This window comes from Grus americana, chromosome 1 (assembly GCF_028858705.1).
Source record: "Grus americana isolate bGruAme1 chromosome 1, bGruAme1.mat, whole genome shotgun sequence".
Taxonomy (NCBI): domain Eukaryota; kingdom Metazoa; phylum Chordata; class Aves; order Gruiformes; family Gruidae; genus Grus; species Grus americana.
The window spans coordinates 122,435,036-122,555,072 of record NC_072852.1 but is presented as its reverse complement, the minus strand read 5'-3'; the positions used below and the strand labels follow the sequence as shown (position 1 = coordinate 122,555,072).

Below are 120,037 nucleotides of genomic sequence, written 5' to 3'. Positions count from 1 at the left end.
TTCCGCCCGGCGGGAACCCCAGGGCGCTGGGAGGGAGTCTGCCGCTGCCGGGTGCTTTGAGGCGGCTGTGAGAAAGAGCCCCTCAGTCTGCCCGGTTCACTGACACCCGGCGTGAACGACATGAATTTTTATTTAAATTTGTTCCAGGGCTTATGTAAGGCTCTGGTGGGCTGTGTGGGCAGCGGCCTACGGCCTGTAAGGCTGCTGGACAGGGGGCCGGGAGAGGGGCCCGGCGGGCTGTGCCATGGCTGTGCCCTGCGACCGAGGGCAAAGAAGGGATGGTGGTCTCTCTGGGCCTAGGAGAAACGGGTTTGTGTGACAGATGCGTTGCCAGTTTTCATAAGTGGATTTAAGCCTCTGCTCACCACCTTTGACTAATCCCCTGTGGCAGCATGGAGAGCTACTGCTTCCTCTTTTCTGCTCGGATAGGGAAAGGAAAAGGAAGATACTTGCAGGACTCCGTAGCACATACTTTGTGCTTCAGAGCCTAGGTCATTCCTGTGGCTGTTAGCCTGCAGCTCAGCTAGTTCAATGGGAGTAAGTGCATTAGGGATCATATTTTCCACTGACCTCAAGTACTTCAAGCAGTTTTGTTGCAGGCCAGCTTGAAGAAGTGCCTTACAGATCATAGTGAATCAGGCAACAGATGGCTGGCCTTGTAATTCACTAGCTGCTGCCTTTGAGCGTGGAAACCATGCAGAAGAAAGGGCTAGGGCTTGTGTGTACGGAGTATGAGCTCAGAGGGAGGATTGTAGGGAACAGAAAAGAGCACATAGCGTGGGCAGGTGATTAAGTGGAGGTGAAAGAGATGCAAGTGTGAAACTGGCTCATGCAAAGGAGGCATGCTTATAAGTATTTTTCAGTTCCAGAGCACTGCATAGCAGTTGGAGTATATCGATGAATGTGGCCCTTAACGTTTAAGGATTTATACTGTAGCTTTTAAAATGCATAGAAATAATGTGCTATTACACCTTTGTTGGGTCTAATTAGTTTGTATTAGACTTCAGGACTCATAAAATTGGATCTTGTTTTACTGTAGACTGAGATCCTATTCTTTTGTTTTAAATAAACCTGCCATTCACCTTGGTCATGTGCAATTTCTGCAAAATCAAGAGTCCTAAGAGGATTTACACTTCACTATCTCAAATAGAAGTAATTCAAATATGGAAGAGCATACTCAAAGTAGCCTACCATAAAGGGTAAAAAATGAAAACCACTGCATACGTGTATAAAACCAAATGTAATCTAAGGTAGGACTATAAATATCTGTGTATTAATCATAACTATTTATTGCACAGTGATGTTCTGCTGTGGTGGTTTGGGTGTTTTGTCCAAGTATTTCCAGAAGTCAGTTTGTTTAGGATTCTCTTTCAGCAGAACCTTAACCCTATTTCCTGGGCTTACAATGTTGTTCCAAAGAAAATTACAGCATCCTTGTAACATGTTTCATCCCATACTGCAGATGAATAATCCCAGTTTTATGTGTACCTGGGGATTAATGGTTGTTTCCAATTCTTTGAGTATTTTCATCAGCATTTCCCCAGAACGTCTTTTTTACCTTAGTTATAACAACTTGTTTCCTTGGCACAGTCAAATAGAACACTTTTTACAAGGCCAAAACTTTAAGAATCCTACATAGCACAATAAAATGTTATATCTGATTTTCAGGTTTAGGTGAGCAGCTGGACACTAACATTTTTTCATTACTTTTTTTTTTGGTGTGCTGTGGGAGTCAATATGTATCATGGCACAACTGTATTTAAAAAATGACAGTACGTATATCATGTTACTGTATCAGTAATAAGTATGTGATTTACTGAAACAGAAGAAAACACTGTTGTATATATGTGGAAAAAAGGCTCCAAAGCAACTAATTTCATGCATCCATCAAATAGTCCATCCTACACAGTCCTAAACAATGCAGGTGGGAAAACAGACAAATCCACGTCAAATAAGCAGGAATCTCTTCCAACAATTTCCCCTTAGTGTAGAGTGCTTGCCCCTTTTTCTCAGAGATTAGAGCTAAAGTCAATAGTTTGTTGGGATTAAAGTTTTAATCACCACAGAATTTCGTATACATTCAATCTCTTCTCTCTATTTTTTGTAGTTGCACTATAGTTGTTTTCATTAAACAAGAAAACCCATCCTACCCTTGCTAGCTGGTTTTGTTATTGAGTGCAGAAAATTCACCTGTACTTGTGGTTTATTCCCATACCACCTTCCCCCCTCACCAAAAAAAAAAAAAAGCCACAAACATATTAATATAGACAAGAAGATTTAGAAGACTAAAGAAAACAACTTTTCACTTTGTTCTCAGATGTTTAATTGCAAAAAAAAATACTTGAAAGTGAATTGGTTGGCTGGTCTCTGATGGAAAAAGTAGATCTTTTACAGAAAAATATACAGAGAAAAATTAAAGCATTTGGAAATGGGGAGTTTGACAACATTGTGCTTTTACCTTGTATTTTGAAATGAATGGATGAAATTTTCCTTTTGGGGAAAAAGGGATCACTTGAATTGCAATTAGAATTTTCCTTTTGCTCTTTCATTCGAATACAAAAATGTCGAAAATAGTCTCTCTCTCTACTGGAAATCATACATGTCATAAGTGAACATTAAGTTTGTATCCACAGAACCCAGTCATATTATGGAGAGCATGCCATTATGATGTGACAGTTCCCTCCAGTTCTTCAACCTCATGTGCTTGGCAAGATAGAATTACATTGACGCATATAAAACATTCTCTTTAGCAAAGCAATTAGCAAATCCTTTTCACCATTTCAGTTTGTTGGGTATCAGGTGCCTGAAACTTCTCCCTAGAGCAGAATTACACCTGCACTTTAAATGATGAATCGGTGCGAGAGGAGATGCTGAACTTCATGTAGTTTATCGCCGGCCAGAGCTTGTGCAGATGTTTCTCCTGAGTATCAGCAGTGTCACTGCTATTACAGCAACGGACTCGATGCCCACGTAGGTCACCACTGGGATGGATCTGGACTTTGAAGTGCAGTAGAAAGGAGCAGATTCATCTAGGGGGCATCTGTATGACTGGATGAAAAGACCATGCATGTATTACTCTGAGAACACGCTAGCAGGAAAAACAACCCTGGGCAAAAATGGACCCTCTATCTCCCAAAACAAGATACACCAAGTCAGGCGTTACTTTTGAAAATGCAGACTCTGTTCCTCATGCTAACTTTGTTATACTGCACTTTGTTTCCTCTTTCAATAGCAATAGCTGGTATTTATTCTTCCTACTTTTACTTTGTATATCGACTCCGATCGTGCAGCCAGGTCACCTTCCCCTCATTTCACAACTTCTCTCCGCAATAGGATTTATAAGGTATCATAGAGAATTTAAAATTTTCTCCATCACGATTTTGCACGGTTGCAGTTATTAATGTTAATTTACACACCCGATAGTCAGTGCCATCAGGCAATCCCAGCAGTGTACCATGAATCATGTTATGTGGCTCGTTTCGGGTTAGGCTAGTTTCATGGACAGTTTCTGTGGCTTTTGGGAACTCTCCCTCCTGGAGGAGGAATGAAGTCTGACTTGAAAGGTGGGGATTGTTTCAGAGAAAGAAACTGGTTTCAGATGTGCCGTATGTGTATGTAGTACGGTGGTTAATGTAAACAATTAAAGGGGTAAATGTCTCATCGTCCCCTTCTGTCATGTTCCATACATTTTGAAGCACAAAGCCACGTGGCACAGGTGTCAAGCAAACAAGGGAAGTCAACATATCCCACACCTTCTTCTACTCCTGAATTTCCATGTCCTCCTTTTTCCCCTCAGCTCTTCTGTTACTGGTTTGTTTAAATGATATTCTCTGCAAGGCGGGACAAGGAATTTCATCATCTCTGTAAAACATTTAGCACTTTAACTTGACCAAAATAAAATATAGCTGTAGTCCAAAGTACAATATCAGAGAGATTAATGAGCTCAATAACTGCAAGAGAAGGAGCAGTGGTTTTGTGAGGAACTGGATCCTCTGTCTCAGGTCTCCCAAAGGGCTAGAAGGTTAATTAAACCCTGGCTCATTGTTATAACAGTAAATCCTAAAATATGATGTCAGTCTTTGGGTCCCTACTGGGACAACCCTTGTTGAAATTCTTTCAAATATTTAAGAAGCAGGGAAAAGGAAGGAAAGCCGTTAAATTGTAGCCCTAATTGCCTTATGTTTTGACGGAAAGGCCATTATAGGGAGAAATCTACATTTGATAATCTTCCTTGCTGAGTGTGAAGATGGTATCAACTGCCCTGTTTTGGGGGAGGGGGGGACCAGAGAGAGAAAAGAAGACAAACAGAGAGAGAATGGTGTTGAGGAAGGGAAATAAATGATCCCCAGCAGGCAGGGGTGCGATAGGAGGAAAATAAAATTTCTATGGCAGGTTTTCATCAGGACGAAGGCAAAACCAACAGTGTCCACAGTGTAATTTGATTCCCTGATACCCTTTAAGATAATGAAGGCCCAGGAGTATCATGGTAGATGCTAGGATCCTGGGATTTCCTAGCAGTAACAGTGGTGAATGAATGTGAAATTCCTTGTTCTGTCTCATCCACATATCCCACTGCTCCCATTTGGTGACCTCCAAATAAAGATTTTTTCAAGAGAAAGCAGATCTTTGTTCTCGACATCTAACCCCACTAGCACATTTCTTTCCATTTCATGTGGTGGGATGACCCTGGCCAGCAGCCACGCAACCGCTTGCTCACTCCTCCATCCCCAGCAGGACAGGGGCAGAAAAGATAAAGAATAAAAGTGAGACAACATGTAGGTTGAGATGAAGACAGTTTTATAGGTGGAGGAATGAGACAAAGAATGAAGCAAAGGAAATTACTTGCCATCTCCCACACAGAGACTGATGCCTGGCCAGTCCGAACAGCAGCTGTCTTGGAAGCAAAAAATCTCCCTTTTTCTTCCTCTACTCCAGTTTTTACTGCCGAGCATTATGTTATGGTATTATATGGTCTGGAAAAGCCCTTTGGCCAGTTGGGGTCAGCTGTCCCAGCTGTGTCCTCTCCCAATCTCTTTACCACCCCAGGCTCCTGATGCTGTGCAAGTGCTGTTCAGCTACAGCCAAAACTTTAGTGTGTTTGCAACACAATTTTAGCCACAAATTCAAAACACAGTGCTATATGAGCTGCTACGAAGAAAGTTAACTCCATCCCAGCCAGACCCAGTGCAATATCTAAATCGTTCAGGTTATCATTACGCCAACTTTCAATTGCATGGAGGGCCTCGAAGATGTCTTCCCAGAGCTCTTCAATGTACGCACAAAAACTAGTACCAGTTACCCTGTGCCCAACCCTTCCCGTCTTTACAACAACCAGTCATTTAACCGATTGGGTTGGTTTTCCTGAGACAGCTTAGTGTAGGATTATGCCAGAGATGTTCATGAAACAGTACCCTGACTTTGACATATTATCACCCTGACTTTGACATATTAAAACAGAACCTGTCGTCGGTAAGCAGATGAACAGTTCTGGGGTTTCCATGAAATGGTAGGAGATGGCTTATGCATCTGGTATTTTACCAAAAGTTCAAATCCAGTCTGACCTGAAAGTGGCTACAGAAGAGAAACTTCACAGGCAGACTGAATACTTGAATGTCCAAATTTATCATTATCTGGACAGCAGCAAGGTTTGGAAAGAAATATTCAGAAGGAATTTCTATAGAAAGCCTCCTTCTTCAAGTGTCAACTTCCACTTGTGGAAAAGATTTAAAGATGTTTTTGTAATGGTCAGGTTAGAAGAAAACTCTTTGCTTGCAGGGATTCCTTGCCTTTTCCTCCGATAGATTTGGTAATTAATATTTTGGGAGAAATGGCTATTGAGGTTCATGGACTTCCAAGTGAGATGGCCTGCAGTTCCTCTTCCAATTCACTCTGTACAGTGTTTGGGATTGAAAAATCTACTTATTAAACTGAAGGAAGCCTTATCCCAAAGAAGAATAACTTGAGGAGTCAGATAAAGAAGCAGATGTATAGTTCATGTTTTCATTTCAGTTTGTGGACAGCAGTCACAAAACTGGCACCGAACCGCGTAGTCTAGTGCCACCAGCTTGTGGCCTGTCAGTGAACAGCCCTCTGACACGTAGATACCAGCCTGTCCACAGACATTATTTTAGATGTATTTTTAAATAATTCCTGTTAAAGTACTGTAAAAATGAGACACAGTGTGTTTGCCCCATTAAATAATTAATTGAAGTCATTCCTCTATTCTGTAAGTACTTTCATGTCTTTGCCTAGACTTTGAGATTTTAAGGTGATCCTAACATTGAAACCAGAAGTTATCGATATCATTTGATATCAACTTAGCAATGGCTTTTCACCTTATTGTACTACAAGAGAAAAATCTGGTGGATTCACTCTACGATTAATGAATTTGTGTATGAAAGCAAGTAAAAATTAATGCTGGGGGCACAGTTAACTTTTTGTCATCTCTGGGTCATAACCAATAAAACGCTTCTGTGTGCAGTCAGTTGACTACTTTTAATAGAATGAGTTTTCCATAAGAAATTCTGTTTTGAATTAACTAATTTCAGAAATTCACAGCCACCTGCAGAAACACAGAAGAAAATTGTTAAGATTTTGACATTTGGGAAAACCCGTTTACAATATTGTAAGGTGAATTCTTTTTCAAAACAGTTTAAAAACCTTGTCTTTTTAAATTAGTATGTCAGCAACAAATCATTAACTATACACGATAATCAGAATGTTGACTTTTTATTTCACATCATTGGGAAAGAATCATTGACTGAAATTTATTTAGTAGCCGCAAAACCAGCATGGGGAACCCATTTCCATACTGGCTCTATTCAAGAGCATTTTCATTCCATCCACAGCTGGCTGGCTGTGTTTCTGCGGCGGAAACTGTCGTCTTGTGTGAACTGCTCCCCATCACCAGAGTTAGGAAAATACAGGGAATGCAGAGGAAGTGATAGTAACTTTGCTGAAGAGCTGCATGTGTCCTTCCTCTGAAAGCCCTAAATGACCACCAAGACAAATGAGAGGGACAAGGTTGAAATGGGGGATCAAAGACCTTCAAGAAAGGCCAGGAAAAGCTAACAAGCCTGAAGAAATAGAGAGAAAAGAGACATCATTTAAGGAAGGAGTCTACAGAAAAACTGGCCAGCAATCCAGGGCAGAGCAGCTGGAGCAAGGAGGGGGAGATGCTACCTAGCCTGGAAGGGAGGATCAGTATCATGATATTTCTTCGACATAATCTTCATAATCTTTTCAACATCAGTCTTCCTTTTCCGGGACTTAAAAAACCCCTCCCTTCCTGGCAATGCCTCTCTTTCTAGCACTCTTTGAGACAGACTTTCCTCCTCTCCCAAACAGCTTGCTCTGAATAGCTCTCAAAAATCCTACTCATCCAGGGAAGATGCTACAAAAAAGGCAGCATGTTTGAGTTATCAGAGGCAGCTTCACCTTACAGGCATGAGGAGAAAGGCATTTGAACTCACAGATCAAATGCTGAGTATGTTACAAGTACACTTACCCACCTTGGTAAAGAAGAACAAGTTCCAAGTACGAAATTTTGAGTATGAACTTTAAGCATCAAAGTATGAGCATCATTATCAGGATGATAATGTTAGGTGTCTAGTGGGGCAAACAACTGTGCTTCCTCCCCCTATACCACACAAATAAAATAAAGAAGAGGAAAAAGTAGACATGACATCTCTTACTCCAAGCTAATTCTGAAGATTGGAGGGATTCAACCTGGTCATGTTTGCAGCTGAGCCACCACTATACTTGCCTCCTTTTCTCCCCCCCCCCAGCAGGTCATTTATATCTGTTTCCTGAGTCACTCAAATTTATTTAGAAACTAACTAGTAATACTGCAATGATCATAGAGCCTTTTACAGCTCTGCTGAAATCCAAACTTTTCAATCGGCACGCTTCCAGCAGGGGCAGAAAGGAGGTCAGGTGCCAGCAGACAGAGAAGGCCCTCAAACCCCAGGAGTTCCTCCAGCTCTGCAGTATTTTCAGGATGCCAATCCTGGACCTGAGCTGCGAAACAGGAACACTTCCAGTGCCAGCAGGGGGGCATTATGGCTAATTAGCTGGTCTTGAATATCGAGATGCAAACCAATAGCATCCAGCAGTCTCTCCAGCATCTCACGGATGCTACTTCTCTATATCACCCACCTCTGAACCTGCCCCCTTAGCAGCCCCCTTTTCCATGTTATCCAGCCCTGCTTGAGTGCGCGGCCACAGTAGCTCTTACAGATAGTCAGCTATTCCTGCACGAAAATGGAAAGCAATTATCCTAGCTCAAGAGGGAGAAGGCTTGTATGAGGAGTTCATTCTCATTTATGCCAAGAGTGGGAGAGAGTCCAAGGCAGAGTCCCAGGGCAGTCACACACCAAGGCAGTTTTGGGCTTCCTCTCGAGACTGAAAAGTCTTAGAAGAAAAGGGCTTATTTCTTGTTTATCTGCAAGGTTATACTATTCTGAGGGAAGGAGTTAGAAGCATAGAAAGATAAAAGTTTGAACCCTGGCCATACTTTGGAAAAGGGGGAGGTAAGGCACCATCACGGGATGTTTCCATGCACGACTCGAGTGCGGGAGCTTCATTATCGCCGCCAGCAAAGCAACTGCATTGCCAGATGTGAGCAACCTGTCATGACCTGCCATGAGGGCTTGAGAGAGACCATGATTTATTTAACCTGCGTCACAGCCAGAGAGCTCCCCGTTCGCAGCTCAGGAGGCAAATCACTGTTATTGAAGTTGTTTTAACAGCTATACACCGCAGTCTGTGCACCGGTACACCCTCAGCTGGGGACCGTACAGACTGGACAAAAGACAACCCTTTACTCCAGCGTATCATCATGACTATTCATTTTCACTTAATACACTATTAGAAACATACATGTATGGTCATTTCTAGAAGTCACTTTAGAAAACAAGTTAAAGGAAACATTAATAAAATAAACCTTTACCAACTAATTATGTTTTTACACAAACATATTGTAACAGAGTAGTTGTGGGTTGTTAACTTCTCTTCATTTATCCTCCTGCTTAGGACTATCTTCTAGAGAGTATGGGTGAAGTTGGTAAGAGCTAGACCATAAAATTTCTAATTTGATTTCCTAGGCAATAAGGATCTCTGTTTGCCCATCACACCAGCTTGGGGAACAGCTCTCATGTCCAAGGTATAATTAAAAAATTGATGGGAAGAGGGAAGGAGGAAATCTTAAAGTGAGTTACACCATTATTTAAATACTCTTCCATGAATTCATCAAGGGAAAGCTCACTTCAAAATTAGCATGTCAAAAGCTATTAGTTATTAAATTAAAATGCAGTATTAATTAGAAATGAGATTCCCTTGCAAGTTGAGCTTAGGCAGGTCCTCCCTGCGTGGCAAAACAGAAGTACTACAAGAATAATGAAGTCTGAAAAAGAGACCCAGAAAGCCATCATAAGAAACCTAGAAGTAAATATTCAAGTAAGAATCCTCCACTTCGGAGTAATTTTTTTTTCCTGCTCTGGATCAGTAGAACTGCGTCCTGCAGTGACATGACAGGTAAAATCAAACTCATCATCTTGAGTTTGGATGGAGAGAGGACAGCTTTTACGCATGCACTGGAACGTAGTTATGGAGATGTCAGATGTTTTCACGCACAGGAGCAGGGATGGAGCATGGTTTTTGGTAGCTGAGGCATTCACAGTAGTAAGTCCCATTAAGAGGACACTTTTTTTCTTACAGTGTTTGTCAAATGGTAAGATGCTCTGTTAGCACTAGCCTCCACTTGTGAAGAAAAGGCCTCATACCCTAATTACTGTGATAACAGTACCCCTCACAGAGGGTTAAACTGACAATTGCCAGCTCTTAATTTCCGTGTCTATGTGATTTCATAGGAGGAGGACCAAGCAACCAGAGACACAACAGTACCGCAGGTTTTGAGATCACAAAGACATTCAGGCAGCACTGGCTTTTTGTGCCACAGGTTTCTATTTCAGGGTTTGATCCTATTAGACATTGGGGCTCTTAGTAGAGCTACTAAGCCAGCTGTGAAACAAAAGGTAGCGTTAATGGGCGAGAAAGGACAATGAGTCTCTCATCGATTCTTGCTTTGACCACTGCGGCCCTCCAAATAATAAGGCAATAAATATTTCTAATGGATGATGGCTACTTACATCCAGAAGCCCTCTTTCTCCTTGGAAAGGCCATTTACCCTTCTGATGGGTGGAATAACAACTCTCTCCTTGGCTGGGGGACAGCCAAAGGGGCAAATCTGGGCGTACCAATGGTTTGGGTGCTGCTTCTGAATCCAATCTGAAATCTCAGAGAATCCCAAGGGAATTAAACACTTGACTCCCATCAGACTGAAAAGGAAGTCATGTGCCTAATCCTATTAGTGCCTGTGAAATTCCCAGACCTAATATTAGCTCCAGACGTTGCTCTGCTGAGAGATCCCTCAGAGTAAGAAAAAAAAAAAAAAGAAAAATTGCTTCAGTGCAATTTGTTCTCCCTAACCATGTTATCGCATTGGAGTTAACAGGAATAATTTATGTTCCATTATGTGCGGTACTTAATTTAGACAGGCCAACTGCCGCCTTGTACGGTTGCCAGCAAAAGAGTGCATGGTCTCAGGAAATAACAAGTTTGCAGGTTTCCCATCTTGCTGCGGTTCTGGGGCTCAGGGTGGCGGGGGGATGTTGGTTGGTTGGTTGTTCCCATCTGAGAGGGAACTAACCCTGGTCTGGGCAAGTTTCCCTCCCCAAAAACACAGGGTTCCACTTCACAGCACATGGTTGTGTCTTGTCTGCCCCTCACAGCTGTAGAATATTCAAAAGCCCTTTCACAGAAGCATTTCTCAGCAGTTGGAGAAAGTCTTTACCATTGTTTAGTGAGCCATTAACATTAAATTAATCAGATAAGAATTATGGGATTTGCCAGGCAAACTCTTTTATCATGTTCAGTTAGTGAGTCTTGCTCTGAACCTGTCTGCTGGCAGAGACAGCAAGCGATGCTTCCCCATCCTTCCGTACTGCAGAAGAGACAGATTCTGCTGTTATAACCCCAATAAATACTCTGTACTGAAAACCTTCAACTTCTTAAAAAAAGAAGGAAAAAAAAAAGTTAATATAGACCTTTGAAATACCAGAGATTTGGAATAAAGCTTTGTTAATGATGGGAATTACATGATTATGCGCTGGGTGTAACACGGGACGAAGAAAGCAGCAAAACAGGGAAAAAAAAAAACCTAACAAAGAGGGAGAGCTTAGTCCGCCCATTTGGCATCGATCACATTTTCCTTATGCCTCATTTTTGCGCAATTGCTTTAAGTAACACCTCACAGCTGGAAGAAAGCCTGCTTGCGTGTAAAACAAGTTGGCCTCGTTCACCTAACCGCGACAGTTGAAGAGGTTGCGCGAAGAGAAGGGTAACAGCAGTGGGAAGGATTTTCCCCGGGGAAGCCTCGGGAGAGCGGCAGAGCGGACCCTGCTTCTGCAACCTGCAAACCTGCTTTTCCGTACCAGAGGCAAAGCACAGAAGAGGGCGGTCGTTAGGTCTGCAGTCCTACATCTACTGTCCTCGCTTGCCTACAAAGAGGTAAGAGTAGCTGTTTCGGCTGTGTGGGGCTATTTTCTAGCTGCTAATCCCTAAGGAGACAATTACACACGCCCCCGCCACTGCAACGGTCTGAAAGGATTTTGCTCAAATAAACTCATCATCTTAAATGTCACCATGGAAATGCAAACGTCTGATGGCCAACCGAGCTGCAGAGACCATATTCTGCTCCACAAGTCCTGCCTGGCTGGATTATAAAATGGAGAGCTTCAGCCAGATGCAATACGTTGCAGTGTTGCCCTCCTTTCTGAAAACCACCGTGAAAGGACCCACACCTCCCTCGTGTAAGGAGGGGTGGGAGGGGGACACATGAATGCCAGGGGAGAGTCCGAACCACTGCCATGAGAGCTTTCTCTCCACGGACTGGAAGAAGCAGCCTGCAACAGTGCACTTCAGTGTATCTTAGAAGTCTGCAATTAAAAGATGCAGCTTCCAGCCCTAATCTTGACTATATAACTTTGCCACAGCTGAATTCAAAGATGGGGGAAAAAGGAAAGCATAGCACTTTCCTGCCTTTGACAAGGAGCTTTGGGCTAATGGGAAGCATACACAAATAGCATTTTCCTGAAAATACTTTGTACTTCATTGCAGGTAAGGTGGGAGGAGATAGATACATGTTCTTAAGCCCAGCCTAGTTTCTCTCTTCTACTGATTTTCCTTGTAAATGGAGCAACCACTAGCGTACCACTAGCACGTAGCTGCTTGTATTATCATTGGATAAGGGAATAAGAGACGTCACAAGACAACTAGGCCACCGCTGAATTCGGCTTTTGCAAATGTTGCCCTACATCAGCAAGATGAAAACCAAAGGCAGTTCACATCACTAGCCGCCGCGAAGAAAAGCAAAACAACCTGTCAGCAGAGTCAACTGTGCCGTTTGCCTCGTTCTTTGCAATCGGTCCCTGCCCGTTCTATCCCGCCAGTTACGTGCCTGTGTCTGTGCAGAGGCATTTCACACAGATGGCAAGGTGGCGTCTGCTGTCAGGAGTCTGCTTTCTAGGAAACGGCTTGGGAAGCAGCGTGATTTGCCTTTCCAGCAGTGAGCAGGAATGCCTGCGCCAGCCGTGCCAGCTCCGGTGGCACAGCTCAAGCCCCAGCAGGCTCACCGTGTAGCCCACCACAATCCTGCCCCTTTGGCACATACCGTTATCCCAGCAGGAACATAATGATGTTGGCATTATAGGGGATCCATACCATATATCATGATATTCCGCTATCATGTATGATATTACTGTGGCTGACCAATAAACCCCTAGGAGGGAAGAAGGCTCAGTGGCGATGGACAAGGGCGATGTGCCCATGAAGCTCAGGGAATAACACAGGGTGTCACTGACCGCAGCCATTTCAGAGCAAACCGACTTTAGCTCGACGCAAAGGGGACGGGAGGGTGGCCTTTGGTTCAGACAGCAGCTATCAACAGTTGAGTGGATCAGCTGGTGGTGTAAACATCTCCCCGGGTTAGGCAGACCAGCATGGGGGAATGAATAGGTAAGCTCAGCCCCACATAGAGCATAAAAACTAAATAACGAACAAAAGACTTTTGAAGAGAGCAACAGGCTTGAGCTGGCTTCAACCCATCTATTCCTTACTGGCGCTGCCCAGCATCGTGCCAGTGAGAATATTAGAAACTGGTGATGGAGATCATGTTGGCATTGTGCTTGAACTGTGTATGGCAATTGCTGTACTTTGCCAAGTGTAACTTACATTTGTATCGTGTTGTCTTTTCCATATAATTTGTATCATGCTGCTAAATCAGAAATCCCATGTAACAACAACTACCTTCAAATAAGTACATTTGATATTAAACATTATGCCCTCCACATGTGTGATATCTAAAAGAACCCAGTCAGAGAGTATTTCACTCTGACACATATACATATATATATATGTATGCATTATAGGTTCATCGATGTGAATCCATAGAATGGCAAAATCCAGAACAGCATTTCATTAACCTGCACCACAGTTGTTATGCTTAGATCTACCCATAAAAATCTGTTATACTTCCATAAAGTTTTGTTTCATAGATGCAGTCAGTCTGTCACACCTCTCAGGACCAGATTCCAGTGTTAGAAGTATGCAGGAAACGCATTCACCTGTTCCTCCCCCCAAAGAGCCCTCTGCCCACCGTAAAGGCAGGCAGGAGCGTAGCACGTCTGAAACATGAACTCGCTCCCAGTGCGGCAGCTGATTGTGTCTGGTGTTGAGGACAAGGCATTACTCTTATGAATTCCAGGCCGTTTTCCCAAATATGTTAATACAGTATTGGAAGAAAAAGGGTGGAATAAGTGAGATTGAGATTAGAAGAGCTACACCCAGAAAGCGCCGCCACCACTGCAGTCAACTTCCTACTGTTTGCAATTTAAAGACAGGATGCGTAAGAAGCTCCTGCAACCTAAAGGCCACTGCAATGTGGACTGCTTACTACAGAAGCAAACCACCTAACAACATCCCCTGTGCCTTCATTCAAGCAGCAAACGTTTTCTTCCCTTTCCACAGCTACCTTACGCAGTGCTGCCCATCAAACCGCGGTGACATGCAGCCCCGCTGACCTACCCTCACCTATGTACCCCACTGCCCAACTGCTTCTGCTTCACCAGTACGCGTAGTTGCGATCTCCAACGCTGGCTGCTTTAACAAGGCAAAGCAGCGCAGGAAAGGACTGGCAGAAGGGCAGAGGATAGGCAACGAGGGAAGACAGGTACCTCTGAGGACAAGAATTAACAACAGTGATGTCTCTTCCGTAGCGCATGGCAAGACAACAGACGTTAAGGAACAGGGCTCTGTCATCGGCTGGGGCTTTGCTTTTCATGGCTTGGCTTTTGCATGCACGTACCAAGGATCATACCATCTTAATCAAATGAATTCTTTATTATGCTGTACTGATAAAAACTTCAACCCATATTTTTTCACCTTACAGCTGAAAAAGAACAAAGATCAGCTTTGAAAAATCAATTATGGATCTGAAGAGATTTGATGGAGGCACTGAGATAAAAGCTGTATTTGTGCAAACTAGAAAAGTAACAGAAGTTTCTGCTTGCGCACTCTTAGAATCAGAGTCCATCCTCGCCACAAAGAAGGTCTGCCCATACAGTGACACACGGCGCGACTGATGTGTCATTTTAAGGCAGCTCAGCGCAACCTGGAAAATTCAGAGGAGCAAAGGATCAGGGAAGGGAAAAACCTACAGGAGAAACAAAGAACTCAGTGCTTGCAGTCCAGCAAAAAGATGACAGAGCAACATGGTATTATCACATGCCTGTCGTGTTCGAGGCACAAATACCCTAAAGAAGAGCCGATGTCTTAGGGGACTGAGCAGGGACAGAGGGAGGCCAGGGATATTCTAGCGATAGAAACTGTAGAGATCTACTTCTGTTGGGCAGCCTTCCAATAAAAATATGGGGAAGGGAGGAAAAATGCCAAGTCATCTTCCTTCCAGTGGTCTTGGTTTGCTTGCAGGTAGGAGCGTACGATGTTGGTGTACAGCTGAGGAAGGGGGAAGGTCTTTATTTCCAGTGAATGCAAGCAATTTTAAACCAATCTTTCAAATCTACAGCATCTCTCCACACAGCCAGCTTACCCTGCTGGAGTCTCAACTTCTTACATCATACAGCTTTAGGTTTACTTCGGAGGATTCTTGAGGAAAGGAGCATCCCACCCCCCACATCCTGGTCATTTGGAAGATCCATGCAAGACTTTATATGCTGCTTCTATAAATGCTCCAGTAATGCACCGTCCCTCCGCAGGTCTCGACGACTGGCTTAGTGCAGGGAATGGCCGTAGGGTTAAGCTTGTTCTTTACTCCCAGCCCCCACAAAACAATCCACCCAGGTTATGGCAGCAGACACGTGGTCCTCGCATGACTCAGTTTGCAGGACTGAGACCAAAAAGCGTAACTGGAAATAACACCAACCAAAGCAAAAAGAAAACAGCCCTTAGTGCATGTTGAGTTACAAAAAACCAGAGTGGCAAGTAGGAGAAGGACACAGATCTCCCAGTTACATTATCGGCTACTCACTCAGGAACATTGCAAACACACAGATGCTGGGCAGTCACCCTTTTTCATTCAAGCACAATTAAAAACCCCTCTATGCCAGCGTATTATCTACAAAATCACGTACAGTTAAAACAAGCAACTGAAAGCGTGAATGAGATTCTAATATACAGCACTTTCACACAGCCAAAGCTATTTTATTTTACAAGATGAGTCTTTTGCGTTAATCTTTTTCTGAAAGCCCAGTAAAAACAGCGTGAACTACTTAAGCAAAATTTAAGAGACAACTTACAAAGTAATATTTGCATAGCACTGTAAATGTGTGTATTTGTTTGGGCACAGTTCTTAGTAGAAACTACAGTAGGTGACAGGGTTGGGTTTTCTTAATAGCTTCTTGTTTTTAACCAGATTCAGACACATCTCTTCTGAACATCATAAAATCAAGCGTAGGAAATAACTGTAAAAATGTACAAAAATATATACACATGCACAGTAAATGTGTACCCTGTATACAGTTTTATTACTCGTTAGATTTGGCTAATAATGATCATCTGGTATTTATGCTTCCCTCCAAATGACAAGTTGGTAACAAATCTATCAGGTTAAAGATGGCAAGTTATCTCAAGAGAGAAGGTTTTCATTAAAGCTACGGTACTTGCTGGTGATCTTTAGGAGTGAGCAACGCACCAGCTGACGGCGGCTGCCTGGCGTTCAGGCAAGTGGCACTGGGTTGTCACGAAGTACAGCTCTGACAAAGCTGAAGCAAAGGGACACGACGGGGCACGGCTTGGCTCTCCGCACAGATGCACATGCACGTAATAAAGGAGGTCTACAGAACCAGTTCATGCCTTGGGAAAGAAAAAAATTCATTCCTGATTAGCCTCTGCTGTCTACTCCTCCTCCCTTCGCAAATTAGATTTTAGCGCGACTTGTAAATCGGGGTGGTTTTCCTTGAAAATACACCCTGGCCAAAATTAAAAAAAAAAAAAAAAAGAAAAAGAAAAAAGAAATAAAACTTGTCTAAGACTGAAAATTGGTAGTGGTAACCCCCACACTAAAGTATACTTCCAATTTAGATTTTGAAAGTACTAATATATTCCAGTTTCTGCTAAAATGTCTATTTTTAAAATACATTTCATCTTAAAAAGATAAAATGCTGCTTCTGCTAATGTGAAGCTTTTTAGAAACAGACAATCAGCAACACTCAAATACTCTCAAAAGTGGAAGTGCACAAATTAACTTTCTTCTGAGTTTCAAAAACTGAAGAGTGACTTTTAACTACGGGAATAACATTTCAAGAAACACAGGCAGCTTTCCATAAACCTAGAGAAGCCAAGGACAAGAGAAACACAATATGTTTGGCTTACAGGTGCCAATCCACTTGTCTTTCCAATTTCAAAGTGTGAAGTGTTTTCATGACATTTTCGGGTGGCTACCAAACGTGGCGCAGACCCTGTTAACACTTGACTTCCAGAAAGTTTTCTCTTAAAACCGTAGCAGGTAAAAACCCCCACAACCGACAACCTGCAAGGATCTTGATGCAGCAATTGCTGAGACAATCTAGTCTTCAAGACAAATAGGGGGTAGTGTGGCAGAGTAAGAGTTGCCGTCTGTAACAAGGAGATAAGCCCTTCAAGACAAGTTCTGACCCCAGTCATGTGAACATGGCAAGGGTTACCTTGCAAGTTGTCACAAGCAGGTTTCACATTCGTATGAAGAGCCAGTTTGCCTGCCCACACACACGCTTATCTCTGGGTTGCAAAGCTCCTGGCAATCGTTCAATTTTCTCGGGGCAAGTATTCGGCCGGACCTGTCAGCGTTCCTCCTCCTTCCAGCGATGCACCTTGCGGCGTTCCTCCTCCCTTCAGCGATGCACCCTGTGGCTCGCAGCATGACTGTTGCCAGCTTCAAACCCCGGCTTCCCTCAGTGCTGGCAGCCCCGGAGCAGCCCATTACGGATCAAAAAGTTCAGAAATATGGAAATGAGTAGCTGTGACAAACTGGGTCAAAGTAAAAATTCAGCATTACTGTTATTGATGGGCTTCTTTCCGCAGGCATAAACCAGCGTGTGTAGTAACTGTCTGCTGTGAACCAGAAACTTCACACCAAGTGACGTAAGCGCACAGGCATCGAGGAGATGCCGTGAGCTCCACTGCTGCAGCCAATTTTCCAAGGAAATCTAGGAATGGATTTTTCACTTTTATCTGCATTGGCCTCCAGCCTCTGAATGAAACATACTTGGGCTAGGTCTGTCCAATCTTGGCCTTAGACTTACTTCATACATTCTTCTCCAAGATGCCAAAATATGTGAGTGCTATCTGTCTTCAGTCTGAAACACTCCGCATTGTGCAAACTCAGCATTATTAAAAGCCTCCAACCCCACATTTCTTTAATCAAAACCAGATGTTGGGCTAGGCCCTGACAAAAACTGTATCTTTAGCAATTACAAGACATACAGCGACCCCTGCTTGCTAGTTACTCCAACTGTTTGCAAAGACCGTGTCCCAACTCTCTTTCATTGGCTTCATCAATGCCAGAGGGACCCGTTACCAGGCAGTGACAGCCCGTGTGAGCAGGCCTGGGAAGGACTCCTCTTCATTAATAAAGTTTTGCTCAGAAGCAGCAAAGTTGCATTATCACTTAACACAGCTATGCCGCTGCAGACCTGCTGAGTGTGCCAACCAGCGCCAAAATGCAAGATGACAAAACCCCAGCTACGTGAAATGATTTCTATAGGATTGGTTGAACCGGAAAGCTCCAAGTTCCGGCTGAGAGGTCATAACTGAACCATCAGCAGAAAATACAGGCAAGCAAATATACAGACATCAGTAGATGGAGACAAGTGGTATCACGTGGAAGTGAGCAGACACATTCACTTTTTCTGTGAATAGGCAATTACGACAAAGGTAGTAGTCATGTTCATTGGTCAGCATTTAAGTGTAGAGCCCTTCAAGATAATTTAAAGCAGAACAAAGGAACGTTGCCCATGCTCTCTGTGCCAGAAACGGGTACTGTGCTCAGTAACGCAAAGTCAATTGCAAGAGCACATTCAGCCCACAAGGAGCAACAGAGAACTGTAATCCCTACCGAGCCAAGACCTCTGGATACCAGATATCTAGTCCTTCTCCAGCATCAGCTTTTTGTGCCTTCCTAACTGAGAGACGCCACAACACCAGCAGTCTCTGAGGTCTCCCACCAGGTTCTTCGATGTAGGTCAACACAATGCTACCTTGGAACTGCAAATCCCACTTTGAGAGCGACATCATTGTTCTTCACAACGATGACAAGCGCTGCCAAGGCCAAGAGCATAGCATCTGTCCATATTAGTCTGAGAACCATTCATCTTTGGAGTCAATGCTGAACTCCATGGCAGTCAGCTTGCAAGTCCATACTGGAGAACGCGGTATTTAGTCTAAACAGTCAAGCAAGAAATGAAAATTTTGAACCGTGGAGAGAGAAAACGGTCCTATAGCTTTAAGTTTATTAAACCTAGCATGGTTGAAAAGCAAAAGACGAAAAACATGATATATTTTTGTTTATTATTGCTCTTAAAGGGCTTGGTAGTCAAATATACAAGCTATGTTCTATTAAACCAGAAGAAAATAAGATATAAAATCTATGCTCATTTTTCCAATCCAAGCCACCTGCTAATCTTCATTAGTGACATTAACTTCAGCTATTTCCAGTCATTTTAATTTATACATACTCTGTGTACGTGTGCACGCACGTGTGTATAAAAACCCCTATTTGAGGAGATAAAATTTAAAATGAAGAGATCTGTAGTGGTTTCGTACTGTTTTGTGCACTGCTGTGTATTTCAGTTTTCCCAATGGTTACTGATATGCCTGTTTAGAAGAGCAAAATTTAAGTAACTGATGATGTATTTATTGTATTTTCAAAAAGAAAGCATGACCGGTAAGTTATGATAAGAAAATATGAAATGTTGATTATTCTCCCCTTGATGTACATGCACTAATCCCATGATTCCTAATAGGGAGTTACATGCACTAAGAGGAGAAAGGATCCCGTAAAGAGAAAGGCTATTAATTCCCTTCTCCTTTTAGCATCTCCCCTCTTCTCAGCATTAAGAAGGGATTTATTTTGTGAAATTCTTGTCATGCCCATTAATATACTGCTCAAAATATAAGTATAAAACATAGTCAATGGTCAGCCTGCTTTGCAAGCCTCGCTCAACTAAGCCAGTACAATTTATATATACTCAATATCATCTTTAGGAAGCAAGTATACAGCATTTGTAACATCTTTCTAAGAAGCAAGAATTATATCCATTACTGAATTACTTAAGAAAAAAAAAAAAGAGAGAAAGAAAAGCCCACTGCTTTTAGTCCTCCGGTTAAAAAAACAGGGAAAAGTCAGAGAGTTGTCTTTATCAGCATTTGGAAGCCTAACCATATTTAAAGACAGAGTACAAAAACATCCAGCAAGGAAAATCAGAGTCATGGCTAGGTTCTCTTCTCCTCAATTCCCAAAGCATATTCCAAATTTCACTAACATTAACAACAGTTTTGCATCCCCTATCTTAGGGAAGATTTATTGAGGGAACAAAGATGACATACTAATGCTGGGGCTACGGGTACAAATGATTCAGTGAGGATGAATCTAACAGGAGACAGACAACGTAGGTCATCCTTCAAATCCTCTTCTTGAAAAGACCACAGATAAAAATCAAGTGCATGACAGAACAGTGATTAATGACCCCAAGTAAAACATTTTTCAAAGTTACAAAATTGCTCTTCCAGTGTCTGAAAACAGAAAAACTTGTGGGAGGTTACATTCCAACAATTAGAGTAAATACTAAAAGAAGGTAAATTATTACTTTCTTATCTTGGTTCCTAGAACAAAGATGGAAATAACAACCAGTGCTTTGATAAGATCTGCCCTTTACAAAAGTGAGATAAATATTCTAGTGGCAGCTGGGTTAAAAATACAGACCCTGAGGGTCAGCTTCTGCCCTCAGCTGTAGATCTGCAACCCATTTTACCAACTTCTGAGTGTAACCAAATGCAGACTGTGGCCTTCAGGCTTGAGCATACAGGTAGTTCCCATGTGTTTGCAAATAATTCTCCAGCTATGCATACAGCAGCAATCTACAAAAACCTCAGAATGTGCATTTGTAAAAAAAGAAAAAAAGAAGGTAAGGGGAAAAAAAATTGAGACAGGTACAGCCATGATTCTGATCTCTAATTTTCAGTGGAAAAAAAACAAAAAACAAAAAACCAAAACCCAAAGGTCAACAAGCAAAACTAAAGATATTAAAAATCCCTGAAGAGACCTCATACTCTTTCTAATGCTTAACAGCACAGCTCACCTTGCAATACACTTCACATTAACACCTAAAGCATGACCAAGTAGAAAGTGCAGCACACCCTATTCATTACAGCACACAGGGTAAGATCCTGGCCCCATCTGAATCAATGTCAAAACTCTCATTAGAAGTTCAAGAGATGCCAGTATCAGAGCTCTCCTTTTCAAATTCTTGTAAAAGATGACATTTTGAAAGCTATTGTGCTGGCTTCTGCTGCTGCCTCGCAGTTTACTGAGAGAGGTTGGCTTAACTGGACTCTGGTGATGAAAGACGTGAACAGAAATAAAAGGAGAAAACATCAGGACAATTGAATAGATTTCCTTCTTTGCACAACTCCAAATCCCACAGTTGGCATTAATTCAGAAAACAAACCAAGCCCAACCAGATTCAAGATTATCATACCTGTATGATGTGAAACAGGGCAAACAACACTCAAGACTGAAGTAATAGTTTTAAATTAAACAGCCTTGAGCAGTTAGGAGGAGATATGATGAGAATTTTATACTGTTTTAATACTAGTGGATCTGTTTATGGTGTGTGCTGATCAATAACGCACTGCTTCCATCCATCCTCTCGCATTACAGAAGTTTTAAGACATTGCCTGAAAACAAGAAGTATCAGTGTAACATACAAATAGGATTTCATCTGTAGCCATGATAGCACAGCCTTTCCAAAATGACTTTAACCCAATGAACATCTGTCAATTAATTTAAGAAGGGTTGTTTTTTTTCCTGGCTCATTAATAAAAAAAGTTGGAAATCAACAAACATTACGTTGGCTTTAGCAAGAGGAAACATTCAATGGCTCCTGTTATAAAAGTGAGTGTAGTGCTCTTGACAGAAACCAGTGTATTCAGTCATCTGAAGATGCGTGTGGCCATGGCCAATGCCCTCTTTTCTCCCCCCAACCCCAAGTCCCCTGACAAAGCAAGAAAAATGAGTTTCTTCTTCCACCCCACCCCACCCTAGATTTTCTCCCATAGTTTGACTACAGTCATCCTTAAACAGGCAGAAAGTTGATGCGTTCTCTTCAGCTGATGCCTCCAACTTCTTCATTCTTGGCTCAAGTATTATTCATTAATTAGTCATCAGTTATTAAGAAAAAGATAGTTTCTAAGTGTTTGTTGTTGTTTTTTAACTGAAGTTAATCGGATACCATAGTCTGGTTATATGTGCTGAACTGCAGCTGTGAGTTATTCCTTTTTCTTGAATTCTTGGTTGCCGTAGCTGGAGCCTTTTTCTATTTCAGTTACTCCTATCAGTCTACGAACTCCAAAGGAAGCTTTAAAATATAACAGAGAAATGGGAGACATATTAAAACCAGCTCAAGGATTAAGAAGTTACATGTAAAACACACAAGCAGAACCAACATAAGTTAATCAAATCCCGAAGACAGTAGTGACTACAGACCAACAGTGCACTGTATGAGGCTACGCATGGATTGCGGGTCAGATGTCACTAAAAGAGGAGGACAATCTAGATTTAAAAATATAATTAATGCCTCTATGTTGATTAACAGGATAGGTGGTATGCACACTGAATCATATATCCCCCACACCCATTTATTTTGGGGGGGGTGGTTGTTTATTTTTTTTTTGTTTGGGGGGTGGATTAGGTTTTGCATTTGTTTCGTTTATGGTGGGGTTTGGGGGTTTTTTGTTTGGGGTTTTTGTTGTGGTTGGTTTTTTTGTTTTTCCTTTTTTTTTTTTTTAATTCACAGACAAGTTATACAATAAAAGTATTTTCTCCTTCAGGCGCCATAACAATGGACTACAAGAGTCACTCACTATTGATTGCTATAAATATTGCCTAAGATATAAAGGCAAGCCTGCCTGGATTAAAGCTTTTGAAATAATAAAAATGCTATACAATACAAAGACTACAGAGTGAGCTCCAACTACTCTTCTGCAAGCCCCATTCACATTAATTAATACACAGAACTTATTGGAGGTAACAGATCCTGTTACACGTCACTTTCTGCTTTTATTACCTGCTCCAACAAGTCCCAGGAATGCAAGGATAAGGAGAGGTGATCCACTTGCAAAAACTCCAAAGCCAAATGTGAAAAGAGGAGAGAGAAGAACTGTGGCCCAAAAAAGAAAGTTTAGGAGAGTCCATGGTCTCCTAGGTGGTTTAAACTGCTGGCCAGGAAATATGCCTTCCTGATTATACATCTCTTGCAAAGCATCCTGGGAGAAAGAGAAGATAGAAGAAAACATGTTCATAATGTTGGCACCGAGCAATCCAAGGCTAATCAACTCCAGGACAATGTCAATGATGGTATCTGTGGTAAATACCCATCAAGAGTACACAGCTTCCATTTCCATCTGCTGTCATTTATTCGGGCATTTCTGTTGACCACCGAGGGTACCTTTGAAGGCAATCTTGGCCACCATCAGAAACTGAAACCATACCAGCCTCTCCACTACCAAAAACCTTCATCTCTTCTCTTAATTGCTTCAGAATTTAGGGCAGCATCAGGCCAGGGACCAATTCGGACACTACCTGCCTCTTTGCTTGATGCTTTTTCTTCCTGTTTTTACTTCCGGAAAGGTCAACATGATTTAGCAAAGCACAGCAGAAAAATGCTGTGCATACAGCCAGAAGAGGAAAGCAAAGCACAAGCTAACCAGCAGAGGCAGCACTGTGCCAGCCATAACCCCAAGACTTCAACAGAGCCGTTGCGTCCTGAGCTGAGCCTGCAGAAAGATGCAATCATGAAACACATCACTCAAAGGAGCAACATGTCCACAGTTTTCCCTCAGTTTGGAAGAATGTTCTGTAAGCTTTCCAAGCCATTACCAAGGATGGTTCAAGTTTGGCTATTTCTTATTTTTCTCCACTTAGGCTGTTTTTCTTTTAGCTTCCCTTATACAGGGTTGAGAAGCACAAGGCATTCCTTGCCAATAACACAGCCTTTTGAGGACGTACCCTCTGTGCGGGAAGAGCACTTTAAGGATTCCAGTTACAACATATTGCTACTACCGTAAGATCAATACATACAATACCCACGTATCTAAGTAATACCTCCCCAGCAACACCTCACACCAAAGTTGAAAAGAGGTACAGCCAACACCAGCAAGGAACACCAAGCCCTCCATCTGCAAGCAAAGCAGAGCATTCTGCCCAAGGAATGGCACCAAGTGGAGTGAATTCTCTGTGTTCCATCTCCTTAGCTCTTGCATTTAATGTTTAACAGAGCAGGAGCAAAGCAGACAAAGACCACCCCTGTAACATACACCTTAACATCTGCTCCTCCAGCCAGGCAATCTCAAGGAATTCTTGCATCTAAGAGCCTCTTCACAAGGGAATTACATGATGGCATGTCCCGGATAGCAAGGATTCAAGTATCCCAAATTTTTTATTATTTTTTTTTTAGGCTCTCTAATCCCATATTACACTGACTGACTCACAAGCTAGTTTCATACACCTGCTAATGGGAGGTGGGGGGAGAAGATGATGATAGCTACTTGCTCTTTGTAAGATAACTTCTCTCCCCTTAATTGAATTAGAGCTTAGGTATTCAAACAAATTGGGTTAAAATGAACAAAATGAAACTTAGAACAATTTGCTGCCTACCTACCAACAAAGGGTAAGCTTGGAAATGCTGCAGCACAGATCATCATAGCAGAAGAAAGCCCAAGATAGTTAAAAGTTTCTGCACTCTTCTGTTTTCCCACAAAGCAACACAAAAATCAAGATACACATTTCAAGTTCAACAATCCACCAATTAGGGCTGGGCAACATTAATTACAGTTCTCTCCTCCTCCCCACAGAACTGTTAAATCTGTGGTGAAGAAATTAACCATCTAAGGTAAAAAAAGCAAATGCATGAGGAAGAGCTTTGAGCCATTTGAAGGCATGCTGGTCATGTGCTACATCAGTCCCTGACAGCAAATCCCAGCGACTGGCTGTACCGTGTCACACACCACTGCAGAGGTATTACCAGGGGGCAGAAGGAAAGTGACAGTGGAAGAGACATGAAAGCAGAAGACAATTGCAGCTAAGAGCCGGTACCAGCTGTCCCTGACATACACTTATCACTCTTCTTGAGTGCCTAAAAACACCCACAGGAAAAATGGAGCTTTTAGAAATGTATGACAGAGACCCAAGAGCTGAAGAATATAAAAAGACGACGGATTGCTATTAGTCTTCTGCGACTCAGGCATATCTCTGAATCCCATTGTGCTTCCCAGCAATTTGAGACCTACTCACTATCTGCGGCCAAGGGGTTCTTCTGTACCGCTCCTTCCAGCAGTTTGAGAGACGGCTGCCAAATCATACATAATATTTCCATCTCTTCTCTCCATCCAATGGAAGAGTGTGCATTACTCAGTGCCTTAATACACTACTACCCCTGTGAAAGTCCCAAAAGAGAGAAAGCAAAGCTGTTTACCTTTTCCTGGTAAAGCTTGTGAAGCCAGTTTGCAGCTTCCTTTTCATCTTGAGGGATATCTTCCAGAGGAAATCTCCTAGTTTAGTAGAGATTTAACAAAAAAAAAAAAAAAAAAAAAAAAAGATTAAGGAACAATCCAGGAATTTGACTTTAGACTTCTACTAGAGAAGGTCTTCCATTCAATGAAGAGTGTAAGCTACAAGTAATATTGTCACTGACGGCAGAGGTCTTAAATGCAGATAAGAACTGGGACTTAAATAACACCTGATTCTCCACTTAAAACTCAGATTCCTAAGACAAAAGAAACCGTACAAGCTCCTAGCAATTTCAGAGCACATTAGTAAAACAAGCATTTCCCATTCCAACACTGTTCTTCCTTCACTGGAACCACCACTGGCTGATTCCCAGTGAGCTCAGACTGAGGCAGCCGGAGCTGGGAAAAGACAAGCAAGTGGCAAACCCTAGGATAATTGCCCGTTACATTTTGTTAGTGAAAACCCCATTTTGGAAGGAATGGAAGGGGTGCTTAGAAATTCACTTCATGCCAACTCTAAGGAAAACATCTTCTTTTCAATGGTGCCCAGCGACAGGACAAAGGGCAATGGGCACAAACTGGAACACAGGAAGTTCCATCTCAATATGAGGAAAAACTTCTTCACTGTGAGGGTGACCGAGCACTGGAACAGGCTGCCCAGAGAGGTTGTGGAGTCTCCTTCTCTGGAGATATTCAAAATCTGCCTGGACGTGATCCTGTGCAACCTGCTCTAGGAGATCCTGCTTTAGCAAGGGGGTTGGACTAGATGATCTCCAGAGATCCCTTCCAAACCCTACCATTCTGTAATTCTACAGCAACTGCACTTCTCTCTCCTTGCCCCTCCAGCCCTACAGATTGAGGCGTGCCGTTCTGGGTGCATACAAAAATTATGCCCCCCTCCAGGTACTGACCTGACCTGTCCGAGAACAGGCACTTTTTAAGAGCCTCTTTCTAGTGATGAAAAGCCAACCATTTTCCTGCATTTCTTTTATTTTCCAAGATAGGCCACTAGCACGCTCACAAATGTGTCGTCTCCTTTCTCACTGGCACACATCTCAGTCCTGGATTAATTCCGAAAGAAGTTGCTCGGTTTGTAGAGGGCAGGCACACACCTTACTCTGAGCTTGAACATATTTTGGCAACACTTGGACTGTATCAGGGCCCTCTTACAGCAGGGCAGTAAGAACAGAAGGGTGACCTCTAGGAGGGCTCTGGACACAGTGATCCCAGATACAACTTACTTGCTGCTGTTCAACCAAGGAATGTATTTCTGCAGTACGAACTAAAGCCTTCGAGTCCACAGCAGCAGAGGGAAGATTAATACACTTCTAATAATTTCTGCATGTCATAAACGAATTCAACACCAGATTTTACAGATTTACTTTCATTAGCTCTAACAGGAGGAGCTGCTCAATTAATGTAAATAATGCTCAATAAAAGCTCAGTGAAAGTCATTTCCTGAAAGCTCTCTGGTAAAGTTGTTGCCACATTGCTATCACCACTAGAGGGTACTCACAGCAATAACATTTGGTCATTTAGCTGATTATTTTCTCTGGAGCCAGTCAGGAGAAAGACTGTATCCTCTGTAGAAAGCTAAGCTTCTTACCTCTGCACAGGTAACTGCATACACATATACCAAGAACAAGAGCTTACATGCTTCCTTTCTCTGAGCTAAGCTAAGTCCACTGGCACATTAAGGACAAGTTCAATTTTCAGCAAAAAAGCTGTAGTTTCTTTATTCTCACAGCTTCCTCTCAAAAAAGAAAAAGCTTCAAGTGTAGAAAAGCATCTTGAGAATGTTGATTCAGTCCACAAACATATTTGAAATCAAAATTGTCTGAACACAGTCATTGTACCTTTAATAGGGTACAATTAGTAATTTTACCCGGCAATATCAACCTCAGCAGAATTTTATGAACCCAACCCTCTTCTAACAACTATTGAAAACTACATATCTCTTCTTTCCTCCCACTACCTCACCAATAAATATAACCAACTTGCATCTCCATTAGCAAGCCATAGGATAGTTAACTGAATGCAGCCATTATTCAATGTATAAATTGCAGAGATGTACATCCATGCATGTGTACCCCAGATCTAGGTAGACACGTTGCATGCATCTGCCATCGGTATGGAATTACAGGTGGCAATCGCCTGACCAGCTGTTGTGCTAGCTGGTAAGTTGTCCACTCACTTTCCTCAGCAGGAATATATCTGGCAAGCGTAAACAGTCGAAATGAAACCCCTCGCGAATGAGTGACCCCATCTCTCTCCCCATCACCTCCGCAGCCTTCTTGCCAACTGAAAGACTGAAATGTTGGGGTAGTTGCAGTATATGAGAACAGAACTGGGACATGTGTCCTTCCCGTTCCCATTAGGGCTGCAGCACTCTGCGTCCGCTGGGATAGCCTTTTCTCCACAGAACTGTTGCTGCTATACCTCGACACAACGGATAATCAGTGTCACTCCCTACAAAGTCTTTCACCCTTGGAGGCTCTAGCAAGACACACCTGTCCTGTAGAAGGACAACATATAGAGCCAGTGCCACACATCTGCAATGCACAGACCCATGGCCAGAGGGGAAAGGTGTGGGGGAGAAGTAGCAAGGCAGGTTTTTTTTTTTCCTTTTTTCTTTTAATAACCAAGCATTAACCTCATCACCAGAATATAGCAATATTTTCCAAAGTGTGGGTGAAGTCCCCAGAGAAGCAGATGTGAACTGTCAAAAGAACAACCAGGTTGTTTGTCAGGTACAAACATAAAAGGGAAAAGAAGAAATTCAACAGCAAAGAGTTGGTAGTTTTTATGATCACAAGGAAGCTTTAGAGCAGAAGGCAACAGGGAGAAAGCACAAAGAGAAAGCATGCATGTATGCACGAGTTAGGTGTAAGCAGTTACTCTTTCAGGCAAAAAAGTAATGAGTAATATACCACCTCATTCATATGATGTCTGAATTTCAGCATTATTTAACTTCTAATCTGCTAATCAAACCATGTGAGAGAAGGAGAGAAACCAGCACAGTAAGGAGCTTTACTTCATTTACTGCAAGAGACTGCTCATGTTGGACAGGCTATTTATACTACGCATTTGCTCACAGGGGGCTAGGAAGGGGCAGAACAGTCAGTTTTCTGTTCCCACAGAGAAAGGAAAAATGTGGACTAGTGCCCTCACCACACAAAAGTTGGGGAATCCCTGTAACGACCATGTCGTCATACCCAGGCTTAAAAAGTCTGCCCAGTGCTCTCTGACTTGCTGGGTGATATCATGGGATCTCACACATTAAAGTAAACTAAAGCAAAGGGAAAATGGGGAGGTCTTTGTAGCCTGCAGAGAAGTTCTAAGGACAAGGAAAAAAGGACTACAGCAAAGGACGTTACCCTGTAAAATCTGAATACACTGCAACATGCCAAAGCATGCATCTTAGGGCTCACCTCCATCATTATATGCTCACCTTACACACATATCTGCTTCATATTTCTTTCCATAAAGAATTCCTAATAAAGACGGGTTCTTGTTTCCTCTGAAATTTAGTGTTACATCATACACTGCTGAAACTGTTACAGAAAAGAAAATATGGCTGTTATATCAGCAATTCTAGCAACCACGTTGCTGACATCTTTGCGTTAGACAGCAACAGGGCCTTGTGCAAGCCTTGCATTAATGATGTCAGACAGCAGAGTCCTTCGGTACTTTGTGTTTACATGTTGTACTTATCTGTATCAGCCGCCTGACAATCCCATCTACATAGCATGTGTGTTATCAAAACACAAGACAAGTTGATGAACTAAGCAACAATGACATACATGAAAGGTTTATTATTTTTTAAGACTGGTGCCTGAGAGTTTTGTGGCACAAATTAACAGCTGACACGCTGAATGCTTATTACTGCCAACTCACTAATCGTAATGGATGTAATGAACAACAAAGTCTACTACACTGTGCTACACAGAGTATATACCAAACAGCACATTACAATCAATGCAAAGAACAAGTAGCAGCTTGCCAGTACCTGTTCCCCTGAGACACTGGACAGCAGTGGTGAAACCTTTGGTTCTGGGCAACAGGTGGTATTTCAGTTTGGGCAACCCCTTGGATTCAGCTACCTCCATACTGATCCGATGCTTGGTCTCTGTAAAACGAGTTCCTTCACAGTACAGGAGAAACTAGTACAATGAGACAAGAGGCAAAAACAAGGGCGTCTTGAGATCAAAAGAAACCACGCAGAATACTGAAAATTTGTGTAAGATAAACATATACCATGCATGCGCACACACTTCAATTGTCTCATTTGATCATCAAGTAATAGGCATAAGCACCACCTCACAACTCGTTTATGATTATATTTAATTTTAACAACACTGGTACCAAATTTAAGGCGACAAAAAGCCTAAATGGTTATACCTGAAACATTTACTTAAAAAAAGAAAAATCCCTGAAGATTTTGGCTGGCTGGTGATGGACTAATCCACAAGTCAGAAAAAGCAAACCAAATATCAGTACACGACCACTGTAGGAAAAAACAGATTAATCACTAGCTACCTCATTCAAAATTTGCACTGTACAACCAGAATTACTCATCCGAAGAAGGACTTGTTTGTCTGAAAGCTTTTCTGATTTTTTTTTTTTTCATTTGTATCAGTTGGGTTCATAAAAAATGGTGCCTTTCCCTAAAACCTTTACCTTGCTTATCTTGTAAGGCACCAATCTAATAGTTACTTAGGATACCACAGTCAAAGACTTAAATCCTCCCATACTGACTTCAAGCAGCACAAAACATCAAACTGTCCTTCTCCAGCCTCTGTCTTGCCTCTGCTCTAGTTGAGATGGAGACCAGAAGCAATGCAAAGCCAAGAACAGACAAACAAAGCCCTTCTGAAGGCCCTAGGGTGAATTTCGATTTATCCCTGGCCTTTTTGAAAGGTGGACATCATTCCCATTGTGCCAATGGAAAACATTGCTGCATTCAAACACACAAACCTCTGCACCCCTAGCAAGCAGTGGAGGGGGAGAAGGGCAGATTGCTACTACGCTCTCACAGCAGTATCATGCAACGCCGTAACATTGCAATTCAAAAGAAAGACTTGGTGAACGCATCGCTATGCATCTGCTATTTGTCAGTACTGTGGTTGCATTACATTTTCTCCGTAATGTATCCACCTACTGTGTACCACAACAGGCCAGTTAAATGAATGTTAAAACCGCAAAGCCATAGACACGAGAGTTAGACCTGCCAGTGTGCAGTGAGAGAACAGGAGCTGGTCCTGCCATCTTCATTTGGCCCATCAGGACACGTTCGTTATGAAAATTTGACCAACCATCACCACCAAATGGTGAGGACAAGGTAGAGAGTAACACCACAATCTCAACCCCAGTCTGCAATGCAAGCTCCTTATACCAAATTCTCACCCTTTTCCACTCAACGGCACAGTGATCCTTCTGGACCAAGTAGGCAAGCGAGGTACAGACTGTGCTGCAGCACACGTGTGAGAAAGACTTGACGAAGGAAGGTCGCGCAGACAGCCCTCATTGTGGCATTTAGAATGCACAAAAATTAGGAAACTGATTTGCTCAAGTCAATTTAATCATGATTTAAATTAGCAAGCAGGAAGTCTTGATTTAAATTATCAATGCTAACTACATTTTGCATGTATATTTTCAAGTTGTTTTCCCTAGAGACTAGTCCTTGGTTCTCAATTGTAGAATCATTAAAATGTATAGATTTGCAACTAAAGTGCAGTCTTGACATTTTTTAATTGGGTTTTTTCTTTTTTTTTCCCCCAACACTAATCAGGAGGATGTATTAAATGTAGTTCATATCCATATATTCAAGCAATTAAGTAGTCTAAAATACATTCTCCAGATTCTTATTTTTTATCTTTGTAATGATAAAAAATCACGAATGACGCAGTCACAATGTACTAGTTAAAGCTTACAATTTCACTATTCATTTTAACAAGCTGTACTAGATAATATTGAAAAGTCACTTAAAATGCACAAAAAGCCTCTTAAAATGTTTAATGAGCCAAATAACTGTACATTACATGCGCTGCTATAAAAGCAAACCAGTAAATTTATCAAAACGTTTGCATTCAAAGCTAAAAGAAGGTCAATAGGTTGATTATACCACTGTGTTGCTGCAGTAAAATCTAACGACATTGCACATAATGAAACATTGACTTCAAATAATGTCAAAATAAAAAGGAAAAGCATAACTGCAAAAGCAGATGTAAGCTTGCCATATGTTCTCATAGAGACTTTTTGGGAAACCCGTCATTTCACAGATCAATGAACATACTAACAGGAACTTCCTATCACAGTCCATGGTTTGTGCACAGCCCCCCACCCAAATTTAGTCACTTCTCTGGAAAAAGATTTTTTTGTTTATGTGTCTTTTTAGCCTACCTCAGAAAATGTAAATTAAAGTTATATGGATTTAGTAGTTAAATATGGGCTGGTTTATTTTTTTTAAAAGGTAAAAATAAGTTCAGACAAAATTAACAAGTATTACACAAGCCTGATTTATAAATTATTGTCAGGCTTCTAATTATCTATGCAAGCTTCTGAACTGTTTCCCAAATGATTTCCCGTACCAACAGGCAAACAGAACAATGTTTTACCAGTGTATCTCAAAAGTCCTCCTGAAACACAGCACAGGTTTTCCATGACAACACTTGAAGAAAGCAGTGAGCAGACCTTCTCCTGATATAAGGCTACCGTACCACACGAGTATCTCTGCCACCATTTCACTTCTAGCAGTTGATACTACAGGAGGAACTCGACACTTACCCACATATATTCAGGATAATCAGCCAAACGTTTTAATCCTTCAATAACCGTATCTCTGTCTTCTTCCCATTTCCTTTTGCAGAAAACAATCTCAAGGAAGTACCATGTCCAGCCAATTAGGGGCACATATAGTAGCTCTCTCTTAGCAAGAACTTTGGAACTCTTGGAGAAAAACAAAAACAGTAATCCAAAAATGTCATTTGCTGATTTGTACAATGAGATCAAACAAAGAAATTAAATTTAAGATGATGAAGAGTTGATGGAGTTTTATCTGGAAACTTATATGCAAAGAAACTGTACGCACATGGGTTTTAAATAGACCTATAGTCCTCCAGATGAAGGGAAAGGTCATGGCCCCACATACCCCTAGCACTCCGAAGCGCTCTGTCATAGTCCAGCCGCACAAGAAGTCGATTTCAAAGTTGTGATTCAAGATGATGATGACGTGTTCTTTCCCAAAGGTGTTCACTGTGGCTTCATCTGAGAACAAGGTGCACTCTGTGCCTGACCACCATTCCAGCAGCATTACCAACTCTGACAAACATGATGGAGATGGAGAGGCGCGTTAGGGGTGCCGCTTAGAGAAAGCATTTAGCCTTTCACCTCCAGCCCCACTCAGTGCCTAGTCTATTCTGACTCCCAACAACTCTGCCACCTTTTCAATCCAACCCAGTAGAGATGAAGTGAGAGCTTAGATGGGTATAGACCAAATAACATCACATCCTGAAGCAGTATTTAGGGCACTAGATATATGCATTATGGATAATTTAACAAGTTTTTAACAGTGACAAGTTTGGGCATTGTATTATGAATGTGAAATTGCACGATCACTGGAAAAACCCCCAAAACTTTGTGCCTGAAAACAGACAGTTGAGCCGTTGATTGCTCCACTAAGTGAGCACAGTTTCTCCCAGGCGGAATACAAATTATGCATAGACGCAGCCTAATGCTTTTACTCAACATGAAACAAGCTTTATGGAGGTAAACAGACCAATAAACAGCTTTTAAAGGGATACAGTGCCATAGATCTTCTGCAATAGGTTTTAATATTAGAACACAGGACTCTAATCATTCTGTATTATGGTCATCAACACAGAGTCAGAAGCACCAGAGAAATGAGCTCATTTATCAAAATACCTGGGCAAAGCCAGGAATGGTAAATCGTGTCTTTTACCGCAAAAGAATGAGCCCTTTCTCCTCTGTCTTCCGTAGCTTTTCAATATCCCAGCATCTCTCTTATTCCACCCTGAACATTTCCTTCATTACCCACTCTTCTTATTTTCCACCTCCCCTTTTTCCGTCTTCAAAAACCCCTTCCATTTAAGTTCAGCACGCACTGAATGTAGGTGCTATGGTTAGCCTATTGCAGTACAACCAGGCAGATGGAAGGCATTGTTGTATCATGGGATAACTACAAAAAGTACGAGAGTAGTTCATTCTCCCAGTAGGAGAATTTGCTTCCATGCAAACTGTAGTCATGGGTATTTTCTCATTGCAATGAGATATGGATGCAATCAAAATTTGGGTGCACAAATATAGCAGTTAAAAAGTCCAACTCTTCCCACATTACTAAGACAAACTTGCAGAGTCAAAACTGGAAGGTGCCTCCTCGGTTCTCTACATCAGGTTCTGCCACACAGTATTTCAGCTTTCCATCAAGAGGCCCTGCTTTTGCAAAATGCAGCAGCGCCTTCCCGCACAAGGGCTTCTGATCAGCGGGATGACAACAGGGAAATCTAGCCATACTGCTAAATAAGAGTGGGTCCAACTGCGGAACGCATCAGAGAGAAGGCAAACAGAGTATTTAGGTGAATGATAGGGAAAACCAGTCCTGGTCTGCTGAAGCTCCTCTAGCACTAGTTTCTTCACTTCTATTCCCCCTGTGATCACTTATCCACCAGGTTATTCTCCTGCTTCATTTTCAAGACTCACTCATTTGGAGGCATGACAAAGTTACCCAACTTGCTGATCAAGAGAGCATACCCCTGGTAAACTGGAAATACAACAGAGGAAAGACAGAATAACAGTTTATACTAAGTAGACATTTCTATCATTGCTTTCCAGCTTTGTCTCCTTTGCAAATGATGTGCTCACTTACCTTTCTTGCTTTGGTTATCCTGGCTCAGTAGAAGATGATAGAGGACAGCAAGAGTGTCCTCAGTTGAGAGCTATGCTCTTCTAAGCAGGTGGCCAGGAGAACAGAGTAGTGGTACCAAACACAATGTGGTACTCTGAGTGATTTTTCCCTTTACAGTGCTGTCTCTGTACTAAAGAGGAACATCCCCAGTACCTGCTACACTTGCTGCATTTTCTTATAAAAAATAAAATAAAATGGGCGAGTTCCTTCAAAATCAGAAAAAAATTCTGTAGAGGCAGGTGTGGATGATTTTCTACAGAGCATTTCTTGTACCATTCACTCCAAATTAGTGGAGAAAGCTTTGCTGAGAGATTTGCCAGAGTTCATACTGAGATAGGAGGGTTGATGAGCCGGAGAATTAATATGAGGAAACAGATTGTCCTTTACAAGTGTACTGATAAATGATGTAATTATAACTGGGAGCAGGCTCATTTCCTTTTTTTTGGTGTGTGGTTTACAGCTATTTTGCGTGGCACCAATCCTGCTTGCCACAGCAAGCCCATCCTTCTGAACGAATGAACAATAACACTTGCGCTGCTTGGGATACTTCCTGGAGAGGACAAGCAACACCTCGCTACAACAAACCCTTTCCTACGGCCGGGGTTCCCACACGCCAAAGCAGGCAGGTTTACAGCCTCGCAAGCCAGCTGGAAACAAAGCAAGCACAGCGCACCTCCCAGTTTGAAGCACTAACATTTGAGAGATTATTTCTGCAAGCGGACTAAACCGAATGCACTGCGCTCTCCAAAGGCATGAGCCATCTGAGAGGAGCTGGCGTAGGAGAGCTTGAAGTACAGGCTTCATGAATTACGTGTGCTGTAAAGGGTTTACGCTGAGGCCAGAGCATGACAGACATTTTTTCCCCCAAAACATCTGCCATGAACACCAGATCTCCTTCCCCTTCTGAATCTGTGCTTTATGTATTTGAGAAGAGATACAGCAAGAACAGAGTCCGGTTTTCAGTGGGCTGGAGTACATGGCCAGATACACGATCACCTACCCCCGCACATCGATCCACTGCCGGACAGGCAGAGCAGCTTCTGTTACAGACAACTCTGATGTGAACACCCTCAGCCTAAAACTAAACAGCTTAGAGTAAGCAAGCAAAACGTGGCATCTGGAACAGAATACCAACCTGCAGTTTCACTGCCAAAAGGCTTCCACGTAATGAAATATATTTCGTTATGATTGGCAACATTTGAACTGCTGCATTTACACAGCTTAATTAGTTATAAATCACAATTCAAGTGCACACTCTGTCGGCTCTTCCATTACAGGCCATCAGCACTCTGCAATCCCATATAACGCTTACATTAATTTTCATTGTTTAATTTCTCGATCATTTAATTTATAATAGGCTATACACGAGGGGTTATCCTAGGTACAACCCAATTATCCACTCAGCTTCTCCAAACCTTTTTGAACAGTAGCGTACGTTATTTCCAGCGTATACAAGATAGAAGATAACAGCATTTAAAATGTGGTTTTTCCATGCACAACGCTAACTTGTAGAAATCGAGGGTCTGAACCTAGAAGCCTTACAGGCACAAGCAGCTCATACCCTCAGAAAAGCCAGACTATTAGTGCAACAGTAGTTTTCAGGATGAGATCAGAATCTAGATTATTAAAAGCACATTGAGAAATTCTTACAAGCAAATTAAAAAAATAAAACCCATATACCCCTGCTCCCCTCCTACTAAGCTAATTTTGAAGTTTCTACCTGTAAGTTCTTCCATTCCATACCTTTTCTCTGGGCAGTTTGCCTGCCACACTCTATTTCATTTCCTTTCTCCTGTGCTTCTCAGACAACATTCTCAATAGGTAGGACAAAAAGCACAGGAAGGACAACAAGCTGAAAGAGAAACCAAACTAGATACTTTGGAGAGTTTTTGTTGGTAGTACTTCACATGGATGATTTGAGAAGTGTGGGTGCCTGTCAGTGGACCGCTCGACTGTAATTTAAGTATTCATTTAGGTGACTCATTTACCCAAAGTGGGAGTTGGATGCTGAGCTGAGCACTAAGGTAAGTGGCCATGCATACTGGGAGGGGATGGAGAATGGAAACAAATTAGATGATTCACTGCTGAAACAGGAGGTGACATTTGGACTAAGGACCCTTCTAAACTTTCATTTCAGAAATCTAATCCCCTGTTAAGCTCTGTGAGGAGAAAAGAAAGTCACCCACAGGCAGAAAGTTTTGCAAAGGTCTGGAAGAGGAGAACAAAGCAGCTGCGCTCACTGTAGAGCCGTCCCACAGGCTAAAGAAGAATGACAAATTGCTCACAAGAAGAGACACTGGCATCACAGATAGACACTGTAGGGTGTAAGAGGACTCCAAAGTTGTCACACAATTCAGCTATGGAGTCATCTACTAGATACTTCAAGACAGACATGTGTCTCCACAGACCACACAGCTCACTTGGGCAACACTGCACGTATGCTCAATATGTGAAGCAGTCTCTGTGAATTCCCCCTTCCCCATCACCTCACACAGGCTCTGATGCTGGATGAAGATGGTATTGAGAAAGAATCAGCAATTCCTACCAGTCAAGAATGGGCTGGGGGTGGGGAGGGACTTCCCACTGTTTTGAATAACAGAGTGACGATATGTATCAGTCCCTTGACTTTTGTATGTTTTCCCAATATTCAGAAAAGTTGGCTGCTTTGAACTGCTCCAAAAGAGTCTACATCTAACTTACCACTTCTCTCTCATGTCTGTTTGTTTATATATATATATATTTTTTTTTGATTAACAAAAAGAGAAACAAAAAACACTCCCCTCCCCAGCCCTCCTATCCCCTTCAAGCATACTCACGGCTCCAAAGCGAATAGGCAAGGCGACAGTTTACTCGGCGATAAAACTGCTTGTTTATGGGCCAGAGGACTAGCGTGCATAGTTGAATGAAGTTAATGATCAGTCCGCTCACAACAAAGACGAACCCAATGAGGAGGTGAACTATGAACTGGGTCTTCAGAAAAGCAATGAAGCCCATGATAACCACTCAGAAGCGCGTGCAAGGGCCGTCACTCAGAATAACTGTCCTGAAAGAGAAAGAAAAGAATCAAAAGGAGACTGGATTGACAAGCCCTGAGGAAGGGCAAAGCGAGAGCCCTGAAACAGTCCATGCAGCTTCAGCAACAGGAACCCAACCCAATAAACACTCCGCTCTCCAAGCCTGCCTCATTCAAATCTTCACAGAATAAACTGTTGATGGTGCAAATCACTTCCAAAAATAGGAAAGGAATCATTATTTGCAATTTACAGCCCACTAAAAAGATTACTGTTTGCTGAAGATGAATCTCACACCTCTCTTCAAACAAAGATCATATAATAGGACTGGGAGGAAAGCAGAGCCCTGCACTCACGGTGCAGCAGTCGAGTCCCATGGGGCCACAAGCTGCGCTGTGACTGCTGTACCTTCAGGGGTTGCTGTCCCTGAACTGCAACAGGACCTTCATCTCCCCCGCACCCAATAAATGGCATGCCCAGCCTCTGGAGCTCCGTAAACGAACCGATGCCTTCCTGGCCTGCCTTCAAAGCCACCGCTCTGTACACGCTTCTCCTGAACAAGCACCGAGCGAGGGCTGCCGGGGGCTACAGAGACTTTGTTATGCGTTTGCTTTGACTAGAAGAGTACAGCAGTCCACCTGGGGAGCAGGCTCTGCATCCTGCAGTGAATTTCAGGATGAAAAGAGCAGGGCTGGTCACACAGAGCATCAGCCTGGCAAACACCAAGGCATGGAAATGGAAAGTAGGTATTTCCACATCCAAAAACTATACTGGAGCAAGTTTAGTAACTTCTCACTTTGTCAAGACACAGTTCCACAATCAAATATACCAGTTAGTGTGTGTGGGAAGTAAAATAATAGAAAATTAGGCTATCTAGCAGTACTTCATCTGGAAAGGACTTCGGCACAAAATCTTGATTCCACTGAATTAGTCAGAGCACTTAACCTGGAGCACGTGCCATATTTATGCCAGGTGCAGAAAGATGGGTGGTGTACGAACCAGCAGAAAGTCATAGTAGCTTAGACAGACAAGTCTGATCCAGGACAAATCCTACCAGTACAAAGTTAATCCAACAAAATGTATTTAACAAACCACCAGACTGAGTTTATTCCCAACCCTGCGTTATCTGGCACTGGCCTTTTTGGCCTGTTGAGTATTAGAAGCCCTACAACCAGGCCAACCAGGATGTCAAACCACAGCCTCAACGTCTCACCCAAAAAATAAAAGCACGACCCCAATTTTCTGCCACAGCCAAATAGGCTCTGTCTTTGCCAGTGTTGCAAACGACCAGAACAACCAGTAGACAGTAAGAAATACTTTTGACAAGTCAAGCATCCAAAGGTGTTGCAGAAGTTTCCGATGCCTGAAAATAAAGTATCTGCCAGCTGCGAGGAACCAAACCATTTTCGTTTGCCACCTGCTTACAGTGTGGTGCTATTTATAAAACTCAACAGCAATTTTGCTTGTGAAAGCTTGTTTTCTACTGTCTCTTCTACAAATCAGGTACTGTCTGTCAAGGCACAGAGCGTCTAGCTTTTGCACAATTAAAATCTATTTGCATCATTAGTAATCTACCCACTTCAGAAGCACATTACAACGGAAAAAAGAAGTCTGTTTCAATAGAGCCACTATTGTGTCTACCACAGAAAGCAAAGCAAAGCAAGTTGAATAAACTGATATTGAAGCTTATGATGAATAATCTAAATTCTCCCAATGTTTTCCTGTAAGAATGGAAAAAAACATTTCTTCCACTAATAAATTATTTTAAGAACAGTTGTTGGGTAGCAGAGACTTGTGTTTAAAAAGAAACAAAAATGGACCCCTCCTTCCTCTCCCCTCCCCAAAGGGTTAGAGGGTACAGTTGTCTTACACAGCCAAAACACCACACCAGCGTTCACACGTACTGGAGGTAGCCACCGCATTCAGCGTTTGACTCCCTAACACAGCAATGGGCTCATTTATCTTTTCCACTGGCATGTTCTTCAAGTCATTGTATTAAGTACCGCCAAAAATTAAACACCAAGTTCTTCGCTTCCAAGATCGGTGTCATTCTCTTAATCTAGTCTCTCTCAAAAAACAGTCCAAACAAGCTAGAAAAGAAGAATTTCCCTTTCTCTCCCCACACAACTATTTCTTAAAACCGTACTTGCCTTCCACACAGCCACGCGCAGGCAGCTTTGCTGAAGACGATGTCTATCATACCCATCAGCTGAGTACTTACTGCTTTTCACACAGCTTGGCCTCTTCTGGAAAAGGGCCCAAAGCGCATACAAACAGCATGAGGAAGAATTGAAATGTGACGTATTAACCTCAAATAAAATGGTTTGGCTCCACTTCCACAGCCTCTTTGCTTCGAGCAAAGCCTGGAGCACTCTGGTATTTGTCCCTTACATTAAGGACATTGCCATATTATGGACCCTGAAGGGCACAACCCTTTTGATCAGACAGAAAGCTGGAGACATTGCAGCATGTTGCTTCTCTAGCCTTGTTATGCGTGGAAAACAGGATTTATCATTTGTGCGCTGGTGCCATGCCCCATCTCGCTGTGGCGGGACTGCAGAGCTGCATGGCTCTGGCAGGCGACGTGGCACAGCCACCTCGTGTGCCTGCACCTGGGCTCACCGCACCCATGGGCATCTGGGGACTGCAAGTCTTCCCTGCATTGCTACAGGGTAAAAAGAACAGCAGCCAAAGCATAGCTGGTTCCTCTCTGGCACCTTTCAAGGACAACATTTGCCCAATTGCTCCATAAAACACATCTGGTTTACTTGTACTTCCTCTTAAAATGGACAGGCATCAACTAAAAAATGGGTTAGTCTTGTTGTGTGATCCTTCCAGTTTCAATGCTGGATACAGAACCTGCCAGTGTCCCTTTTGCCAATCCCTCACTTAATTGTATTTGACTTTTAAGATAATTAGAAGTTAATCTTAACCCAGGAATTCTTTACTTTTCTGCATTCCTGCCCACGTAGGACAGCCAGGCAAATCAGGGACAGGCCAACAGGTAAAGCGTGGTCAGCAGCTGCTTTGTTGAATCCCATGGTCAGGCTGGGGAAATCAGTATTTGCTGGAATGAAGAGAAGCAACACTTCTGTACCTGACACATACATTAAGATCAGCTAAGTGAAGAGTCTAGGAAGTGAACATCTGCCCCAGCTTAAGACAGCAAGTCTCAGCACTATTCATTTTTTTAAAAGTATACTCATATCATGTGCATATTCAAAGACCCGCTGGTAATTTTTTTTTTTTTTTTTTTCTTTCTCCCTTCTTTTCTTAAGCACCTTGTAACTTCACAACACGGACCTTTCACCGCAAACCCTCCATTTCCTCCTGTGCAGCCGCACTGAGAACTGCGGGCAGCTTTAGTACTCTCCCTACTTTTGCACGCTCACCAAGTGCCGGCTCTTCACAGCCATGCTGCAGGAGAGCACTAGTGCAAAACCCAGCTCCAACCAAACCGCACGCTTTCATTGCCTTTTAGTGCCTTACCTCACAGCATTGTTTGACCTTCATAAAGTCAGAGACTGCTCCCCATAGCACTGATCTTTATCTTTATCTGATGAAAAAGTTCTTAAACGCTTTGCAACCTTTTGGGCTCCCTCCCTTTATATATATACACCTCTCAAATAAAGGGCAAGGAGGCAGATGTCCTTCAGCTTTCTTGGGTACACAGTTGGGTCTTGAGGCTCCACGTTCACATGGATTCTCTGGTATCCAAAAGACACTATGTGCCTCCCAGCAGGAGGAATACAACCTTTTTCCATTACCCAGCTTTCTACATTCAAAGTCCTAATGATTAAACTGCTTCGAGACTTCTACCTCTCTGTTAAATGTTGCTGAAATGTGCCACCAAGTTCAAAAGCCATTAGAAGGGAGAACGACAGAGAGTGTGATTGCATCAGCCTCATTTCATTAAGAAATCGGGTTGAAAAAACAGATGCACAATGTGCACCACTAAGCACATTACAGTCATTTCACAAAACATGTAGTTATTTATGAACTCAAAATTAAAAATTAAGCCATTAATCATCCTATAATATAATTTCCAGTTCGAACTCCAGGTTTTAATTAATTTATTGCTGTCATGTGTGTACAATTCCTCCGAAGTTCATGAGGTTTCTATGAATATGAGCATGAAATTAGAAACTGGTCCACTGATTCTAATATTCCAACTGAGTGATAATTAATGTGTTTGACAACAACAAAAACCACAGCAGCCAGTACTTACATCTCTAGCCTTTTGCCTTCCTTCAGTTTTTCTGAGCATGCTGTTGCCATTTTCCAGCTGTTTCGGCTCTACTGGATCATATTTATTTCCACTTATGAAACTCCACTTTTGCTCTGAATGTGTCACCCCCACCCTGCATTCTGGTATTTTACCTACCTCATAACATTTTTGCTCAATATTGTTGAGGAATTGAGTGAAACCCTTACAATAACAATACTGAATGCTACCTTTTACCATCATATTTTAAAATACTGTGTTTTTCAGATTGAGCTTTGTAAGACTCCTTGATGTCTGTATAAACTTGGCAAACCCTGTCTATGAAGAAAGGCTAATAACATTGCAAGTCAGAAGCAGTACAAAAAGGCATTTGTTGGCCATGTCTCATCAACAGTTTCCTCACCATTTTTCAGAATTCTACAAACTCTGCTCACCAAAAATAAACAAGGAAAATTAAAAACTATTTTTTTATTTAAAGTGAGAACTATCTGTTCTATGAGCTGCTTCATGTATATGAGGGGGACAAGTACAAACAGCAGCAGCCAGCAGCTGAAGAAAACACCTCTTCTCAGTGTATTTTCTACCCTCCAGATTCCTCTGATGACCTGACTCAGGCTACTTCTGTTTTAAAAGCAGCTATGAAAATCACTAGCATAAGCATCTTTTCCCTCACCTCCCCTTATGAGATCAGAAAACCCAAGAATACTGACCAGTCAAGGCAGAGATGTGAAGGAAAGCTTTCAATGCCACTGCCTATACCTGTTCTGGTGGATAAATAAAAGTACGGGTTCCGGTCTGGTTATTCTAGCATCCCTTGGAAGTACTACATTGCCACAGGGGCAGCAGGTTATTTTCCTGGACGTTTCTGAGACATACCACACAAAAATATGTTGATCATCTTATGAGTTGCAGTCAATGCTTAGAAGTAATTCCCTCAGTTACCTCTAAGAAATAAGTTTTTCCTTGCAGAACATGCAATACTTTTCTAGCTAAGACAAAAGTGTGGTGGCTATCCAGCTTTTAAAAGTGTAATGATATATTCATAGCAAATACCCCAATACAGGAAAATATTCAGGAAGAAAGTAGGTAATTGATGGTCTTCCATTTCTTGCACTGTACCACATCTCCTTCTGGGATGAGGAATTTGGGAGCCTGACCCACGTGATGCAGAAGCCATACAAAACCAATGTACAGAGTATTTACCCAGAGCTTTGCCTCAGACTCAGAAAAGCAACCCGAGGCTCCTGCCCACTCTGCCATGGCACCACTAGAAGCAGTCTCCACTCAGGCCTGATTCATTTTAGAAGTATAGTTTTAGAAGCAGCACTGGCAACCACAGCTGTGTAAGTAGGCTAGAAAACATAGCTTCGATCAACAGCAGTAAGTCAGTATAGCTAATAAGCAAAAGAAAGGAAATAAGGTGTTACAACAATTTTGGTATCCATTTGAACAGCCTGTACTAAGGATTATCCAGATATGCTGTAAAAATAGACAACTGTTCAATCACCTCCCACGCAGCATTACAAACTATCTACTACAGACCTAGCCTTTTAAACCTAAGCATGACAATGACAGGAAGATTATCTTAGTTTCTCACACAATATAGGTTTAATTTCTCTGCACATCCCTCAGTGAAATGCAAGGCTGATTTGGAGTTCATTAAAAATCCTGCTTGTCATGCATTTCTAAAATTGAAGTGTATGGAAGAGGACCTTAAGCCAAACATAGGTCACAAAGATGCAAATTTGTTTCAGAGTTGTGAGAATTAGGAATACGATCTAAAAAAGAAAAAAATGCTACTGAGTTACCATGATGAAATTAGACGAGAACTTGTTCCTTGAAATTTTGTCAATTTTGGCTTTGAAACACCACCGCAGCCAGTTTCTAGAAAAGGTCAAGAGTAAAAGATTATCACCACTGTCTGAAATACAGTCATGATTTTGGTCTTGATCTAAAGTCCATTAAATCATAGAAACCTCCACTAGCGTCAATAGGTTTGGCTCAGTATCTGTAGAGATTTTTTATGAGATTAGTCTATTTCCATCAAATAGAAAGCCTTTTGCTTGAGTCGTCATCCTAATGAGATGCCAATGCTTCACGGCTTATTAGGGGGAAAAAAAAAAAGTGCTGTGCACATTGCTCTGACATTCATTGTCATTTAACAGGCATACACAATGAGAGGTCCTGAAGAAGTTATTTGCTTTTCTTCTGCCATAGGTAAAGTGTAGGCATTAACTCCAGGCATAATGCGATGGTCACTCAGAACAATGACAACCACATGAGCAGCACGCATCCTCAACAGAAACACTAGTCCCTGTTCATGCCTTGTCCACTCTATAAATCTTTAATTTTATTCTTAAAAGACTAAGTGTGCCAATTAAACTTTACGAGAGAGTAGGTTACAAAAGTAAAATGCAAGTGAATAGTTTCCAGGTACCAGCGAGCCCCACTGAGGAGTGACCACAGAAAGTCATCCCTTTACCCCAAAAATGCTGCGCTAGGGCAGCCTTTATGTGCTCAGAGAATCTCCTGCCACAGTAACATTCCCCCCCATTGCCCTATGAAGAGCATCCATATGAGGTCCACACCCTACCAGGACTTCAGCCCCAGCGTTCCTTCCCGCTTTTAAAATGTGAGGCAGCTTCCTATCAAGATATGGGTTGCTCTAAAAAAAAATAAATCAAGATAACCAGTTGTTTAACTCATATTTTGTAGATCGAAGACCACAGAATATGTAAGCAAATCAAAGAAAATCAGAAGAACTCAATGGAACCAGAAGGGGATACTCTTGATATTTGCCCTGGTTTTTGGCTAGGGTAGAGTTAATTTTCACAAGAAGCTGGGAGGGGACACAGCCAGGACAGCTGACCCAAACTAGCCATATACATATACCATATGATATCATATTCAGTATATAAGGGGGAGGAGGAGCAAAGCTGGCCAGGAAAGAGGAATCACTGCTCAGGGCTGGGCTGGGCATCAGGTTCTGTCAGGTGAGCAAATTGCACTGTGTATCACCCACTTTGTATATTCTAAGTACTGTTGTTATTTTCCTCTTCCTTCGCTGTCCCAGTAAACTGTCCTTATCCCAACCCACCAGTTTCATCTTTTGCTTCCGATTCTCCTCCCCATCCCACCAGTGGCAGTGAGCAAGCGGCTGCGTGGTGCTCAGCTGCCGGCTGGGGCTGAACCACGACACTATTACATATCATTGCGCTTGAGGGGCAGTTTTCCCTCTTCCCCGCCCTAAATGAAATGTTCCTGACACAATCAAGCCTCCTCACCAGCTGCGGAAAGCACTGTGCTTTATGCCTCTGCTAGAGATGAAATTACATTTTTCTAACTTGTTGCTACAATATTACAGCTGAAAACACAAGCAATATTAAAATAGCTATTTTCCAAATTTAATTTCAACCATTTCCTTTTATTGTACTTGGCACATACAAAAAAGAAAAGAGAGCAAGTGTGCACAAATTCAATTTCTCCTCAGCATACACACTCAGTTAACTTGGCCTCTATTTAAACAAATGGATCAGATAACCAAAATGAATCCAGACTTGCTTAGAAATCTGCCGGCTGCAAAGCAACCAACACAAGGACGCAGAACTGCTTGAGAAACTTCCCTCACTGCAAACACGTCTTTATCGACAAAGAAAACAATGGTATTTTCATAAGGATTTTCTGTTCACAACAGGGAAACCAGAGAGATTTTGTCAGGAGTTCACTGAGTAAAACCAGCCCAGACAATTTTGATGTCGTGGCTGAATATCACTGAACTAGGCTGACATCAGTTTTTCCGTAGAACAGCCTCACTGTACTTGCAAAACACGGCAGCACTCTGTTTAGCTTTCCAGTGAAGGAGTCCCGCTACTTCAAAACCTGGTTGTGCATGCATGTAACTTGTTGTTATTTCAGGAAGACAAACATTGCCTTATGGTTTAGTAAACTTGGGATAGTTTCTATTATAGTATGTCATTTACAACCGCTTGTAGGTGTTTGTGTGCTGTTTCTCCCCTGTATATGCGCACGCCATTTGTCATCGTTCGGTCTGCAGTCTGGCACTTTTGCTTCAGTATAAACAACATGTTAAGTTAATTTTTCCTAAAGCTATAATTACAAAACCTTAATTGAATATTAAATTTAGATTAGATAATAATTTGCATGTTCTGCAAGTTTGCCTCATTTCTTATAGATACAGATGGGTTTTGTGGCTATATACATATTTACAGATATTTGGGAGAGCCCTTGTAGAACTCAACTGTAATAAACCTTGCCCTAAACTCGAATATTACTGATTACAAAGATTCACCAGACTCCAAGCATTTGAAACCAAAGTCTTTCTTTGACCTGCTTGCTATCAAGAGAAAAAAAAAACCCACACAAGTAACTTATCTTGATCTGGCATGGCATACAATTAGCCTCCTTTTGAAAACCAAAAGTAGGTAGACACACATTACTCCTGGTTTCATCTTTAATGGAAAGCGGAAAATTCAACAGTTAGGGGCAAAAAATAAGAGCTTTTCAATTCTGGGTCGCCTGAACCAAAAAGAAATTGCACTTGAGTAAGCCTTACTGCAACAGAACTAAGCTAAACTGCAAGTTAACATGAACGTTTTCATGCACCAGCTTTCCCATTAAAGGGTGCTAGTAACCCAAGAGTGCAACGGGGGGGTCCCACACCCCTCCCCAGTGCTGACTGCTCTTCCCGGGGGCTACAACAGTGCCGTGTGTTTGCCTGCCTTTGCAGCACTACAGAAGTCAGCTTCCCAAACACTACCTGCCTGATGCAGCCACGCACAGAGATGTGAACCATCAACCTGGGGCAAGGGGGAGCCACGTTCGTACCAGCCTGTCGGCAGAGCAAGACACAGCAGGAACGGACCTGGCTCTTACACAGAGGGGGAGAAGATAAGCAAGACTGCAATTTAAAAGAAAAAGGGATAAAACCAGGGGAAAATACCAGCCCACCAGCAAGACATGTTACGTTGAAACACATGAGCTAGAACACTGTCATATTCTGTATATTTTAAGAAATAAATAGGAACAATTATCCAGTTTGGCAAATTCCTCGTGGCTCCAGACAGACAGTTAAGTGTGACTCACTCAGAAATCGTTGTCAAACACCTTCTGCCAGTCTTGCTCCTTCTCTTGGGAGCTTGTAAACACCCCCCCTGCCCTTTCTGTTTGTTTGGGGGCAGCTATTCTCCCTCCTTTGCCATTTTAGATAAAACTCCCTCAAGGGAGAAGCAGGATGCTAATCCTTGCTAGCTCCCCAGTTCCCTATTCCTTCCCTCATGCAATACTCTCCTCTTTTCATTACACGTGCTGGCAACTTCCCGGGCCTGTGCAAGAGTCCCGCTGCGTGCCACAGTGGATTTACGCCATTCAACCATTGTGCACAGCGTTACAGGCACTGCCTGCCCATCTGGTATTCAGTTTGTACATCAAAACCAAATTCTGAAAAATGCTGTCAAGTTTCCAGCTTGCACAGGCTTTGAGAGCAAAAGCAGGCTGGGAGAAGCTCTTGGAGAACTCGGCACGCTCCAGGAGGTCTAACAGGTCTACTCCAGTTCTCTAAAGGGCAGCCAAATATCTTCTGTCCTGCTAGCTGCTCTCTGCAATTTCACTCTCAGTGCAACAGCAGGGTGTCCTGCCCAATTTCAAGTGTGGCAGATGATGGGCAGTACTGGGATGCAATACCAGCCAAGCAGCACTGGGATGCTCTTGGTGCTAAATGCTCCCTTTCTTTCCCCAGCCAGGTGCACTCATCAGTGATATCTAAGAAAGGACTTCACTGGCACCTTCGCTAAAGACTGTGCATTTCTCTACCCCTACACACAAGGGAATGGATACTTATGAGACCAAGAGCTAGGTGGAGGTTACTGCATAGCCCGGCAGCAGCTCACACATCATTTAACCATTGCACTTGCAATGAACGAAAGCGCCACCAGCACCACAAGACATTTAAGCAGTTTTGAATGCTCATCACAAAAAATAAGCCAATGAACCTCTAACAACCACAGAATCTGCGTGCTTCTGACTTACTCCCAAAGGTACACTGCAGGCACGGGAAATCTTTTCCTTAATGACAAAATGCAGCCTTAGGACGTTGCAGATGTAAAGCACATGCCCACAGGCACCTGTCGATTGCCCACTTGCTTGTGTTGCTCATGCTCTCTGCTACCGCCTAAGCTGTGACTTACTAGTTGGTGTGTAAGGCCTCAGCTGGGCAAAGCGGGGCATGGACAGAGTGGGGCAACAGACTACAACCATCCGCAGAGATCTGCTCTAATACTGCCCCCCCCCACACCTCTTCCTTAAGCCTCAAGGGGCACTGAGAGACCTCCCTCCCTCACAGAAAGGAAAGGATATAAAACACTTCTCCACTATGCAGCACCAGGATTAAGTGACTGAAAACACGCGCGACAACTCCTGCAGAGGATTAAGTGACTGAAAACACGCACGACAACTCCTGCAGCCAGGCCTGAAAAATCTCTATTCTTCCCCATGACAGAGGACCCCAGACTCTGGGCAGGGGAGCAGGAAGCAACATGCTTTTCCCTGGAAGCAGGAGGATGGAGGGGATGACCTGTTTTAGTCAGGTTTATGGCTCACGCTGTGGATACTCTGGAAGTCTTGTAGATTTGGTGGGTTAGCACTGCACTGACACCCCCAATCAACATTCCTCAGCTACCAGCAGGTCTCAGTACAGTAGGGCAAAATTCCACACAGGCATGGTTTTGAAAAATCACTTTGCTTTTATAGATACATATATATATAAAAAAATATATATAAATTGTGTATATATATATATAAAACCACATGTAAATATATAAAAGTAACATATATATACACACACATAGATATAAAATTTTATATATATATAAAGCACAGGACATACCAGCAATTTCCAGGATAGCAGTTGCAGAATTCCTTTTAACATAGTTGTTATGCTAGTATTTGGAAACAAATGGCCCGTAGAAAAGTAGCATTATGATCAGAGAAAGGGTGGGAAGTGGAAGCCAGGAGACTCCACGGTTTACAAGTAATGTAAAAAGGCTGCAGGGGCCACATCAATGTTCTTCACAAGTCAGCTCATTATTTATTTTGTCCCACTGCAGTTTACACACCTGTGCAAGTGCTACAGAGTATCTGTGATCCCACAGATCCATGATAAAATTTGCATGTGGACAGAAGCATGAATCTGCCTTTTTTCAGGCAATATGGCAAGAATATCAAGTTTCTTCCCTCTCCGCAAAAGTAATTGATGCCAGTTCAATTCTTCCTGTTGAGCCAAGGCATAGATTATCAAATGCAGAGTAGTATGGAAGTTAAAATGAACAGTTTATATATATATAGTCTTTCCAAAATGGACAGACAAAAAGTAATTCTTTCCAGGTCTTAACTAGCTTGGAATGGATTCTTGCCTTGCATTTTAACTTCACAAAAGCTATAGAAAACATAGCTTTGGTTTCTTCTACTTTTGTTCTCTCTGCAGGTTACCGTTATTGTTTCACAAGCACCTTGAATATTGGGGGGCACTGTTGCGCCACCCATCCCAAGTGCTGACACAGTTCTCGCGGCTGCGATGGGCTAGGAGGGGCTGGCAGAGCAGGGGCCAAAGTGCAGAAGCCCACCTTGCACCCCAGCTGGCCCCAGCCTCAGCCCTACAAACTCCCCCTCCAGTTTACGTGAAGGTGGGCAAAAGCAACAACATACATACATACTGCGAGACAGAAATACAAGCAGGTTTTTATTATAATTTTAAAATCAAACTAATATTTAAAAAAATTAACCACGCTCCAGTTGCTTAAAATTATGAAAGAAGACTGAGCCCAAAACTTACTATATAATCTATTACAAACATGTAATTAACCACAGAAATAGCTGAAGCTATAAGCTGTCCCAGTGAATTCTCAATATAGCTGAGAAAAAGTGGCACTTTTATAATTTTGAAGAGCTCAGGACTTTTGCCCCACCTGACTGGAGGTCAAGATTTAACCACCAGGAAATCACATTTTGCATCTAGCAGTTCTATTGTTTTCAGCCTTTCCCATGGAGCAAGTGCTGATACTGACATTTTCCCCTCAAATGTAAGCATTTTCAACTCCTCTTGCAAAGAAAGATTTTTTGCCTTAATTACTTTTGGTTTTGATAGAGCTAGCAGATGTAGTGAGTCTGTTTTCTTTATTTCAACTAGTTAATTCAAAGTTGAAAAAGGAAAAAGCCTCTTGCAAGCTCTGAATAAAAAACAGGTGGGAGAAAATGAGGTCTCCGAATTTTAAATGGCGACAGACTTTCCCTGGTACTTACATCTTGTTTTTTCCCCGTATAGTAGACTTCTGTTCTTAAAGTGAACATGTTCTGGCTGTGATTACTCTACTCTCTTCAGCGAGAGGAATACTGTCCAGAGTGGATTTTCAGAGTAATTCAATATCTCTCCAAAGCCTCTCATTCTTTCTGAGGTTATTAAGCCAGACAGTGTGCCTGCACAGGTGAAAATTCATTTTTATAAATACAAAAATCTGAAGCTACTACAATTATGATAGGTGCCATAAAACTTGATTTGGTCAGATTTATGTCTGGATGCTGATAGCTGCATTTTTTAAGCATTAAAGGAACCCTACGGGGAAAGCACTAACGAATATTTAAAGAGTAACACACTTAGATGGTTTGTCATCACCTTGACTCCTACTTTCTAACTTGAGATTAACATCCGCTCTGTATCTGGTAATTAAGTCTCTCATTAGGTCACAAATTCTGAAGTCTAATCAGGTGAAAAAAGTTTTGTTTGTTTAAAAAAAACCCAACAGGTTAAAATATAATTATTTCACTGAGAAACTTCAGTATTTCGATGCAGGGATTTACAATTTGACAGAAGATTTGCTGGAGCACCCTTTCCTGAATCACTTGCTCTGATTTGTACAACTCCTAAGTTGCTAAAAATTTCAGAGTGCCTCCACCCTCATTGAAGAGGAAGGTTCACTGACAGCAAGCGGCCAGAGCATTAGCCAGCTAGTAGCTAGCTGAAGTGGCAAATAACAAAGTAATTTGCCACAGTGAGTGACTTCTTCAAAATATTAGGATATTTTTCTAGATCACCCAAATAAATTTCATAACACCACAAATCCAGCACTTTCAGAGAACAGCAAAGGGTCTGAAGAAGTACAAGTTAAATATTGTATAAAAAGGTATCATTTGGAAAATCGCCTGCTTCCAGATCAGCGTATGGTTTCTTCAGTGACGAAAGCGCATGGCACCCAGTTGTCCCTTGGAGTCGCTCCCCTGAATGGAGGGACATTTTCCAAAGTGAGCCACGCAACTGAAAAACAGAAAACCTGACACATGGGACTGCCACTACTGAGGTCAACAGTAAATCCAGTCCAAGAACTATACAGGGAGAGCACAAACCTCCCTCAGAACAGCAGCTTCCCCGCATCCCTATGGAGCCAAGGGCAGGGAGGATGCCCTAACCTGATTCGCAAGTGCTCAGGTAGGCAAGAGGAAGGGGAAGACAGCAGCCTTGAAACGCACATAGCTGAAGAGCTGAGAAACTAAGGAGGAATATGAGAACAAAGCAGCACAGGGGAGCAGAGACCACCACCAGACCATGCTCCCCCCTGCAACTTGTAACATTTGAATTCACGACGGGAACGAGTCTTCCATCCATCACTCTCCATCTCTCTGGCAGTATATGTAGCATGTTATTTCCCTCTGCTCAGTATGTGCAACTACAAGAGCTATTTATATGTCCAAAGAAATCCTCATCACTTTAATTTTTCCCCCTACTTGCTGAATCCACAAAATAAATGACAATCTGGTGTTCTGATATCCTTTTAATAGCCACTACCACATCACAGAGACATAGTTAATGTCACCACTACAACACTTCGATTAGTCAGGCAGGAAGAGATTACTAATTGCCAGAAAAAAACCCTCTAAATTCAAGTATTTGTTTCCTCACTCGCTGGGTGCAGGAAGGAAGCGGCATCCACGCGTCACATCGGTGCAGCTCTCTTCAGCTCTGCCCCGTGCATCAGTTTCCTTCCCCCAGACCCGCTCCCAGTGGACGAGCAAAGCCATCACTGGTCAGTCCAAAAATTTCTCACACATATCAAGAAGATAGTAAACCTAAAATATCCCTGACTTATCTTGTCTCCTTCTCCCCATAAACATCTATTTTCAGTAGTGTAGCTTCTATTATTGATCTCCTGAGAACAACAAAGGTTTTGTTTCTAATTCTCCCCTCACCGTGGCAATACATGTACCAAGTAGAAAGATGGTCTATTTAGTAAAGTGCATTTGATGCTATTCCGAATACAGGATACACAATAGTATCCTAATGGTTTGCAAGTTTTATTTTTACAGTAATTTCCCAAGAACTCAAGTTCCCATCAATTTTCTGTCATTACAGGCCACTTCCTCAGTTGTGTTTTCTGCTAAAAAAAAAAAAAAAATTGAACAAGGGCTATTATATTTTAAGAAAAACATTTTTTTCCTGACATTTCATACTATCATTTCTAGTTAGTTTTCTCTCCAAAGCTTCTCCCTGTCCTCTGCAATAATGCATTCTTGATATCTACACTGATGGCATTTTTGTCATCTTACCTACTCCCGTATACAGAGCCAATTAGTCTTCTCGATCTGTCCCTCGATGACAGTTCTTGTGAGCACTTTTATGATCTTTGCTGCAGATCTCAAAATTTTGCTTTCACTTTCTAGTTTTAGAAATAAATTGGACTGTGCGAAAGCAAACAGAATACATGCATGACAGTGACGTGGGGGAACAACTAGTGATGAAAATGTATTTCAATTTATAGGACAAGTGGGAGAAGGAGAGTGACCCTAGCTGCTGATAGGGTCTTTTTCCCTGGCAGGCTCCTAACAGAGGATGAGAGATCAGCTCTTCAAGGCCAAACCATGGACACCTGCATACGGTTTGATTCTCTCCTTTCCAGGCAAAAAGGTTGACTGCTTCCAGGTTGACTTTGGTTTCAAGGCCACCAAACCTCAGATGTTTGCTTTGCATTGTGAACTGGCCTCTCCCAAGAAGCAGCTACTGGAAAATGTGACCTATCGCTCACTTTCGGACACGGACCAATAAGAAGGCATCTCAGTCCCCAAAATTTTGGAAACGATTATTGTCCTTGGCATGAAGTCATCTTGGGACATCACGTCACAAAGCCCAACCACTGACACAGCTTCTCTCAGCCTCACAAACATACTCTCTGTATTAGGGGCCCAGGTCCCACCAGAGCACACACTCCCCCACTGACAGCTCACAAGGGTCTAACTCAAGGAGTTCAAACATAAACACTGGGAAGATAAAAAACTTCTCACCGACAACAGCCTTTCACTTTCCCAGAACTTCTTCTGAAAGGAATTAACAGCAAAGCTCACTCACCAAGGCTTCCTTTCTCTTTTTCCAGACATTAAAAGACAACACCAATTTGTACTACTACTAGCTGTATTAACAACATACATACAGTGGTTCTGCACTGGAACAAGTTGCCCAGAGAGGCTGAGGAAACTCCATACTTGGACATTTTCAAAACCCAGCTGGACAAAGCCCTGAGTAACCCAATCTATCTGTGAAATAAGCCCTGCTGAAAGTTGCCTCACCTTAAACGGCACGCTCCAGAAGTCCCACCCAACTATATTCTTCTATATTATCTTTTATTTTTATAATGAATGCTTCTAAAATTACAAGTCCTCATTTACAATCTCCATAGAAAAAAGGATGCTGACCTCATATGTGACCATGGGAAACCATTCTGAGACCTCTTTCCATTGGAAACGTCATCAAGTGAGCTCTACAGGAAGGCAGGCAATGCGCTTTGAGCAATAATAATAAAGTCCAAACTGCCAGAGTTTTCACTCCACTTCCCAGGTGGTTTTTGCAGCCTGCAGTGAGCTTATGTTGCCATGGCTACTCTTACAAGCATTTCACCCCTCCTTTAAAACGAACCACATTGCAGCTGCGGTATACACATGCCTATCAGGTAACTCAGCCACAGATGCGTTTTTTCCTCTACCAGCACTGCAAATCTAAGATTTGATTTAAAGCAAGCTCATCCTTCTTAAGACAGATGCAAGTTTAAGTATTGCTTAGAGCATTTGTTTTGCTACTCTTAATCTCTTCGCTAGCATTAAAATGATGGGTCTCTCTCATTGTATTTCCGAATTTCAGGGTGTTAAGTCACATCTCTTTCGTTATCACAGTCTGACATCATTTGTTTGCAAAGGGCATCCAAAATCAGCCACTGAGGACCAAGTGCCTGCGGAACCATGCTGTTGCACATCCCCAGTGAAACGGGAACACAGCCTGCCTCTCCAGACTAGAGGTCTGTGGCAGAGGAACCACTGCAATGGGCATCAGCAGCAAAGTCCCTTAGGTCAACTTGGTTTGGATTCAAGAGTGAAAAACAGCCTGTGGAGTGCTGACAGCTGCTCTTCCAGTCTTTCCCCCAGCCTTTAACATGTTTCTCCCAAGCTCCAACTACATCCAATATATAGGAATCTCCATTAGTTAATACATAACAATTACTTTGGTTGCAGAGAAGAGCTTGAGCAACCAGCTACTCATCATTAGGAGGCAGCCTACTGAAGAAAGAATTTAGCAAGTACTTCCAAAAGCCTGGTTCCCTACAAACTTTTATGTTAGCGTTGACTGACAAATTTACAAGCTCACATCTGTGTAGAGACCCAGCTATCAACACCCAGCTTTATGTCACAACATCTTCCTAAGGCGAGGCTCTTAGCAACCCCTTTCTCCTCTCCCCAGCTACCTCCATGAAACTTGTAGGATTCCAGTTATTTTGGAGACACCCTTGCTGCCACCTGCCAGCAAAGTGTGGCTGGAAACCCCTCAATGGGTTCAAAACATATGGCTGAGGAAAGGGACACAGATAAATGTATTTGAGCAGCACAACACCAAGTTTTATTTCCATATCAAAGCAGGCTGAAGATCTGCCAAGCTCAACCTCTTCAAGTCAAATTTAAACACACAGCAATGCTATGTGAGCCTGGATAAACTCATGGTTTATGCACATGGGCATGGTCACAAAATTCTTTGGGTAATGAATTTTTAGATATTCAAGATTTCCATGTTTGCAGATCCACGAACAGCAGCCACAGCACAGAAACAAACCCCCAAAATCCACATTGAGAACACTGTTCAAAGCTTCAGACTCTCTACAAACTCCTGATTTATTTGAATACTCTACGCTCTTAGAACTGCACGGTTTGATGCTACAGGTGTGTTAGGAAGACATTGGCTGTTTTAATCTCTAGGCACTTATCTCACAGACAACTACCAGTCAATATAGGACACCTATCTTCTCAGTGCGTTAGTTTAAGCTGACTAAATAAAGCTGCAGGGCATACAGTGGCTTTGACACAAATGTGGTGGTATTTCCACCAGAGCAGCCCATAGATTATGGGCACATTATCCGCCGCTAATAGATACTATATAGAAATATACCATGCCACCCTTTGTGCGTCAAGTGATAATCTGTACAGATGTGCTCTGAAAACTGAACTTCTCTACCAGGCTCGGGCCCATTCTTCCTCAGCCTCCTGTAACGGCGGCGCAGACTGTTGCACCCCACGGGCCTGACAGGCCAGTCAGGTGTGGGAACACTAACGGACGACCTGGCTCCTCATTTGTGCCTATTTATCTCCCTCAGAAGTTAATCTTTCTTTAAAACAGTATTTTAATGGACAGTCACTATGCAGTCTTTTGCTGTGCTAGTCTCTGAAGAAAAACACAAAACCCAGCACTAACTTGACAGGAGCGGGGCTTAGAGCTCATCTTTGACCAGTTTAGCGCTCACACTGCAGTAGTTCCCAGAGCGTTTAACCATCCCAGGGCCAGCGGCGCTGGGCTCCCCACCAACAGGGAAACAACCTGGCCCAGCGGTGTGCAAATCACCCCGCCTGCATGTAAAAACCTCCGGGTTATTCTGCCTAAAATAACAGACAATACCTTCATTCTAAAAATACAATGATGGGAAACACTAATAAAATCCAAGTGAAGATGAAGATAGACATCATTAGAGATGATGTGCTAAGCTATTGCTTCAAACACCTGAAACAGAGAGCAAAGCACAATTGCAGTCAATAAGCAAATAAAATAAATAGGCAGTGAAATTATGCAGCTCATTAAAACTGCATAAATATGCATGTAAGTCTAGCACAGGCCTCCCCTCTCTCAATCCGTCTCAAAAAATGCTGAACTATTACAGTACAAAATACAACAGTAGCCAAAACTTTGTGATCTGAATTATTTTGCTCTTAACTCTGAGAAGTGCATTAATGAAATCAAAACATTCATGGCAAGTTCAGGTGTTTCAACACATCACTCAAGCTACAAAGCAGGGCTAGGAATGTGGTAAGACTACTGAGTAAAATTACCTTAAGTTCTAATAAAAAGTACACCAATTAATCAAACTAAATCCGTGTTAGTATTCTGGTCTCCTTTGGTGGCCAGAAGCTGAAACTTAAGAGGGCAGATCCGGCAACAGGGGAAAAAAGAAAGGAAAAGGCATTTGTTTCAAATATTTTGTAGCTTGGAATGGGTCAATTAAATACCACAAAAAATTAGAGCAGAGGATTCTTATGAGTTTATCCTATACATTAAGTGATGAAAAGCATACACAGAATGCTAAATCCATTATTAACATGCTAAGCGATTTGTTGACTGGTGAAAAAGGACTATTCTTTCAGGGTCTCATGTTGCGGGGAAACTTTAACCAAACAAACTCCCTGCAGCAGTAATGACTGACCAAAGAAGAAAATGTGATGTCTCACGCTCTTATAATTTCTGTGGACTTTAGCTTTGCACTATGGGTTACAGAACCTGTATATACACTGAATTGCTGCAGTATATCTTGCAAGGCATTCGTACCCCATAGCAGAATGAGCCTATGTGTGGAGAGGTAGATGGGCTGATGCTTGTGAGCCCTCTGGACTATTTCCTACACAGCTGCCTGTAACTTCAGGAGACTGTTACCATGGTGGGCCCTTGCACATCTGTCTTTGTTGCCTGAGCACCAGCCTTCCCATATCTAAGCAATGTTGTGAGGTTTTTTTCCCTTTTTTTTTTTCTTCTTTTGTGGAGGGGGCATGCTGGATTTCCCAGGTCGTTTCTGAGGTTGGTGGTGCTCTTGCATCAGACACGCAACAAGGGAGCCAGCCCCAGGCATGAGGGTGCCACATAAATCCCAGAGGAACAAAGACCCTTTGCTTCCTTAGACGAATTCCTTAGTGAGTACAAACTAAATTTAGCCCAGAAGGTGACCAAAATACATCCTGTCCAGCAAGCTAATAAGTAATAAGGGTGCTCCAATCCAGGAGAAGCAAAAGATCAGAGATGGAATTACAGAAAAACTGGGTTAATCTCTCAATATGCAAAGTTGATTTGCTGCTGAACTGGTGATCTCTGATCTTAATCACGGCAGCTCTATGTCTGAGGATATTCTAAGGGAATTGCAGCAACCACACTAACACATTTAAGAAAAAAAAACCAGACAAATAAATGTCTTTCTAGTTACTTACTACAGAGCAGACTTATGTTAAAAAAAAAATAAACTAAAATATTTATCAAAGTCAGTTTTCTTCAAGCATCAACAAATTAAAAAGTTAAAAAAACCTAAACCAACTAAGCCAAAAAAGCACTCTGAGATACTTGTGTTAGGCCTCATCCGTATCTAATCAGAGAGGTTTGAATGAGCTCTCTCTTCACAAACAGATGATGTCATTGATTTTCTCCTGAACCTTGAGGTTGTTGAAGAAGAGGATCTGACCTAATACCAGTTAATTCCTGCTGTGTGCAGAACTGTAATCTCTCCTGCAAACCAGATCTGACCTGGATTCAAGTCAAGAATTTTAAGAGTGGACAAAATAGGGGGAAAAAAAGAATCACAAGAGAGATGTACATGCTACACTTAGGTATAATACACACACAAATTTTTGTATCAACTCAAAAGTATAACTGATATCAGATGCATATACTACACCCCAATACTGAGTCAAGACATGCAGAATTAATTAAAAGCTACACGGTGTTCATGTAGATACCTATCACATGTACTTTCTTCGGCAAAAAAACCCCACTTAGCAGGACAGCTGTTAACATCCTTAAGCTCTACATTTCCTGTTTTTTAACATTAAAACTGTAAAGCCACTTACATATGTCCTGTTTTCTTGAACATTTTGAAGACTAGAGAGGCTAGTAATCACACACAGTTTGTCCTGCCACACCATATAGCTGAAAGCTTACATATCTGCAGAGATTCACTGTAAAGCTTAAATGTAAATAAACTCATTAATACTAGAAGTGTTTGCGTACACACAGAGGATTGTAGGCTTGTATATAGCACAAGCATAACTGCCTGGAGGAAGCACTTGGCAAAAACAAAGCCAGTAAGATCACCCCACAGATTTTCATTTATTTGTCTCTTCATTGCCTCATAAAACAAACAAACAAAAGAACCCACGTATTACGCTGGAGACTTGTTCTCAGCAACATCCCACCCCGTGGAAAGTCTTCCAATCGTACCCATATTAATTACAACTCCAGCAGGCTTTTCCTTTTACAGCTGAAGTAGCATGTAATTTTTCCACTAAAACTAGTCAACAGATTGCACTTGGGTTTCTAAAAGTTGCTATTTGCTCCAGACATAGCACTAAGTTCCAAGATTTCTTTTGGCTGAAAGTCTTGGACATACGTAGAGATACATAGAAACAAAGCCAACCCAGAAATCTAGGGCAGCCCTGCACTGCTCTTCCCTTTCCCAAACCCGTGCAAGCCCATCGCCACGTGCTGCTCCAGCACAGCAAAAATCCCATCCCCGCTGCTCCATGCCACCACCCTCCCGGGCCCCAGCTCACCCCCACGGGGAAGCAACCTGCTGAGCTCCTGGTGGGAGTAAAAACTATGGCAGTACTTAATTTGCACCTGCCTGAAACATTTCTTTTGAAGTGCTGAAAACACAGGTGTCCTGCAAACACCCTAATGCATTGTGAGCCTGTCACACCCTAATTTCCAAGTTGTGTGCCAAGAGACAGCCATGCAAACGCTAAGCAAGAGCATGAAATAAGAAAGAAGTTTAAAAAGGCTTTCACAACAAACTAGAAAGACACAATCACCATCTTACCCAACACATGCTGTGGCATCCTTAGCCACTATGCTCTCTGCTGAATAAGGCAACAAAACCTCAAACAATGGCAAAACCAAGTCCCGCAATAACTAAAAGGGCACTAGCATGTATGAGGGGAGGTATCTACCCCTGGCCACACCTTACTAAGTACACCAGCATCCAAGAGCATTTCCAAAGGACCACCACCCTCCAGCCCACACCAAGAAAGCATTTTAAAGGACAAGCCACCACCGCAGACACAGCACAAAATCCAACTTACCAATACAAGTAATAGGCTAAAGCCAGGGCGATGAGCGTAGCACAGATTCCAGCTAGCAAACATATACCTGACTGGCTTACCAACATCTTCCCAATTTGTTATTGATTAATAAAACCAAAATAAGGAGGAGAAATGGAACGGCAAAAATGGACGATGTGAGTCTTTGCTAGGAAAGCAAATCAGTCTTGACATGGAGGAGAGATTATGATGACAAAAGCACATCGAGGTAAATCTGGAAGTGCTGCAGCTACTAAAACTGCCTGCTCAGCAGCAGGAAAAAGAGCTGGGTGTCCTCTCCATTACATGGCTTCATAAAACACCAAACTAAAAAAGCCCCTCTTACCTCAAGAACAAAGGTGTGATTGGGGCATAAGTTGACTAATATTTAAAATAGGTAATACTTCTCAATAAATACTACTGTCAGGTGGTGTTGCTGACAAACCAAGCTTTTGCTCTAATCCAATAATCTTCTTACAGCAAATTACCAGGCTACAATCAACTGGATTCGCTCACATGGTGAGGTACGTATGTTCAGCACTGCTGCTTGACGCTTTTTTTTTTTTTTTTTTTAAGAGCCGACTAAGGTTGTTTACAAAATCTAGATTTTAACACAAAGGAACCTCCTGCCCCACCAAAGCCTGTCTCTCTTCTCCATGAAGAGCGAACACAAGGTTTGAGAGAACATCACGACAGGGAAAGGGTTTGGTCTGCATCCAGAGTGCAGTCCTTGCAGGGCAGAAGGACCACTCACCTTAGCGGCATGACGAAGGGACATCTTTAAACTGCACGGGGTAAAGGAAGGGACTCAGCAGCCAGCTGGGGCACAGGCTCCTGGGTGCTTTGCTTGGAGGGGAACTCCGCTGCCCTTACCCTTTCTCTGCAGGTGTCAGAGGAGAGCTCTACCCAACTAAAGATGACAATATTTTCTCTCTCTTCTCCCCGCTCCAAATTTAGGACTTTAGGGAGGCCTGAGCCACAGTTCAACGGCTTGGTTAACAAAAAGGAGATACAAGAGCCTGTAGAGGAAAGAAATAAGGCAGCACCAGTTACAGCCTAGCCAGCCAGCAGGAACAGGGTGCCGCTGGTGTGATTAAGGCTCAGGGGCCCGTCTGGCTGTTCTGCACCGTAAGCTGGACAGTCCAGATAGAAAGACTTAAGGCTACGTCCACACAGGGACACAACAGTCGGACCGACAACTGTGATTCCCCTTCACCTACCATTATGCCAACACAGCCCTTTGTGCAGATACAGTTTTCGCTGGCATAACCTGGTAAGAGTCCTCTAAGAGAAACAAGAAGAAACAAAATCCAAACAAAAGCTAGCTTAAGTGCCAAAGAAAAATTAAAGCAGTAGTCACAGCCCCTCGAAGCTCCCATTTTTTGACCAAACTTTAGCAGCAGCACTACAGAAAGCTACAGTGCACTGTTAGCTCCTCTTAAACCCTTGGCTGCCCTGGGAGGGGACTCACAGAGATCTTGGGAGATTTTAGTAAAGTAGAAAGAGACAGTGCAAAACCACTTAAGATACAATAAACAGAAAGCTTTTACAACCAAAGAAACAGACAATACTTGGAACTATTTGACCAAAAAAGGAAAAAAAGAGGCTGTGAGTTTAAAAATCACAGCCAAATAGGAGATTTTATCTAGTATGAAGTTCGGTGGATCTGGGTAGAAAAAGAATATAGGAAGCTGCCTCTGAGTTTGAAAGCACACACAAAGCAAATACGACATACTCCAGAAAGTGTGATGAATAGGGTCCAGTGGACACCAACTTCTCAACCAGGACAGAAGCATCACAGCATTCATGAATTAAAGGAAAACGTCAGGTGGTCTCTATGCACCAAGTCAATAGGTCCTCCTGCCCTCTTATGTCTCGCTCAAAGTCCAGGTCTATTGTAAAACCTTTTCCAACCTCACCTATAGCTCAACCGCATTTCTCAAGTGGCTACACAGATAAAAGTCTTACTGCTATTTACATCTTGGTCAGTGAAGGAGATAGCTTGCAGCTAAATTCCTTGCTTAGAAATAACCAGGAATTTTTACTGATTGTGTTCCCCAATCTCATTTTGAGACTGCTCACACTGTTTCTGTTCTCAATTACAGGAATAAAATTATATTAAATTATATTAAAATAAACCCCCAGACCCAAGAGACAAACACACGTGTAGTTCAAAGATGACAGGAGGGTTCTAGACATGCAGACTCTGTAAACTGGCACTTGCAACATTTTCATAGGTGAAGCTCAGTCGCCAGTTTCCAGGACTGCTGATCAGTATTTTTCCCGTGCACAACATTCATTACAGAAAATGCATATATAATGGAATATGATGGGGCATAGCACAGCCTCAGGATTTTGTAAATAAAAACCAAAACCAAAGAGGCAATTACCAAGAGGCCTCATTTGAAAAAAAAAAGAAAAGAAAAAATTAATTAGGATATTGCAATAATTGCCTATATTTGGAGCAAGGCTTACTTGGTATTTCTATTATAAAAGCAATTCTAAAATTATAGTGCTGGTATTCAAACAGTGATTCTATAATACCAGCCCTTACATAACAAACAGAAAAGGAGTTATCTAACAGAAGCCCTATTAGTACAAAATGATTTGAGTAATAGGCCTCTTGTATTGTATAAAATAGATCAATGTTATGTAATTATATAATGTTGCCAATCTTAGTCTCTGATGATTAACAAAAATCTCAGTAGTGTCTACTGATCTCTAAGACTACACAAAACGCTCCTCTTCACTCTGAGTGGTTGAATTTTCAAGGCAGGTGGGAATTCAGATAAAAATAAACTACAAAAGAAATTTCAGGAGTGTAAGTGGTAGTTTCCTTACCTGTTAAAACAGGGATGCACAATAAAGGATAAACAAAAAAGTCCTCATCTACGATCGTCTGAGATAAGTTATAAGAAGAACGATATACTTTGCTTTCTGGATGGAAAATTATGCAAAAAACCTATCAACCCTCAAACATAAGAAACAAAGAGAGCCAACCAGGAGATATCTGTCAACATGCAAATCTGCTGTGGCTGAACAACGAGAAGCTTCTGACTGCTGTTAAATGAAGTCTCGGCAAACACCGTATGCATGCCTACAAGCCCCTACCCGAGTTCAAAGCTTCTCTCTGAAGTACTGCACACTAATTGGGAAGAAATTGAAAGTCTGTCTTTTGAGAATTGCTGAGCTGCTTTCAGTTTTAGGTATAAAACACTACCTTCTGCAAAAGAGGAGCAATATGATTTATTCTATGATTGCAACCACCGTAACACACGATCACCGGTGTAAGTGAACCGGCAGGAGCAGGCAGGCTCTCAGGGCTGCCTGGTACCTAACCCACCACCTCCCTCCTCCTGAGAGCAGGCTAGGAGACAGCACATCGGCTTCACTCGCTTACGCTTCATGCTTCTGCCCCAGCGTTTGCTAACACTATCTGAACTGCCACAACAGAAAGTTTACAAAAACACAATTATTATTACTATTATGATTGTTAAATAAATAACACAGTAAAGTGAAGGCCACAGATGCTCTCCACACACTGTGAGAATCACCACTGCAAAACCAAGAAGTGACAAAAGGAAAGTTTTCTCCTGCCAGTGCTCTTCTACACTAAATCCAGAAATTCCCCAGAAGAGTGTTCACATTATTTCACCGTACAAATGTACCTCCAAACTGCTAACTGCTCACATCTTACCAGCAATGGAGAAAGGCTGCTCTAAAAGATAGTCTAGAAGCAGAACATATGCCACTCATTTGTAACTTTACGGTCCCCAGCCTTCTTGACGGATCTGTGACAAGTGAGAAAGACCAACCAGCCTACTGTCACTAGGCTGACATTCGTCACATGGACAAGGATATCTCCTCTAGACATTTCTTTATAGAAAGTCTACATTTCAACCAGCAAATTTTCTGGGATTTGACCCAGGAGGGAGGTGGGGGCTGCGTGGAGGGGGAGGGAAGATGAAAGCCACCGTTCTGAAGTATTTGGGTTTGGAAGATCTCCATTACAGGAGAGAGAGAGAAGTAAAAATACTAAAACCAGAAGTAGTAGGTGTTCTGCTGGGTGGGTGACTGTCACCGAGGCAGCTTAAGATGAAACCCCATTGTTCTGCAGTCAAGAGGTGAAAAACTTGGCTTGGAAAACCAACAAGTACAGAACCCAAACAGTTCCTCAGACAGTTCACGTGAGCTGAACTGGCAGCCTAAATTGCACCGGGGAGCTTGATCCTGCAGAGGAGGAGGATGTTCAGTGCAACGGTGCTTCATACAGTACTGTGTGCAGTCCGTTATTCACAACCCAACGGGTAAGAAAGCAAGAAAGGAAGAGCTGAACAGCAGGGCAGGGGCCCCCATCACCCCTCTTCCTCCTTGTACAGCATCCAACTTTTATTCTCTTTCCTGTCACCTTGGCTGCCATCAGCAGCACATTCCTACCCAAACACAACAGCTATACTTCTTTCGGATGATTTCACTGGCAAATATTGTGCAAGGCTGTTATCAGTCTGAATTCATAATTATCTTTGTGGTCAGATCTCTTTTTGCATATACACAAAAGCAGGTATCTTTCTAAAAAGACAGGGCAGACTATCAAGCAGACTGATAGCAAAAACAAATACATGCCAGACAAAGTTTTTTGTTCTCTGTTTTCAGACAAGATCACACCAGTCCCTTCTGGCCTGAATGCCAATACTGGCAGAAGCCACACACCACAAAATCTTTTCAGTTTAAATGGAAAAAACCTGTACTCCAAAAAACAAGAAAAAACCTAAGCTTGTTCAGCTTCTTCTGAACAGTAGCCTTTTAATGCAACATTTGAGAGGGAGGTGACCTAAATATCCTTTTACTGAAGGCTGCAGAGATCCTTGAAATGACTAGCCCACTAGAAATGCAAGCCTGCCTTGCACCAGTGAAATTCAGACAGATACTTTGCACGAGGGCTGCTCCACAACTGATAGCAAAAGCATAGTTTTCACAGATGCTCTCTGCTCTTGTTATTGTCTCATGTAAACTAGCTCTGACTGGACATAGACAAAGAGATATTAAAATAACTCTGCCACTCTGAGTACTTTCTCAGTCCTACAGGTGCCATGATACTGATATTCATCTGCCCATGGGAGATTTCTGTGACCTAACCCAAGCCAGGTGGGGAGCTGCGTGGGGGGAAACTTCTGCATCTCCCTACATTCCACTTCATCGTTTCTACTTCTGTCAGAGATGCACAAGATCACTGGAGCAGAGGTTGTTTTCTGCTACCTGGCAAAGTTATAAAGCACTGAAAGAAATGCAAAACATGAAATTACTAGTAGAAAAGTGAGCACCTGTTTCTCTTGGAGCTTGCAGCATTTCAGAACAGTTCAATTGCCAAGTCAAAAATTGCTCCCAATCATTTGAAAAATTAGAAGCTAATTAGTAAACAGAGGTGTTTATTGTACCAAAGCCTCATATTCAAAAGAGCCTGTGTGCCATACTCAAATTCTAGATGTCACCACTGCTAGCTTGGCTCTGCTCTTCAAAAGCTCCTCAGTCAAGCAGAGTAATGGTTTGAGAAGCAGCATTTATGCTCTTATGATTCATTTTTATCTGCCAGAATAACCCTTAGCTCATCTGCAATTATATGCCAAAACCCCAGATATTCAATGATATTAAAAACTGCCTGCAGTTCAATGCAATGTGTTAATATAGGACACGTTTATAGACAATGAGTCTAGCAAACCAGGCTAGCTTCATCTAAAATAAACAAACAAGCAGACTGGTCTAATTACCAGAACTAATCTAAAAGAATCAATATTTCTTCAATCAAGACATATAACAAGAACCTTCGTGGTATTTACTCTGCAATATATAATTGCTTCTTGGGTCTGCAGTCTGTGCTGTTCACTTTCAAACCCATTAAACATGAATTACTTCTTTTGATTCATTCTATTTAAATTCCTTTTACCTTTACTATAAGCAGCTAGATTTTGGAAATACCTGTAACAGTTGAAACTTCACTGCATTAATAAGAAGTATTTTTCTGTAACCAAGTTCATTACTTCCAGGCAACTGCAAGCTTATCCCATGCCTGGTTTGACCGGCTGTTCCCAAGTCCCTACTCCCAAGCACTGCTAGAGGCTTACTCATGCTTAAAGTCAGCATATCCTGAGGTTTGCTTGTATAACTGCTTTTATAGTTATTACTCATCCCAGGTCTGTACCAACAAGATGTATCTTAAGCTAAACTGTATTTTTTTTTCAATGTTTGTTTAGAATTTTTTAGGAAATAGATAGTTTTGGTAGACTCGCTTAAGGAACAGTTAACCTAGTAAAGCTGAGAAATTGATAGCAGTAGGCACGGAGGGACAAACAGCCTTTAGCACAGCAGCACCTGCAACTGGGCCGTAAGTTTGTGTTACTAAATATCCCAGCACTACCCTGGCCCACAGTCATAAACAGTGAAGATGTTTTCCTTCTGGGGCACACACGACAATAACAAGTGGCATTGCTACACCTTCAACACAGGAAAAAAGAACCACACAAGGAGATGCTTAGGGCTTTTGCTCCCATCTTGCAACACAGATCCAAAGTAGCCAGGAGATTTCTTACTGAACAAGGCAAAAGCTCACAAAGCTGGGGCAAGGAGTACCTGCAAAACAAGCCACCGCAGCCAGGCCCTGCAGTGCAGGTGAACAGCCTGAGCTTGTGGCCGGCTCCGACACATACACCCCTTCTCTGCCACGGTACAGCACCGGCTGGTGCCACAACAGCCCAGCAGCTGCACCACCCACTCACACCGCACTGAGCTTCCTTCTCTCTGTTCTTCTCCTTGCATCGTGGCAGGAGAGAAGCTTATTCTGTTCTTAGAGGGGTGTCCTTTGTTTGACAGCTGTTTTCAGTTACAAATGTGTTTGGTTGTGCAATCTCCAACTCCTCGGTGTCAGGCCAAGCCTCTCATGTGCACCAGGCTACTTGTCCCATTAAATTGAACACCACAACCAAGGCAGAAAAGGAGGCTCTCTTAAGAGGGAGACACTGGCAAAGAGATTGGGCAAATGAACCCTTGAAACAAAAGTGGCCTTGCTGGTAAGACATAATAGTATCAACCTGAAACACGCGCCGTGACAGCATTCATAATCCCATTAGTACTTTCTGCTGCTTTGGAAAATACTGTCAAAGGTCCTGAGCGCATGGCCTTCAACAACTTAAAAAATACATGAAAACAATTGTTCCCATGGCAACATTGATGTTTTCAAAACAATTATGAAAGAGTATATGCCATTATAGCTTCTTATAGAGCACTTTTAGTTTGTATCATTTTCACTTCTCAAAATAAACATCACATCCCTAGGAGACCCAGTTAACAGGTCCTTGGTCCTTGATTTCCACCAGCTGACCCCCCCCAGCTAGAAGTGGTCCCTGTGCCAGTCCAGAGCAGTGACCACCCTGGCAGCGCTGGGTCCCAGGCACAAGTGCAGCCAGCATCATCTAACAAGGCTGCTCTTTCCCTAAGCTTTCTGGGAAGCTAAGCTTAGTGGAGTGCGGTCAGAGTGTTTTCAAAGATTGAGAGGACCAAGTGCTTCACAAAACACAGTTCTTCCAAATAAAAGTCACAACAAGGAAAGTTGATCTTCTGGTGCCTGCCTCTTATACACGGGCTCAGTAGTTAGAGGAGATGTACTGAAGTGAATGAAGGACATGGAAACAATACTTGTCCTGTCCTGAAAGAGTTCAGAGCAACACTTTCCACCTTGCAGAAGAGTGCTCCATGATGTAACGCACCTAACACCCAGGCCTTCTTGAGTGCTTCTAGACTACCAAGGAAAACTAGTCCTTTCTCATTTTCATAGTGTCCCGACTCAGTGCGCTATTAAAAACAGATACGAGAGAACATTACTTCTGCATGTAGTGCAACATTGACTCTTAGCTTAAAAACCACACGGCGCCAGACTAACAGCAGGAATTGTATCTCTGGTAAGTGCTTTTCAGAACATCAGTGTCCCGGTAAAGAGGCCTCTGTCTTATGGGCTTTGAAATAGCCCGCTACCACAGCCTCCACAGTGGTAAATTAAATATGAAAGCTGAGAATGTAACTGGTTTTCCAGTGTACTTTACATTTCTCCTTGCTTGAACCACAGAAAACTCTTCAAATTCTAACTGCAATGACTGCTTTTGTGAGCTGCTTTTTGGCCTAGCCTACTGGATCTTTATGTCCACACATGCTTTGCAAAGGTTTGGTTTTTTTCTCTCTGTGGCCCCCCACTAAATTTATATGAAAATTGAGTCTTCCAACAATTGTTACAAACTGTAACACAGGCAAGTCTGAGAACGAGAAACCCCCTCATGAAGACACACAATAAGGACAATAGCAGCAGATGATACCTATAAGGCCTCTGCATAAACCCCAACAGGAGGGGACAGCTGGTATGGCAAATGCTATCATAATTCAGCCTCCCTGTAATTCAGTCCCTCACTTCCTTGACTGTGTGGCTGTTGGTACCAGTTGTGCTTTGGTTCATGAAATGGAGATTTGTTCTGCAGAAGAAGCATCCACTGGGACACTGAAAAGCTCTCAGTACAATTTCTCTAATCCATATTAATATTTATTGACCTGCTCAGGATTTATCTGAACAATCAAGAAGGTGAAGGCTGAAGGAATTATTCATGGGATTATTCAACCCATGCAGCTTCCAGCATGGCCATCCACTTCATTCAAAACATTTCATTTCCAGATTATTCCTCCTTGCAGGTCCTAGCGACCTGAGATAAGACACCCAGACATGCACTACACGAGGGGCACAGGCACCAGGCTTGGCAGCCTGTGGTGCTGGGTACGAGAAGCCCAAGTTCTCTCTTCTCCAAGCAGAAGCAGAACTTGAAAATTCAAGAGCTGTGCACAATTCATAAAATCCTGGCCCCCAAGCATATTTTAGCTTCTCAGTGATGCTTACACTGACGGCCTTTTCAGGCCTTACACACAAAGGAGAAAAGCAAAAATTGCAGCCATGTAAGCTGACAAATATGCTACAAAACAGCAAACGCACAAAAACAGGCTTTCGTGTATTTCTGGGGCATTGCTCTTACACTGATGGCAATAAGCCCAGGCAAAAGCATTTTGCAGAATTGGTTTTCAAAGTAGCTGGTCACCATGACACTGTAACAAGGCTACTTTAATGAATCAACCTATTGGGTCTCCCTGCAGTCACCAAAGCTGCAAATGGTCAGCATTAACCAGATTCAGCTGCAATAACTAATTTTTGCAGATAAAATTTTGATCCAAGAATATTTGGGGCTTGCAGAAAGTGGTTATTTGCCCACCTAATATAATTTGGGATAAATGCTTTAACTTCCTCTACAGCAGGAAAGTTTACATCTTCAAAAGGGATGTAACTTTGCATAGGGTCAGAATACATGCCCTAAACACAGACCATGGCTGATCCAGTTCATACTGCACTGCGCATCAGAGCTCTGAGAAAAATCCCACAGAAATTAAAGTTTCTTGGGAGACTATCTGTCCTATAATAAACCTTGAAAGTTTACAGAATACTAAAGCAACACTCTGGGTCTTTGCAAAACCACCAAAATTACTTTCCTATAAAAAAGCTACTAATAGCCCATGAAGGGGCAGGGTATCAGAGATCATCATTAAAATGTCAACATCTGACACTAACCACTCTGGGGTTTTAAGATGCTGTCCTGGAAAAACTCTCCCCTATTGCTGTGTCAGTGAGGTCTCCTCAGCTTTCCACTTTTGCTGTCACTGTTTGTAGGACAGACTACAAAAAAGGGCAAAAAGAAGGAAGTTTGCTGCTATAACTTAAAATTTCTATATCCAGTTACCGGACAAAATTTAAGGATTGTTGGATTAAAGGCAGCCTAAAATAATCCCAGAGTCAGAATTCAAGAGATAGAAATCTATAAAGAATGCTGTAAAGGACTGTAAAGACACAGTTCCCCTTCTACATTTAATGGGGGAGGCGATAGTTTATTTCTAGAGTTCTCTGGAGGTTTATTTGTGGTTAAGCCTTTGCTACAATGATTACCCACAGTTAGAGCATACATGAGAGAGCAGGAGCAAACACTAGGCAAGCAACAAGCTGAAGCGCTGGATTTGTCCCTAAATTAAAAATTCTCAGAGTGGGAGACTTTTGACGCCTCTCCCAGCAATTCATACAAGCTCTATGAAAAGAACAGGATCTGCACCCCCATTTTTTTCTAAAAGCATCTTATTGCTACAGACAAAACGCAAATACAGAAAAGTGGGGGAAGATTTTTCTTACCACCACCACTGGGGACCACTTCTGGCACCTGGCAACACTCAGAGCAACAGCAGAATTCCCATCTCCTTCCTCCAGGGAAGTACCACTGTTTATGTTTCAAGAGATTTGCTTTCTCATTTGCCTATAAGCAAAAAAAGACATTCTTCAATGAATGAAGGTAAAAATATTTTGTTTAAAAGCAAAATACAATGCAAACAACATGCAGCTGCTAACCCAGGTCACAAAGTCTTTAAGTCAAACTCTTATAAAAACTACCCATCTTTCTCTCTTCTTTGGGGGAAAAAAATACCCTACTTAATCCTTCTTCCCATGTACTAATATTACACTCTGCTCCACAGGTACCAACTACTGTTGCTTTCAGAGGGTCTAACTGGCACATATCTACGAAATTAAAAGCAAGTGTTCTCAACTTATATTTAGTAGTGAAATTGCAGCTTCTATTCAGAACAGAGAAAGGGCTTGCATACTCAAGAACTAGCCTACTTTTCCTGGCTTTACTAATCAGCATAACAAAAGGTATTTCTTTTACGTACAAACCTTGTCTTGATAGAAGTTATTGAAAATGAAGCAGAAGCAATTATCCACTCTCAAAACACACACTTAATCATTATATTTTATTAAGAGCATTTTTTATGATCCCGAAGCAATTAAGTTAATCATTATTTAATTTTAGATTACTGAACTGAAGATTTACTTCAGACACAAGCTCACTTTCCACATAATTTAGTTTCAGTAATTAGAGATGTACTTTACCCAGAGGTGGCTTGTTTAAACCGTGTTATCTAATTTCACAAGCCTTACACCATGAAAGTTTCTTGCAGAAATCTACAAACCAAATTTGAAAAAAAGCAAACCCCCAAAGAAACTAAGATTTACCAGACTGCAAACCTGGTTTTCCTTTAAAATAAAAAACTCAAGAAAAAAACCTACTCTTCAAACATGTGCCCAACAAGTCAGATGTATCACAAAAGCTAATATAAAGCATTTCTTTAACCCACCACTACCTTTAGCAAAGTTTAAAGTCATAAGAACAAAAGATGCTCTTCTCACACAAAGCACTTCATTTACAACTTATTTTAACCAGGATGTAAGGTCTACAGGAAAATGCATGTGTCTATTCGGATGCCCAGCAGGTATCTGCCACAGGATGTAACCAGTACTGAATCACTGGGACACTTAACAAAGACTTCTGTGATGGTGTTATGAGAAAAATAGAAATAAAGACCAGGCATGTCAGTTCATACTGTCTGTATTTGCCCTGGATGTCATAACATTTGACAACTGCTCAATTCCAGCCTACCTCAGAGCAATTTGTGCAAACACGTTGTTGAAACCAAACCATACCAGGAAATGCCAGTTAGCCATTCAGCTAGCTGCTACCCATCTAGGTCAGATTTAAGTCTGTATACAGTTAATGGCATCAGGAGCTGCCAGTCCATCTGGGCTGGCACATTGCCCAAGGCCAGTTTTATGTCAAAACACATTTGCTGTTTTTTGAAACAAAGGGTATCACCTTCCACCACTGCCATTAGAGAAGGAAAATAGATGACCAGGCAAGCATTTTAAAAACATACATCACTTTTTGCAACTCTTAGTCAGCAAAATTGTCCAACAAACACAACACATGCAATTGCTCAACACTTAATTAAAAAAAGTCAACTATATTCAAACCAATAGAGAACTACCTCTATAAACAGAGAAGATGTAGATTCATTTCAAGACTTTAGTGTCAGTACTTTTATGATCTGGTTTGACTTGCTGCATAGAAGAAAGGCTACAGGACATATCAATAGCACGTAAGATTTTGGTGAAGACTGACAAGAATAAGAACGTGAAGCTACAAAGAGATCAGGACACAACAGGTTTACTGTAGGGAGTTTACTCCAAATATATACAAGTAAGTCTCAGCTATCTGGATTTTCAACAAACCTTATTTAACACTTTTCCACGTGGTATCACATTAAACATGCAGAGTTGGAGACCAGTAGAGGAACTGTGACAGCTGTAAAGATCCTGCCCAAGAAGAGGTGGTGACAGACAACATGGGAAGAAAAAGCTGCAGACACCTTGGAAGTTACTAATGAAAACACTCAACAAAACCCAACAATCAGTCTTCTGCTTCATTTTTAACTGATTAATGGCTTGCATACAAAAAAAGTAATTATGGCAGCTGATGACAAAGTTGGGAAGCAATTTGAACATGAAGGTGTATTGAGCTGTTATACAACAGGCACCATGGCCTTAAAGGCTGGAGCTGTAAGAGTGGGATGAAAGTCACTAATGTACAATGCACAATCACATATATAAAATAAACAAGCCCCAGCTAGGCACTGGAAGCTGATCAGTACTGGAGCAGAAGGGCCTGGATGCGCTAGCCCATCCTAGCACAAAATGGCTGAGTCACCTCTGAGATGCAGCTGTCAAAAACGCACATGCAGTCCTGGGATGTATCCAGAGAAACACTTCCAACAGAGATAGGAAGGACAGGGAAGTACATAAGAGGCACAGCTAAAAATCCCATCTGGAATACCACACAGAAGAGGCTACCCATGTTCAAAAAGGGGGCACTAGAAACGTGGAAGGCTGAAGGAGGATTTCCAGCACCAACAGCATGCACGGAGACCGGCACGCACAGCACAGGGATGCAATTGCTCCCTGTAAGACAGTGAAGATAATCACTAGGAAGGGAAATAAACTATTTGAGCCAAAAAAAAGCTGCTGATATCGGAACAAACAGGGATCAGCTGGCCAGGAGTAAGTTTTGGCTGGAGCCTATCAGAACAGCAAAGCTCTGGGAGAAGTTTTTGGTGACAATAAGCCTACGTGCTTAAGGAGGCCCTTGTTATGAGAAGGACGTTATGACACACTATATGACTGCTTTCCATAGCTCCAACCATTGTTGTAGATGTCTCATCTAAACATTCATTGAAGGGTCTATAAAACAATCACCAAAAGCAGCTGGTTCAGTTCTCAGTGCTGATGGAAGAAGGTGGTATGTGGAGTATGAGTTATTGGGGGGAGTGGTGCTGATTTACAGGGGAAATAGCTACCATAATCTTCCTGCATACCTAAAAGACAAACAGATACCTCCTAATTTAAAATAACAATGTTAACCATTTTTTTCTTACATTAAAATCCTCACATGAAACTATGGCAATAAAAAGCATGCATTAAAAAAGCTCAGCAAGTCACGAACAGCATCTCATCCTACTTCCCAGTATCCCGCAAGAAAGAGATCTGTAGAACCAATGCAACAGAGCATGCCACAGTTCAATAAACTGCATCACTCAAGCAAAGCTGCTCCTTGAAGCACAGTAGTGTTATGCAAGAGAACAGGATTTGAAAGCAAGTTTTGATCTGACACTGTTTATTGTACTGGTACCTGCGTAAGAGGTACTTCAGCCCTAAACAAACAGACAGAAGCTCTTCCCATTTAGGATTCTCATCTTCCCCACTTGGAAAAAAATAATAAAAAAAATATATATAACTGAAGTGGAAACTGCAAGTTGTATCAAATTGCTTTTCTGATGTCTTCTAAGACTGAACAAACAGATTTAGGCAGTACATTGAGGATAAAAGAGTCACATATAAGTACACGCATACTTTTCCATTTAAAAAAAAATCTCCCAATGCAATATAAATGCATGTGCACGCTCTTAAACACTTACACAATTTCTTTCTTGCATAGTACCTTGCATTGAATTCAATATGATAACCTCCAAAAACCATGTTTCCAATAGCTACTTTGATACCAACAGCTTTGAAAATATTCTCAGCACTCCAACATTTAGGACATGCAAGACTCAGAAGTGGACATATATGGACATGTACAACTCTGTTTTCAGCATCATCTCGCAAGGGGAACATTTAATTCCTTTTTCTCTTTATTTGCTTCTCTTTTTTTTTTTTTTAATACTTTATTAAAACTACTGAAACCATTTTCTGGTCAGTTTTCTTCCTCACCATAGGAAGTACCAATATCTTTGATTCTTATTATTTGCTTGACCCATAGCTCAATCCATTCCCTAAAGATCATCTTCCATATGATAATATCCCGATGTTGACAGAGGAATGGCAGTCAGGGGAATAGAAAAAAAAGCGCAGCTTGATAACGTGTTTTTAATCACAAGTTAACTTTCTCCCTAGATGGTAAAACTGATTTCATGGCAAACTTCTCTCAATGTCTTACGGAATCGTATAGATATTAACAGAATGGCTTCAGGAAATTACTTCCTGCCACCATCCTACTACTGTGACCATCATCTCTTAGAAAGAGAGCCCCTAAAAACTAAATGTTTCCCTAATGCTAATCGGAAATGATTGACTCTGAAAGTGCTTTCAGAAAAAGAAGTCTTCACTCATAGTAGGAAAAACTAGGAGAGTGTCAATAAATTATGAAGTGTTTACAACAATCAGCAGTGGTTTTGCCCACCCCATAATGCATAAATGAATTGTGAACCTTCTTGCCATGGCTGTTAGAGGTGGCGTAAGTAGACTGAAGAGAGAAGAACTGGAATTATTAATGACATGGAAATGAGGAGGATATGACAGAGCAATATATAGCAGTCATTGTGTTGACTGTAAACCCTTTTGTAAGGCATCAATTATAAGCCAGACTACTGACCTACATGGACCAACAACAGACAGACTCTCTCCCTTTTCAAGATGGAAATTAGACTTCTGCAGCAAAGAAAGCATTTAATTTTCCATTGCAACCTGCAACCAAACCCTTTGGTTCTGAGCTTCACTTTGTAAGATGGGGAACAGATAAATAAGAATTAAGTGGATGAATATATCTGTGGCCTCATAACTCTGCAAAGTTCTCTGTTCATTCATCAAGAGAGAGCTTGAACACCAGCAGATGACCAGTTATATCTAACTCTGTCCATGGCCGCCTGCGAAGCCAGGGCTGTGAAGGATAAACATCCTTCCAGCAGGTTCAGCTGTGGCAGCCTAAAACATTACTGCCCTCTCTTGTCCATCCCAGCCTTCTGCTAGGTATTGCTGCTTCATAGCTGAACACCTTCATAGCCTGCACCTGGTTGCTCCAATTCACAACTCAATGTGCTGGTTTAAACCCCTGATGAAAGCGGGTTCTGGCCATGGCGCTCTCATCACTATTTTTCTCAAAGGCAGCAAACTCCACCAGGATTTTCCAGCTGTGAACTGCTGGGCCTGAAGCATCTGCACATGGTCCTTTCTGCAATTGCTGTGCCAATTGCTGGTAACATCTGGAGGAGCAAGCAATGTCAGAGATTATTGCAGCAAGACTTGGTAGACAATCCTGGTCCAGTTAGAAGGGGTTGAATTATTCTTGGTTAAAAGGTTATAAGGCTTCTGATGCTTGAGACCAGAAACAGAGTACGTCCTTGACAAGTTAGCTCAGATGTCTCTATAGCGCTGTAGTGCTGAGCTGAAAAGCTTTCATCTCACTCCTAGTTTCAAATGTGACATACAGGAAAGGACACCATGACCACATGAAATGATGTAAGCTGGGAAAGCCACAGCTGCCTCAATCAGGGCAGAACATCTTTAAACCAAGTTAAGTGTGCCCTGTCCTGGGAAATGTTACCCCAGTTACAGTCCAGACAGGTTTACTCCAAAGAAATCTAATAATTTATCTACAATTTCTTAGTGACTAGTTACCTCTGAGGTTTTGCAGTGATTTAACCCTGACTAAGGCCTAGATAAAAAAACAGCTTAAAAGAGTAAGAGGAGAATTTGAGTGAGCTGGCAAGGTTTCTGTATTTATTTGTGTTTGGGAGTGCTTGGGTTTTAGTTGGGTTTATTAATGAAATCTAAATTGTAAATAAATCTTGAATGTGGATGCAAGCTCATCCGTGCTTTATAAAAGAATTACCTAAACTGGCTTCTAGGAAGAAGCAGGCTCTGAAAAAGGACTTAAATTATTTTTCTAAATGGCAACTAATTGTAAACACACATTTTTCCTACTGCAATATATAACATAAGGCTGTCATGTTCAGAGTAATTCTAGCGATTTTTCTTTTAAACAGTGGAAAGTTCTTTTGCTTAGAATATGTCCATTATAGAAAATGTTTATGGCAATAGCAGAACACAGTTCTGCCTAACACAGACCTACATAAAGAACTGCCTTCACAGAAACAGTGATAGTTAGGTGCTGTATTCAGCACCTAAATTCTACAGAGACACACCTGGTGTGGAGTGAGTGTGGAAAACATACACAGAAGTGGTCTGCAGGGTAAGGGATAAGCTTAATTTCCTAATTTGTCTCCTTTCACTTTTCAAGTCTTAAAAAAACCAAAACAACTGCAAACACCCTCTGCTGATTTCCTCTGACTGATCTTCCTAACAGCACATTCCTTTAACTACGGTGCTCCTCTGCCACCTTTGTTTTGTGCCCTGCCCCAAATTCTGGGGCCAAGGGTCCCTGCACAGCACTCCAGGGGAAGCCTCCACCGTGGAGCTGGGGCAGTGCAAGCTTTTCTCCCACTGCTCTAATGTTTTCTTTGGTGTGCAATAGATTTATAGATAGCTTTCAGAGCTGTAGGTCTTTAAATGGCCTTCACTCAGGAAAAAAAAAAAAATATCCCAAAACACAATTCTTCATAATTACCCACTAATGAGAAGCAATTGATCATTAATTTTCATGCTCTGATCTTCCACAGGCAGTCTTTCCTGGTACTCCAAATTAATAATTTTCTTAGGAATTCACAGAAAAAGTTAATAGGAAGGAGTTACCTTGTGGGATTTGAGAATCACAGCAAGTCTTTGGCAGAAATACCTTTTTCTCTACCAGCCTTGAATCTGCAAGGTTCCAAAACAAAAACTTGTAGGTGAAGTGTTAGTCACACCGGGATTGAAAGTCCCAGCAACCTGTATGTGCCCAGCATGCCAGACTTGCATCATCTCCTTGAGCTCACCCACACACACCCCTTCCCTGTCCACAATAAGTCCCTTTTAGCAAGAAACTGCCACCAAGGTCCTGAGTCAAGCAGGCTTGGCTAAAAAATATTCTCCAACACTGTCCCTCATCTGCCTCCCTGTTGTGCACCTCATCCTCTGCCTTGATGCTGGATATCCTTCAAGCTTCGGAGCTGTTGGCAAAGCACCTACCTGGTACCAGTGCTGGCACCAGCAAACCCCGGGGATGGCCACATCCTAGTGCTGGGGACAAACCTGCGTGGCAGCTATTTGTAACTGAGGGATCCTCCTCCTCAGAAGTTATTTTACTCCCCCTGGTTAGACTAAACTAACTACACACATTTCTGTTTATTCACTATTCATAATTCAAGTACAAGTGAAATTAAAAGCATCTAGAATGGCAATCTACTTAAGAACTTTAATAAGCATGAACAGCATTTTAGAAATAAAGTCTATTATAAAGCACTTGAACTAATTAAAAGTTTACTCGCTCCCCAAAACCCTTAGCATTCTGCATTAAAAAAGTAAAAGCCTTTTAAAGAAAGCTTTAAAATTCTGAACTACTGAAGTAAGATCTGAACAGGCAACAGTGAAACTAGACGCATTTGCTATCATATCTCATTCAGTAGCACAAACAAGGAAAGAACAGTTAAATACACCTATATCCGGAGAAAAAACAAAATATTATTTGTAATGGGTGAAGCCATTTTGCATTGAACGAGGTGATAATTTTGGATGCATCAGCTCTTCAGGATCTAAAAAAAAATTATAGATATGCATACTCCTTTCCAAGGAACAGTGGCTAACAATAATTAAAAAAAAAAAAAAAGGAAAAAATCTTCAACAGAGCTAACAGGTGAGGCAGAGAAGGCCTAGCTTATCTTCTCCAGGAGAACCTGTGCACTGGACCTTTGAACCAGTATCTTTTTTCCATTGTTTACATAAAGAAAGTTTTTTTAATACCATCTCAATAGCATTTTTAATTAATCAGAAATATACATAAATAATAGATGTCCAGAAGCCTGATGAAGCTTGAGCTAACTGTAATCTAAAATAATAGTGTAATTCCTAAGAGGATGCATTGTCTTTACATTGTTCTAGCTTGGTCTTGATCAATAGCAGCAAGAGAGTAAATTGCTATGTTAGAGGTTAAAAGCAGAGGAAGAAAACCGAAGTCAAACAGAAGACCGCGCGGCTGAGGAGACAGAAAATACTTTCAATCAAAGGGTGACACAGCACGGGTGTTTTATTAATCTTGCAGGAGTCCAGCCAACAACCCTGCCAAGGGGTTGTTCACGCTCCTCCCCATGGCCGGTGCTGCTCCACCTGTAACAGGCGGAGAAAACCTCACCAGACTGCTCTGGCTCACGCCAGCCCCGGGGCTGGCACGGGCAGCAGCAGGACCCCAGCTCACCCCTGGCCAGCATGACCGAAGCAGGTGCCAGCTATTTTTATGTCTAAATTGCAATTTACATCTGACCTGTTATTAAGTTCAAAGGGAGAAGCAGCCACAGCAATGCCACCGGGAAGGCAAAGCGATGTGTTCCCGGTTCATCGGCAGAGAAGGGGAGGATGCAGTCGTGGCCCTGAAACGCCTGGCAGGCGGCAGGAATGGGCTGCAGAAATGGTCTGCTCTGACTGCCATAAACCAGCAGCTGCCTGATGCTGCACAACCTGTGAGATGCCAAAAAGCCCTGACCCTTTTCTCCCCATGCATCACACGCTGACAGCACCGGGCTACGGGCAGCATGTGCTCGCTTGGGCTGATCTCAATGTTTCTGCATACTGAAATGTGTGCGCAATTTGTAAATAAAGGAGTGTGGCACTGCACTAATACATTTTGAAGTTCTAAATGACAGGGCACTGAAGTAATAGTCTAGTCAAACTGAATTAAATGCGCTAACTGATTCTCATGCCACGGACCTCAAAGGACTGTTGAGAACGTAATCGAGCGGCCAACTATGCACAAGGAATCATGTCCACAGCAGATCATCTGCAAATTGAGAATTACTTCAAAATCCATTTCAAGTAAATCATTCTCCTGCTCTGAAAATCTCAGCTTCTAAGATCAGAGATCTTTTGGAAGATTATTCAGTCCCTCATCTCACACTTAAAAGGATGCCAGAATTACCATATCTTGGATTGTAACTGAAGTCATTCAGTGCAAGCAGCTTTCCTACCAAGGGACCTTTTCAGTGAAGGTTTATCTTCGGGTTTGATTGAGGTATTTAGTATCTTCTTTTTTTTCCATAAATGCAAAAGCTGAGCAGTGTTCTAATCTCTGAGATTGCAAATGCCCAGCTTCTACAGCTGCAGTAATTAAACCAACATCTCATGCCATTACCCACATCAAGTCTCTTCCGCGGCATCTGCTCTATTCCCACACTGCACTCTTAAATCAAACGAAGATAAGCTATTTTCTAAGATCAGCTGACTTGTCCCTCCCTCAAAATCACTGCAGCCAAAATGATTCTGAGCAGATATGAAGCATCTGGCTAAATATCCAAAAGGTCTCTTTTAAACAAAAAAATAGACGTCAATGCAAGTGGCTATTTTTAGCACCTGAGCTGTTCTATATTTATTCCTTTATATCTATCTTAAAAAAATCATGATCGCTGATGAAGTGTTACCAGAAAATATATTCTACTGGAAAGTCTGCTTTATGAATCTTAGCTACATGAGCTCTGCAACAAGTACGTCAAGCCACCCATTCAACCAACCATACAAGTCTAAGGGTTAGGAGGGTACACACAATAATGTTTCTTTGGTTTCAAAGAGGTGCTTAAAAAACCCAAACAAACAAACCAACCCAGAAAGCAAAATCCTTAACATAATTGTTTTGTCATTCTGCTTGGATGCAACAGTTCAGCCTCATGCTTAAAGACTGCCACCTGGAAGTATTTCTAATTGTCTAACCTCAAAAAAACTCAAGACACCTTGTAGGCTAGCTGTTAAAAAAAGCAAAACAAACCCACCACCCCCAACTCCAGGACACACCATACACCAAGAAAACCTTGAGTCAGCAGCAACAGCAGCTCAGGTCATACAAATATACAGGCAATAAAGGACTGTTTATCTCTTTCTTATTCTCTTTCCTTATAGCTGTCACCTCCTTGCCCTGAAGACTCCTGCCCCATTACCTCCAATTTGTTTACTCTACCCTTATAACCCCTTGCCTCACATCTTATGGAAATTATCTAAAGATTTATTTTCAAGGACAGGATACAGCTTATCAAAGGTGTGGGCTATTTGTGTGGGAAGAGATACATCAGATAGACAGGAAAAGCATAACTGTGTCAAGGAAGCTTCTCCCAGTTGTAGTAAACTTTCATTAAAAAAGAAAGAGAAAATAGTTTAAGACAGGGTCTTACATCCACCAAAACTGGAAGATAACTTGTATTTTGAAGCTAACAATGTTTGAATTTCCCGCTCTAGAAAGATACCTGTTAACTACCCACAGTTATTTTAGATTTTTGAGTTATGCTAGATTTCTTAAAACACTCATCAAAATAGTGAAAGGGGGAGTGTGTGGGAAAATACTAGTGAAATACTTACCTCTGTGTATAAACTTGAAAATTCTCTCTCCTCTGACCTTGAAGGACTCAATCTTCCTTCCAGATATTCCCTACAAGACAGACATGTCTCATCACTCAGCCATACCCTCTAAGTATTTTTCCAACTGGCATTACCTACGCATTAACAGGTCTCCGATCCCAGGATAAACAACTGGCAGCTGAGGGACTCCGGAGTACAAAACTATACCAGAAACATCTCAGCGCACACACTGATATCAAATGAAGAAGTTTGGTCAGTGGCAGGTTATCGCTACTTTCATACAGTGCAAATCACTTGACTCTGCAACTTGCCACAAGGTAAAATAATGGATTTTCAAAAAATTATAGGCTTTCCAAGTTAAAAATGTATGTGCCTCAATTACCTCAGACTGACCCTTGTATATTTGTCTTTGAAGACCTTGCACTGCATCACTATTGCACTATGGAAGGCGGCAAGACTTCAGGTTAATTTTACACAACTTTGACACAAGCTGCTCTGAAGGCTTTCAGCTGAGCAAACCCACCTAACTGTCCTACCCAGTTTTGAACTATTTTTCGACTGATTAAAGTGTTTCCCATCCAGCTGTTGTTTCAGTTTAGTCTTCTATAGAAGACTAAAGACAAGGAAATATCTAGCTGGAATTCAAGAATCCTCTCCTTGTAGCCACGCGAAATAAAAAAAAAAAAAAAAAAAGGAAATTCTCTCACTGTTGCCAACTCCTCCCCTACTACCAAAAAATACTTATTAGAGTAAAGTGCCCCAAAGCAAGGCAACAGAAACATCCAAAACCTTAGAAAGACAGAAATCAAACACTGCATATCCTCTCTGTTTATTAAAAACAAACCAAAAAATACATACTCTAAACAAACCAAAGTTAAGGTTTGCTTAAGAGAAGTACATCTGTGGGAAAAGGAACAGCATATCCAATTTATTCTTATTTCCTGGACTAAAGCCATTCAGCTCACATGACAATTTTTTTTAATTTTTTATTTTTTTAGACAATTTGTCTACCTTTTGTGAATTGGATAATCCTTTTTTCAAAATGGATTAAATGCCAGAATAAGCACATCAAGAAAAGTTTGTCCAGAAACATGCATTATGAACAACCTGGGTGCTGCCTCTGGCGATCCTCCCTTCTGCTCTATTATTTAATGCTCAAATTAAGCTGGTTTGTGGCTTTTGTTAGTACTTGGGTGTCAACCTGACCACACGTAACATGTGCACGTAAAGGTCAATACGCAGCTAGGTAGAAGCCATTTGTAATTACAGACACAGAGTTGCTCACAGACCTTCCTCAGCACTAGAGCTGCCCAATGTGCCGCAGATATGAGCTGGTTCCTTACCATGGGCCACAAACACAAGACTCACAAGGACACATCCAAACAAGCAACTTGGGAGGTCGCTCCCAGGACAGCCATGCTGCAACCAAGAGCACGTGAGTTACAAAAATAGCTTCTTTCAGAGGAATTAAAACTGCAAGAAGACCTCCAGCACCTGCCTCTACTAAAAGAAGCTGGAAAAAGCAACAAGGGAAGTCCAGCAAGACCACCACTGAGCCCTACTCGCAGCCAGCATCAAAGGCACCAGGGAAGCTGCAGACTCAATTGATCTACAATAGCACATTAACCCACAGCACCAGTATGCTTTTGAAAGGAATGCCCTATTGCTTCTGTGACTTGGACCCAGCATGATTTTGGTGTGCACAAGCCACACTCCCTTTGGATGAAACCAAATCAGAAGATCCACCTACAGTGTCACTCTAAACCCCGCTGGTGACACAAGCTGGGGCCAGGGTCATCACACAGGAGGTACCGTACAACAGCACAGTCTCTATGCTTCCCATTCCTAGGCGCTGCACTGTAACTCCTGTGAGGGAACATCGATGTTCATGGAATGGCCACGTCCCTTTGTCCATTCTCCCCCATGGCCAACACCAGCAACCTCCTGCATTAACACCTTTGATTCCAACCCAAGTAAGTGCATTTTCTATACCCATTGCTAGGGAAGAAGGATGTGTGCATATGAGCCTTCAAGCTGAATTACAGCGCACTGATCCTGGGTCTGCAGAAAGCCAAACAACATCAGCAGTCTGACTGGGAAGGCTGTCATGCCTTTAAAAGCAATTCCACAAGCACAGAAGATTGCTGTTGCTCATAGCGTGGCAAGCAGCTAAACGAGAAAGTGTCTCTCCACTCCTTGCCCGGTACAAATGCCTTGCTCAGTCCTGCTGACCAAGCACACCTGCATACAGCATATTCTGCTAACACAGCCCACAAAGGCCGTGACTATGGCCCCCTCCTTCTCCAGCACAGTAGCACAACCCCAAAGCACACGAGCCTAGGTCACCCCCTTGATCCAGGTGGGCTCTTGCGTGGCATAGAGCAGATTCACAACAGTTACTGACGGGATGCCCTCAAAGGCCACCAGATATTCCCAACCAGATCTCCCTTCAGCACAGTTCAGCAAAAAAAACCCCTAAGGGATCAACAATTTGGGGAGGGGGGAGACCTTTTCCTTCCTTTTCACTCTCTGCCTCTTCCCTTCCCCCTGTGCTTCTCTGCCTTCCCCTGCTGCAAATTTGAGCAGGTGGCAGGACAGATTCCTGCACTACAGCACTGGCCGTGACGAAGAGGTAACTACCACGCATGGCAGGGTATCCTATTCAGACCTTAACTTCACTTATCCCTTACAGGAGGAGGAGAACTGGGTCTATCGGTTTATACTGCCTTCCATCTCCTGCTGCTGCTCCCACTACGCTGCAGAAATCTGTCTTTACAAACCTGGGGAAAATGGTCAGAGCCCTGCATTATATCAATACAGCGAGGACCAAACTGTTTTTCTCTCCTCCATAAGGGCCTCTGATGTAGGGCAGGTCTCGGAGGCAAAACCACCCCCTACTCACCAAACCCAGGCATCTTATCCCAAAGTTTCTGCAGACGGAGGGCAATGTAGCAGGCCAACCCACTGTAGCACCTCTAGTCTGAGGGGGTACTTAAGAGGGGAGGAGGAGAGAAGAGGGGGAGGAGGGAGACCCTGGGCTGGCAGAGGGAATCACAGCAGGCCCAACAAAGGGTTTTGGTTCAGCTCAATGCCAGCTGGGCAGAGAGCCTGGCGAGGTGGCAGCTCCTGCAAAATCCTTCCTCTCCATACCAAGTCTCCACCTCATAATCACAGACACCAGTGGGTACAGCAATACAGGAGAGAGAGGAAGGCTGCCAGCCCCAGTGGCAGCTCACCCCCGCCCCCCCCCCGCCCCAATCCACAGAGCTTCTACCTCAATATTTAAATTGGGCCAAGAAGACACAGCATAAGAACAGGCTCCATATAGCAATGACTGACAGGACTTCTGTTATCACAACTCTAGAAGAGGTCTCTGCCCTTCTGGTTAATGTTAATAAAAATAATCCTGGCCTAATTCCCCAAAGGCACACTTGGGATATCAGACACTTGTATGGTTTATCATCTTCCTTGACTATCCTCATCCTAAAAACTCTAGGCAACACTGTCTTCCCTCACCAACCTCTTCCCTTGAGATGGCAGCAGCCAGACAGATCTGACCAAACTTGCCTTCCCTTCCTCACCCCAGGCAAGGAGACGCTGCCCCTCAAGCCCACTCCCCTTCCTCTGAATGCCAAATCACTGCGTCACATGAGGTCTCCTCAAAGGAACATGACGGCAGTCACAGGCACAAACCTGGACATGAGGAAGCTCCAAAGGGTTGGAAGCCCAGCAAAAACACTGTCAGGACTAATCAAAAGGGACAAAAAGGGACAATGCATTTGAGTGCCACCAGGAACAGAGTGCACACACATGTGCATGCACAGGCATGCAAACATGGGAAGGGCAGGTTAAGCAGATCCAGAGTAGCATCATGAATCTCTTGCTTTTTATTCAGCACAGACGCGTTCACATACTAGTAAGTCATGGCACATAGTTTTGTTCCTTCGTTCCACTCTGTCTGCTCCCGGCCACTGATCACAGTGGTTTTCCTTTCTGGTAAGTGTCCTAGATGAGTGCCATGCTGGGTGCTCCAACTTTTTGAAGCAGATGTGGGAGGCTGAAATTCAGAGGGCACTGGAAAATATTCATGTCTCACGTTTTGTGCAGGCAGAACCAGGCAGCACGTTTCACCTCAGTAAGGCAAGATAAGAGGACATGGCCCAGAAATACCCTTCCATGGTCCAAAGCTGGCAGGACTGCCAAAGGGCTGCTTCCACTGTTTACCCAACAGTGGCCCTGAGCCAGGCACCAGGCTGGAATCAATATTGCTTACACTGCCTGGGGATCCACAGAGGGCAAAGGCCCAGGTTATCTTGTTGATAACTCCCACTACATGGAGGTAAAAGGTTTGGAAGATAGCCTTGGAAACCTTGATCATAGCTACAGCCAGATCAGAATTGCTCACCCCACATCAGCTCACCACTAGTGGTAAGGACTGAGGGTCACGAGACTTTGTAGATGACAGTCACTCTTTTGCGCAAGGTCTGGGCTGCTAAAATTTCATTCAGTGACAGCAGAGATGCTGTACCATCTGATGGCAGAAGGCCTTGACTGTGCCTCTTCGCACACAAAAGCTCTGTGCCCGCTGCTGGTCATTTCACATCTCGAGAGCAACGGCATCCTACCGGAACAAGCTTCTCCACCAGGGCCAGAGAAAAAGCAGCTGCAAAACTTCAGAGAAAGCTCTACCTTCTGCCTTCTTTTCCAAAAAACAGGATGTCCAGGAAGGTGAGAGTCTGGTCTTTTGGGTGTGCCCCTGGAGCAGGTGATGGTGAAAAAACCCACCCATCTGCCCTGACATCACTAATCTCAAGAGTCAAGAGGGGATCCGGGCAGCAGGTTGCACAGGTCACTCAAGCAAGTAGAAAGAGAAATGAAGTTTATTCCCACAAGAGGCTTACACAGACACTACTGACAGGGCAATGACATGCCAGCATTATCTCTGTGAAACAAGGAAGAGGACAATTTGACACTTCCTGAAGCAACAGTCCAAAGAGCAGAGATTAGTGAGACAGCTTTCCCTCAGAGCTCTGCAGCACACACACAGGGAGGACAGTCAGTCTAGGGAGTAGGCTAACTCAAATTCAAAGAACATTAAGTAGACAAAGCACGTAAAACTGAAATCCCATCTCCTGGCCTGCTCCTACTGCAATGCACACGTGGTTAATGCAGATGCAGCCAGTCACGACTCCCATGGCAGAGATTCTCTCCCCTGTAGAGAAGAAACCACAGAGAGTAGCTCCAAAATCTCAGCCAAAGCCCAGCACTGGCACTGCGGGGAAGAGATGACTTCTGCTAAAAATCATTATGAGTATTGCGTGCCATACTGCAGTACGGTTCTGTTGCCTGGGGTTTTTGTTTGTTTTAATAAACTTTTACTTCAGGTATTTGATGGACAGGTGCCTTTTCAATCTTACATTCCCTCCAATATGTACCTTTGTTATTGTGGTTACAATCAGCACAACCAGTAGAAAAAAGAGGGACTAGCACTTTTATTTGAACAACTGATAAGGACAAAAAAACATACCATATAGTCCTTTGATTTCCAGTTTCAGCAATATCCTGAGTCTGAACATTTCACATGGGTGTATTTTCCCCCTTCCTCCTCCAAACATGACATTCAAAAACCCAGAGATTATCAAACACAGAGCTAGTATTAATCAGCCTCTCTGGATCAGAATCTGATGGGCTCAGGGCAAATTGCTGTAGAAGTCACAAGCCACAGGAAGAATTTAAGGCAAGGGTAGGACTCCATTTTGGCACATACCCTGCCAGGCAATGCAGCCACTGCTACTTGAGGCACTACTCTACAGCTAGACCCATGCTGCTAAAGGCCAGAAGGCCAATCTTGGTCTAAAACAAGTCAGGTGTCAAGCCAACAGCTAAACAGGGTGGATGACAAGGGCTCCAGTCCTTATGATCATTTCTGGACTTCCTACAGAAGTGTCCTCTTGGGTCCTGCAGCCGTCAGAGCACTCCAGCAAGTAACACCACCAAGTGCTTTGCTGATCAACCCACTGCTTCCCGAATGTGGCCCCTTTCCACCTTGCCATGAACCATCACCAGCCTCCCACACAAGGACTCCTCTACAGACAGGCATGCGAGATGTCTACTGCCCTGGCCCTTCCTGTCCTCCATGATTCTGGATGGGTACCTAGATCCTACATAAAGGAGATATCAAGGGATGGAGGGAATGTTTCCTCACATCCAGACTCACCCTGACATGAGGAGATTATAAGAGCTCTCCAAAACTAAAGGATGTGAGGGACAATATTTTAAACAAGGTGGGGAAAAAACCAAGATCTTTATCGTTATTTCTAGAGACTGGAATATTTTTTTAGTAATTTCTTGTTCTATTTCTGTATTTTCCCAGCTCCTGCACTAAACGTGCATGCTGACCTATCCTAACCAAGAGCATTTATTAGCCACCGAAGTCTGAGAGATACCAGACTTCACACACACTCACATTATCACCACCTAGATGTAAATCCTCTGGCAGACCTCAGTGTTTGTTCCCCAAAGAGGGAAGAAACAGCTGCAGAACAAAAGGAAAAAAAATCTCTTTATCAGGCAGCTCACTTCACTTCTAGGGGTTTAAGTAGCAGACAACAGGGAACAGCCAAATTGGAGGGCAGGGACAAAAGGAATCAAAATGCTCAATGTAGGGAATGGACTAAGCAGATTTGGCAGCTGCCTGCAAAAGGGGACAGAAGTAGCTCCACCTCCAAATGGGAGAACAGGACCCTCAGAAATGCCAAGGATAAATTCTGATCATAGCTGTTCACTAATACCTTAGTACCATCCACTCCTGTTCATGTTTGGACAATACTCTGAAGCCTGGGGAAAGGACAAATCTGAGCACAGCTAATCACTGGGCTGATGAATCAGCTCACTAGTGTGCGTTCTCCTTAGGGAGAGAAGAGAGAATTGGCAGAGGACAGCACTGCAGAAGATAGCAATATGAGGAACCAGCTGCTGAATTTGATGCAGGAGCAGCCCGTTGTGTGGAAAACATTTTGGTGCAGTGTTCTTGGCCAAAATCATCATCCCCAGCCAAGCACATCCTACAGCGCATGAGGAACAAGCACGTTCCCTTAGGAAACCCACAGGATTTCCAACTGCAAAATGCTGGAACAGCAAAACCCAAGGCTTTTGCTACTGTACATGCAAGTAACAGCAAGACAGAAAACATTCTCTAGCACCTGATAAAGATCAAGGGAAACCCATACCAATGCAGTCCTCTCAAGGATAGTATCAATCATGTGCATCCAAAAGCTATGAGCTTGTGACATATCTACATCTGTATTTCATGAAACCTGTACGAGTTCAAGGATAATTTTTGCAGCAACTTGCGGTCCACTGGCTTAAAATCTGCACTGTTAACGTCACTCAGTAACCTTTCGTAAGATTAAATGCAAAATGAACTTCAAGTGTTTTCTATAAAATTATTTTATAAAAAGCTTGAAAAGCCCTCAGACTAAAACAGGAGTGCGAAGCCCCAGGCAGGACTACTATTCAGTCCAATGGACTCACTGCAATTTGCAGAAGCAGTTGTCCTGCCTCTTCAGTGTGTTGCAGTGGTTACTGCACCTCTTCTGCCAAATGAGGCTTCCACCTTTCCCCTTTTCCACTCCCCTGACAGACAAGCTCAAGCACCCAAAAAGCAGCCCTCAAGCCTGCAGCATCAACCCTTGCCACGAACACTCTCCCTACAATCCTCCAGGCTGCCATCCGCCTGCCTTACACAAACACTGCTTGGGAAACACTGAAGTCAGGGGAATGGCGAGCAAGCCATTGCCCAGAGCAGCCATAGGAAAAAGTCTTTCTACAGAAGTACATCTCTTCTTGCTGATGAAGATGCTGGAATGAGGTTAAGGATCCTGACATCATGGGTCTCTGCTAGTTAGTGAATTTCCGAGATTAAAATCAATTCTCTACTGACACACCAGGAAGCCTGGTTGGGAAAGGGAAGGCTCAAGGCTAATGACTTCATCAGTGATCCCAAGACACTCTTGGAGCCACTGCTGCACTAAAGTCTTTCAGCATACTGCCAAGCAGCTCTTTACATCAAAAGTAGAAACTGTGCTGGGAAGCAAAGCATCAGGAGCGGTGATACACAGCAACTTCCCAGGCGGCGATGGCTGTACAGAGAGCCAGGCAGAGATGAACTATCACATCCGTGTGCTCCCAAAGCAGAGCTCCCCTGGACCAGCACTGCCAAACTGACCTTCAGCAGGCAGAGGCTGTGCTCCCACAAGGCAGCTACCCTTGTCCTGTGCAGTTATCTCTCCCAGTCAGGCCACGTTCATTTCCATATGCAAAAACATGTCCAGGAGAGGCTGCTGCAGGTAAGGGCATCCAAAAGCAGTAGTTCAATTTCTTCCTCCACCTGGCTCAGCCGAGCACCACTGCAGCTGAACAGCCTGAGCAACCAGGCTGCACAATCACACACACATGTGCTGCAGCTTAAATATCTTCATAATTCTCAGGATTGTGCCACCAAGCAATGGTTCCACCTTGCTGTCTGTCAGCAACCCAAAAATGGAAATGGCAAAGGACAGAATAATAGCAGGAACTGGCATTTGAGCTTGTACTTGCAAAAATCTGGTGTCCTTTGAAAAGCTTCCTACAACGCACTGGAAAGTGAACACCAGAGACCAAACAGCAGGTAAGTGAAGAGCCCACAGCTTGCTAATCTTGCAAAATGAAGCTGCCATGCAAGCTTGCTGATTTAAAGAGAGGTAGGTCAAAGCCATCAGGTGGACATGTTCTGGTTTATTTTACTTTTATGGAAAATTTTATGCAAATACATGTCTGCACAGGAGTATTTATATGGAACAATCCTTATCTAAAATATATTATCAGTACTTCATATGAAAATCTACTATTGCTACTAAAAAAAACCCCTGCACAACTTGAATTCTTTACTCATCACACAAGCTAACGCTCCCAGGTACTCTTGCCTGTAAGAGGAAGTCTGATAAATAAGCACTATTCTCTAACTGGCTTTTTTTTCAGTTATAAAGATTTGATAAGCATCATCCTGCCCCTCTCCAGCTAGGTCACAGATTAGTTAAATTAGACCCATAATAAAAGGTACAAGCTAGCTTCAGCTTTGATAACATTTATTTCTAAGCAGCCTTTATGGGACAGAGAAATATTATGGAACAAAACTGCACTTCCTATTTTTGCTCAACCAAACACCAGTTTACCACTGGACTACGACAGTCTCCTCATCTGCAACGTTTTCAGTGATGGGTAACAACCCACCTCCAGGACTGTTGTACTCTCCATGCAAAGGCAAAGAACCATGTAACAAAAAATCACAACCACAAATGTACATATGCTCCAAGGGCTTTTCCCACAATACATTCTATTCCACCAAGCAATTTTTAGACTTTGAGGAACAAAAGTGGGTTTGTATTCCTATGCCAGACTGACTGATCCTGTCCTTTCTCTGAAAAGTAAATAAAACCTGCTCTCGATTCTGTCAGCACAGAGATAAGGATCTAACTTCAGCAAGAACTGCAAGTAACTTGACCTTTTAATTTTTCCACATGTGTCCCATCAGTGGCATACTAAAGTTTTACTTATTTGTTCTTCTCCCGCACAGCAGAAGAGAGTTTCTGTCTGTGTGAAAGATGATGCCTCAGGTGCTCCCCACAGGCTCTTATTTATTGTTCATTTTAACTTCTTTCTCCTGCTGGCAACTGGAGATTCGTTCACCAGATTTCTGTGGTGACAGGTATAATAAGAGACGAGCATATATTTTCTGTTGCATCTCTGGACACCTGCTTTGAAAGAGTTTTCTGTTCCTGCCCGCTGTTTTTTGCGTATGTGAATGACCTTTCCAAGGCAAGTGACAGTTTTCCCCAGAAGAGGCTTGGTCCGACTGTCAAATTGAAGGGGGGGGGGGAACCCCACACTCGCTCTCCTTAAATATCTTCCAGTGCTACCTTTGTGAATTGAGAAATCAACAGCCTCCAAAACTTATTTCAACCCCTGCAAATTATAAGACTTAAAGCAAATGGGGTCTTACTGCTGTAGTACAAATAAAACTCTTACATTCTGCCGACCTACCAAGATTTTAATAATACAGTGTCCTGTGTACCAGCCCTGTTGTTTTTTTCACTGTTTTTTTCCAGGTGACCACAAGGAGTACTTACCACACAAAAGTCTTGATGGGCATCTGGAAAAGCAAAGAGGTAGCTTTTTTTTTAATTCTAAATACTGAGCCACTGAAAACAAATGGAGAGCACTACGTACATAGCTCATTCCCAAGCTTGGTGACCCTCGTGATTTGGGATCATTGCTTCCTCCAAAGTCAGTCTGAAGAGTAGAACCATACTAACAGATTCCCAACATTTGCTCAATGACTTTCAAACCAGTCAGTCCCTCTACCCAAAAGGTATAAAAATTAGGTCCTGGGGAAATGGTGAATAGGAAAATATGCACATCATCAGAAGGTGGGCCAGTCCTTGAGTGAGAGGAAGCAGAGTGGATAAAGGAAAAGCCATAGCAGAGGCAGAAGAAACGAGAGTGAACAAAGATGCTGAAGATGCAGGGTGATGGCCAGGAGGCATGGGGAGGAATGGGAGAAAGAAACAGGACCTTGCTGTGGTGAGGGGATAATGCAAAACAGGAGACAGGGTTGTCACGCATCCACATTGCCATGTCCAGTTCTGCCTTTGGTAGTTCAAGGATTATGTTCACAGACTGAAACGTGTGTGCGGAAAAGCTTCACAATTTCAACCACCAGAAAACAAGTCTTCAGCAGGAGACTCAACAAGGACAGTTGTTTCAAGTTTAAAGAAAAAAAAAAAACAAAAACAACACAAAACCACAGACTTGATCACAGTCTAAGTCCCCGCATAGAAATAAGGTTTACAGCAAATTAAACCCCAGCTGCTGGAACTAAAGTTTGCTAAACAAGACCCATCAGCTTCTGGATGAAACTAAACAAAAAAAAAATCAGGTCAGAAGTCATGTACTTCAGCAAAGATCACCAGCCACCAGAACAACTTACAGAGGGCCAGGATAGTCTTCATGACTAACCATTTTGTAAATCAAGTCTGGAAATTTTTCTTGGAGGCAAGTTATTGTTTGTGTACAGATTTATGAGACAGAGGCTTTAACCCTGGGATAACTCCTACACCCTCTACCTTTGGCTTGTGACCTGAGAACCCAAGGGGTGAGTGTGTGAAGGAGTTGGGGAATGAAAGAGGGGCAGGGAAAGAAAGTAAGAGAAAGTCCAGAGACATAAAGGGAAACAAAGAGAGCGTACAGATAATGAAGTAGAATGAGTAAAGCAGCCCAAAGAGAGAAAGCAAAAGGATGTACATAATCATTGAGGACAGGCTGAGAGAGTTGGGATTGTTCAGCCTGGAGAAAAGGCGGCTCGGGGGAGATCTAATTGCGGCTTACCAGTACCTGAAGGGGGCCTACAGGAAATCTGGAGAGGGACTGTTTATCAGGGAGTGTAGTGACAGGACAAGGGGTAACGGGTTTAAGCTGAAGGAGGGTCGATTTAGATTAGCTGTTAGAGGCACTGGAACAGGTTGCCCAGAGAGGTTGTGGATGCCCCATCCCTGGAAGTGTTTACGGCCAGGTTGGATGAGGCTTTGGGCAACGTGGTCTAGTGGAGGGTGTCCCTGCCCGCAGCAGCGGGGTAGATGATCTTTAAGGTCCCTTCCAACCCAAACCATTCTATGATTTTATTTGTTGTAGTTGAAGATGCACGGGTGGAAGGAAAGAAATGGAACAAGAGAAACGAATTCTGTGCAGGAGACCGGGGCTGGAGAGAGGGTAAGGAGGGGCCATGAGGAAAAAGACGACTTTTTTTGTTTGCTTGTTTCCTCAGATCACTGAGCATTTCAAGGGTGAGTTTTCCAAGCACAGAATTCCCCGTACCAGAGCACCCAGGTCCAACTTGCCATGCGGTACTCCAACTGGCCTCGCATGGCGTAGGCAGCACACAATGCCACCTGACAATAAGCCAGAAAAATGCTAAACCTAGAACATGCCCCCAGTCACACTCACACGCAGCCCGATTCTTCCCAGTGACAATTCCTTACACTTAGTGATCTCCTGTCCAACTGAAACGTGAAAGCAGATGCTTTTTTAAAGTCACTGTATTCCTTTGCCCGCTGCCTTGATCAATACAGTCGTTGTTTATTTACTTCATTGTTTCGAGCTCCATGACAAGGTACAGCAGCGAAACTTTACCTGGACACCAGCTCTGTGGGGGATCAGATGTGTGCAGGCGTTGTGATCTATGCGAAAGGAAAGGAGACACCAGGACACCAGGTACAGATACGCAAAAGCACAGGAAGCAAGGGACTACCTAGCTGGGCTCTTTCTGTTGGCTTCTTTAAGTCCCAACTACAGGATCAAATAATAACAACCAAATTAAAAGGGTTTGCCACATAATGGTGTAAGTTCAGATCTTTATAGTCAAGAGTAGCTGAGGTGGTAAACTATATACAATAGATCAAAACATACTGACTGATTCATTAGCCACAGAGGCTTTACAGCAGGCTGGTTTGTCTCACAGCTCTATCAATGAAAGCAATCAGCCTCTCTCAACACAGCAAGAAAGTCTATTTAGGGCAGCACAGCAGGCTTCTCTCATCACCTCTGCTAGGCGTGGAGTGGTAACTTGCTGGGGGAGGCGGACAGAGGATCAATTCCGTCATCAGATCTGAGTTTACTCCTATCTTTGCTCCAAAAAATCACATCCAGCAAAACACACAAAACCAGAAACTTGTAAGTGGATAAACACTGCATAAAAGCTTACACTTTCTGCAACTGAGCACTATCATAGGCAGAAAAAGGCAGAAAATACTTTTTGTGTACATGTATGATGCTGTGTGTAATGGGCAAAACTCAAACTCTGGGAAAATAAGCCTCCTGAAAGTCTTAGGGAAGTAAAAATGGGATTTTGGTACATTCCCTTTTGCTTCGATCTACATTCACGTTTCATCCATACAGCTTCTTCCACTTGACATTTAAAAAACGAAAGGCGAAAAACAAAGACAAAACCTCCACAGTAACAACAGCTAGAGACATGCGTGTGTGTCCCCATCAATCCCAAATAGTCTTTTTACAACTCGTGTAATACTACTCTGGATCAGCTCAGTGATCCCCAGGCTGCGTGAAGTGGTCCCAAGCAGCATTCACTCCGAAGGTGTAAGGAGGAGAGACAGAAAAACCTTGCTAACATATAGATATACTCGAATGACTCCAGAATGACTCAAGGAAAGGGGAGTAATTCTTCCCAAATGCTAAAGACAGCTGGCAGTTTACTCACATCCCATGCAGAAAGGCTTTTATGACTCTGCTGTTTAACACTGAAAAAGATTTATTCCTTCTTGCGTGCACACTTTCCCCTGCTTCCAGTCACTCTGCTCCTGGGAGCTCCATTACTTGTCTTAAAAAGACTATTCCTTTTTAATCTGCCTACTGCTTTTCAAATTAATTTCACAGCATGATTTTTAAAATTTTATAATCAAAGAAAAAAAGAAAAACACTACATTTGACTGTAAAAAACCTAACATTGTCCAAATAAGTCAGTTCTAAATTTTTTTTTTCCTTTCTCTGTACTAAATTTCTGAACACAAAGGAGGGCAAAGGAAAAAGAGAGAAATGAACAGTTAAATCCTGAGAAACCAGACTTTTATTTTATTTTTATTTCAATTTGACAGATCTGGATCCTGCATTAAGACTGTCTGCCTTCAAGCTCCACGAGAGAGAGTCAACAGCATCTACATGACAGAAGCCTGTTTTCATATCTCGTGCTCAGCCTAAGCATACGGTTAGATTTCCTCTCATTCTCATTTTCCAGATGTAGACAATTACTACATCCATCACATTCATTTATTTACATATATCATGGGAGGCAAAAGCTGCCTCCTCATTATCCTCACGGGAAACAGAAATTCCTATGTAAAGACAACTTTTCCTAAGTAGATGAGATTTGAAAAAAAAAAAAGATTGCTGTTTCAGGAATATGAAACCCATAAAACAATAAAACAATATTAATAATTAAGAGTTAAAATATTTACTGGCACATGGAAAATAAAAATCCATATTGACAGAGCATCCTAAGTATAGCACATTCAGCTGTAAATGGATTAAGACCTCATCCACACTTCAGAGGAGACGTCTAGGGGCACTACAGCTTTTCTTTTATGAGTTCCCAGCTTCACCTTGCCCCACAGCACAACCACAACCTTAAAATATCAAATCCCAGTCCACTTTTAGCAAACCAAGAAATAAGGTTGTACCACTTTTGCTAGGTAGCAGGCAAACCCAGAGCACCACGGACCCGCAGCTGCCAAGCAGGCAGGCTTGGGCCCGCAGGAAGACGCACTGCCGACTGACCCACTGCAGGGACTGCTGCTCCAGGAGCACAGGAACCACACACCATCTATAGCTTGGACCCTCCAGGAACAGACAGAGGAACAGCCTCCCCAACTTCACCTATGCCTGCACCTCACGCGGCTCACGAAACTTTACCTCACGCCACTCCAGCTCAGTGCCCCGAAGGGACAGACGACACCATGTTCACGCGTTCTCCTTAATCCAAGCTCTTTGCAGATGAAGCTCCTCATGGTATCACCAGCACAAGAGACAGCTGGTCAGATGCTTATGTGTTTGCACACCCTGCTACTGCCAGATGCGCCCAGCCATGCACACCACTCGTATGACAAAGGATTAGGGAAGGCATTGCTAAAATGACTGGCGCCAGCCCACGCTGGTCAGGAGCATGTCTGGAGAGGAGCAGCAAGTAGGTGCTGACCCTTACATGTACAACAGCACTCGCATCCTTCAAAGATCCAGCCACAATCTCATGTTGCTTAAAATATAAACACCGTTTGGAAAAGTCACATAATCAGGGTAAAAGGTAAAGCAAACATACAAATGCCCTCTGGATTGCAAGGCCAACCCTGGCACTGCTCATACACAGGCAGATGAATTAGAGAAATATTGTCATAGGCTTCAGCAAGTTCTACAGAAGTCACTATGAGCATATTTCTCTTTTTGAGCACAATTTACCCAGTAACACAGTCACAAGGAACAGTTATAATTTCTCACGAGTGCGTTTCTGCAGGTGCCATGCTTGGCTTTTCAGTCTGGTGTCCTGCCTCACTGCCCAACCCTGACCACAGTGCTGCCAGCTCCGCTGCCGCCTCCGACCCAAGCTACATCCACCCCCTGGAAACATACTCAGCCCCACGGCCACTGGTTTGTTATGCCACAAAGCAGCACTTGATTACAATCCTCAAACACACTTGGAACTATTTAGAAAGCACAAATTATAGTATTATTTACCCATTTCATTATAACATTATAACACGCTGTCCTAAGTAAGACATTTTGCTTGTCAATGTACATACCAGTGAATAGAATGTATTTTGCCCCATATACAAAGTACTGGCTGATTTTTAGACAAAGAAAAATAGGTAAAAATAAGCACAGTTAACACCTTCTCAAACCAGACACATTAACTATAACTGCAACCAGCATTTGAGGCACTCCAAAGGAAAGCATGTTTGCTTTTCAGCAGTGCAATAACCTGGATTAAACATCACTTAAAATGCTGGGTACTACAGAGATGGGCATGAGTTGGAGCACCTCTCCTATGAAGAGAGGCTGAGAGAGTTGGGGTTGTTCAGCCTGGAGAAGAAGAGACTCCAGGGAGACCTTATAGCAGCCTTCCAGTACCTAAACGGGCCTACAGGAAAGCTGGAGAGGGACTGTTTACAAGGGCATGTAGTGATAGGACAAGGGGTACTGGCCTTAAGCTGAAGGAGGGTAGATCTAGATTAGGAACTAGGAAGAAATTCTTCTCTATGAAGGTGGTGAGGCACTGGAACAGGTTGCCCAGAGAAGCTGTGGATGCCCCATCCCTGGAAGTGTTCAAGGCCAGGTTGGATGGGGCTTTGGGCAACCTGGTCTAGTGGAGGCTGTCCCTGCCCATGGCAGGGGGCTTGGAACTAGATGGTCTTTGAGGTCCCTTCCAACCCAAACCATTCTGTGATTCTATCAGTTACTGATCTGAGGGGAAGGTTTCTAATTGTTTATTTCTAGGCTTAAAGCACTGCCTATTGCTTGATTCTTAAAAACAGCCAACTATGCTTCTGTCTTTCTCTTGGACATGGAAAAAAATTAAGAGAAGAGGAATGTATACTTAAAATCCTTTCTCTCCTTCCACTGTATGCCTTCCCTCTTGGAAAGGTATTTAAAACATTAAATGCTTACTCAAAATAATAAACAACTCAATCTATGTAGACCGTTTATATGCACCTACATAGAAGGAGTTTTAATAAAAGCTGAATGCTTAGGGACCAAGCAACTTGCATCACCTTCATTTCAGGCAAGCATTCAGCTACCAAGATCCACGATGTTCAGAGACTCCATGAGTCTTACCCGAATTTGCACCATTGATGTGACTGCTTTTCAGAGGCTGCACTTTCTCTTAAAATCCACCCTAATCATTTTTTCCACAGCTCAAGAAGGTTGTCATATTTTCTATTCTAAGGTGGTTTTGCAACTATGGCCCCTTTATCAAAGTCCAAAATAGTCTTCAAGAATGATGATTAAAAAAAATCAGCTTCATTCAGGACACATTGGAATCTTGACATGAAGAGGACTTAAACATATATTTGAGTGTTTTGATGAATAACAGAGGATTGGAAAGCATAGAGATGCAAGTACTTTTTGCTAGGGAATGACTTTGCTCTTCACATGACAAATATTTTTCTAAAGCTGGAAACCTCCGGAGATATTTTCTTGTTTCTTTAGAACATCAGATTTATTACAAAGCTATCACCTAGTGTTTCAGTGTATTTATTAGTTCAGAAGTACTGGGCTAAAGGACAGTGGGAAACTAGGAAAAAAAAATACTAAATAAATCTCACCATACCAACCCATTGACTACCTTACTCATTTTGCCTTCATCACAGCAAAAGCACGCTATTTCATTAAAATGGGTATGACACTGTGGCCAGGAACAGGGAAGAAAGCAAGCAATCAGACACTGCTCAGCTGCTTAAAACTATTTAATGCATAATAAAAATCTTGATCCTTCCAATAATGAAAGTAATGTTTACAGCTCCTGCAGTCCCATAAGTATATATCTTTGAAGGCACACTATTAATCTGCATTTTTGCAACATTGAACCCATGAAACATTCCTTTATTATAGATTACTGAGATCTTTATTTCAGAGCTATTTTAGAAAGTCTTATAGCAATGAAATCACATCTTTACAAGAGTCAAATAATCTCAAACTGAATTCACACACTGACATATGTGTGTATTTGCTTATTGGCACTTAAAAGGTTTTGGCTTTAAACACATAGACAAACACTGAGGCAGGGAGGTGAAATGACAACTGAGGTTTGAGGAAAGATCTACCACTTATGAAGGCTTCTAGGTTAGCAGAAAAAAAATTGTTCCTTGAAATTCTTACCTACACCTACGGAAGAGATCTAGGTTTCTAAGCACAGGTGCCAAGCATCCGTTTTGGATTCTTCCAAGATACATCCACAGCATCCACGTAAGACTGGCAGATGTGACACCAGACCATTGGGAAACCTACACCCTTTCAGAGTGGTCACTCCAGGTCAGGAGAAATACCCCAGAGTGCCTGAAGTGACATTAGATGTTCATATACCTGAGTTGCCCTGCTAGTCTCTACAGCATTTAATTAAAGCAGAGAAGATTACAACCAGATTTAGAGTCAGCCCAGTCCCCTTACCCTACCTCGTTTCAGTCAGTTAATTGGGTGAACGCCTCACAATTTCAGTGTGCAGGAAAAAGCCGCTTCCTCAGAGCAAATATTTGGAATACTTTGCGTGGTATCGGTCTGAGGAAACTTTTGAGTATAGTGACCACAAGAGGAAGAGTGCACACTAAAAACTGAGCCACACAGAAGGCAAAGAGAAGACAGCAGCAAGAAAGGACTAGGCTTTCAGAACAGATCAAGAGATTTACAATGCTATGTCCCACTATCGCTTTGTGAGAGATCACGGCAGTTTCTCTTTTTACTAAAAAGAGAGCAAAATCAGGCTCCAATATGGAAGACCATACATTACAAGCTCAAAAAAATAGTTTTTAGGCATCAAAGACATAACTATAGACATTAACCTCCTGATACATACAGTTTCAGAAAGCATTTTCTGCCTCCACAGAGCTGCTACCTTCTTCTCCAAGGCCACTGCAATTACTAATGGGAACCACCAAGATACCATGAACAAAGGTGACATAAGCGTGACATAAGCGTGACATAAGCGTGACATAAGCGTGACATAAGCGTGACATAAGCGTGACATAAGCGTCCAAGTACTCCACCCTACCTTACTTGAGTGTTTTATTGAGTTTACTCACTGGCAGGACTTTAAATTTCATATTCATACTAGGAACAAAATAGGTCAAAACAAAACATAGCCACAGCTGATCTACAGAAAAAAACACTAAGCCAAAAGGAAATGTTTTTGTTCCCCTTTGGGCTTTATTACTTTCACCAAAGCATTTCTGTTAAGACAGTCAAAAGTACATTTAATACAAACCAGAAACTGAAATCATTTCAGGAAAGCCAATCATTGCCAACAGGAAAGACCACTAGTAAAAATTAGTTTGAACGCCTCAATTCTTCCAACTTCTGTTGTGAGCGATGCACAGCAACCAAAACATACCCATACAAAATAAATCAGCCTTAGCTGAAGTTTGATTTTTGACCTGATTACATTCCTCTCCCCAAAATAACCTCTCATCAAACAACTAAAAAGGCTGCAGTCAAGAAGTGGCCAATATATCCAGGGTCTTTAGCAAGCTTACACAGCTCCCTCCAGACGCAGAAACTATCACTTCCATCACAGGAACTGCAAAGCTGTCTGTGTTAACATCTGAACAAGTAAGCCTTAAGATAGGATCTCTACATAAATTAGGATTGCATCCAGACCTGAAGCAGGAAACTAGGGCTCCCAAGAAAAAGAAGAGATATTGCCATCCTAAAAATGGGCAACAGCTCTTAAATGCCTACACGAGCCCTCCAGCGAGCAGTCCTAGCCTCTCGTCCTCTGACAAAGCAGTGGAAAGTGCCTTGGCGGGGTACAAGAGGGAGGAAGAAGCAGAAACAACCCAACGGGTTCATGGTGGAGGAAATAAAGAAATATGACGAACAGCAAATTTTAAGATGTGAAAGACAGATCCTGGGAAGCGCGGCCAGTAGAGATGCGCTGTAGGAATTCGGAGCAAGGCTGGCAACTGGGAGTCCCAGAAAGCGACAGGTTGAACTGATGAACCTGCACATCTCCCCCCACCCACTGCTCTATTTCAGCCGAGACCCTTTTTCAAAAATCTGCTGGCTCAATTCATAGCTGAAATAATGGTGGCATCCACCCAAATGTGGATTTTGGGTTACCGTTACATTCAGGTCTGCTGGCTATTTACACAATGGAGAGAGAAGAATCACAGGCCTCACCTGAGGTAAACACATTTACGTAAAGGTAAAACTAAGAAAACCCAAAAATAGTTAAAGGCCCTTTTCACTCCCTTCATGCTCCTCCTCTTTCCCCTCCCTCCCTCAGGTACTTCTAGTATGGAAGAAAAATGGTTAGAGGTACTATAAAGAAAAACTGATCTAATGACACTGGAAGTACAAAAACAAAATACACAAAGATCAAGCACTGCTAGTACAATTACTTCATCTGTCGCACAATGCAGCATTAAACTTACCTGCTCGTTACTGTAATTTGCAACCGAATCAAATGCTTTAAAAAGAGCCCTGACAAAACCCACAGTAAGTGGGATGAATCAAGGAGGAGGTGGTGAACTAGAGAAAATTACACCAAGAGATCAAGATAAGTTGGAGATGCAGAAATTCACCTGTCTGAGAAGATCCATCCTCTTCTAGAGAAGATCTGCAAGCTAAAGTTTCAAGCAAAAAACTCAGTGGAGAAAATATGCCCACTCTGAAACCAAGTTGTATGTGCTTGGCACCGCTAGAACCTGTTAAACACCCCTGCTGTTGGACAGACATCCCTGCAGAGATGACCTGTATCAGTGCAGTGGGTTTTTAGTTTGTCTAACAATTATTCCAAGTTAGGAAGCATGTAGCTAATGAGGATTCACTGGCTAGCCAGAGCAAACACGTGTTGCGAAGCGCAGGTACTGGCTTGCTGCTGTTTATACCCTCTCTCGTAGGTGTAATTCCACCAGATTACACCAGATTTGTTAACTCCAAATACTACGTTATGTGCAAAAAAGAGCGTCTTCCAAGATATGGGGTCCATTTACCAAACAATAATATCCAAAATGCTTCCAACGTACAGAATCCCATTTTAACATTGTTCTGGAATTAAGGCAGAAACACAGCAGGGCTCCTCTCTCATAAGAGCATATGGCATTTTGAAAAAGCAGCGCATTACAAATTCCCCTAACAGCTATTGAGTCATTCAATACAGTTTCAATTTATCTTAGTTCTGTCTCTCCTACCTAGGCACACGCTCCATAGTCAGCGACAAAAAGATTTAAGTTCTTTGTAGTCATAAGGAGGCAAGTTGTGTCTCATTTGTATTAAAGACAGACACACTTTTGACAAGTTTTACAGACACAGTTGATCACAGCTCAGCACTGCGGAGGTTAGGCATTGGCCATTGCTGGGGAGAGAACTCAAAGAACAAGCAGTTCCTTGTGTGGAGCATCACAGATCGCTGTGTTTTACCAACACGCAAAGACCATATGTCCTGCCAAACAATTTTAGGCATACCACACAAAAGAAAGCATTTCAGGAAGCTGGATGGTATTTCCTTTCTGTTCAGAGTGACAGACCATCACAGTCCATAAATTTTCTGGTACTTCATCTCTAATACTTGCTAGCGAAGCATTCACCAGTACAGGGAGCCAGTAACTTGACTCAGATTTCAATTCATTGCTTATCATTCTGCAAAACTACTTCAGCACCCACCAGCTTCGTGCAATGGCTGTAATACCAAAAAGGCAAGCAGTACTCTGTTGTAGAGAGAACCAGCGCTCGCATTTAAATTCTGCGGACACGTACCGGCTAGCTTCTGAATGACGCTTACCCAGCCTTTCAGCTTTTATTTAGTACCCTCCATGCATTGCTGGTAGTTACCACTTCTGGCCACAGCGACTCTAAGGTACTTTGGCTGGTTGTCAGGAATTAACTCTGTGCCACAGAAACTCACTGAGAGCCGAATGGCTGAAAAATAGCAAATGAAAGGAAACGAACACCATGGTCTTTGCAATAGCTGGGTTCAAATTCCAGTTTTGAGGCTGATCTGTAAGGCCAACATCTTCAAGACTTTGCTCCATCTTCTGCATGGAACACACATGGACCACAAGTGAATTGTTTCACACACTTAAAGAGGATAATATGAAGCAGTCATTAATTAAAAGGATCCCTTGTCAAAAAAGCAAAAATACCAATATTCTTCCTGGGATCATTCAGTCTGATGCACAGATTGATCAGCATTGCCCTGTGCTGGAATTCACAGCATGTGAGGTTCCTAGACCAGAGCAGGCATGAGTCTCTACTAAACTAAAACTGCAGTGTGCACAGCTGAAGGGGATTTCAAGAGGTCACCTAACCCAGCTGTCCCCAATCTTTGACAGCTAAGCTCCTCCATCACCTTTAACTTCTTCATCATGACCACTAATTTCTTGCTCCCCACTCCCCTCCCACCCATTTTTTTTGCACAGCAACACAAGGGACAAGCAGGGATGGCCAGAACTTAAGGTTTTTTGGCTCTTCCCTGCCCCTTGCCCACATCTCAAAAGGGTTTATTTCCTTCCAGGGACCCAGCACTCCAGTACCCAGTGGAGGAGCACCAAACCCCAACCCTTCCCACAAGCATCTGCCAGGATCTTTTCTTTTTGAGTTCTTTCCAGCAACAGAGATTTCACAACTCCTGTTTGGCAACGGAAAGCTTTTTCCAAAGCTTTCCAGCTCTCCCTTCTGCATCTTAAATCCATAACTTCTTGTCCTCTCTACAGCAGGCATGGAGAGCAGCTCACTCCCTTCTCTACAGCAGGCTTTCAGGTGTTCTTTATGTAAAACAACCTTCATTCTGTAAACCTTCCTTTAGTAATGTTTTCTAGACATCCCTGTGTATTTTTTCACTCAATTTTTCTTACAGCTTTGTCCTTGGGAAAAGGTGTTTCTTAAAAGGTGATGCCTTCAGTTGCATGCTATTGTCCAGCTCATGCTGAGAAGAATCATTTCATAGGAGTGTGTATGCATCCTCATCTAGTGTGCTTGCTTTTTTGGGGGAGGGGTGGGGGGGGTCAGAGAGAAGGGAAGGGTTTGGGGTTTTTTTTGCAACCACGTAAGACTGACTCACATTCAAGTTTGTAAACTGCTAAGTGGAAGCACTACATTTTTTGTTATTATCAAACCAGGTATTTGGTAGGAATACAGGCAAGCCCAGGGCTTGCTTTTCCCCTTAGATGTTTTGCCAACTCAGCTGTGTTAATGAATAATATTAAAGAAGAGACTCCAGTGTAAGTACAGAGACACAAATGAATGTAGGTAACGATATCACCAAAACTGTGGCTGTTGTGGTTGATCTCATTCAAGGAGAAGGATTAAGAGTACCAGCAAACAGACTCCTCCCTTCCAGACTAAATTACAACCCCACTAGAAAAGATGCTGCCAACCTCTTTTCAGTGTTGATATTCCTATTGCACCGAGAAGGAAGGAGCCAATCAGACAGGAAGTAAGCAGCCAGTTTTATCTGCCCTGTGACAAAATGCTCCCACCCAGGAGCACCCCACTATTCCACTACTGCCCATGCTGGATCAGGCAGAAACCTGAATACACCAGAATATGGCTCTGTTCCCTCTTTAGGGACCCAGATCTCAGGAAAGTTAATGCTGATCAAGAAGAAAAGGACAGGCCTGCTAGAGGAGTGGAAAAGAAAAAAAAAAAAAAGAGGAAAAAAAAGCTGCAAGTTGGTTATTTTAGGTCACCCAGTAAAACCAAAGCATCTACGTAATGCTGTAAGGTTCATATTTAGAAATGAATTCATGAGGTTCAGAAAGGGAGCTTACAAATGCCACAGTACGCTTCAGACCATTCTTAAATCTTTTTGGCCTGAACCCATCACTTTAAAAGCCAGCATTTTTTTTCCACCAAGGCCATCCCTCCCACACGCCTCCTTGTCACAGAGCAGTGATACAGTAGACATTTCTCTCCAAACAAATTAAATCCACTTTTTCTTGAAGGAGGGGGGGTCAAGAGGATGAGGGCACCATACTTTTTAAAAGGACATTAAAAAATAATTATGCTAAACCACGTATCAGCAAAAATTAAAGAGAGACAGTAAAACGTCTGCTTTCGACTTGCTTAAATATTCAATTAAAAAAGCCATCTAGGCAAAGTTTTATTAAAATAAATCAACTAAGAAAATGCTTGTTAAATCAATCTGAAACCTACATTCTTTTTGGATGTTCCTTCACTGAAAAATAAGCCTTCACTCTGCCATTATAAACCCGATTATGTCCACAATGGATGTGCCTTCACAGCAGCACCAGCAGCGGGTGTGAAGAGCAACCAGTGCTAATTTCAAATGCAACACCAAGTGTGGTAAAGCTTCTGCCTGTTTCCTTCACACAAAAACACATCCTCTGCCTTTGTCAGGCCCAGCAAGCCAAGTTATCCATAGATAACCCTTCCCAGTAGTTCCTAGCTTCCTTTGGGATCCATCAAGACAGCTTTTGAATTGGTGTCGGAAGAGTTAGTGCAGATGAACATAAAGTACTGCCTTTCTACCCATACTGCCTTGAAAGAAAACCAAAGGTTCAACCATCAAACCAGACCTACCATATGGGCGCTTGACAAATGCTGAGATCACCACATTTGTAGAAAATGTTTAAGGTTTAGCACATAAAAATATTGACAGAGGGAAAAAAATCAATGCAAAAAAAAAAAGAAAGAGAAGGATTATACCACTTTATTTTGCTGTAGAGAAAGGTACAGGCATGTTACCTGAATGAGGTTAAGGCTCATAGTGGGTTGCTTACAGCCTGTCCTGTTATTTCAGTGATGATGAACACTGCCTATCTGGGTTTTACTGTGCAATATAACCAAGGTGCCAGTTCATCAGGTAAACAGCAAAACAAGGGAACTTGATTTTTTTCCAGTAAAGCTAATGATACCTTTGGATCCTGGAAAGCTACAAATCCTACTTTCCAAGCTGCTACATAAAATTCCCTTAATATCACCACCACTTCGGTTAGCTCTCTTTCTCCACCAAAAAATTGCTACTGAAAAGCCAATATACTACTCTAGCAATATACTGGAGTATACTGTAAAAATCCTATAGAACACAGACTAAAATGAAACTTTTCAGCCAGTAAAGCTTCCTTCCTTACTGACAAGCTTTTGCTAGCAACTTATAAATTAAAAAAGTACCATAAAGAGAGCTTCTGTACAGGCACAGCTGCATGCAGGAGAGCTTGCTAGTAGTGCACATCTAATAGCATAAGCTATATACACACATGTTTAATGGACACATCTTCATTCTAACACTATGCTCCAAACTTTTCCCATTAATAAAGTTATGGTCCTCAGTTCACAGCCATGGGTACAGCTGCAACAAGCAAGCTGATGTAATTTTTAACCAAAGTTTTAATTTCAAATGCAAGGCTGAATGCCTTTTCTAGGGCTGAGCAGCACCCAGGCAGCAAACAAGCATGTCTGTACCAGGTCAGAGCCGAGATCCACCCAGTCTCAAGACACATCCCCAGCAGCGGTCAGCAAACCATGGCCAGGGAAGAGCAGAGGACCAGGATGAGCATACTGCAACCCTGCTGCTGCCTAACCTCCGAGCGTCTAGCGATTTGCAGCCAAGGTACTTCTCACAGTAGAAGTAGCGCCGCTGCCTTCGGAGTTCAGCTTAAGACACGCTGCTGTACGGTTGTTAGAAAATGAATGCAAACTCAGTCCTTTCAGAGCGGGCAGAGAGAAGGGGGCTCGTTGAGTGTTTTCTGATGAGTAGTTGGGCAGGAAAGCTTGAAAGGAATCCAGCAGAGTTTGGCAGCAATAGGTCTCATACCACCACAGAAAGACGTTAAGCTAGCCAGTTTAGTTTCCACCATCAAAAATGATTCAACTTGAAAGGACAAAAAGCAAATTAAATTACTCAAAGTACATTGTATTTCTGATTAAGCCATCTCAGTTCTTAAGAGAGATCACGTAAACATCCTTGCCACAGTGCTAGCTATACGTGAGAAACATCTGTTTTCAAACAGTTGTCCTTTGCATGGATAAGAGTGATGCCACACTCAAATTCAATGTGGAAAACATTTACGAGTTTCAGAAGAGTTAGTTGTGAACAGAGACTAGTGAAAGGCATGGCACCCTGTCCCTTGACAGAAAGCTGGTCATGGGGTGGCCAGGAAAGCAAAAGACAAGATAAAAACCTCAAAACACAAAATACCAAGAGCCACCTCGATCCCGTGATCCTAGTGATGAAGAAACGGGAAACGGGGAAGAAAAATCAGTAAGGATCTTGAATCTGGCCCAAATCCCACTGCTGCTTATGATTTTAGCCAAAGGTACTTTACAGGTAAAGTAAATTAAAAAAAAAATTAAAATCCTTGAAATAAGAGACCAGAGCCTCATACTCCCTAGGAAGAGAGGGGATCCAACCCTCTGTACCACGAGCAACCCCAGGAAGCTACCTGAGGAACCAGGGGCATCACCCTCTGCCACGACCACCAGAAGGAAAAACAACACTGCTGAGCAGGCCTGGGCAGTTTGGATCACAGCATCTTCACTGCACTCAAGAAATGAAAACCTTTCCTTCACTTTGGTTTCAGCCCTCTCATAAACTTAAGCAGAGGCTGGCTATATGGCTAATAAGCCAAGGGCCATAGGCACCAGATGGATGCGAGAGGAGCAGTTCAACTCAGACACGCATGTAGGGAGCCCAAGACTGTAGGAAGGTATTTGGAGCAAGGAGGCCCACGGGGAAGTACACACTGTGCAGCATAACGTTGGATCAATCAATCACAACTGCAACTGGGAGACAAACGCTTGCATTAGGCATTAAAGATGCATGCATCAACCGCATAGCCACGCTCCTCTGCTCAGCTGGGAGGAGGAACAGCCTTCTCGCTGAAACCTGACTGAATGCTACCAGTCAGACTAATGGGTTTAAAAATCTACCTTTATCAAATAAACTGATTAGAGCCATGCTATTTAACAGTGTGTCAGCCATTATGAAAATTTGGGTCCATAAGCAGTCTAGCCTATATCACTACCAGGAACCTGAAAGCTGACCCAGCAGGAGAAGACTGAAAACTGGTAACGCTAAACCATCATATGAATTACATTAAAAGGAAAGACAGGCTGTTTTTGAACCAGCACATAATGCACACATTTCCACCATCACGTTCCCCTGAAAAGACCAAATCTGCATTTGAAGTACCGACAACTTCAAATCTCCAGGGAAAGGAAAAAAAAAAAGTGTTCTTTGTACAGAGTCAAGCTTAGGCAAATCTTGCAACAGTAATTACAGTCACTGCCTCCCCAAGCCATCTGCTGTGGCTTTTATAACTCTCGAAAGGGCAGCAGGCAGAGCTGGTAGAAGAGAAGAGGAGACACACATATCTCAGCAACCAAAGCCAGGCTGAGCAGAAAGGCTGCAACGCTAGTCTGACCCAAACAGGAACTTAGGTCTTGGTTATCCAGACCTCCTTCAGCTTGCAGATATTCAGGTAGCAGAGGAAACAGCTGGGTATGCAGCCTTTTCGGATCAAAGGGAGTTTAGGAGCCCAATCTCAAGGCAACTCATAACCTGAGCAAGCCCAGCCTGGCAAGAGCCCAGCAGGTAGACTCCCACCAGGACCTCATCCCATGAATGAGCAAACATGTGCTCTGAAGTCAGTCTGAGCAACCCAACTTTCACACAGACACCAGCACAGCCAACAGTTCTGCACATCCGCACATCTCTCTTCCAAGAAGCGATGCCAGTAACATGGGCAGAATAATTTAGAACAAGCTAAATTCATCCATTATGAGGACGTGTAGGGTCCAACCTGATGTATGTACCTGCATGCTGACGACCACTGCATCTGCAAAACGTTTTCATCAGTAGAGCTACAAGCAGCAGAAAGATGTGCTCACCCACGCCTTGCTCACGCAACCACAAGTTTTAGCGGCGGGCCAAGCCACCAGCACTTTGAAAATCCCACTTTTGCAGTGCAGCTGGAGACAATGCCAATTAATTGTTTTGCCAGCCATAAAAAATTACTACAATACTCACTTCATAGGGTTGTCACAAGGATTACTGAACATCTCTGAAGAGCTCTGAAGAAGAAATAGTGGCTATTGTTCTGAGTACCATAGAATTTGGAAAGATCTCACATGAATTTTGCACAACTGTACATGTGTGACAGTTGCAGCACCAATATATTATTTTTCTCCACAATAAAAGCCTCACAGAAGCTCATTCACTCTGGGCAACACTTTTAGTCAGAAGTGTATTTTGCTTTGCTCATTAATATATCCTAAATAGATATCAACTTTGACTATTTAATTATAGATTCAGGTGCTGCTTCTAGTCTCTCTTAATTAAGGGAAACATTGCATTTTTGACAAAGAACTCAGTTTAGGCTGTCAGGGCTCCTAACAAACACACTATAATTACCTAAGTAGTGCTTACACATAAGAACAACAACAAGGGGGAAAAAAAGCAACTAAAAATTTCACTGAAATCCCACTTCCTTTACAGCAAATGAGAAAGTCTGTCTGCATGGACAAGAGGTGTTACACACAGAGAGAGGTCAACGTCATACCATTTACACCTGACCATTAAAGAGCTCTTAACACTGATACAAAAAACATTGTAAAGGTTTTAAATAGTTGGTTTGGTTGGTTGTTGGGTTTTTTTTTTTTCATGAATACACAAATACAGAGGAGGTGTTGGATTCTAAATGTTCTGCCATACACTTGGATCCACCTCTTCCATAAGGAAAATTTCTAGCATGTCACTCCAAATGCTTAAGGAATCTATAAGCCCCTTCATTCTCATAAAACACAGGGAGCTTAACACCTACTGCAAAGAAGAGCACTGGGGTTTTTTTGAGCAGTCTCAAACTACAGCGGTAATCACAATTAGGCAACAAGGTTGTACCCAGGGTGGAGATTGATCTGGCTGAGAGAACTACCATTTCCACTACACAAAGTTTCAAAAGATCTTTTGTTTGGAAAGCAAACACCACATTATTGATATGACTGCAAGATAAACAACAGTATTAGGATTTGTCAATACACCGGCTTTCATTCCCCATCCAAGATGCAACAGAAAGCTTCTTTATTTCATCCTAGCTCTCCACCAAGGAGCTGGTACCTATGGGTGCACAAAAAAAATGCAGCATTGCAGTAGCAAGCCTTACAGAGCCAAAGTCCCAAGTTGCCCAGTTCCCAGGGGAATAAGCAGCCCAAAATTACGTGCCTGGTCTCCCTAGAAAATGCACTGAGGAAGTCGCATGCCTGATAAGAGCAAATACGAGCAGCTGGTCTGATTTACCAACAGCACACAGCAAGGAGATGTACCATCAATCCCAGCTTTCCCCAGTTTTATGTCTAGTAGAGATCAACAACTTTAGGGGGAAGGTCAGGGTGCCAAGATGATACCGACCCCATCATAAAACACAGGCATGAAACAGAAAGGTGAGACTGATTGGCTCCTTTACCCATCAGTCAGATGAGCAGCATCCTCACACAGTTTGAGCTGCACATCATTTCGATACAGCTTTCCTTGCCTTTTCCCCGGAAGGTATCATAACCTTCACCCAGCTCTTCCTTGGTAACGCACCAGGGTACCCTGGCACAGCCGGTCACTGCCCTCTCCTACTAAAACTGTTTGGGTTTTACAGGCAGAAAAAGAGTCCCTGTGGCTCTCAGTTCCTTCTTACCACACCACATACTCATTTGGACAAGGACAAGAACCCAAGCCTCCTGCTTCCCAAGATGAACATCCTGTCTACTAAACCACACAGTTATGCTAACCCATGCAAGGTTAGACAGCAACAGATGAAGACACAGCAGAAGGTGCTGTTGTGAAGGACCGGATCCAAAGGCAACGCTCATAGATTAGTCTTTACCAAACACACAAGCATTTCTTTCAGTTTTGCTATGACTTGTGTGTAACAGCTGTAAGTGCCCAGCTTCTCATCACTGTCATGCCTTGCACGCTCCTAAATGTGTCCAGACTCAGAGGCACAAGGAAATTTTGCAGGTAAATCATAGGTATCCACTGATTTTTAGGAGCATCAAAGCATATGTAAGCAAGGGTTTGTTTCCTTTTTAACCATTTGAAATTTGGACTGCTGCAATTAATAAACCAAAACAGGAAACAGAGATTATTGGTTTGGTGCACCAGCAAGTTAAACACTTCCTAGATTATCCTGATTTTACCTATAGGTGCCTGTGCCCTAGCAATAATCAGCCCTCAACTTAAGTGCTGACTCACTCCTGGAATCCTGACATGATCATGCATGAGATGGCAAATTGATTTTCATGTAACACATTTAAAAGTGTCTTCATCAAGCACACAGCAGAAGCCTTGGGATTAGTGTTTCTTTTTCTCATTTTATGTTGGTTAATACCACAGGCAAACAAGAAATTTGGTAACACCTAATGCCTCTCCATTCCTTTCCTTTTAGTTTTACTTAAAAGGATGGTATCAATTACTTACTAAGAGCTACTCCACTAGCAAAAGTTCCCTCGTATTAGCCTGAAACACAGGTGTAGACAGAGAATCCTTATTATTAGGGGCTCAGCACCAGAAGGTGGTGGAACAATCTGAGATACAATGAAATTTTGGGTTCCCTTTGCTTTCTGTCATTTCTTTTGCTCTTTATCTTGTAATACTCAAGGTATGGATTGTCTAGTCACCTGTTCTTTGTTCAGGCACTGACTATAAACAGACTAATACGCATGCACCAACACTCAGTATTAACACTAAAAAACCCCACTGAAAGGACATTTTTAGCCATTACAGATGATAATTACATTTCTTTGTCAGTATCTTGGCCGTTCCTTCAAGAATTATGTTCTCATAAGCCAAAGGAGCAAGACTGAATGCAACCTTTCTTGGGGTTTTTTGTACTTGCATAAAGTGTAGAAGCAGCCTCCCATAATTTATGGCTATCATAAATTTAGTATAGGTGAACACTCATTAAAGTTAACAGCAATACTTTACTCACACCGGTTCCCCACAAAAATATAAGCCTCAAATGCAATTATTCCATAATAGTTTCATAAGTAAACAAAACGTCATTTAAGATTTGAAAACAATGCATCTTTCTGCAAACAGAGGCAGAAAGAAAAAAAAATTAAGCTAGCACGGGACTACGCAATAGTTTCATTTTGTAAGAAGATTAACACAGGGCAGAAAGCTTTGGCTATGGCTGGGAAAAGAACATACACTTTGTGCTAGCAGAGCTCCCTGTAATTTTAAGCGGAATTTTGTCCTGTTTGTTATTCTATCTCTTCAGAGATAAATGAAATCACACTGGGAAGAGGAAATAACATCCTTATTTTTGTCCAACATTACCTCAACTAAAGCCCAATCTGATTTCAGCCCTCCTCAGGTACAACTTGCGCACCCTCGACTGAGCTATCTGCAATGTGTTAAACTGCAGTACAAAGTTTTGATAAGTGGTCCTGCCATTTTAATTGTGCTCAGCAGGGATAATCGGTCAGGTGCATTTCCTGTGTTTGTTGAATTCAAGCTATATTTGGACACCAACTGTTCTCTATCTTTGTCCTGGTTTCAGCTGAGATAGAGTTAATTTTCTTTCTAGCAGCACGTATTTGCTACTGTGCTTTGGATTTAGGATCAGAACAATGTTGATAACACACTGATGTTTTAGTTGCTGCCAAGCAGTCAAGGACTTTTCAGCTTCTCATACTGGCCTGCACAAAAGAAGGCGGGGGGCGTCCAAGAAGCTGGGAGGGGACACAGCCAGGACAGCTGACCCAAACTGGCCAAAGGGATATTCCATACCATACGACGTCATACTCCCTATATAACTGGGGGTTGGATGAGGAGGCAGGTCAGCTGGAGAACTAGCTGAGCATTGGCTTTGATTGGTGCGCAATTGTGCTGTGCATCACTTGTATATTCTTCTATCATTATTATTGTCTTCCTTTTCTGTCCTATTAAACTGTCTTTATCTCAACCCACAAGTTGTACCTTTTTTTTTTTTTATTTTCAATTCTCTCCCCCATCCCACTGGAGGGGAAGTGAGCAAATGGTTGTGTGGTTGTTTTAGCTGCCTGCCAGGTTAAACCACAACAATTCTGCTTTCTGCAATTAAGTGTGTGTATAGGGGTGGAGAGGTGAAGGTGGGACCCAAAGAGCTAATGAGACTTTCTTACAGTACATAAGATTGCCCTTAAAAAAAGGTTGAACATAATGCACATAATTTTAATCGCAAAGGTTCAGCAACAATAGACGTGAAGGGGAAGAAGACTAGAGTACACAGAAGGGAACCAAAAGCCAAGGCTCCTGTGAAAGTTACAGGAAAGACCAGAACTTTTATGTTTAAAATCCTCACAGCACAAGGAGTTCTGTAACAGCCCAACACTCAGCACAGCAAAGCAAGTTCACCACAGGTTACAACAACAACTCCATTTAACTTCATTGTCTGCTATACAGCTACAGTCTCGAAAGAAAATGAATGGAAACTGTATGGGTTTTACTGCTTGTAGAATCAAGCTTGGAAAAAAAAAAATACACATACCTATCTGTGATTATGTTGAACTTCACCCAAACGACCTGTAGTTCAAGCAAAGAGCCTCAAGTGAAGAGCGTCACCACGCAAGATACACTGCCAAGACAAGTGGAGAGCTTACCACTTTACTCCCAAGCATGCTTGTACGTATCAGCAATTCAGTGATGGCAAACACGCAATCTTGGACTCCAGCCTATTTCCCTTAGAGCGGGAGAGAGGAAAAGGCCACGAAGTTTATTTTGGACTTGAAATTAATGAGTTTGATAACACAATGAGCTAAGGAGATCATTATTGCTTTGAAGAAGGAGCAGCAAGATTACTGCTAACTCTGCCACTTTCCTTTCTTGTTCCACACCTGCCTTCTGCCTAATCAAGGAGGGGAGATGAAGATTCAAAGAGGAGAAAATATTGGAGGGGAAGAATACACGAGTGTAGCATTAAATAAGTAACAGCCTCAACAGAAAAGTTCCCTTAGAATACAGTGTATTAAAAGCCATAAGGGGATAATCAATGTGCTTATTGATTTAGAAGCCTACACATTAGGTTAGTAGCTTATTAAATCCATCAGCATCATCTGAACAGAATCCAGGCACAACAGCATCCTATTTGGTTGTCGCTCTCAAGGGTTTGCTCTTCTCCATTTTGCACTCGCAAACCATGCACCCAGGTACTGCCTGACCCTTCCGAAACGGGCTTTCCTCCTATTTTTTTATTTCTTTTTGTTTTAAGCCGCTCTCTCACTTTTCACTCATCCTCCCTCCCTCCCCTCAGCTCAGCGGAGAGCCCAGCTGCCATCCTCCCAGCAGCGAGCCGCCAGCCTGCACCTCCTTCGCTCCGCACCCCCCGGGAGGGCGTCCATCTCACCCGGGAGAGGAGGATGCATTTCAGCCGAGGCCCGGCCGTGCCAGCGGGACCATTGTGCCCTTCCCCGCACCGCCGCCATCCCCCCCCGGGTACCCCCCGCCGCTGGGCCCGGCCCGGCATCCCCCCCCCCACACACCCCCGCCAGCGCACAAAGGGCTGCGCCTGCCGGCGGCGCCGGCATCGCAGCCGCCGGACCGAGCCGGGCCCGGATCCTTCTGTCACCGCCGCAGCGGGGGGGGGGGGGAGCGCTGGGGCCTTCCGAGAGGGGCGCCCAGCAGAGCCGCCGCCACCGCCCGCGCCGGCAGCGTGCGGGAACACCGAGGCGGGGGGCGCTGCCCCGGCCGCGGAGGGACCGGCACGGCACGGCACGGCGCGGCGCGGACAGGGTTCGCCGCCTGCCTTCCCTCCCCCCAGCCCAGCATCCGCGCCTCGCCGGCGGAGCGGCACCAACCTGCAGTCTCCGCCGCCGCCTCCTCGGAAAAAGCCGGAGCTGCCTCTGCCCGCCTCAGCCTCCAGTCCCGGGGCGGGCGGCCTTGCCCGCCTCCGCCTGCTGATGTCCGCGATGCCCCCCCGGCGGCGGCGGGCTGGCTCGGCGCCGCTGCCCTCGGGAGGCGGGGAAGGGGCGAGCGGGGCGGGCGGCGGCGGCTGCGGGAGCCTTGCTCATTGAGTGCGGCAGCCCCAGCTGTCGCCGCCGCTGCTCCCCGCAGCCGCTACTTCCTGTGCAGCGATGGTTCAGTTCCTCCCGGGCCGCTGGGGGCAGGAGAGCCGGGCGGCGGGGAGGAGGAGGAGGAGGAGAGGGGGAAAGTCGGGTCGGATAGTGGGGGCGGCAGTAGTCGCCGCCGCTCCTCCCGCCCGGCCCGGCCAGGCCCCGGCCAGCGCAGCGGGATCTCCGCCGACCGCTCTCTCCGCACCGTAGCGCACCGCGGCGGGATGCGATGCGGAGGAGCCGCCCGCCCCGCACCCAGCCTCCGCCTGCGTCCCCCACCGCGGGGTGGCCGCCAGGGGGCGCCGCTGCTCCCGCCCGAGGCGCCCCTCACGGCGGCTCCGCTCCTCCGGCGATCGTTGGCGGCGGGTGGGGAGCGGAGCCGAACCGAGCCGGTGTGCCCTGCCGGTGGCTGTGGGGCGGCGTGTGGCGATCGCACGTCCCAGGGAGGGGCGTGCGGCGCTCCCGCGTCCCCACCGCTCAGCCGGGGCCCAGAGCCCGCTACCCCATCTCAGGGAGCGGTGGCGCCTGCCCCCGGCCGGTCCTTGACGAGGGAGAGCTGCCTCTCTCGGGCGCTCACCAGAGCCATGGCTCGTTTTATTGGTGGCTGCCTTCAGGGAGAGCAGTCTGTGTCCTCCCGCCTGCCCGGCAGAGCGTCCCACGACCGCCACAGCAGGGAGGTACGGGGGCTTCCCCCGCCTGCGGGCCTAATCGCGCCAGAGCCAGCCGGAGCCTGGCGCTGCCGTCATCATAGAATCATAGAATCATAGAATGGTTTGGGTTGGAAAGGACCTCAAAGATCACCTATTTCCAACCCCCCGATGCGGGCAGGGACACCCTCCACTAGACCACGTTGCCCAAAGCCTCATCCAACCTGGCCCTAGTGTTCTTCCAGGGATGGGGCATCCACAACCTCTCTGGGCAACCTGTTCCAGTGCCTCTAACATCTAATCTAAATCGACCCTCCTTCAGCTTGAACCCATTACCCCTTGTCCTGTCACTACACTCCCTGATAAACAGTCCCTCACCATCTTTCCTGTAGGCCCCTTCAGGTATTGGAAGGCTGCTATAAGGTCTACCCAGAGCCTTCTCTTCTCCAGGCTGAACAATCCCAACTCTCTCAGCCTGTCCTCACAGGAGAGGTGCTCCAGCCCTCTGATCAGCTCCGTGGCCCTCCTCTGGCCTCGCTCCAACAGCTCCATGTCTCTCCTGTACTGGGGCCCCCAGAGCTGGACACAGTACTCCAGGTGGGGTCTCACAAGAGCGGAGTAGAGGGGCAGGATCACCTCCCTCGACCTGCTGGTCACACCTCTTTTGATGCAGCCCAGGACACGGTTGGCTTTCTGGGCTGCAAGTGCACACTGCCAGCTCATGTTGAGCTTCTCATCAATCAATGCCCCCAAGTCCTTCTCCTCAGGACTGCTTTCAATCCATTCCTCGCCTAGCCTGTAGTCGTGCTTGGGATTGCCCCAACCCACGTGCAGGACCTTGCACTTGGCCTTGTTGAACTTCATGTGGTTCGCACGGGCCCACCTCTCCAGCCTGTCAAGGTCATCTGGATGGCATCCCTTCCCTCCAGCGTGTCGACCCCACCACACAGTTTGGTGTCATTGGCAAACTTGCTGATGGTGCACTAGATCCCATAGTCCATGTCACTGACAAAGACGTTGAACAGTGCCGGTCCCAGCACCGACCCCTGAGGAACACCACTCGTCACCGTTCTCCACTTGGACATTGAGCCGTTGACCACAACTCTTTGAGTGTGACCATCGAGCCAATTCCTTATCCACTGAGTGGTCCATCCATCTAATCCATGTCTCTCCAATTTAGAGACAAGCCCCGTCCTTTGGGGCTGGGAGCAGGCGACCGGGCGCCAGGGGAGGTGTACGTGAAGCTTTCGGGTACGTACACAGGGACAGGGGATCTGCGTGGAAGAGGTGCGAAGATGGCACCATCAGGAATCAATAACGGAAAATCTCACTAACGCAGGAAACTGCTACATAACACTATTAATAAATACAGGTACAACCCCGGGGTCTGAATGAAGGAAAAAGGGGTAAATTGGGGGCTCTCAGCTGTAGAGGTGATGGCCCTACATGCGGTGAATCGTATGCCCTGCCAAGGACTGGACTTGATGGAAGCCCTTCATGAAAGGAGCAGGGTCTCACCTATGTCATTTGATTTCGAACAAACATAACGCCATAGACCAACAATATCTTTGTGCTCCTACGTGTGCCATAAAGAAGCAGGTCAGAACATATCAAAGGGAATACAAGTTTGGTCATTTTTTCAGAATAAGTCTTGAAAGACAACGTTTTTGTTTGGAATCTTACTCGTTCTCAGGGTGTGACAGGACTGCATGAGGAGGTTGCAGCAGCTGCGTTTGTCCTGGCCAAAGAAATTCAACTCGGTGAGGCTTTCATGGGAGACAATGAGTAGGAGAGTAGGGAGGTCTTCTTCTCCTTTCTTGGGTGCGACGTGAGGAAGTATCAAAGCTTGGAAGTCACAAATCTTTTACATAAAATCTTTAAAATTGGAACAATGTTTTCAAATACCAGTAGCTAGCGTTAGCCTTCAAACACCTTACTGATGCCGCTAAATAATTGGGTTTACCTTCAAGATGATGAGAGCTTGCAACTCTCAAAACTTTTTGTTTGAGATTGCATATGTTCATTACCTCTAAAAATCAGTTCCTTTTATTTGGTTCCAGAATACAGATTTTGAGAGTAGCATTAGGCAGTAACATGGAAAGACAGTGATCGCAGTGGTCTCTGGATCATTGCAGTAAAGCAAATACTACCTTCAGCAGTTATGAGAGAACTACTAAAAAAAAAAATGTTTTTAACAGTTATTTAGGTTCCAAATGTTCCCCTTTCACCTGCAGTATGTGACATTCAGAACATCATAACTTGACCTACTTTAGAACAGCGCACACACAAGTAATATCTAAATATTTATGTTCTGTGTTTTCTTGAAGTGCCATTAAATCCCTTAATTGCTGTGGTTTACTGTTATTGCAGAACTCACTACTGGTTTCCAGTTGTACATGAGTTGTAGTAAGAGGCAGAGATTCTGCCCTTAGGTCAGGTGTGTATGCCGCTTTTTCTTCTACCTCCATCTCCTCCAGCACAGCCTCTTACTGGCAGTTCTGATCAGCCTTATCTAATGCTGCTCAGCCCATGCTGCCTCGTCCAATCACAAAATCTTTGGCCATTCTCCTATGCTGGTGTAGCTTTATAGTAGGCTGCCATACATTACAGCAGTCTCCGTGGCTTCCTGAAGAACATCGCAGGTGATTTTAGTCCCTCACGTAGCTCAAAAGTGAGGCAGGACAAAGGCAATTTAGCATTCCTTTACGGGCCCTGGTGCTGAGCCTCCTGTTTGTCTTCATTTCCCACACTGGTAGTACACAGGTATTTGCACCTTATTTTTCTGCAGCTTCTGGGTTTGCACAAGGACGCACATGGAGCAGAGCTTCCGTTTTTGCTCTGTGTGCACTTTTAGTATACCTTACAAGTCTGTTTCCAAATAAGAAATAGCTCATTCAAGGAAATGATCTAATAGAATTAGCTTATGTCAGTTTGATTGCAGAAACAGAGCATGACATAATTTCTGCACTCAGAAGACGTTTCAGATTGTATCACTAACAGGAAGATAGTTAAGCTTGCCTAACCCATTTCTGGTCCACACGAATTTTAACTACAGCAAAGTGTAAATTTTTTTAATATACTGGCAGTCCTACTTTGCAGTGCTTACGTGCTTATAGAGTCCACTGAGAGTGTTGTGCATGTAACAATCAAATGATCAAAACTACAACCTGAAAGGGTGGTGCGTTCATGGGGTATTTTAGCACGAGACAGATAAGAAAAAGAGAAAGAAAAGAAAATGCATTTAAAGTTTAGGAATAAAAATGGTGAACACAGAAACAGCATGAAAAAAAAATCCCCAAAGGTAGCACCTATAAAGGTTGCCAATAAATTCATTTCCACCTTCCTGCTCAGCTATGTTCTGACATCATTCTGGCAAATGGCATCTTCTCTTTCTCAGCTGGTAAAACAGCTCTGTGAAGTGCTGACCATTACCTCTGGAGTGAAACAGAGCAACTGTCTTGATATTCATCCATTATCATCCCCAGCCTTAAAATGAGCTGTTCCACAGGAACAATGATAGTTATGTGCACAAGGCAAGATTTCAAACAGAGCACTACTAGCCTTTTCTGTTGAGCAAAAAAACCACTTAACATACCAAAGTCGTTAAAATCTACTTAAGAGCATCAGGAAAGCAGCAATTTCGTATCACCCCAACAGGTCTGCAGGATCTGCTGGAAAGAAAGTCTCTTACATAGATTTTCACTTGTCAATTTTTCTGAAAATGTGAGTATAATTAGGAGAAGCAGATTTTCTCTCCACCTGAAGAGACTCTTCTCAACACTAATGGGGATTTAGTTCTCATTTTTGAAATGTATCCCTTTTGTACCCATCGCACCTGTTATATAGCCCTTCTCTCCCCAAATCTCATTCTGGTTTCTCAAACCGTTCATTAGAAATCACTGGAGGACATTTCCGTGTTAGTTTTCAATACTGAGCCATGTCTGAGTCATGTTCAACACCTCGGTCCAAAGGCAGCTCCTCATTACTTCCCGGCAACTGCAGCGAAGCCCTGATTAACCTCTGGAGTGAGCAGAAGCCAGGCACCCATTTGTGGTTCTGTACGGCAGGTACTGCACGAGCCGCGGCACGTCACCTGCTGAAAGGTCAGGGAGACTTGCAGCTGCAAGAGCTGAATCGGCTCTCATCTCCACTTGAAAATTTAGGGGTGCTCCGGCAAGTGCACATACACAGCACCGGTCACATAAGTGGAAGTGTGATGTAGAAACACCGCTTATTTTCTACTGTGACATATCCTATCCTAAATTTAAGCTCTAATTAATTTGAGGTCTTAACCAAAAACACATGCCGACACAATGCATCCTTCTGCATGTGATACAAAAGATACAGAAAGCCAGAATTCATCTCCCGAAGAGGTTAATACTTTAAATCCAACCTAACTGAATATCCTCTTAGCTTACCAAATGTTCAACATTGCCTTTGTAATCATTTCTACAGCATTCTCTGCTTTGTGTTCTCAGTAGTGTTGTGCTGTTGATTTTGACAAATGAACAGAAACTCGTATTATGAACACAGCTTTCTAACAATTGCCTGAAAATTAATTACCATTAGTGCTGAAATTTCTCAACTCATAAACCATTTTTTTTTCCTTTGGGAAAGAGTAGTCAGCTTTCGTTTCATCACTTCTGAGTTATACGAGCATTAAAAAAAATCCTATTGCCATAATTACGCATACTTCCAGTATGTTAGAAGAAACATGACTAGAAATATTGAAGTAACAAGCTAAAAATACATATATAGCAAGCATTTCAGAAGGGACTGCGATTCCGAGTGCCTAACCGCATACTTTTGGGGGCCTGCATTTTGAAAGCTGTTGAGTTTGTATAAACAGTTCCCTTCCAGATGTCCCAATTACAGCCTGATTTTTTTCCCCTCTCTTCTTTCAGTTCTAGTGTTGGTCTCCATTAGGAATAATCTGAGAAAGTCTGATAGACAGGGTTGCTTATGAGATTGGGACACAGCAATTCCTGTTTTAGGAATGCCAGATCATTTTAGCCAGAAGTGACATCCCTAGATTTTCATCTCCATGTGCATAATTGAAAAAACTTCAGGCAGCTAAGCAAAATTTAAGCAGAAAATGTAGGTGCCAGTGTGTCGGGAGGCATGGAAGGCGGCTTAAATTCCCTTTGTGCACTTTAGACGCCTAAGTGCTTAACTGCCATTGTGGTGGGAGGTGGACTTTAAATCATATTAAATCCAAGTGTAATTTAATTTGGATTTTCCTGATGCCATGTAAATTTTTGAATAAAAACAAAACTACATACTGCCAACAACAGACAAGTATGTGCATATGCTTTACACATACGTATCTTTCAAAAGGGTTATGAAGTTTAAATAAACAAAAAGAAAGGCAACATTACACTATTTTATTGGGCAGAATTAAGGGAAATCAGATTTGTATCTTTTCCACTGGAAAATTAATTCTACTTCTTTACAGAAGTCTTCCAATACAAAAATCACATGATGCTGGGAAATAGGTCATTCTGCTCAGCAAAGAACAAAACCTCGCACAATACAAATACACCACACACATTTTGCTGTAACTACGGATCCCTACACTTTCTCTTGAAACTGCATTCGTTACCTTTGGATACCCTGAGGTCAATTTTAGTTCTGTTCTTCTCACAATGCACTTGGAGCTGAAACAAACACCCTTGACTTATATTGAAATTGCATTTTTCCCCCCCCTGTAATCCAAGGGCTGTATCTTGTGCATCTTCTTAAGGCAAAAATGCCCACTAATGTTAGTGGGAGTTTTTCTGTACAAGGAAAGCAGGATGACAGTCATATACATAATTAGATCTGAGGAAATGCTGGATAAACGCTACTTTGATTTAACCCCTCTTAGCAGCATATTTTCAACCTCCAAAGCCTGAGGAAGGCTTGCTCTCCTAGCAAGGCCTGTTTCCCACTGATAGCAGGGAGCCCAGCTCCGTGTAAACATCTGTACTGTAGATGTTGAGTGTTGGGTGAAATGAACCCAGCATGTGCAGTGTTGTGTGGCTGCAGAAGCGTGGGTCTGGAAGGGACCCTGAAGATCGCTTAGCCCAATGCTCTTTTAGCTGATCCAAGGGCTACATAACCACCTCAGATAAAATTAAGGGATCTTTTCTGGTAATGCACCCATGCTGGTTTTAATGTACAAAAAGAAAGCCTTAGGTTCAGCTTTGAGTATTTCGCTACTAGGTTTCCTATCATGAACTTGCTTATTTTCTTGCTCGCATGCATGGAAAGATGCGTGTACGTTTGATACTGAGTTTTGGTGGCCTGTTCCGTCAACCACCTTCTGACAGCTTATGAATCATTCATGGTTCCCAGACCAAGTGTGAAAAAGACTGGGCCAGTTGATCTATAGTACAAAGAAGTAGGATGGGGTAATGAAACCCCCACTTAACGCAT

The 120,037-nt window shown here is 43.0% G+C and overlaps 1 protein-coding gene across 12 annotated transcripts; it reads right to left on the bottom strand.

Annotated features, from left to right (window-relative positions):
- Nucleotides 1-19,100: 19,100 nt before the first annotated feature.
- On the bottom strand, nt 19,101-113,042 carry AGPAT3 (1-acylglycerol-3-phosphate O-acyltransferase 3). Of its 12 annotated transcripts, none has more exons than XM_054813390.1 (12): nt 112,719-113,005; nt 111,413-111,499; nt 79,626-79,695; nt 69,168-69,288; nt 37,075-37,301; nt 32,486-32,655; nt 32,122-32,283; nt 29,345-29,498; nt 28,787-28,889; nt 25,302-25,377; nt 22,896-23,094; nt 19,101-22,187 (listed from the first exon to the last, which is right to left on the bottom strand). In XM_054813390.1, the coding sequence occupies exons 5-12, from the start codon at nt 37,250-37,252 to the stop codon at nt 22,099-22,101; spliced, it is 1,131 nt and encodes a 376-aa protein (XP_054669365.1). In that variant the 5' UTR covers nt 37,253-37,301; nt 69,168-69,288; nt 79,626-79,695; nt 111,413-111,499; nt 112,719-113,005; the 3' UTR covers nt 19,101-22,098. The 12 variants fall into 12 exon arrangements, with proteins under 12 accessions (XP_054669365.1, XP_054669367.1, XP_054669370.1 ...); XM_054813392.1 differs by lacking the exon at nt 111,413-111,499 and adding an exon at nt 75,888-75,953; XM_054813395.1 differs by lacking the exon at nt 69,168-69,288 and having other exon boundaries at nt 112,719-113,006.
- Nucleotides 113,043-120,037: the final 6,995 nt, after the last annotated feature.

Coding starts and splice junctions, on each gene's coding strand:
- AGPAT3 (XM_054813387.1), bottom strand. CDS start 37,252: ATGGGCTTCATTGCTTTTCTGAAGACCCAGTTCATAGTTCACCTCCTC. Junction 25,378..28,786: donor GAAGCAGATATGTGTGTAAG/GTGAGCATATAA, acceptor CTACTAAACTAG/GAGATTTCCTCTGGAAGATA. Junction 23,095..25,301: donor ACAAGCTTTACCAGGAAAAG/GTAAACAGCTTT, acceptor TCTTTCTCCCAG/GATGCTTTGCAAGAGATGTA.